The sequence below is a fragment of the Elaeis guineensis genome, chromosome 2 (assembly GCF_000442705.2).
Source record: "Elaeis guineensis isolate ETL-2024a chromosome 2, EG11, whole genome shotgun sequence".
Classification (NCBI taxonomy): domain Eukaryota; kingdom Viridiplantae; phylum Streptophyta; class Magnoliopsida; order Arecales; family Arecaceae; genus Elaeis; species Elaeis guineensis.
The window spans coordinates 13,201,442-13,316,441 of record NC_025994.2 but is presented as its reverse complement, the minus strand read 5'-3'; the positions used below and the strand labels follow the sequence as shown (position 1 = coordinate 13,316,441).

At 40.1% G+C, this 115,000-nt stretch overlaps 2 protein-coding genes across 3 annotated transcripts; one reads left to right on the top strand and one right to left on the bottom strand.

Moving 5' to 3' along the window:
• Positions 1 to 2,909: 2,909 nt before the first annotated feature.
• LOC105060086 (fatty acid elongase 3-like) lies at positions 2,910 to 4,157 on the top strand. The gene has a single exon (XM_010943682.4). It carries the CDS (start codon positions 3,001 to 3,003, stop codon positions 3,907 to 3,909), a length of 909 nt encoding a protein of 302 aa, XP_010941984.1. The 5' UTR covers positions 2,910 to 3,000; the 3' UTR covers positions 3,910 to 4,157.
• Positions 4,158 to 25,725: 21,568 nt separating this feature from the next.
• On the bottom strand, positions 25,726 to 104,124 carry LOC105060095 (uncharacterized). 2 transcript variants are annotated; one of them, XM_029260511.2, is made up of 23 exons: positions 103,972 to 104,124; positions 103,320 to 103,654; positions 102,811 to 102,914; positions 101,027 to 101,095; positions 97,924 to 97,984; positions 96,429 to 96,568; positions 82,271 to 82,460; positions 81,817 to 81,878; positions 62,324 to 62,412; positions 52,542 to 52,614; positions 52,386 to 52,445; positions 49,842 to 49,988; positions 49,689 to 49,727; positions 49,481 to 49,518; positions 39,044 to 39,130; positions 37,441 to 37,606; positions 34,561 to 34,638; positions 33,935 to 34,071; positions 31,615 to 31,691; positions 28,798 to 28,867; positions 28,551 to 28,616; positions 26,292 to 26,440; positions 25,726 to 26,143 (listed from the first exon to the last, which is right to left on the bottom strand). In XM_029260511.2, exons 1-22 carry the CDS (start codon positions 104,029 to 104,031, stop codon positions 26,306 to 26,308), a joined length of 2,283 nt encoding a protein of 760 aa, XP_029116344.1. In that variant the 5' UTR covers positions 104,032 to 104,124; the 3' UTR covers positions 25,726 to 26,143; positions 26,292 to 26,305. The 2 variants fall into 2 exon arrangements, with proteins under 2 accessions (XP_029116344.1, XP_010941996.1); XM_010943694.4 differs by having other exon boundaries at positions 49,671 to 49,727; positions 103,972 to 104,123.
• Between the last annotated feature and the right edge of the window lie 10,876 nt (positions 104,125 to 115,000).

The following is a 115,000-nucleotide window of genomic DNA, read 5'->3' as shown; positions in this document are numbered from 1 at the left end:
GAAATCGGATTTCAATTTCAAAAAGTGTCGAGATTAGATTTTGAAGAATTGATGCGTTAATATTCCTCTCTAAAATTGAAATAGAAATGGAGCTCTCTCCAATCAGATATCTGAAAGAAGTTGTTCATTTCCATTTTCATTCTAAAGTCCAACTCTCCCAACCAAATATATTCTAAATGACTGGATCATAGATCATGCGAAACATATAAAGAACCATCTATAGAAAAACAACTTCATATCACATACATAGGGATCCATCAATCATGTTAGCTCAAACATAAATATTTCAATCGAGCATAGCAATATCTATGGCTGCAACTCTCACAAATATTGTTCCGTCGTGTCGTGTCCCGTCAACGTGATAATACAATAAAATAGAACAATCATGGCAAAGTATATGAAGATAAATTATTGAATAATAATTCTGTCTAATTGTAGATGGAGGAAGAACTAGCTAGCTTCCAAAAGGGTCTGTGGATGGTGACATGGATTATTGTATCCATCAATGACTAACCAATAGGAGTGAGATTTATTGGCACATAATATAAGTTGTAATGGATTCTTCGCAACCAACTCTCTTTTTCTTTTTGTTGATGGTTCTGTGCTTCATATTTAACATGTCTTTAATTCAGGTTGGATGTCACAATCAACAAAAGAAACTAGGAAAACTACATGCCTGCCACCCACATATAATGGTGTCCCATAGTGAGGGTGTTGTGTTGATGTGGTGGTTCCACCAATGGCATTGGTTGAGGGATAGGAAGCCCCAGTTGCATGATTGAAAGTGCAATAATCATATGATCTTTCTCCTCTGCTTTTTCCCAAAAGTAACCATGGTTTTGGGCACAATAAGCCTAACATGATTGTGTGGGTGCAATTATATTAGACCAATATATAATTCACATCTTCCTCGTTTAAAATGAGGTGATGAGTAATGCTATAGGGCGCCTTTCATAACTATGAGCCTTGAGACAACCAAATACGGAGTGTCTCCTGTCCAAGAAATCAATCTAATACCAGGTCTGGGCACCTAAAGCCAGGAATCCATGCAGAGTTGAAACAGACGTCCTAAAGATGTTTTAATTGGTCTTTTCTGAGAAATAATATCTCGGTCGCAAGAAACACTTGAACTCTACTGACAAGAATTTCTATTATCATAAATGGATGCAATGCATACTGTCGGATATGAATCAACTTAATGGCAAATATATAATGGATAACAATATAAACTTCTTTTTTTTGTTTAAAAAAATGCTGGGCCCATGAATTCAATAGCTACTTTAATTTTTAAACACCTAGCACATAGATATAAAAGATGTAATTACATTAAGAATTAGGAAGAAGCATAATTATGAATAAAATACTAAGACCAACCATATGTAACAGGCCAAAACATAAAATCCTAAATCTGCAAGGAATTAGTGGTAAAATGGCATTCAATTAAGAATCATGTATTCTTTTTTTGGTAAGGGGAAGTTATATTGTATGTGCATAATTACATGGCATGATGAATTGCCCAAGGCATGATGAATGTTCCCTAGGTGCATGGCAATCACCTACAGTAGCTAAATTTGAAAACATACTCTTTGGATTCACTATTAAATTTTCTAGCTAGCCAACAACAGAGAGGACTACTTAAGTACCGATGTACCGGGGCATACCACAAACCAAAAGCTTTCTCCCATGAAGTAAAGTATGATCCTTGGTTTCAAGGAAGTTATATTTATTATCAAAAAAGAAGGGGAAGTTATATTACCATGAATACATTAATAATTAGAAGTAACACTATAAATATTTATATAATTTCATAAATGTATAGTAATTAGAATAGAAGCATAACACCAATCATATGTAAGAGATCAAAATATAAAATTCTTAATGTAGTGGTAAGAGGGCGTTCAGACTAAGAACCATGTTTTTTTTTTTTTTTTTTTGGTAAGTGGAAGGTATATAATTACATGGCAGACTTGGCACACAGGTTTGTAAGAGCCGTATAACCATTCGTGAGAAGTACACACTGGATTATACCAAAAAAAAAAAAAAGTACACACTGGATTCACTATTAAATTTCTTGGCTAACCAACGAGTACACAACGGAGGGAACCTTTCAAGTACCGAGGTACCCGGGTGTACCGCAAAAGAAAAACCTTTTGTCCCTTTACCCAAAAAAAAAAAAAAAAGGTTTTGCTAAGGCACTGGTCAAGGAATGTCCAATGCCTCTTGAAAATCAGCAAAATTTTTATTCAAAAAATTTGCTCATATAATATTAAAGGTAAATATTTTTTATTAAAATAATAATAATTTTTATAAAAAAATATAAAAATATATAATTTTTATTTTGATATCTTAAATAAAAATTTTACTGATTTTTAAGAAGCATTAAATGTTCCGGTGCCCTTAGGGCACTGGTTAGCAAAAACCCAAAAAGAAAGGCTTTTCTCCTATAGGAGACCGGGTTGTATCTTTCGCACGAACCTTCGCGCACAACCACCGTTGGATACCCACCACACAGCTCTCAGAGTAATCGGAACTCTATCGTTCAAAGCAATCGGTGGCTTCGTGCGAAGGAAGCACGAAAGATAGACCCCTGCCACCTCCCCTCCCGTCGGCCAATAAATATGAAACCAAGGTAGAAGGAAGACCGGTTTTGTATGTTCCCACCCACGGCAGCTACAAATCGCAACGGCAACTCAACCGCATCCCTCCACGCGTCCAACCAAAGATTTTTTTTTTTCTTTTTTTTTTTTTTTTGGGTGAAGACCCGTAGCTTTTTCCAACTCCAACCCGGAATCCAGCCCCAGTTTTCTGTGTGCATTTTTTTTTTTTTTGGGGTTCTTCCGCACTTTATTTCCTTGCTAGGTCTCTATCCTTTCACTTCCCCCTCCCTTGCCTCGTATTTATCCCCCCCCTCTCTCTCTCTCTCTCTCTGTATGTGTGTATATATATATATATCTCCTCCTCTTTCTCTCCTGGTATTTGGACCCAATCCAGGGGGTTAGAATGATGAGAATAGCGTACTGGTTAGCGGAGCATCCGGTCATCGTGGGCTTCCGGTGGAGCCACGCCCAGTCCTGGGGCTCCACCTGGTCCTTCCTCTTCTCCGCCATCGCCCTCTATCTCTCCCTCTCTCTCTTCCTCCACCTCGTCCTCCACCTCACCGGTCGCCGCCGCCCCGTCCCCCTCGGCCCCCTCCCCGCCATCCACTCCCTCGCCATGGCCCTCGCCTCCGCCGCCATCTTCGCCGGCATCCTCCTTTCCTCCGTCGCCGAGATCCGCGACACCCGCTGGTTCTGGCGCCGCACCAAGACCACCCCTTTCCAGTGGCTCCTCTGCTTCCCCATCGGGACCCGCCCCGCCGGCCGAGTTTTCTTCTGGTCGTACGCCTTCTACCTCTCTCGGTTCCTCCACCTCCTCCGGACCTTCTTCGCGATCCTCCGGCGACGGCCGCGGGCGCCGGCGAGGCTCTTCAGCCACTCGGCGCTGGTGTGCATGTCCTTCCTCTGGCTCGAGTTCTCGCAGTCGTTCCAGGTGGTGGCGATCCTCTCGGCGACCCTGGCGCACGTGGTGGTCTTCGGGTGCCGGTTCTGGGTCGGGGTGGGGCTGCCGGGCGCCGCCGCCTCGTGCTTGCCGGCGGCTGTGGTGGGCTGCCAGGTGGCGCTGCTGGGGTGCAACCTGGTGTGCCATCTGGGGGTCCTACTGCTCCACCTCTCCAAGGGAGGCTGCAACGGGATCGGTGCGTGGGTGTTCAATTCGGTGCTCAACGCCGCGCTGCTCGTCCTCTTCGTCGATTTCCACGTCAAGAGGGCGGTCGGTAGGCGGAAAGGTCTCCCCTTGGACGACGATTACGGGAGCGTTCATTGCCACCCGACTAATAATTCCGGATCTTCCGAGCCTAATAACGAGCAATGATTACGCATGGAACAACGAATTTGGCTCTTCTTCTCCTTCCTCTCCTTCGTATTTGTTTAGAGGATGGATCATGGATGACATCACTGTATGAGTAAGTAGCAAGGGAGAGGATGATACTATATTTTCGGAGAAGTGAAGGAGAAAGGTGCTTTTTTTTTTTTGTATGATACATTTCGTAGATTCGCATACAGAGAGAGGGTCTGTTTTTTCTCTCTCTTTTTTTTTTTTTTTTTTTTTTAATTTCCTGAAGTTTTGATATATTATTTTGTAACCTTCTCTCTTCTGTGTTCATCAAAGTTGTTCACTAGGAATTAAATCTTTCTTTTTTTATTTATTTTGGGTAAAACACATGAACTTGTATTAAAACGAAGATCCGAGACAAAGAGTATACATATTACAAGATAAACCAAGGAAACCAGCCGACAAACAAAAAGGCCTGAACCGAGTAAAGATACGGAAAGTAGATGGTTCCCCAAAAAGCCAAATGTCACTTTACCGCTGCGGTGGATGGGAACAACATCACAGAGTATGCAAATTACAAGCTAACCAGCTGGCAAACAGAGAACACAGTAGCACGTTGAAGCAAATCATGCAATTGCTACCGTTATCGGACGGATCTGTGATAGCAGGAGACAGCTGGAAGCTCATTCTTCGGATGGCTCTTCATCTTTCTATTGCGATTGTGGTGCGGTATATTTTTCAGAAGGAAAACAATGCGACAGATTGGATCATGCCGTATGCAGCACAACGTTCCGAAGATTGAGTTTGACGACTGACATTTGTTCACTGGTCTTGCAGAATTTTTTATACTCTAATTTTTTGAACTACTTTCATATTAAAATGATGTGGCCACCCATACATATCAAAAAAAAAAAAAAAAAGAAGGCCCATGCAGTAGAATAGCAGATACATAGTACATGTTGGCCCTCCGTGCAATAGAATAGCAGATGAAACCACAAGCATGTTGAAGGAAATCCAGTCGATGCCCACAAACATATTGAAGAAAACCCCCATAACCAAGCAAATCTTTCTTCAATCCTCCGAAAAGAGCTTCTTAAGAATTAGAATCGAAGATGCAACCCAACTGAGGCATGTTTCCAGGACCAATATTATACGATTCTTTTTTCCCAATCAAATTTTCCATGGAATTTTGCATATAGATCAAAGAAAGATTTAAAGATCTACTTTAGTATCAAATTCTCCGCAGCTTGCTTTTCTAGCACTCTAAAACTGCAACTTCTTATTCATGTATCCCTCGTTCTCTCGAGCATTCCCGTTTCATGGTTAAAACAACGTGCCACGAAGGTTTTGCCCATAAATTATCCCAATGGCCTACTAGGTTGAATGAAAGCATCTTTCAGATGAGAAGGGATGGTCAAGAAGCCATTCGGGTGAAGTTTTGGCTTGCTGGTACAAAGCCCGTGGAGATGCCATGCATCTTTTGCTGCACTTTGCCATTATAGACTGTTGAGCATCTCTGGATGGGCCAAGAGATGAACAGTTATCAAATAACGTGCCCAAGGCAATTATCTTATTTGATGGCAATCCATCTCTAGATGTGTCACGCTCCGAATCCAAGTGATGGCCGTATACCCCTTAGAGCAAGCCCTAAAGAATATGCAAGACCAAAAATAATTCATTACAACCTCAACATCCATAATATCTAATTTTAATCATAATTAGTAAAACTTGCATAAATACAAATGGAATTTCTTCAATCCTCTGATCAGGTATCATGACATTCTATTTATTCATCTGCTCACCCGCAAATCCAAACCATAGCCAATCATGAGCATCCTGTGATTCTGAGAAGAAAAAAAAAGATGAAGAAGTGTGAGCTTCACAGCCCAGTAAGAATTTCCATATCACACTGATATAATAATATAATCTGAAAATAAGAATAAGTAATGAAATATAAAATTTCATATTCAATATCCGAAATAATATAAATATTTATAAATTATCTGTCTTATCAAAAGAGATGCATCATCATATGTTAATAGGTGAAATACTTTTGTTCAACAATTGTTTCATGTCTTGTCTTTTCTTTCTCTTTTCATTATCACATAATTTTTAATCTTTTTCTTTCTGATTTTGGACTAACCAACACTATGCCTCAATTTTCATCCGATCAAATTTTTACTCATAAGCCTCTCAAGACTATCCCAGGCATAAGTTCCTGGCGGGCTGTCCCAGGCATAAGCTTCTGGCCGGCTGATCTATATATAAGCCCATTGGGCTGTCCCAGGCATAAGCTCCTGGCAAGTTGTCCCAGGCATAAGTTCCTGACCGGCTGTCGCAGGCATAAGCTCCTGGCGGGCTGTCCCAGGCATAAGCTCCTGGCGGGTTGTTCCACATGACAAGGGTAGTCCAAACCATATCTCTTTTTCATTTAATCACTATATATTGATTTCACCAAATCAATTCCGATTTACACTGTGATCAAATTAGATATGTCACATCAATAAAATCATGCCATCAATCATTGATACATATGTATTGACATAATATACTCATGCTCAAAAATCATATAAGCAATATAACGGTGTCTCAAGCATAGCAATTCATCGATCTCAAATCCAACGATGCAAAATCAATGATGCAAGACCAACGATAAAATAGCATATATAATGATGATCATGTACAGAGATTCTTACCTCTATCGATGATCGATCTAAAAGTAGAATTCGATGAGCTCCTTAATCTACGAATCCGAAATTAAAATATTTTACTCCATATCTTCTTGTACAACAATTACATCTCTACATGATCAGGATTAAATATAAAAATTATATATGAAGAAATTACGGATAAACGATCCTAATAACATAAATCTAGGAACTCTCCTAGGATTAATCAAAATTGAGATTTGTCTAAGTATCTGGACCCTCTATTGGTCCACAAGACTTCTAAAGAGAGAAAATTCATAAAGAGAGAAAAAATTCTAGAGAGAAAAAGTAGAAAGAGAAATTGGAGAGAAAATCTTCGTATCCTTCAGATGAGATAATTATGATCGAGATCATCAGAGGTCATATTAGGATGACTCAATATAGATTAACCATGACCGATATTATAAATTTCGAATAAGGATCAGATCGGAATTCAATGTACTACATGAATTTCGGAGCAATCTCAGGTCATCTAATTTTCATCTCAAATTTATCCTAGGATCCGTGATGCAACCAGAGAGAAAGATCCTAGAGAGAAAAATTTTGGAGAGAAAGTAGAGAAAGAATCTAGAGAGAAACTGAAGAGAGAAGTAGAGAGAGGAGAGAGAAAAATTCACTCTTATTTTTTTTTCTTTTCTTTTCTTTTCTTTTCTTTTTCTTTTTTCTTCTTTTCTTCTTTTCTTTTCTTTTTCTTCTTCTTTTCTTTTTTCTTCTTTCTTTCCTCTTCTCTTCTCTCTTTTTTTGGCCGAACAGAAGAGGGACACGAGGGAAGGGGGCTCGATGGCTCGGGCTTTGGTGAGGACGGCGGCACGGTCGGAGGTCCGACAGCAGCGGCCGACAGCGGAGAGTAAAAGATCGTCGCAGCGAGGCTCGATTGGTGGGGTATTTAAAAAGAAATTCAGAAAACAGGGGACCCACCCCTTTTCCTCTTGTTTTCCGATTATTGGTCGGTTGTCGGCGGCCAAGGCCTCTCGGGGATGATAGGTAGAGAGGTGGGGATCCAAATCTAAGGATGAGACACCATAAATGATGGCATTGGTGGCCGAAAAAGAGAGGAAGATGGCCCGACCAAACAGAGCAAAATAGGGGTTCACCTTTTCATGGATTTTTCGACGATCCCGACGGCTGGTGAGGATGCACGAAGCCATAAAAAAGAGGAGAAAGAAGAGAGGAAGGAAGAGAAGGGCTTACCTCAAGCTTCAGCAGCATCGTCGGCTCCAATTTTCGACAAGCACGAGTACGAGAGATCACGACTTCAATGGAAGAAATCCAGAGGAAAGGAGAGGGAGGAAAGCTGGTGGAGGGTCTTGGGGGGAAGGGAGCATTTTATAGAGTGAAGAGGAGGCCAAATTCTTCCCAGATTCGGCTTCTTCTCTCCGATGGAATTGGTGGAAGAAGACTCCCGCTAGGAGTCTTCTTCATCATTCCTTTTTTTTTTATTTTGGGCTTAATCCAGGACCCAAATGGGCCGGGTATTACATTCTCCCCTTTCAAGTAATTTCATCCTCAAAATTAAGTTACGTTGTTTGAGATATATTTAAAAAATATATACATTCATCATGTCATTCTCACACTTTTGATAATATCTTACATATTATTTATTTCTCATAATCTTGTTATAACAAAATTATTTGAAATTTCAAATTCATCCCTTCTTATTAATTTCTCGACTTTTCTTTGTTTAAGAACAGTAATATTTTGGACTTGTATTAATATACCAGAGTTATTTGTCCAATACATTCCACTCGAAATTCATAATTATCTTAGACCGCCTATGATAGAAAAATAAACAAAGGCCGAACATCGGGTACTCTTCACAAATATCAATTTCTTTCTTCTTTTGACCTTCCAACAAATTTTATATGTAGACTTTGATCTTAAGAAAACCTCAATCTTCTATGCCAGTTTGAGTAACAATATTAAATTTGAAAAAAATATGAGATTTGTGTCAAGACATTCTAGGTTTGAACTAATAACAAAACTATCAAACTGTTAATAATAAACTTGAAATATCTAAAATTTCTTGGCATTATCTACAATGAAGTAATTTACTGACAAAAATTATCCAGCTATGATCAGATTAGATCAAAATCTATAACATCCTTTTATTATCAATAAAAATCCTTCCTTATTTGCAACTAATATATTTCATAATATCTTTTGATGTAAAGGATTAATATTTCTAATCAATTTAAACCACCATACTTTTGCTGTGCACTCTGATCTCAAATTATATGGATTTATTGAAAGATATCTTTGTATGTTAGATCAATCAAAGATAGATCTAACTTTCAAATTTCATATAAAACTTAGAGCAAAACTTTAAATTTCTTTATCTTTACTACTTTTGGGTAAGCATATCAAAATTAAATTTTGATCTACTTCCTATGTTTGAAATCATTGTATAAGCTTCATCACTCCTCAAAAATCCAACATATCTAGAATCAATTGGAGTTAACCCTAGATTTACCTTACAATCATTTAGATAATTTTCAAATCAATCTTTCTTTTTAAAAGAATTAATTCTAATTCGAACAAACTGGAAGAACTCAAGCCAACATTCTTGTAAGTAGAATCAACTTGATTATTTCTTGTAGAGCTCTCGTCATCACAACCCTTAATATTAATCAATAAATCCATACAAAATCTTATCCCTTGTATAAGTCATTCAAAATTTAATACTAGCAAGATATCTTAGTTCAATTCAGAAATCTGAACTTTGATTTGAATAATAATATACTTCACCATCTTCAACAATCACAAGAAAAATTAAAGAATCTAATCCAAAGATGGTAATACGAATTATTAAAGATTTCATCATAACGTATATATCATATTCTAACAAAACTAATTCTTCGTATTTAATTTAACAATAATATCAAAATATCCTAGATCCACTTAGAAAAGTAAACTTTTGACTTGAAATTCAATGCAACTTGAAAGATCAAATAATCACATCCAAATATGATATTTTGAATAACCAAAAATTTCACCAAGATATATATCTCATATTCTTATAATAAAATTCAAGTATATTTTTTTTTATCTAAAACTGAGTTTCATATATGACCTCTTATAGGTTCAGTGCTCAAAAATATTTTTCTATCATATGATGTTATTTCTTCTTAGATCACATCCTAATTAACTTCTTTATGATAAGTCCAAAAATTATAATGCTCAGACAATTATCATCAAAATTAAAAAAATTATCGTGATCTTCAACCATGTAAGTTTAGCATTTCAAAATCATCGAATATATTCAACACAACACATCAATATCTCCCTCTTCATTCTAGGGTCAATACTTCTCATACTCAGATCAACCTTACTAATTGAAATCCAAGATATTGTTGGAAATAGTATCCCAAAGCCAATCGTCAGCCTGTTGACGGTTGTGCTCTTTTTTGTATTAGTACATGAATTATAAATAAATAAAAGTTATTTTGGTATTTTTTCATCACAAATGTTTCATCTTCTAATGAACTCCTGTGTTGTGGTGAAGTCCTTAGGACTATTTAGACTCGACAAAGGAGGATTTGTCGCTTAGTCCTTAAACATGTTCGCGACCAAATGATACGTTGTTATCAAGGACGACAACGTTTATCGAGCATAGGTCGTTGTGTGCCATATGGGTTGGTTGTCCTCATAATCAAAGAGTGTGGAGACACTGGTATGGCATACAGGTGAGATGTAATGGTACATCTGCACTGAACGTGACCAACTCTGGAGCTATTTCTGCTGTCAAGATTTGCTCCGATGGGATATGGGTATAAATATCCCTCCGACCTGAGACCGCCACGATGACTTGCAAGCAACTCACTGCACTTAGGCACTGTACTATCTGAATTTCTAATTCAGTGACGGAAGGTTGCTGGGTGTAGTCAAGTACTTGACTTGTCGGTGCGTGTGTCAAGATGGGATTGACCACTCCAGTTTAGGAGCTGTGTACAGTCGTGTTTCAATTTAGCAAAACCTTGGCCAGGGTAGTCCTAGTGAGGAGTCACAGGACTAATTGAGTTGAGCGCGATTCGGATGATATCATCAGGGTTGACAGTTTAACCCTGAGTCGTCCTAAACACAGGGGTCAAAAGGGATGAATTATACGGTAACCATATTCACGTAGGTTCTGAATATTGCGATTGTGATTATTCGACCTATCCGATCGTCGGGTACCATTGCTAGATGGTCACTTCGATTAGTACAGGAATTGGTTCCTGTGCTACCGGTTTAGGTTCGAACCTGCGGGGTCACACACATTAGAGGTTCCTTTCTGATCTGATGGCTAATTATGAGTCTTATCTATCTGGGACTCTATGATTGAGAATTAGGATTCTCTAATCATGAGTTCCACACATTTTGGATACCGGGGTCAAAATTTTGAATTTCAAATTTTGAATTTGAAATTTGAACTCTTTGATCAGGGTTTCATATCGATGGTCTCTGATGCCTGATTGCCCATCGGATTTGGACTCAATATTTATGAGAGGTTTAATTAGTGATTTAATCACTAATTAACTCAATTTGATTGAGTAATTATTTTTGGATCAAGTCCAAATTAAATTGGATTCAGTTTGGATTGACCCGATTAGGTTAAATGTTGACCTAATCGCTAAGGTGATTTAGTCCCTGATTTGATCAGGGGTTAGGTTTAGTTAATTCCTGATTTGATTAAGATTTTATTGAGCCTAATTAAGCCTAATTATGTTGGGTTTAATCTGGTCTAATTGTGCTTAACCTATTTTAAACTAGGTTGGCTCAATTTGAATCAAACCATCTTGTTTTAAATTCCCTGAGACACCCAACTTCCTTGCACTCATTTGTATTCACGAGAAGAAACTTCTCGTAAAATTTTTCTCACGCAAAACCCTTCCCCACGCCCTCATTTGTGCGCCATATGGATGGATAAAATAATTAGTTAGCCATTCAAATTCAAAGCATGTTTGAATTTGAATGGATAACTTATCACTTGCCCTTTCATCCTTATCCATTTTGTGCGCCACATTACTTACACGAGAAAAGGTTTCTCGTGAAATATTTTCCACGCACAAAGAGCCACGCCCCTTCTCTTCTCATGCCCAAAAGGATAGGGATAAGTTGATTTTCGTTTGAATTCAAATTTGATTTGAATTCAAATGTGTAACCTCTTGTCTTTATCCTCTCACGCGGATAAGACACGTTCGACGTTGTTTTAAAAAGAGGAGAAATGTGGGACGTGCGTAGAAATTTTAGGAGAGAAACTTTGGGGCGTGAGGAAGGCTTCTGCGCAAGGTGAAGGTCCAAAACCTTCCGAGAGAAAAAGAAAGAAAAGAGAGAAAATTGGGCGCAGGGTTTTTGGTGTGTACCCTAGGGTTTCTACCTAGGGTTCGGGAAGTGAGATTGGTATGCCACGAGTGTCGTGAGTCCACCAAATTTCAGGAAGAGATCCATCAGCCTCTCAAGCAATTGTGCAGACGATCCGGAGCATCCGAGAAGTCGGCACACATCGATCGAAGGAGTTCGATCAACATCTGCCATCAAAAGGGTGAAATCACGAACTAGCATTCGTGAGGAGCTGATCAGACGGGAGCTTCGTGTGGACGATCCGCAGAGGCCAGACATTTGTGTGGCTACGACGTGATGATCAGAGCCCCCCGACGGTGATCAGATTGCGATGATCGACTATCCGCAAAAGGTGATGTGTTCTGAACACAGTACTGTAAAACGTTTACTGATTTAAATTTGAATTTCAAATTTAAATGCATGCTGTTGTATCATATTTAGATCCTAGTGTAGGATTAATTAGTATTAATTAATGAGATTAATTAATAATTTCACTGTAAAATAGTAATTTTGAAAAAGTTTTAAAATTATCATTTTGCCCCTGCACTAAATTTTCGCTTCAAATGGTATCAGAGCATGGTTCTAGAATATGATATACATATGCATGCATAGATTAAGGTGTAATCTATAAGTTTAAATTTAAAATTCAAAATTTAAAATTCAAAAAGATTTGAAATTTGAAATTTGAAATTTGTTAGAAGTTTCAAATTTGAAATTCAAAATTTGAAATTTAAAATTTGGTTGAAATCTCAAATTTAAAATTTGAAATTTGAAATTTGAAATTTGAAATTTGAAATTTGAAATTCAAAATTTAAAATTTAAAATTTGGTTGAAATCTCAAATTTGAAATTTGAAATTTGAAATTCGAAATTTGAAATTTGAAATTCAAAATTCAAAATTTAAAATTCAAAGATTGAAAATTCGAAATTTAAAATTTGGTTGAAATCACAAATTTGAAATTTAAAATTTAAAATTTGAAATTTGAAATTCAAAATTTAAATTTTGAAATTGGTATATTTAGATATACTTGATCCAAGTAGCAAGTAATCTAATTGGGTTGGTTGCCATGGCCGTCCGGTCATAGGAGAAAAGTAGGGTTTAAAGGCCCTCTCTTCCCATTCGATGGGGTCTCCTATGGCGGTAGGGGTGCCGATGCAATTATATCCCATACCGATGAAGCAGCGAAAGGACTTAATTAAGAAATTTATCATGAATGTGTTAGATTAGATCTAAAAGAAAATTTATGATTTATTTTGAGTTATTTTCTGTTATGAAATGAGCAATAGAATTGCTGTTTATGAAATGTGTAGACCCGTTTGTGAAATGAGTTAACACATTAGGTGAACAGAAAATAAAATATTTCAAATTTGAAAATTATTTTCAAAATGCCAAACCCTGACCCATCAGCCCAAGTACTTAATTAAAAGAATTAAGTGTTATCTAGTAGGTCTAGAATTGTGAATTAAGACCTAAGACAATTGCATAAACTTGTGGGTCAATGGGTTAAATGAATTAGGTCCATAATTGGGTTAGACCTAAGGTTAGTTTAAAAAATGGACTAAATGGAGTAATTGGTCAAATCTAATCAAAAGTTGAATTAGATTAGGTCAAGGATACTCTAGACTCAACTTCAATAGTTGTAGTTGAATGGGTCCATGTCTTTAACTAGACCAAGATGGACTTAATTCATGGCTACGCGGTGGAGCCCTATTTACTAAGTTGATCAAAATTAAAACTAATGAACCGGTTGGTGTCTAAGGTAAGTTCGGCAGTTTTGACCAGTGGTTCTTAAGCGGGAGCTACTCGCATTGATTCGATCATTGACGAGTTAATGGCAAATCTCCACCACTGATCTCACTTACCTGGCCAATCTGGTAAGTTAGATTTTGATTAGATCACTTGGTGATTAGAGCTCACCCATGTCATTAGGTAAATCAGTGTGACTGATTTAGGTGCTCCTAATGCCAGCTTTAATTAAATCCTTTTTTAATCTGACTTGATGAAGTCAGTGGGAGGATTGAAATTGGCTGGATGATTTTTTCTCTACTATTCTTTAATAAAATCCTCAAAATTATTAGGTCCCTAAAATGATTAAGTTATAATGATAACTAAGTCATAGCCTCCCATTAAGTGAGTGATAATGAGTTCATTAGTTCAATGATCATTGGAGGCCCAAAGGCCTGGTGCTCATTGGCTAATGGAATTATTATTCATAATATGATAATTTGATCGAGTCTTTCTGATGGTGGTTAGGTTGGCCGGCCAAAGTCGGACCTGATCATTTATTGATCCGATTCACTAAATTAAGTCATGTTAATGGTTGGACCTAACCAGATCTTTTCAGTGGAGGCCAAAGCCTACTGATTAGGTTCTGGGGTAAAATCAATTACTAGAAGTTATTTAGAGAAACAACTGGTTAAGAACCTACCCATAGATGCACATGGGTTGACCAACCAAAGTTGGACTCATGTGTAGTCTGTGTGGATTCTAGTACCCATTAAGGAATTAAAGTAATTCCTCGAATTGGAGGATGAGGCTACCAGTTCGTAAAAATATTGGAAAAAACTTTAGACTAAAATCCAAGTCTTTAGTATTAATTTATGTACTAATAGAGGTCTCGTTTTTCTTTAAACAGCTATGGCCACTACCCTGTCGCTCCGGTCATTATTAGATAATGACAAGCTCATGGGACCCAATTTCGATAGCTGGTATCGAAAATTGAAAATCGTCCTTGAGCATGAGCGGATCCTTTATGTAGTAACGGATCCAACACCTGAGGAGCCAGCTCCGAACGCTAGTAAGGCGATCCGAGATACTTACTTGAAGTGGCTCAATGACCGCACCACCGTTCGATGTATTATGCTGGCAGCAATGAATGACGAGTTCAGCCGAAGATTTGAGAACGCCCAGCCACAGGAGATGCTTCAAATGTTGAACGACTCCTTTGGCACACCTGACGACGTTGAAAGGCACAAAACTAGTTGTGCCATTTTCAATGCTCGGATGAGGGATGGGGCCTCAGTCACTGATCATGTACTGTACATGATCGAGATGATTGAGCGCCTAAGCAAATTGGGCTTTCCTCTGCACGAGCAGCTCGGTAAGGATGCGATCCTTAATTCCTTGCCCAAGTCCTTCCTCCCATTCCTTACTCATTTTCGAATGACAAAGCCTGCAGTAAACTACCACGGATTGTTGGGGTTGCTGCAGAACTTTGAGAAGGATCACCAACTCCATAAGGAGTCGGTGAATGTAGTGGGAGGGTCTTCTTCTCGTCGTCAACCCTTTGGGAAGGGGAAGAAGAACAAGAAGAAGAAAAATAAGAAGGTACAATCTCATGCTGGGACAGTAGCACGGGGTCAGACCAAGAAGCGCAAGCACGACCAGAGCCAGGCGGAGTGCTTCTTTTGCAAGAAGCACGGGTATTGGAAGAGGAACTGTCCTCAATACATTGCCTCCCTGGATCCGAACAGGCCAAAGAAGAAGCAAGGTAATTATATAATAACTCCTTGCAACTTTTCGATTTGTGATACTACTGCCTGGGTATTGGATACCGGAAGCCCTTATCATATTTGTAATTCGATGCAGGGTCTGCAGGTCAGTAGGAGATTTGATGAAGGTGAGAGGTTCCTGAATGTTGGAGATGGAAGCAAAGTTCCAGTTCTAGCTTTAGGAATCATGAGTCTTGTAATCAATTCTCGTACTGTAATTCTGAGTGAATGTCACTATTGTCCAAGTTTTTTATTAAATATTATTTCTGTAGGCCTTTTGGCCATGTACGATTATGATTTTTTAATAAAAAAAAATATTTGTAATATCATTTTGAATGGTGTTACAATATTTGTTGGACAATTAAATAATAAAATTTACTTACTATCACAGCCTGTTAATGTGGTTCAAAAATTCGGTAAACGCTCTAGAATAGATAATGTGTCAGAAGTCTACCTTTGGCACTGTAGGCTAGGTCATATCAATAAGAACAGGATAAATAGGTTGGCTCAAGAAGGAATTCTTGAAGTTAGTGATTGTGAATCACTTCCAACCTGTGAGTCCTGTCTTCTTGGGAAGATGACCAAGTCACCTTTTACTGGAAAAGGTGAGCGAGCCAGTGAACTCTTAGGTCTGGTACATTCTGATGTATGTGGACCCATGAGCTCAAGTGCAAGAGGTGGATTTTTCTACTTCATAACTTTCACAAACGACCTATCTAGGTATGGGTATGTCTATTTAATGAAGCATAAGTCGGAATCATTTGAAATGTTCAAACTATTCCGAAATGAGGTAGAAAAACAAACTGAGAAGTGTATTAAAACTCTTCGATCTGATCGAGGAGGTGAATACCTTTCCAATGAGTTTCTGACGTAGTTAGGGGAGAATAAAATTCTCTCTCAGTGGACTCCTCCTGGAACACCACAGCATAATGGTGTGTCTGAAAGGAGGAATCGGACCCTGTTAGACATGGTTCGATCCATGATGGGATTTGCTGGTCTGCCGATCTCCCTCTGGGGATATGCGCTCGAATCGGCTTGTTACCTTCTAAATAGAGTTTCGAGTAAGTCTGTAGCCAAAACACCATATGAGATATGGATAGGACGTAAGCCAGTACTCTCGCACCTTAGGGTTTGGGGGTGTCCGGCTTATGTTAAACGTTTAATTACAGACAAGCTTGGACCTAGGTCTGACAAGTGTAATTTTATAGGGTACCCAAAAGAGACCAAAGGGTATTATTTCTACCTTGCTGATGAGCAAAAGGTGTTTGTCAGCCTTAAGGCAATCTTTTTAGAAAAGGAGTTCCTTAGTGAAGGAACTGTTGCCTCTAAAGTCGAACTTGATGAAGTTCGACAGGTGGAAAAACCGACACATATTACTGAACCTGAACCGGATTTGATTAGATCAGATCTGGAGCCCATTGATTATGCACCCTTAAGGCGGTCTGGTAGAGTACCACATCAACCGGACAGATACTACGGTTTCTTGGTCCGGGATGGTGATCCTGTCGAACTTGATGAAAACGATGAGGATCCGATCACCTACATGGATGCAATGCAGAGGCCTGACTCTGAGAAATGGCTAGAGGCCATGAAATCCGAAATGGAGTCCATGAAGGTCAACGATGTGTGGACATTGATTGACCCACCCGAAGGAGTAAAACCCATAGGGTGTAAGTGGGTCTTCAAAAGGAAGAGGGGCACAAATGAAAAGGTGGAGACCTATAAAGCCCGTTTGGTTGCCAAGGGATATCGTCAACGTTATGGTATAGACTATGACGAGACATTTTCTCCTGTGGCAATGCTCAAATCCATTCGGATTATGCTTGCGATAGCTGCCCATCTGGACTATGAAATCTGGCAGATGGATGTGAAGACAGCTTTCCTAAACGGAGAACTGGACGAAGAGGTGTATATGATACAACCTGAAGGGTTCACATCCACAGATGAGTCTAAGGTGTGCAAGCTACAGAGGTCCATTTATGGACTTAAGCAGGCATCTCGGAGTTGGAACATACGTTTTGATAGGACGATCAAAACGTATGGCTTCGTTAAGAACGGAGAAGAGCCCTGCATTTATAAGTGGGCTAATGGTCCAGTAGTAGTATTTCTTGTATTGTATGTGGATGACATTCTCTTAATCGGGAATGATGTCCCTGCATTACAGGGAATAAAGATTTGGCTATCGTCACAATTCTCCATGAAGGATCTGGGAGAAGCTTCCTACATCCTAGGGATGAGGATCTATAGGGATAGATCCAAAAAGTTGCTTGGCTTATCCCAGTCCACGTACATTGATACTATGCTGAAAAGGTTCAGCATGGAAAATTCCAAGAAAGGCTATCTACCGATAGGCCATGGAATTTCTCTCTCGAAGAGGGATTGTCCGACAACACCTTAAGAGAGAGAGCGTATGGGTAGAATTTCATATGCTTCGACAGTGGGATCTATCATGTACGTCATGACATGTACACGACCAGATGTGGCATACTCACTAGGGGTAGTGAGTAGATACCAATCTGATCCAGGAGAGAATCACTGGAAGGTTGTTAAAACCATCCTGAAGTATTTAAGAAATACTAAGGACCAGTGGCTTATATATGGTGAATCGGACTTGAGACTTATAGGGTTTACAGACTCTAGTTTTCAGTCTGATCGCGATGATAGCAAGAGTGTGTCAGGATTTATTTTTACCCTTAATGGTGGGGCTGTCTGCTGGAAGAGTTCCAAGCAGCACACTGTGGCTGATTCAGTATGCGAGGCGGAGTATATTGCTGCATCAGATGCTGCCAAAGAAGCGGTGTGGCTGAGGAAATTTATCACCGAGCTCGGAGTAGCACCCTCCCTTGTTGGTCCAATTCTGCTCTACGGCGACAGCTCTGGAGCCATTGCTCAGGCGAAGGAACCAAAGGCACACCAGCGGACGAAGCATATTCTGCGCCGCTACCATCTCATCCGAGAGATCGTGGATCGAGGTGACGTCGACTTTCAGAAGATCGACGGGAAGGAGAACCTGGCCGACCCATTCACTAAAGCCATTGCGGTGAAGGAGTTCAACGACTACAAGTCGAAGATGGGTATTAGATACTGCACCGATAGGCTTTAGGCCAAGTGGGAGATTGTTGGAAATAGTGTCCCAAAGCCAATCGTCAGCCTGTTGACGGTTGTGCTCCTTTTTGTATTAGTACATGAATTATAAATAAATAAAAGTTATTTTGGTATTTTTTCATCACAAATGTTTCATCTTCTAATGAACTCCTGTGTTGTGGTGAAGTCCTTAGGACTATTTAGACTCGACAAAGGAGGATTTGTCACTTAGTCCTTAAACATGTTCGCGACCAAATGATACGTTGTTACCAAGGACGACAACGTTTATCGAGCATAGGTCGTTGTGTGCCATATGGGTTGGTTGTCCTCATAACCAAAGAGTGTGGAGACACTGGTATGGCATACAGGTGAGATGTAATGGTACATCTGCACTGAACGTGACCAACTCTGGAGCTATTTCTGCTGTCAAGATTTGCTCCGATGGGATATGGGTATAAATGTCCCTCCGACCTGAGACCGCCACGGTGACTTGCAAGCAACTCACTGTACTTAGGCACTGGACTATCTGAATTTCTAATTCAGTAACGGAAGGTTGCTGGGCGTAGTCAAGTACTTGACTTGTCGGTGCGTGTGTCAAGATGGGATTGACCACTCCAGTTTAGGAGCTGTGTACAGTCGTGTTTCAATTTAGCAAAACCTTGGCCAGGGTAGTCCTAGTGAGGAGTCACAGGACTAATTGAGTTGAGCGCGATTCGGATGATATCATCAGGGTTGACAGTTTAACACTGAGTCGTCCTAAACACAGGGGTCAAAAGGGATGAATTATACGGTAACCATATTCACGTAGGTTCTGAATGTTGCGATTGCGATTATTCGACCTATCCGGTCGTCGGGTACCATTGCTAGATGGTCACTTCGATTAGTACAGGAATTGGTTCCTGTGCTACCGGTTTAGGTTCGAACCTGCGGGGTCACACACATTAGAGGTTCCTTTCTGATCTGATGGCTGATTATGAGTCTTATCTATCTGGGACTCTATGATTGAGAATTAGGATTCTCTAATCATGAGTTCCACACATTTTGGGTACCGGGGTCAAAATTTGGAATTTCAAATTTTGAATTTGAAATTTGAACTCTTTGATCAGGGTTTCATATCGATGGTCTCTGATGCCTGATTGCCCATCGAATTTGGACTCAATATTTATGAGAGATTTAATTAGTGATTTAATCATTAATTAACTCAATTTGATTGAGTAATTATTTTTGGATCAAGTCCAAATTAAATTGGATTCAGTTTGGATTGACCCGATTAGGTTAAATGTTGACCTAATCGCTAAGGTGGTTTAGTCCCTGATTTGATCAGGGGTTAGGTTTAGTTAATTTCTGATTTGATTAAAATTTTATTGAGCCTAATTAAGCCTAGTTATGTTGGGTTTAATCTGATCTAATTGTGCTTAACCTATTTTAAACTAGGTTGGCTCAATTTGAATCAAATCACCTTGTTTTAAATTCCCTGAGACACCCAACTTCCTTGCACCCATTTGTATTCACGAGAAGAAACTTCTCGTGAAATTTTTCTCACGCAAAACCCTTCCCCACGCCCTCATTTGTGCGCCATATGGATGGATAAAATAATTAGTTAGCCATTCAAATTCAAAGCATGTTTGAATTTGAATGGATAACTTATCACTTGCCCTTTCATCCTTATCCATTTTGTGCACCACATTACTTACACGAGAAAAGGTTTCTCGTAAAACATTTTCCATGCACAAAGAGCCACGCCCCTTCTCTTCTCACACCCAAAAGGATAGGGATAAGTTGGTTTTCGTTTGAATTCAAATTTGATTTGAATTCAAATGTGTAACCTCTTGTCTTTATCCTCTCACGCGGATAAGACACGTTCGACGTTGTTTTAAAAAGAGGAGAAAGGTGGGACGTGCGTAGAAATTTTAGGAGAGAAACTTTGGGGCATGAGGAAGGCTTCTGCGCAAGGTGAAGGTCCAAAACCTTCCGAGAGAAAAAGAAAGAAAAGGGAGAAAATTGGGCGCAGGGTTTTTGGTGTGTACCCTAGGGTTTCTACCTAGGGTTCGGGAAGTGAGATTGGTGTGCCACGAGTGTCGTGAGTCCACCAAATTTCAGGGAGAGATCCATCAGCCTCTCAAGCAACTGTGCAGATGATCCAGAGCATCCGAGAAGTCAGCACACATCGATCGAAGGAGTTCGATCAACATCTGCCATCAAAAGGGTGAAATCACGAACTAGCATTCGTGAGGAGCTGATCAGAGGGGAGCTTCGTGTGGACGATCCACAGAGGCCAGACATTTATGTGGCTGTGACGTGACGATCAGAGCCCCTCGATGGTGATCAGATTACGGTGATCGACTACCCGCAAAAGGTGATGTGTTCTGAACACAGTACTGTAAAACGTTTACTGATTCAAATTTGAATTTCAAATTTAAATGCATGCTGTTGTATCATATTTAGATCCTAGTGTAGGGTTAATTAGTATTAATTAATGAGATTAATTAATAATTCCGCTGTAAAATAGTAATTTTGAAAAAGTTTTAAAATTACTATTTTGCCCCTACACTAAATTTTCGCTTCAGATATAACTCGTTAATTTTATTATAGACATTATATACCACTTATGTATAAATTTCATTATAGTATCTATTGATTCGAAATCTAATTATTGAATCTTTTTTTTTATGTCTATCATGTTCCTCATGATCATAACTTAAGTTCAAATATTACTAAAATCATAATTTTGAATAATTATAACCTTAATACCACTTAAGTCATATTCTCTAGTGATCATAACCTAAACTCTAATATCATTCTATTACATCCTTAATAAGAATAACCTTAAGCTCTGATATTATATATCATACTCTACTCATTTATATCATACTCACTTAAGTCATATTCTCTAGTGATCATAATCTAAACTCTAATATCATTCTATTACATTCTTAATAAGCATAACCTTAAGCTCTGATATTATCTATCATACTCTACTCATTTATATCATAGTCTCCAAATGATCATAACCTAAGCTCTGATACCACTCTGTCACATCTTATTGATCATATATAAAATTTTGATATCACTTCATAACCTTAGTGATCTTAAACCTAAGCTCTGATATTACTCTATCATATCCTAATCACTTATATCCTAGTTTCTAAATGATTATGACCTAGGCTCTGATACCATTCTGTCACACCCCGAACCCAACACCTGGATTGGATACGTGATGGCCACACATTCTTTAGAGCAAGCCCTAAAGAATATGCAAGGCCAAAAGTAATTTATTACAACCTCAACATCCATAATATCTAATTTCAATCATAATTAGTAAAACTTGCATAATTACAAATATAATTTCTTCAATCCTCTGATCATGTATCATGACACTCTATCTATTCATCTGCTCACCCACAAATCTAAATCATAGCCAATCATGAGCATCCTGTAACCTTAAGAGAAAAAGAAAGATGAAGGGATGTAAGCTTTACAGCCCAGTAAGAATTCTTATATCACACTAATATAATAATATAATCTGAAAATAAAAATAAGCAATAAAACATAAAATCTCATGTTTAATATCCGGAATAATACAAATATCTATAAATTATCTGTCTTGTCAAAAGAGATGCATCATTATATGTTAATAGGTGAAATACTTTTGTTTAACAATATTTCATGTCTTGTCTTTTCTTTCTCTTTTTATTATCACATAATCTTTAATCTTTTTCTTTCTAGCTTTGGACAACCAACACTATGCCTCAATTTTCATCCGATCAAATTTTCACTCATAAGCCTCTCAAGGCTATCCCAGGCATAAGCTTCTAGCGGGCTGTCCCAGGCATAAGCTCCTAACCGATTGATCCACATATAAGCCCATGGGACTGTCCCAGGCATAAGCTCCTGACAAGCTGTCCCAAGCATAAGCTCCTGGCCGGCTGTCGCAGGCATAAGCTCCTGACGGACTGTCCCAAGCATAAGCTCCTGGCGGACTGTTCCACATGACAAGACTAGTCGAAACCATATCTCTTTTTCATTTAATCATTATATGTTGATTTCACCAAATCAATTTTGATTTACACTATGACCAAATTAGATATATCAAATCCATACAATCATGCCATCAATCATTGATACATATGTATTGACATAATGTACTCATGCTCAAAAATCATATAAGCAATATAACGGTGTCTCAAGCATAGCAATTCATCGATCTCAAATCCAACGATGCAAAATCAATGATGCAAGACCAACGATAAAATAGTATATATAATAGTGATCATGTACAGAGATTCTTACCTCTATCAATGATCGATCTAAAAGTAGAATTCGATGAGCTCCTCAATCTACGAATCCGAAATTAAGATATTTTGCTCCATATCTTCTTGTACAATAATTATATCTCTACATGATCAGGATTAAATATAAAAATCATATATGGAGAAATTATGGATAAACGATCCTAATAACACAAATCCAGGATCTCTTCTAGGATTAACCAAAATTGAGATTTGTCTAAATATCTGGACCCTCCATTGGTCCACAAGACTTCTAGAGAGAGAAAATCCATGAAGAGAGAAAAAAATTTGGAGAGAAAAGTAGAAAGAGAAAGTGGAGAGAGAATCTTCGTATCCTTTAAATGAGACAATTATGATCGAGATCATCAGAGGTCATATCAGGGTGACTCAATATAGATTAACCATGACCAATATTATAAATTTCTAATAAGGACCAGACCAGGATCCAATCTACTGCACGAATTTCGAAGCAATCTCAGGTCATCTAATTTTCATCTCAAGTTTATCCTAGGATCCATATTGCAACCAGAGAGAAAAATTTTAGAGAGAAAGTAGAGAGAGAATCTAGAGAGAAATTAGAGAGAGAAAGTAGAGAGAGAAGAGAGAAAAACTCACTCTCATTTTTTTTTCTTTTTTTTTTCTTTCCTTTTCTTTTCCTTTTTCTTCTTTTTCTTTTTCTTTTTCTTCTTCTCTTTTTTCTTCTTTCTTTCCTCTTATTTCTTTTCTTCTTTCTTTCCTCTTCTCTTCTCTCTTTTTCTGGCCGAACAGAAGAGGGACACGAGAGAAGGGGGCTCGGTGGCTCGGGCTTCGGTGAGGACGGTGGTATGGTCGGAGGTCCGACAGCAACGGCCGACAGCAGAGAGCAAAAGATCACCGCAGCGAGGCTCAGCCGGCAGGGTTTTAAAAAAAAAATTCGAAAAACAGGGGATCCGCCCCTTTTCCTCTTGTTTTCCGATCATTGGCTAGTTGCCGATGGCCAAGGCCTTTCGAGAATGATAGGTAGAGAAGTGGGGATCCAAACCTAAGGATGAGACACCACAAACGACGGTGCTGGTGGTCGGAAAAGAGAGGAGATGGCCCAGCCGAACAAAGCAAAACAGGAGTTCACTTTTTAATAGATTTTTCGATGATCCCGACAGCCGACGAGGGTGCACGAAGTCATGAGGAGGGAACGGAAGAGAGGAAGGAGGAGAAGGGCTTACCTCAAGCTTCAGCAGCGTCGTCGGCTTCAATTTTCGACGAGTACGAGAGGTCACGGCTTCAACGGAAGAAATCAGGAGGAAAAGAGGAGGAAGGCCAGTGGAGGGTCTTGGGGGGAAGGGAGCATTTTATAGAGTGGGGAGAAGGCCGAATTCTTTCCAGATTTGGCTTCTCTTCTCTGATGAAATCGGTGGAAGAAGACTTTATCATATTTTTATTTTTATTTTTTGAACTTGATCCAGGGCTCAAATGGATAGGGCATCACGAGATGATGGCTGCACAGCACTGTGCACACTCACCGTGGACGACCCATGCTCAAAGCCGGATCCCGTGTTAAGACGCCTTTGCAAAAGAAGACTCTGCCTGAACTGACCACGTTACACGTCCACGCACTATCTGGTCCACCGTGAGACGTCAAATCCGAGTGATGTCATTGCTCTCCTAAAGCATTCCTCGCTGGCAACGCCCAAGAGCCCTTAACATGGAGCTGAGCAGGATTTTTCTTCCTCTACTTTATTTTCATTCTTTTGTTGCCTCTGGAGCACTGAGATATGAAGCCGACAAGCTTAATAGGTATCTAACAATACCAGGGGAGGAACGCCAGCTGATAAGTTCGAACAACTCGGAACTTGTGCTAACAATATCCATAGCAATTGTTTATCCATCTAGCCCCATCCTTTCTAGCCATCTTCAAGATTCAACGCTAATTGAAAAACATTAAAAAAAAAAAAAAGAAAAGTCCACTAATCCACAAATAATAGGTATGTGTAAACTAGTAGTTTTGTAAATGGTATCCCAAAATCGAAGTGCTACAGTTGCGGTGCTCAAAAGCAACTTGTTTCTCTTTGGATCAACACTTGCATTAAGCAGGGAACAGACTTCCTCTCCAGATACTGTGTTTGAGCTCTAAAAACCAATCCAAACCTAAAAATTGGTGGCGCACGTCTTGAGTATTTGACCAAAACCAATCCAAACCTGAAAATTGCTGACCACCGTACAAAAAGCTCTCATCAAACTATAAAGCAAATAATGACTCTTCCTGCATTTCTTGTATAATCAAGAGGATAGCAAAGTAATACGAATCGCCATGATAGTGATACGAATTGACATATTGCCTGCCAAGCAGTGATACGAATCCCCATGATTAGAGAACATAGTTTAGCAAAGTGAGAAACCTTCACTCATTGCCCTAGTATGACTTTTTTTAAAAAAAAAAAAAAAAAAAGGCAAAACTGAACTTTTTTCTAAAAATTTAAGTTAGATACAAAATTTGAATATGCAATCATTTAGGAGCACTTTTTATAAAACCAAGCAATAAACTGAAACATAATCCCTCATCATGTGCCACCGTCTAAACTTTCCAACCATCCCCTAATCCTCTTATAGAAAAACACATTAAATATCAACTTGCTCCATGTGAAAGGACTTCAAATTAGGAGGCAGAGTGGGGGGTTGGCGAAGGGCTGGGGATGTAAAACCAGAGTCGTCCTTCTCGACTAAGGTTCATTAAAAAAAAAAAAAATACAATAATAGAAATCTTAACTAACAAATAGCCGAACATGCCTCACTCAAACACTACCGTGGTGGATGCGACACGGTAAGGTCATGCAGGTCTTCTAGACTGAGCGATCAGCCCAACAGCAGAACATCACATAAATTTTGTTAAAACACGGAATACGCCCATTGCAAACCTATTTGATGTCACCTATAACATGGAAATAACGCCCACTGCAGACTAAAATAAATCCTGCAAAATCAGATGGCTGCACAAAAAAATGTTACGCTAGTACTCATTAGACTTGCATTGAACAAAAAAAATCCTTGGGCCGAATTGTGAATGCAGGCCAACAGATAAAAACAATCAGGCCCTTAAAATCAAAGTTGACAAAGCACGGGTCATAGGTTCGAGACATCAGTTTCTTGACTAATTAAGTTCAACGTAGATTCAGGACCTGTCCATGAGAAGAAATTAACGAGCAAATGTAGAAAACTCCAAGTCCACCGGCCACACGCATCTATTAAACACAAGTTGGTGAAAGTATCTTTTAGTCCCAAGGCGCATGCAGATGCACTCCTGCCTTCTGCTTTTCGGCTGACTGCATGACAGAGCCCCTCTTTGCCAAAGGCTGCTTTTCAGCTCATGCTAATAGAATTAATCTGCATTCCTGAACTTGCTGAATTGCTGTGAGGATAGAAAAAGAAAGCAGCTAATATCATCAGGACCAAATCTAGCTGGCTGCACCGAAGATCCTAAGCATGATCACCCATACCAGCAAGCAACAGAAAGATCAAGGGAAAAATTTCGGGAGAGATCCTAAGATAGGAAGTACCTGCAAATTGGCTGTTATGCAGCTTTTATTATAAGCTCAATGTCAGCCCCAACTTCTGCAATCTTTGATTCCATTGAAGCTTTTGCATCATTTGCAACACTTTGGACATCCAGATCAATTGCAATCGACTTTACAAGGCCATCTAACATCTAATTTAAAATAAATCAAGGAAAACAAACGCATAAAATTTTAGTTATATCATTGGTAGCAGAAAAACCCCTCAATGTTGCAAACCATTTGCATTTTGCTGGATCTCCTCAAAGACGTACAGATTTCATGATGGATGCATTGAAAATATATTGAAAGGAACTAATATTCCCAATAGCAGATGGCAGTCTTAAAGCTTAGGGACAGCATGTCAAAATTTCAGGAGTAAAAATGAAGCAGTCATGTAGTCAATAATAGATAAATTATTCAAAACAGCCTGTCAAGATGCTGGCATAAGCTGTCCTTCCTAAACTCCATGCATCGTCAATGTTGAGGGAATGGATAGTGATAAGAGAAGAAACTAATGGAGGAAATCACACCATTGCAGCTTCCACTGAACAATCCCCAAAAACATATAGGATGCCAAGTTCCATCTAAAAGGCAATTTCCAGCATCCCAACTTTTTTGGGATTGTATGATTTAAAGTTCCTCCATTGGAAGAATTCCTTACCCACTATTAAACTTTGTCTCAATGACAACCATATAAAGACAAACGTATGGTTACTTTGAGCAGGCATCAAACAGACCCTCCATGTTTCAAACCATAGAAATCATCTGAAATGGTAATATGCAATTCACATCAATGTATTTTCATAGCAGAATTAATATATCAGGTGAACACCCAAGGAAATTCTATCAATGTATTTTCTTAGCAGAAGTAATATATCAGGTGAACAGGGAACACCCAAGGAAATTCTATTATAATGTCTCAAAAGTTGTACAAAGAGGTGTAGGATAACAGTCCCCCAAGTAAAGAACACCCAAGGAAATTCTATTATACTGTCTCAAAAGTTATACAAAGAGGTGTGGGATAACAGTCCCCCAAGTGGAGATATTACATACTAAAATTGCCAAATCTGAAATTGATCAACAGAAGAATTTAATATAACAAAGTTAGCAACCATCATGGGACATGCCAACCAGTGCTGAGATAACCTATTCTACCCTGCTAAATTTATTAACTCAAAATAAATTAACTGGCATCAAGTAAAAAGGCTAAATGACGCACTGACAAGTAACTCAGCACCCCTGATCTTCAAAGGAAATTTCACTAGATCACATTTTTCATTGCTTTTCAACATCAAGGCTTGGATTCTTTGACTAGCCTTAAAGATTAGAAAAAGCCGTTTTTCTGTTTCTTTTCCTTCTCTACTTTTCAAATTCCATCACATGAAAAGCATACTTTCAAAATAGACCTGTCGAATATAGTGTCAAATTCTTATGTTAACAGGATTTGGTGAACAGATACATTCACAGGAAAGTTCTTATTATTGGGGTTTACTTGGTTTGGTTTAGGAACTCTACACTTTATGTTAACAGGACTTTGTTGACACAGGAAAGTTCTTATCATTGGGATCTACTTGGCTTGGGTTTAGGAACTCTATAAATGTGTCTAATCTCTAGTGTACGCTCATGAGAGAAATCTAAGAGGGTTTCAAGAAATTTGTCAAGGTCATGTGGCTTGTTCCAAATCTGAACTTTGGTGTCTTTTTTTTCTTTTCTTTCTTATTTTTTCCTTTTTTTTTTTTATTTGTGGGGGTGGGGGTCATTTTCTCTATAGTTTCTCTACACTTTCTCCTCGTCAATGAAGAAATGAAGTGTTTTGCTGATTCATATTAAATACTGTTTCTCTTGCCTGGACAAATTGTTTTATCAATCAGCTTCTTAGTGGATCAGGTTGGTATGAACGTGGTTCTAGGCACAACAAGACCACTAAGCATGAAGAAAACAAAGGAACAGTTGTCATAGTGCCATCCAGTAATTATGGAACAGGACACTAGAATGATTGCAAAGATATACTGCAGCTAATATTTTTCAAAGTAAGAAAATGATTAAAAGAAACACAAGAAAGATCAATGCACATCAACGTTCAGAACGTACATAGGTAGGGAGGTATGTTAGCAGCTACATACAAATATATGTATTTAGTATGTGTATGTAAAAGTGCATGTATGTAAAAGCTTGAGCATTCTAGAAAACTGGATAACTTCAAGCCAAAATTCAAATAAATGCTTAACAACTGCATATATAAACTTAAATTTCAAAGGATACCAGTGAACCAATGGCAACAAGTGCTCGGAATCTTGAATCAACATCTTGATTCCCATCCTCTGCAATCTAAAAGCCATTAGGGAGAGATATATTAGAATACAACAAGTGCTGTAACAGAATGAACATTAGAATTTGGATTAAAAGACGGATATTTTAAATACTAATGTCATGCACAAACAAAACTACGTAAGATAATGAAAGGAAGATATGAATTGAGTTTAGAGGGTGCGTGAAGAACTGGTCATACTTCAAGAGCTGCAGAGAGAACCTGAGCCTGGCCTTCCTCATCCTTAATTTCGACAAAAAGAACAGCATAGCTACAATAACAAAGAAATTTGGAGGGAAAAAAAAGAATAAGAGCTTCATGATACATGAATATATTTCACTTGTACATCAGAAAAGTACTTAGGAAAGCAATATGGTAAATAAAAACAAACAATAAGCTGAATCAGGACAACCTAAAAAGTGATACACAGATAATATTTTAGTATCCATAACAGTAAATAACAACACTTATTTCAATTATATTAGGAATTGACCTCATGAATCTAGTTCACCAATCATTCTTAAGAAGTGCTAAGAATTGCAGACTTGAAGATGATACTGTTGACTGCAAGAATGACAAGAGATCGCCTTATTCTTTCAAGTTTTTTTTTTTCAAGGGACATACTATCAAACCATAAAGCTGCAAGATAATCCCCCACAAAGAAATCAAAGCTAAAATGAATACACGGACTGCATGTTATCAATGTTGGCACCAATCCTACATTTTGTCTCAGTGGACCGAGGAGAAAAGGGGCTCAACGGGAAAAGATCCCTTACCTCTGAAGGTAGGAAAATCAAATGGGAATGAGTTCGCTCCTATGGGGGAGACTCCCATCCATCGGGTCTCCAAGCAATGATCACTCCACTTTATAAACTCTACTCGGCATTCGATCATTACTCCCAATCATTTTTATTGATCATTCTGAACAGAGCTTATTTTCTTCCTTTCATGTTATCTGGCTAGCTGTCCCTCACTCTGGCGCTTGGTCTATTGGTTGACCTTTTCAGCCGCTGACTTGCCTTTGCTGCCCTTAAATAAATAGGTTACTAATATAATGTGGTGGCGAAAGGTGGCACCAAGTGTCCAGTAGTCTTTTTTCTTAGAGACTTTTTCTCTATGGCAGTCTAGTCTGGAACTGAACCTGCTAAAAAAGCACTTTATCTCGAACTGGCAAAATATAGTGGAAGCAGCTCATAAAGTTCAAAGATTAAAGATGTGGTACAAGAAGGATCATATAGAAGTGGCTTGTTCCCATCAACTGGAGTTTATAAGAAGGTACTATGTGCACTATGGTAGGAAAGAGGTACTACCTGGATGCAGAAGCAAGAACTACTTTGCAACTGATTGATTCCCATTTACCAATATGACAACTACATGTGTAATCATTAACATCATCAGGAAGACCATAGAGAGACAGTGGATCCTTAAGAATTCTCTGATCAAGACACAAGAACACAAATATACAATATATCAAAAGTGACAGATGGCAAGATGCATTGAAAGCCCACAATCTAGGATGACACAGTTGCTGACCAAGTTGCTCTGGAGATATAGTAATTAAGCAAAAGCAGGTTGTCTCAGGAACAATAAACTGTGCATGTCAGTATGTCACTATAGTTCCAAAGCCACTATGGGTTATGACATACCCAATTGCAAGTTACTACTGGAAAAGATTACTCACCCAAATCTATGGTGCTTTCCATGCGGCAAGGTTGACCAAGTTTGTGTCTTAGGATGAAGAAAGTCAAATATAACTGCTCAAGGCAGTGGCTTGGGCATGTGCTGCCGATGAACAAACTTTATACTCATATGAACCCACACCACTGGAGAATTGATATCAGTCTTCAACCCTTGACATGGGCTTCATAAGTCAAAACACATGCTGCTAAGACAGGTTGAAATATATACCGATACTACAAACCCCATGAAAATCTCTTATATTGTCTAAGCCATCAACATCATTATTGACAACAGAAGAACATGTACAAGCTAGAATAACGGGACATAATTTCCAGGTCATGTAATGATGTACTTTGTATCTATGTATGCAGACTGTAATATGTGGATGAGAAGTTACAAGTGCAGTATGATCCTACTACAAATCTAATGTTTAACCTCACCTAACTGATTCTTTCATGTAATCAAGTATTTCTTCAATGAATCAAAGCATACCTCCTAAAACACAACAGCTGTTTTTGGAGAAAAGAATCAGGAAAACTATTCATTTTGTGACTCAAAGCTGCCAAATTTTCCCTCGAACTAAACCAACATGATGCTTCCCCTCCATTTGAGTTGCTCAAAGTTGACCAAAAGATGGTGGCATGGTCAACAAAAATGGAGCTTAGAACAAGGATATCAAGCTACAGTCAGCACAAAATTAGATGATAATTTCTTAGTGACTCCAAAAAGTCTAGCAGAAGCTCTTTACATAAGAACAAACAATCTGAGGAGAGCTCTTCATGCTTATGGAGCAGGTCTAAGATGTAAAGATGGAACTAAAATGCTTTTAACCTTTAAATTTTGAACTTCAGAACATATACCTAGATACCAAGGGTGCCATAGGTATAAATTTTACAAGATGAGTTTGTGTCTTTCCTTTCATGGACTATTCCATATAAAGAATACAACTAAGAAGAATCCTAAGTGTTAGAATTATTTTCCAAGAGTCAATTACACAACATAAATGTGACAAGCCTGCTGGAGAAACTAATTATCATAGTTTGTTTTTTGGAAAAAAACAATTAGGTAAAAAATGATGCATTCAACCTAAGTCAAGATTTGACACTACAGATAGTTATGACTGAGGGCCCTTTCAGTCATACCCAACCAAGAATATCTAGAAGTTCCAAAACAGCCATAGGATCCTTAGAACAACTCATAGAATCAAAAAAAGATAGCACTGACACCTATGGAAATTTTAGCGGCACTTAAGAAGGGTCTGGATTTCATGATTAATATTTAATAGATTGAAGTATCTATAACCCAAATATTTAGATATACGCACCGTAAGAGACTTACTTTAGCAGTAGTGTGGCATAAGATAGATGTGCATTCTTGTTAAACAATGACCGGCAACTTGACAATGCATCCAGTATCTGGGAATTCATATAATGGACAAAGATTAATGCAAATACTATCAAGAATTAAACAATCATAAGTTTTTGCCTTCAATGATGCCAGAAAGTATATACTTCAAATCATCATTCCTTACATTTTTCCCATAGTTCTTACCCTCAGTACATATGTTAACCCCACAAAGTTACAATCTCTTGTTTGTCTTAAACAGAGAAACCAAAAAGTTTTAAACTTATCGAAGAAAGCTTTTAAATATTAATTAATTGAAATTAAGTTCTAGATGGAGAATGGCTTTCTGTTTAAATTCATGATTAAGCAAATTGTGGCAACACTTATTTTGTTCATGAATTAACTAGTTGCAGAATAACTGGAATCAAAAAAACCCGAAATATAGAGCAATATTAAACTAGTTACAGGACCCTTGCCATAAAAGTCTTAGTAATGCATAAGCATGGTTAAAACCATATCTGACTTTGACATTGATTTTGTAAAACTCTAGTGTTGATGTGTATTTCACAGTACATACAGATGCATATTTAACATGCTGTATAACTCCAGGCTTTCATTCTTCAGTCAGAAAAAATGTATCCTGCAGCCGATACTAGGGCCGCAAGCTTGCAAGTCAACACCCTGAAGTGCTTTTGTAAATATTGCAGTTGCTCCAAGACTTGGACGTAAATTCCATGGTTTTAAATCCTAGGACGCTAATGTAGGACTTTTGAAAAATTTCAACACTTAGCACTAAGGTGACCCTTTACCTACTTCTACAGTTAGAATAGATCACCACCACATATTTGAACATTTACTGCGTGTTAAAGCACAGCTAAAATCACGAATATTGCAACTATCAAAATTCCTCAACATTGGACAGACAAATGATTTTGTTCATTGGCTTGACAGCTTTCCATTTATAGCTTCGATTTGTAAAGTAAGGTCCCCATAAACCTTAACCAAACTTAATGTGGCAAATGACTTTAAAGAAACAATTTATGCATTATTCATCACTAGACAACAGAGGCGACAATAAAAGAACCCCCATGCAGGTTCTATTAAACAGGTTTCCCTCTGGTCCAGTCTTCTGTGAAAACTGACTTCCAACCATACACTGAATGGCTTATATGGTCTTTGATATGCAGTTCATTCACATTCCACATCCCCTTCTATTATTTCAGATATCCTTGAGCTTGTTTTATTTCTTAATTTGATCTAGATCTATAGTCGCTCAAGATCCCTTCATTGCATCATTACAGTTTCAGTTGTCAAGTTTATTGATCCTTTTTCCACTACTTTCAGCTGACTCTAGTAATGCCACTTTCCATCATTTTGCTTGGCCAACCATCTAATATCTTTTCTGGTTTTCCAAAGATCTTTTTTTCAAGGGTCCTTCATGGTGTGCTATCACCTTGTAATTGGAGACTTCATTTGTACGGTGGTAAGATTCTTTACCATTTCAAAAATCATTTATACTAGCTTGTAAGGTTCGCAATCTTGATACTAGACCCTGTACCACTTCGCAACCGGTAAAATCCTATATTGAGTGTTGGTACAGAACACTCAATATGCGGGGAATACCGTAGCACCAACACTCAATATATGGTATATCCCCTGTACCAAGCAATATGATGGAGATTGCATACCTTGCTAGCCTGTTCTCATTACTTATATGTCCAAGCTTGGAATTCCTATTGGACACCATACCTTATTTGTGGGATCGATGCCTACTAGTCTCCGGTCATTCCTCACCATTTTTGGAATTTTATGGGATTTTAGTTTTTCTTTGGTTTCTACAGCTCAACACACAATTTTGGTATTGTGGGTCTATATCAGCACCATGGAAGTCAAGTAGGCTGATTTCTTTTCTTTTTTTGGTGGAGGTGGGGTGGGGAGTGGGAAAGCAGAGGGTACGAATGAGTAGGGAGACTATGGAGGCCCATCGATTCTTCTTATCTTCTATCCCCATGTTTTAAGAGACTAAAATCCATCCAGAAAGGTGTTTAATGACAAGAATTCAAGGTCATATGAAGATTGATTAGCCTCCTTGATTCCTAGCAACATCATCCACAACTCTCTCACCACCAAACTCCCACATGTGAGAGCTTCCCACAAAGATGAATCCAAACAGGTCCCTGGATACCAGAAAAATCAACTATAGCAATAGCAATTAGTAGTTCAAGTTAAACAAGAGACCGGCATTCACACTTTAAAACATGAATCAGCTCAAGGTCAACTACATAGAAACCTTACTTGGTGGAGAAAAACTAACCTCACTGTAATGTGATTGTAACCAGTTAAAGAAATATGAATGCTTGAAAAGGTTTGCAATAGCTCGTATCATGGTGAGTACGTTTGCAGCCTGTGCAGGAGCTGCTGTGGCTCTTTTAAATGTCTCCATTAGTATATCTGTCACAGCATAAAAATAAAAGTCCTTGAACTTTAAGGTACAATGAGTTGGTTAGATTAATCAAACAATAGCTCTATAATGGCTACCATGCTTGAACAACAAGATTTCTTACAATAAATATACCATCGTTTTAAATACCAATATCAAACCCAATGATACAGTGTCAACATTGATAACCATTACTGATAACATGTAACAAAGCTGACAGCACCAAAAACAATGAAAAGCCATTAGTATGACCAGCATAGTTGGTATAGCACCATCAGCGCACACCAATACAGCCAGTATGTATTGGTGTGGGTGGTTTCAACATCCTACTACCCTTATCAGTATTGGTTTCCAGCTGGAACTATATGGTACCAATGGTGCTATCCCATTCTGGTGCTTGTCGAATCCATAACATATACTGTTAATTTCACTTACAATAGAAATTTCAGGTCAAAATATACTGTTATCTTAATATAGAAGAAGGACAATATTGCTTATACCATTTCCATTCTCAATGTGCTTGTGAAGTAAAGCAGCCCCATCTGGATGCAAAATTATCATTCTTACAATATCTATAACTGCAAATTAGAAGCAATGGACCATGTCAGATAAATGTTTTACAAATTGGCGAACATAATAGAAAAGTATGCAACATTACGAGATAAAGTCCAGTATAGTGTATCAGCATTTGCTTAAATGATGCAATCCTATTCATTTCCAGAAATACCAAGTCAAAAGTTTCGGGATTTGTGATAGAACCCCACCAAATCTCATATCCAAGGTGCTGAGAATATCTTGGAGAATTCACAAGGGTTCCAATTATTTATCCAGAGTAATGTGATATTCCAGTCAAGCTAAATATCTAGGTTGAGATGCCTAATACATGCTACTACAGGCATTATAATGTAAACTGTCCATCAAGCAATAAAAAAATAATTTAACTAGATAGTTATTAATGGCCAATTCATTTCTGATAATCCATTAAACAAATTACTTCTGCAGCTTGAATGATTAGAAATCATCTGATGACAGAAAATAGATTAAAATATTCTGAAACAGTGTACATAAAAGGCGAGTTTGATCAGTAACCAAATAAGGATTAGAATAAGTCTGCGGAAGCATAAGAAGGTTGCATAAACACTTGAACCAGTAATATTATATGCTCAAAATGTTGGGCAACCAAAAGAGTAAAATGCTCAGAAGTTAAAAATAGTGGAAAAAAGGATGTTGAAGTGAACATCATGTAGAACAAGGACAAAAACAGCAAAATCAAAATAAACTTATTTAAATAAAGTTTAGTTATAAATTACAGATTAAGATGTTTTGTTATATACTATGTTGTTTGAAGAGGCACCGATAAAAAGGAATGGAGGTGCAGCTAGATGGAGGGTAGGCCTACAATTATGTGGATGGAAGTATTACAAGATAATCTTAAGCGATTTCGAAAGTGTCCACTTAGCACCTAGGCATCTGCTTAGGCACAAAGATGCCGAAGCGACTAAGCTTTGCATGCATAAATCCTGCATAAGATGGGCTTTGTATTGTGTACCCCTCCCTGGGAAGTAGGTTAAGTATTTGTTGTTTTCGTTGAATTTTCGAACAATTGTTAGCAAGGTTTTAAATCCCACGGGATGGGGCTGCACCAGTTTTTCTATGGAATAGGACATGCCACCGTCCCGTCCCGTCCAGACACTTGGAACAAAGGATGTCTTAAGATGTCCCAATCGGGATGCTGAGATGCTAGCAGGACAATCCTATCTCGATATATGGGATGGTACCTTGTTCCGATACCCCGCGAGACGTCCCATTGGGACCCAAATCCTTGATTGTTAAGATTTGTTTTTTCAGTGGGTTTCTAAGTCCTATGAGTGGGATTATCATCTAAAGGTCCTACTTTAGCTCTAGATTAGGTTACAAAAGTTTTAAACTCACTAGGATTGTGATTTAGAAAGATTTTGATGATTCTTTTAAGTGAGATCCTATGGAGTTAGAATTTACTATTTCTTTTGGAAAATTTTTAGTGACGCATCTTTTTCAAAGAAAGCGAATAAATTGAGATGATGGAAGTCTTTGTTTGATTAGGAGTCCTACTTTGAGTCAGATAATGTAAACTAGTCTCCTAGGTCCAGCATAGGTAAGTGGAGAGTCTTTTGTGATTAGAGAAACATTGTTTTAGGTTTGTTAGAGTATCTACAAATATTGTTTCATGAGGAGGGATGAATTATATATGAGTAATGGATTTTGATTAAAGAAGTGGGTCCCTTACAGAAATTTTACCCTCCATTTCGTCTCCCTTGTGTATATTTGTCTTCTCCTATATTTAATCCCCTTCCTTTTGTCTTTTCCACTTATTTTACTCTCTTTCTCTCAATTTAATCTTCTCTTAAAAGAAGAAAATTCAGATCTGTCCACATCTAAGATCAACTTTAATATACATCCATTTTCTTTGGGCCTCTAATGTTAAGGGACTACATCACTGTGTGTCTACAACTATGATTCATGTTGATTTTGTTGGATCATCAGTACTATTCGTCATTTTGCGCTACTTGTGATTATTGTTTGCTAGTGTTAACTTATATGCATATACTGTGTTAGCATCATCTTGTTATTGTGTTTTATTAATGTTTAGTTCTTATGAAAATTGGTGATTTTTGGACTTCATTGTAAAATATAGGTCTGATGATGAAATATGTATACTGGAAGGGGTGTATATATAAGATAATGATGCATATATACTCATCTACATACATGTAAGCTTAGGGATGCATATTTGAAGCATTGGAGGGCTCAATTGGCAGCTGCCTGCCTCGGCCTTTTCACAACTAACCTTGATGGCTTGCTCGATGACAATATAGGCTTGAGGGAAATGAATAGCATAAAAAATGATTCAAATACCTAATAGAAAATAGTTAGGGTGTGAGAGAACAAAATGCCAATAAAAAACTCAAGAAGATATTTTGAACCAAATTAACTTAATATATTGAAAGTCCCTTGGCAAAATCAACATAATTTTTGCTATTTTTCAGGGGAATAACTGAACACCATGATACAATAGTTTAAAATAAAGAAAAGAATAATGAGAATCTGTTAGAAAACTAGAAGCGGAAGAATTAAAATTATGTAGGAACCAGTAATCTCCTGTAAGCATATATGTCAAGCTGGAATAATGAAAGCCTGTAAATTGTACCATTTTTTATTTGAAGCCAAGATAAGTAACTATATTCACAGTATCAAGATGCATGATAATATATGTGGAACAATTTTACAGCCACATTATGCAATGCACCTTTAGCAGCCCAAAAAAGGAAAAAAAAGAAAGAAAGAAGTTCTTTAACAGCAAAAAGGAAAGAAAAAAGTGCTGAGTGCTGGAGAGGACTCGCCTGGAAACATCATTGAAAGTGGCCAGGACTTCAATATCTTCAACAACAAGACAATATCAGCATCTGCAAATTTACTGCAGTGATAATGTGATGCATCTTTTAAAATTTTGACAATGGCAGCCAACCTGGACAACTCAAGCTCTGTCAAAGACAAAGACTTCTGCTCCTGCCAAATTAAAAAACTTAATATAAATATGAGCTATAAAATAACTAACAAACTATTGCCCCCTCTGTCTGACTAGCCCACATAAGAAAATACAGAATTCAAGATGAAGAAGTTGAAGCAATGATAATCATAATTAGACATCTTTAACTCATCTCCTCAGCTCAGGATATATGAAACCAACTGTTCGGATAAAGTTTCCAAAACCAACATATCCCATAGTGTCAAAAAAACCCCTGGACTCATTGATAAGGCCACCAGAGAGAAGTATGATCATCATATCTTAAGTCAAAGCACAATGATAACATTTGCATACTTCTCAAGAAATTTAAGCTAGGAACTCAAGCAAATTTTTAAACACCTCGATAATTATTACTTATTCCTCAATCACATGTAATAGCACATGAATTATGGTTGTCAAAAATAGTACAAAACATGTTGTTGCGTACTTACATTGCAACACATACAAATTTAGTATCAGTCTGCTGTTGTCTCTGTACATATGGATTGTATGGAAAGAGAATGTACAGCTGTCCTGCCTTCCTTTCCGGTATTTGTTGCTTACAAGTCTTATTTCTTTTTCTTCTTATTTTATTGTGGCATGAAATGGTCGTTGGTGGGATTGCCATGCAAAAAAGAGGCCTTCCCAAGACAACTGGTATTTGGAGGACTAGAGAAGCTTGTCATCCCCTAACAGCCCATAATTTGACAATTCCTCTTCCATTCTTTTGTCTCCTACCTTTCATCATTGAATTTAATGCATTTTCTCCATTATGCATACGTAACAAGTAACACACATGTAATCTACAAGCTTTATAACTTCCATCAGGGGATATCCATATAACCCATATATTGCAATAATTGAATAGAGCCTGTGACAAAAGTCTCTATAAGACCAATATAAACCCATTTCGCACTGGCACTCCAGCTAGAATATTGATTGCCCGATCATTTAGTGCCTTCATGGATCCAATATTTGAGCAAGTGCCATGGACTCGAAAGTCAAGACTTCCCCCCTCTAAATGTCCCTAAATTCTTGAATGAGTTGAATCTGTTGGACTGCTTTGCCTTCTCAGTCTTCCCATATTCCATCTTTCGCGACACTCTCTCCACACCCACCACCCACCACATAGGAAACATACATGGCCACAGCAACTCAGTCCACAAAGAGCCCTTAATACAACTTAGATTATTATATGATGGATGGCAGTCAAAACAAGATGAAAAATTACCAACGTTAGTAGATTATACAACTGAAGGAATCCTTCATGCAATACAAATGACAACATGCAACTAGTGATGTAAAACACATCTTTTTAGAAGCTGAATCATGCATGAGGCAGTGCAATGACATAAAAGCCCAACATGGTAAGCAAGTGGCATTCTCATCAATTGACAATGACCAACTCATAGATTCTAAATTAGCCAGATAATATTCACCGTATCAGATAATAGCCCTGCATTGAACTCCGATATCTTCTTCATTATTCCGTCAAACTGAGCTGACTCAAACAAAAGCATCCCTTTCTGAAAAAGAAAAAGGAGTCAAAGCATAGACAAGAAAAGTTGACTCAAATGTATGACAATGGGTCCTGCATAACCAATATGGTAAAATCAAACAATTTTGTGCAGAAGTCACAAATATTGGAAGTTCTGAAATAGAAAATAAATTTACAATGACACTGACAATCATAAATAACACCAATATCAGATGAGTCTCATGGAGGATATTGTACTAGATTCTCCGAAATCCATCTTTGTTCATTTACAAAATGCCAACATTTTCTGATGGTGAACTTAAATTCTTCAGATGGCATGCAGGAGAAGTAGAAATAAAGTACAACCATAGCAATAACTAACAGTGATGTCAACTATCTGTATATAATATGATCCGAGCATAATAATCAATAACCCATTCCACATTAGTTAGTTACTGGAAGCTTTCAGATAATAACCACAGCATATGCTAGCATATATGCACAGATGCATGCATGTAAATTGGGGTGGAGCCAGGATTGCCGGCTTCCAGAGTGAATAAGAGGTCAGAGGTTGGATTGGGCGCAGGGGAGGGACTAAAAAAATACAAGAATTCATGAAGTCATTACATATTTATAGCTAATAAAATAATCTATTTTAAAAAATAAAATGAATAAAATATTTATTATGTAGTGTGCAAGTTTTGAAACACCAAGAGTTTGCTGCACACACAGTCTGCTTGGCATAGGTAGGCTCACTTCCATATCATCTCATCCTCCTCCGAACTACCCATACCAAGGGTTGATGAGAGGTTTGAGGGCAAATCAAGGATGGTTGCCTGGTTCATCACGAAATTAAGCTGAACCACCTTTGAACCAAGTAGTACACCTAGGTATTGCTCAAAAAGTAGATTCAAGGGTGATTATTCCTTGTTTTTAAGCATTTCAATGTAGAAATAGGACAGGGAAAAGGGGACAAGCTGCCATAGGGTTTTTGCACTAGATCAACCAATCCACAACCATTATTTGATGTAGAAATTCATTATAGCCAGGTATATTTTACCCGCCCCTTTTACTTCAAGGAAGGTCTGACAGATTGAGATTAAACCTTGTTTGACCCAATAGATTCATTCATAAGAGCCTGAATCCAAGATCAAAATTAATTTTGGGGTTTCAGTTTGATCCCCAACCTATACTAAAATTCACATAAATTTGAAAATAGCCCGAGTAATTTGTTTTTGTTCGGATTATTGAATATGCTTTCAAGAAGGGCCTTTCTACAATCCCAGCAGAAGTAACCTTTCCTAGTCTATTGATTTGTTAAAAATAAATAAAAACAATTTCGAAAATAAAGGATTATTAATTTTCAGAAAGGGCAGCATGTTTGCACAATTGATGCACCCATGATACCCAAATTTTATCCATAATTGATTGGACTTAGACATGTGCAGGTTCCACAAAAGATGAGGCCCAAAATAATTGCAAATTTCAAATCAATCCAACAAAAACATCCCCATTAGTTTGGCTTTCTGTGTTTTACACCAGGTCAAATCTACAAAGCCCTCAATTAAAGAGTTATTAAAATTATTTTGGATTTTCAAGTTATTTTTGAATTATTACTAACAAAAAATATTAAAAAATAATATAATGAAAAATATAGGTAAAGTGCTAGATAATTAAACATTTTAGGTAATACATTTTTCATAAAAGGTTTGGTTATTAAGTACATATTATTAATTAATTAAGAAACATATATATATTTTAAAAAATGTTGTCAAATCACCAAAAGACTGCCTACTAGACAATCATTGATGATAGCGGCAACCATTTGAATGATTTTAGATTACAAGCACCAATATTGTTAAGTGATACTTTAAATATATTCTTTCTTTCTTCATTTGCATTTCTATTGCTAATTTTAACATGTAATTGTTCAAATATATTTTAGATTGCAACCTATGTGATGTTATATGATACTTATGCATGCTAATGACTTCGCATACAGAATAACTTGATGAGGGTGCTTAACTTGATACTCCCACATTAGTTCTTGCAAAAGTAGATAAGGAAATGTGATTAAGAAAAACCCCAAATCAGAATGTGAAACCAAAATAGAGCATGCAAAGGGTGTCTGCAGGCAAATCTGTGCATATCCATCAATATCCTGATATGGCATATGCCATACCCACCCTTGGTCAAGAAATATCACTTCTTGGTATTTCGAACCTTGACTACGCTCAACATTCTTTTGTAATTGAATAAGAAACAATAGTTTTAATTCATAGCAAGACTGACATTTAAATAGCTAATATCTATAAAATATGTTTTGCCCCTGCTTATTATATTGTTCTATACAACATGAATATGATACTAACTGCTAAATTGAGTCCAAAATTGCCAACAGCAGGAAAACTCAAAAAATCCATGTTATGTATTTATTATTAATAATATATAATGTAATGAATAAAGATGCACTTCGGTACCATATTAACCTCCAAAAATTCTGGCTCCTTAGACATATCTCAGTAAAAATAGTTTTGGGTTTATGTTTCTTTCTATCATGCTTTAAACTAACAAATAGGTGTAACGAAAGATGACTCCAACAGCAACAGTACACCAAATTCTACAATGGCGTTATGTGTTCTTGGTAAAAGAACACTTGATAAACTGCTAATAAATCACCTTTTCATCCGAAGGAAAAGAATCTCTTTGAAAAAAAAAACACACACACACAAGAGCAGGCATGGAGCAAGCATTTTCTTTTGCAAGAATTTTGATCATTGTAGGGGAGGTATTCACTTTCAAGTTTCTTAAGCAAAATAAAGGGATTGGATAAGGTTGAGGATAAGTTATGAATAATAAGCAAGGATGCCAGAGACTAGATGTGCCTGTAAGAAAGGTATTTCCAAAACAGAGAGTGAGAGCGAGCGAGCGAGAGAGAGAGAGAGAGAGAGAGATACTTAATATAGGAAGGTTGAAATGTATAGAGTAAGGTAGCTTGGTTGAGAAGGCCAGGTGGTTAGTTAGGAGGGTGTTTCCAAAGTAGCGCATGGAGCAAGCAAGCAAGAGAGAAAAAGAGATTCCAAATTTAAAAAGGCTGAAATATGTAGAGAGATTTAGCTTGGTTGAGAAGGCTAAGTAGCACCACATGCTGCAAGTATACATGATATAATGGGATTTGGGGTTGCTGACCCGATGGTTATTTAAAGAAAGAAATCACCGTGGAGGTGGGTATGTATATATGTACCATGCATGCATGCGTGTATCTATGTATGTATATATGAATGCATGGATGCATACATCACGCATGCATGTATGTGTGTTCATGCATGTATTTATGAATGAATGTATGCATGTATTTATGAATGAATGTATGCATGCATGTATGAATGAATGCATGCATGTATGAATGAATGCATGCATGCATCTGTATATCAGAACTGCAGAAAATAAGTAGGATGAACTCAACTTAATGAGCAATCCTTTACAAAAATATACTTGAAAATAAAACCATAAAATCTTAAACTGGACTGAGCAAGCACAGATTGGAAACTGAATTATTTTGCACCTCTTCGAAGCAAGGAGATGCAAATGGGCCAAGTTGTTTATGAAAATCGTGGGCTTGGCATAATACCAGGCTGGAAGGCTGGATCAAGTTCATTCAATTAGGAGAGGAACCAAGCTCAAACATCAGTTGAGCTTGACTAATAAATGAGACAAGCCTGAACACTTTGTGCTTGCTGAAATAAATAGAGCTCAAGCTCAACTTAATAACAAACTCATATGGTAAACAGACAAACCAAGCTTGAACGGTTGCTCACAAGCTAGGCTTGAGCTTGGAACACCCATTCCATATAACGAGAACCAAGCCTGAGCCCATTCCATATAACAAGAACCAAGCCTGAGCAGCTTGGCACTCTGCTTGGCTTGGTTCAGCTCATTTGCATCCCTTTCTCCAGCATCCTTAAAGTATATAAAGGTCCATGAGAACGCCTTCACCAAGCAATCATCATTTCTAAATCTTTAAGACATAATCAACAGTCTTTGGTTATTCAGATTCTATTCTTCTAATTTTGCCAATTGAACTACATGTTGGAAACAGGACAAATTGTTCTTTCCTTTTAACAAAAAAGTTAACCATGGAACTATTTTACACACTGCTACTCCAACACTGATAATATTCTATGAAGTATTCTAATAAAGCAAAGCCCAGAAGTGCTTCACCAACAATGAATGACAATAAGCTAGGATGCCAGACAAAACCCTCTCAGCCACTCTCATCTTAGTTCATTCATTTAATTAAACCCAAGTCCTAGTTAAACTAGGGGTGGTAACGCACCAAGTATGGTCAGGTCACCATCAGGTCCACTACTATCAAAACAGATGGGTCTGAGCCACAGTCAATCAGAGGACAAGCTTGCCTGAATTATAGTTGCAAATTTTGCACCAACTAGCGTGGCATGCCAACATTGATAAACCTGAAATCCTTTCAAGATATGAAGCCCAAAGTTTTTGTTCTGGTAATAGACCACATCTGGTCAGGTCACCAGCAGGTCCACCACTACCAAAACACATGGGTCCGACACTCTGACTCGAACCCAATCCAACCAAAGAACAAGCTTGCATGAATTATAGAGCAAACTAGAATGGCATGCCAACATTGAGAAACCTGCAATCCTTTCAAGATCTAAAGCACAAAGCTTTAGGGCCTGTTTGGGTATTCCAGCAGGAATATCCTGCAGGAATTGGGCTTACTAGCCAGCCCAGCCTGTAGTCTTTTAAGGGCCTACCCAAGTTACTGCCCAAATCCCAGCTTTTAGACCTGCTGGTTTTGCAAGAAGGTAAAAAAGACCCACGAAGGCCCTTTTTCCCTCCCACATGATTCATGCTTGAAGTTGTTGGATTGATACGGGCCATGTCCAAATGGGCAGCCCCAAAAAATCAAGTCCCAGAGGGACGTCCCATAAGACACGGGGACAAGGTATCATCCCATGTGTTGGGACAACCCGTCCCACTAGCATCCCAGCGGAAATCTAGTCCTATCCAGCGGAAATCTACAAAGCCCTCAATTCATGTGTTGGATCTTCAAGATTTGATAATCAAAACCAATTTGTAACCTTTTCATTATCACAATACCAATTGGTTTTCTGTTCCCATTGCTCAGTGACAATGAAGCTTTTGATCACTTGATTGATAGCATTCACTGTTAGATCTACAAAATCAGCAACAAACAAATCTTCATAGAGCCACCATCGATGTAGCTCGACTGATTGCAATTAATGTCTTCATCAATTAGAAAATGCTCAAAGATTGTATCTTCTGGCCTTTCATTTTTCCCTAAAGGATTGTCTAGCAATGCATCTTCAATTGTCATCTCTTGATATGAATATCTTCACTCGTAGGACTTTCCACAGATAGATCTTTGATCACAGAGTTCTTGCCACATAGATGTCCATCTACAACACTTTTAATTGGTAGCTCTTTATGTAGATGGATTTGTGGTTGCAACAAAAGAAATTTCTGGAAGCTTGCTGATGATTAAGGGTTGGAGGTGATTAAACTACATTTATGCAATGTCCAGTCTCTAATGGCTTGGACTACTATCATTTCTTGCAACATAGTCTCTGTGATGCCAAATCATCTTTGATAGACGTATATCACAATGCATTTACCCAAACACCTTCTCATATTTGACAATTGATGGAAAGCACCAATCTTGAAACCTCTAATTTAAATAACATGATGATGAAAGAGAAGAAAAGGGATAGAAAGAAGAGGAAGGAAAAGAAACAAAGAAAAGAATTGGAACCTTTAACTTTGATACCATAAGGACAAACTGGGGATGACCTGCAATGCATGGGAGGACCTGTGGAATGGATTAAACTAGAGCTTGGGTCAACATGTCCTGCTATAGAAAACGGGGCAGAGAAGGTGCTTTTAGTGATTGTACAATCCAAGAAGGCTACTAAAAATATTCTTTTGGACTTTTAGATGAGATATATGCCCAAAGAACAAGAATCTAAATAACACTTGTCAATTGGCAGGGTTTCATAATGGTCCGATAACAAAAATTCAAATCAAAGATTCTATATTTAAGAAACAATAGTGAAGTGAGATATAGAGGAGCAAGAGAGAGATTGAAGATAATAAAAGAGAGATTAAAAAGGAAGAGGAAAGGAGAAGAAAGAGAGGGGAGGAGGGGAGAGAGAGGGTGTGATAAGACAGGGGATAGTCCTAATATTGGCATCTATCAACATGATGTGATGTCAATGAATGCCACAGGTCAAAAGTCACAAAGATGGAGAATTTTTCATGATGAATCTAATCGAAGCTTCATCACATGGAGAGCCTACTATTGTGAATATACCATGCAAGGATGTTGCACCTAGGGCTGGAAGTGGGCCAGACCGAGCCAAGTTATACCCTTGCCCGAGCCCGGCCCGAAATTTTTTTCTGACGCGGGCTGGGCTTACGCCCAAAATTTTTTGAAAGACTCATGCCCAAGCCGAACCCGAGCCCAGCCCAAACCCGATTGGACAGTGGGTGGATGGCACTGCTAGGGACCGGTAATTTGGATGTGTCCTAGATTGCCACCTCGAAGTTGGCGAGCATGGCTCGCGCCGCCTTGGCGAGCTTGAGGGAGGCGAGAGCCTGGGACCGGACGGCAGTGGTGGACTCGAAGCAGAAGACAACCTCGATCTCTAGCCAGAGATCAGCGATGGCATCGTAGACATCAAGGATTCGGAAGAGCTCCAATGACCGCTTCGTTTTGACCATGAGTTCGGGGAATCCGAGGAATAGGGTGGTGACGTCGCGGTGATATCGGCAAAGCAAGACTCGCCAATGGAATCAAAGCCGACAAAGACGTAGTCGCAGAGGATCCATTCTCCGAAGAAGAGGGTCCTGAGGGTGACAGGGGCAGCACCGAGCCAGGAGTGGATCTTGAGATCAAGGACCTCCCAATCGAGCTTCTGGATCTGGAATTAAGAGAGCCTTTCGAAGCCAAGGCGGTAGAGGCCCTTGTCGACGATGGATTTGCAAAGGCTTTTGTAGAAACGAACGCACTCCTTTTCATACCCGACAGCAATCATGGACTCGCGATGGCACGGAGGTCAGCCGTGGCAACGACGGAGGCTCCCTTGACCTCGCTGGTGATGGACTTGCCAGCGGCGCAGATCTCATCGGAGGACTTGATATCGCAGAGAAGATGCTGGAGCGGTTGCAAGTGGAGACAGATTCGAGGTCGAGGCGGTTGTGGTTGGTGCCGGGGATCTGGTGGAACTCATGCTCGAGGCGGCATATGGCAGTCTACATGAGGGTCTGTGCGCAGAGAAGAGCAGCGGAGCAGGTGGTTACTCGGGCAACGCATTCGGACTGACATTCGGGCTCGAGCCCAACATGGGCCAAAGGTATACCTGAACCAGTCTGAAAGATAAACGGGCTCTATCATGGTATATTCCGCACCGGCCCAAACCGGCCAGTACACCCCATATCGTACCGTACCAGCAAAGAACCGATTAGGTTCAAACCGATTTTTCAAAAAATAGCCTAAATCAGACCGAACCGATCGGTTCGGTATCGGCCCGAACCGCCCGATATTGGATGGTTTGGTCCAGTACGGTATCGGTTCAGTTCGGTTCGGCTTGATTTTCTTTTTATTTTTTTTTATCATTGGATGGAATTTTTTTTAATTTTTTTATTATCGGTACGGTCTGATATGGTACGGTACGATACCATACCATACCGACCGACAATCGATACAGATTTCGATATCGAGTTTGCGAACCTTGGGCTCTGTATTTAAGCCCAAGCCTGGTCTGAATTATCTCAGACCAAGCCCGAAGGCTGACCCGAAGTTGGCCTAGCCCGATGGGCCTCGGACCGGCCCAAGCCCAATTCCCGCCCAAGTTGCACCTGAGATTTGTCAAATGTGAACCTTTGCAATGGATGATTATGATCCATAAGACTTATTGAAGCAAGGATCAAAATAGTGGACATCTGCATGCAAAGCACTGATGGCAATATTGTGACATGACTCAAGAGTCCACAATCAAGATCTACCAACATGAAGATCCATTCCTTAATGATTTGGTGGATTCATCAAAGATTGCCATCAAATGGACAATTCTAGCTTGTTGGTCATCAATATAAGGGCACTAGAACAACCATCTAGCGATGTGATAGTACGAAAGTCTTGTGGGCCTCTATCATCAGATATTGAAGGTCCAATGGTCGAATATAAGGACACCAATCATCAAGATCCGGGACATGATCCACAATGGAAATGAGCGACAGTGGAAAAATCAATTTCCCTAAATTTTGTTGCATTTTTGGTACCAACATTTAGCTAATTTTTAGTGTGTTCTGGAGTCCTATTTCATTGAAGAGCCCTATATTAGGGTACACCATTTAGGCAAGTTATAAGATAATTACAATTTGATTTCAAGTTGTTTAGGTGTATTTCAGGAAAGGGTATTGTGGGATTCTGAATTTTCCATTTAAGCTTTTGGTGAATAGTTTCTTGGTCATTAAGAGTCCTAGTCTACTTGAAAGTCAAGTCATGAGAAATCTACAGAAGGACCTCATGGCTGGCCATTAGTGACACTATACAGGATCTACTTCGAAAGCAGAAAGTATTTCTTTAGGCCAGGTTCCTCTCTCTCTCTATCTCTCGCTCTCTCTCCCACTCTCTCTCTCTCCCCTCTAATGATCTCTACACTTTTCTATTATCTCGTCTGTTTCTACATATCTCATTCCTACTTGCAGTCTTCTAAGCCTCACCTTAACTTTCATTTAATTCTGAGCTTTTTTTTACGAGATTATCACAGACTATTGTCAATCAACATATCATTATTAGAACTTAGAAACTTGTTGTTAGGACCCATACCTCCAGCAAAAACTTAAAACAGAAACTCAGTTGGCATTCTTGAATTTTATATTTACCAAAAACATCTTTCTGCCCTATTTTCTATGACAAGGCAGTAAGGAAATTTCTTGGCTTAAACCTAGTGACTAGTGTAATCCCTTTCATAGGTCTAGGCCATCTCCAATTGGTCTGACATCATTCATTCTCCCTATAGAATGGTATTCTAATGGCAGAACGGGTCAGTACAGCCAAAACCTGAATTTTGTTAAAGCTAACTGTGTAGAAATATTTTCCCCAAATTCATGCCTGCTATGAAGAGAAGAAATATGAATTGGTAACAAAATATACTGCAAATCATCCACTTCAGACCAGTTAACACCCATGACCAGCATTGTTGCGACCATATTTTGGGGTAATTTTACAAGATGTGGTTCAAAATTTTGACATATTTGGAAAAAAAACACAATGAATAACAAATAATAGTACTACCTCAGTAACAGAATTTTAAATGACCAAGCCTTTATTTGAGGATTAAGCAACTTGGGATTGACAGCATTCTTATACAACCTGTCTTCCACACTCGACATATGATCAACAAACTGCTTATTTTTTTACCATATTTCACCAATTTGTCAGATTTCCTAATGTTTTAAATATATAAGGATGGAGATGCACCGGCATTTTAAGGTTCTCCAATGGGTTCTCCAACTCCAAATCACTTATGTCAGCAAAAGCATTTTGACAGACCCCGATTGATTAAACATGTAGCATCCATGAAGTCTTCCTACAAATTGTACCATAGAGACTTAGTCACCAGCCATGTTTATACAATACCCTCAGTCCTCACATTATAAAAAGGAGGAAAAAGCAAGCCTTCCAAACATCAAGCAATGGCTAGCTTTTCCAGAGAAGCCATCCCATATCCAACCATTAAATCACAACAGCCTTCCTGAACTTGCATGGTCCAGTAAAAATTACAAATGGTGAGTAAAATATCTTCACAGATAAACACACCCTCACCCTCACCCACCCACCCACCCACCATACACGCACATGCACACGCACATGCACATGCTCAAACACAAAAAGAAAAGGAGAATACCTTCAGAATATGCTTCAAATGGTATTTTATTTGTATAGTTTTGCTATGTTTATATAACGTTCGCAAGTTAACAAGGTTTACAGCTAGATGGAGCAAGCTTTACCCAAATTACCCAGGCTTATGTCAAATAATTCCCAACAAGAAGCATCAACTAGCTGTACAAAGTGTATGAGATAGAATGAGTGCTGCTTCCCAGCACCCCTCCCCTCCCTACTGAGAGCACCAGTCCCACACGGCCATCATGGATTAGTATGGTACAAAAGGGTCACATGGGTGATAGGTGAGCAGAGCCCCATGTACCAGTCCACCAATCACTGCACACAGGGACTGGAGCAGGGATGTGTGTGGTGCAGTGAAGTGCTTTTCATATAGTATTTTTAAGTATCATTTCTTCATTGTTAATTGATACTTGAAAAAAGGTATAAAGCAGCTACCTTGGGAATATGCTTGAAAGTTGGCTTAGGTGCACTACCTGCAATACATGCAATTGCAGGGAATTAAAATAACCTAAAGCAACAAACATCTTGTATCGAAAGTACAGCAGAAAATGTTGGATTTAAGTGATTCCCTTTGAAGCAAAACAAGAATCAGCCAACTCTACCACAGAAGTTTTCTACAATTTACCTAATGTGGAATGCATACCAAATGGAACAGAAGGTTCTCCAGGTATGTAAGCACTACCTGAAACAGACACAAAAAATGTGAATGTTAGCAGCAATATAGAGTGTGCAGTTGGAAGAATAATATCGATATGAGATATCCTAAAAAGAGAAAAGCATAATTCATAATTCTTACCACCAGTGTAAGGGTCCCGAAATGATGCATCCAAAGAAAAGTCTTTTTGCCCAGTATTCTGAAGTATAAATTCTACAACTTGTTGGCGATATGAAGCAGGCAAATTTTCTTTGAGAAGCCACTTATCAGCAGTTGCATATGGGTTATCTGGAAACAGCTTGTCGTTTACAGAATTATGCATTAAATTAGTTAATATTCACTTGAGAAAGTTAAAATATAAACATGGGATGTCGAATTAGCAGGTAAACATATATATCATGCAACACTATCAATACATCTTTCTAAACCAAGTCAGAACTACTAAGACAATAGCATACAAATGTCAGAACGAGCAAAGAAAAGAAACAAAAAGGTGCCAGCATATTAAGGTTTTTGTTTCATATTTTGGGTTGGCTATGACAGAACATCTAGCTAATATTGTCTCACATATAAGAATAGCAGTTTGATCATCAAACTAGAGGGTTTGTGGCTGCTAGCAGAAAGAAATTCAAAGACAGGCAACTTATTTACTTTTTGTACAAGAAGACAAATACATCTCCACTAGAAGCCTGGAAGTGATGCAAGTATAATCAACAAGCATAATATTCAGATTATAATTCCTTAACAATTTGTTCCGACCAAAGGGCTATGTGCAAAAGGAAAATTGGAGTAAGAATCCTATTTCAAGTTCAAGTTCACCATGCGTTTGTACAATGTTCTCCTCTTCCACCAAGTACCTTAACACAATTCAACAATTTCACATCCTTTAAAGCATGATATTCCGTACCAATCCGAACCGGCCGGTACACCCCATACCATACCGTGCTGGCAGAGAACCGATCCAATTCAGACCGAATTTTTGAAAAACACCGCGAACCACACCGAACCAGTTGGTTCGGTATGGTTCATGCAAGAACCGCTCGAAACCGAGCGGGTCAGATCAGTTTGGCTCGATTTGGTCCCGAACTGAGCCATACTGTGTTAATCACGTAGGGGAGTGGGGGGAGTGGGGTTGGGCCAAGCTTTGTCTGGAGGCTACCTTGGAAGGCAACCTCATCTCACATATCACAAAGAAGTTTTTCTTCTCTAACTCCGCCAATAGATGACGAAGGTCAATTGAAAAATTAAAATCCCATTCTCTAGCTCTACAACAATGACAACAAACTGTGACTCATACATATTTCGACCGTAAGCAAGATAATCCACCATTCTCTGGCTCAATAAATTTTTTTCGCCTTTTACTAGCAAAGGCAAGAACTAGAAAAATAAGAAAAAATCATGCAAAAATTTGTGATTTTGATATAATTTCATTATATATTGTAGATCTTTGGATGATCTACACGATGACACTAAAATCATTAAATTTTCGTTAATTATAAATATTTTTTAAAATATATATATATATATATATATATATATATATATATATATATATATATATATATATATTTTTAGATGATCCGGATATCAACGAACATCACAAACACTACATGAAATATTAGATTAGTAGAGATCTTGAGGTTAGTACATTATTTTTTTTTATTTTGTACTTTAGATACATTTAATACGCAATTTTATACTTCTATTTTATTTCGAGATGATAAACTTATTGTGTAACATAAATAAACATTAATTTGGATCGAAAGTAGTTTAAAAATTAATAAAACATAAATTAGAAAAAAAAAGACTAAAAAATTGTATGCTGGTATGGATCGGCATGCTAAACCGTAACGACACTCGATACAATACGGTATCTGATACCATATTGTACCCATCAGGAACCATTATGGGAACTGGTACTGGTTCCTGAAATCTTGCTTTAAAGCCCTCCATATAATGTTCTTGTGCATGACAATTTGCCAACTGATTTCCTGTCAACTTAATTACAAACCAATGCAATTGTGTAAGTTCCCAAAAGAAATCATTTTTGATGGTATTCTTTGTAGCATTTCCAAACAAATAGCTCATCATTCTTATAAATACTAGGATTGCGCTCGAGATTGGCACTTGATGACATGCCCAAATGATTTCTATGGATTTTGAACCCAACAGGTGAAAAACAAACCCAATCCCATCTAGTGAAAGTTGACCGGCCATTAGTTACTGTCCAAGGCCAAACCCTCCAAAACAGACAATGCCTTGTCACTTCTTAAGCCTTCGCACAAGCCCCCTTCTCATGTGAACCATGTATGAACTACAATGCTCATGGCTAGACCATCATTACTGATTCAGTTAATCATTTAAAGATTACATGAATAACTCCAATGGATGTTATTTCCAGGTAAAGTACTAGTTTATAATTCAACTTATTATGTATTTCAACTTCCAAAAAAGGATCATACTCGAGAATGTAAAAAACAATTACCTATAACTCTAGGAAAATACAGGAAGCATCAAATTAAATAGAACAAGAATTTTGCATGTAAATTCTAACAAAAGCAGTTAGATTGACACTAGATAAGGCTAAGAGAACATGAATCATCATGAAACACTGCTAAACCTTGAAGTACAATGGCCCCATAATAATGTAAGATTAAAAAAAGCAAAAATAGTAAAATTGATTACCTCCCAGATTATATGGCAACTTACGAAGAGGCTCACCATCTCCTATGTCAACATTAAACACTACAGAACAAATCCAAAGCACTCAGGGATGCATAAGAAAGTCCAAAAAACAAAAGGACTGCTGTATTTACAAAAATACAATGCATTGGAGTATACCATGATCATAACGAACACCATCTAGAAACTGATTGGTTGTGCTATCCCCTGGTCCGTCAACAACTTCACCAATCTAATAGTTAGGGAGAAACCAACAATTCAAGAAAAAATCAGAAACTCAGGAGGTATATTGATATATTATAGATCACCACAAGGAGATGTGGCACAACTCAGATAACTGAACATATACAATTAAACTAAAAAAAAAGAAAATACATTTACAATCAGAATTTTTCAAAGCAAAACATATAGGTTCACACTATAACAAGGGAAATCAATGTCATCTCTTGATTGTAGTAGATTTTGCACATAAGTATCAGAAAGAATTTCAACAAGTGTAGACCCTATCAACAATTTCAATTCCAACTGCGGATATATTATAAAAGGTTCACAGTTTATCATGCCAGTCTCTAGTGCATTTTTCAATTAGCATAATTAGCATAGACAAACTTAAGGCTCCTAGTTCCTACTGTCACCAAATACTTCCACATCTCAGGTCCCCACAACATGTATATGTACCTAACGGAGTATTGGTTGATATCCTAGCCCACTATTTAATTGTGTTTGAAACGTACCAGCATTGCCTGAACTTTCACACATAAGTGTGTCATTCCAAACAGAATTACGGATAGAGTATCAATGAAAAAGGCATCATTCTCTCTACTTCCAACTTTCAGCTTGGAAATGTAAGAAACAGGTTGACTTTATACATAGCAGAAATAACTAATTGATGGTCAATTAGAATAACATATTGGTAAGAAATTCATGGTTGCTTTCATTGAAATCTACAACAATCAGGTTTTTTTTATTAAACATATAATGTGGGTTGATGTTCGAGTCCCAGATTCAACCACAAAAAAAAAAAAAAAAAAAACACACTCACACACATACACAAAGAGACAGAGAGTCTATCATCAAATTGTGTAAAGAATGTAAATACAAAAATAGTTACTGTTAGCAGTAATAGTTTTGCTGCTTAGCATGTGGCTTATTATTTTAGAAAAGAGGTAGAACATCTTCATGGAATTGCCAAGATAATTACCATCTAACTATGTGGAGCCACATTTATCACACTTCAAAGCAAGGTTTGCCAAAGCGGTATTAGAGGGTGTATCAGCCGGCAATCGGTTTGGCACTATAGGTCCATAACATGCCATTCTAGGACATACCAACAGAGGGAGGGAGACGGAGAGGGGAAAGAGGAAAGAGAGGAAGGTGGGCGCGCACGTGCGAGAGAGAGAGAGAGAGAGGGACTCACCTAGAAGTGCAGATTGATCCATAGATTGGGGACTAGCCAGGGACTACAACCCATATCGTAGCCATAGCTAGGGAAGGATGGGGGGCAGGAGAGAGGAAGAGAGGGCCAGAGAAGGAGGCGAAGGGGCCAAAGGAGGGGGCCTCCGCAAAGGGGGAGGGTTCAAAGGTCTTGAAGGATGCAGCCGGGGGATCAGGAGGAGGGTCATCACAAGCTGATCAAGCAAAGGAGAAGGCAAAGAGCCAGAGGAGGGAGGGATCCACGATGGGGGGCTAGTTGAAGGGTTTCAAAAGGGGGGGATGATCGCCAACTGATCGAGCCATAATCAAATCAAGAGTGGGCTTTTTAATGAGTTCAGACTGTTTACCAAGCTGACAGGGGTATGGCAAACCTTTCTTCATAGTGACAAACAAAAAAGATATTCAAAAGATGGAGGTTGAAGACAAGGCATCCAAACTCTAAATGTGGGTGAGGTGTAAACCTCATTAATTTTCATCAGAAGAGTAAAGATCTAATAAATATAACATTAAATGAAGGAAAAAGATGTTGGTGAGTTGGACTTGAACATGAGATCCCACTCAAGGATTCAAGTCCCAACGAGACATCCCGTGAGATGCCTGGATGGGGTACCATCCCATGTGTCGAGATAGGGCCGTCCTACTAGTATCCAACGCCCCAATTGGGACGTCTTGGGACATCCTCTATCCCAAGTTTCAGAATGAGACGGGACGACAGCACATCTCATTTCATGGGGAAACCGGGACAACCCCGTCCCACGGGATTTAAAATCTTGATCCCACTCCAAACACAAGATGAGTACAGCCTAGCCATTAACACATGAGATATGACAAAATACATCATATATGTGTGCAATTTGACTCTCACAACTAACACCAAGAAGAATTATAAAAAAATAAATTCATCCTTTCCATGTGGTATGAAAAGAAATGAGCTCCAACATGAGTCTCTCATGTAACTCATAAGAAGGTCAACTCATGGGAGCATCTTCATTTGATATGCAACAAATATGGAACCCCACTCATGAGCCTCAAAACACTCCTTGGAAGCCTAGACTCAAAGATGTACAGACAGCGTCTACCAACAAATAGTTTGCAGTAAAACATGGAAGCACACAAAAACATAGATGTCATCCAATGCCAAACTTTGTAAAGTGTCGCATAAATGTCAAGTAACTTTTTGTCCATTTAACCATCTGAATATCTATTTAAACAATTAAAATATTTTGTCCTAAATCATTTAGAATGTGATCAAGTAATATGAATTGAAAACTCAAATACACAATGTACATTGAAAACAATGTATTGTACATTGTTGATCTCCATGCATCTCTCCAACTCCATTTATTGTCAGGAATTATTGTCAGGAATTAGACTAGTAGATGATAAGTCGAGACTATTGCTCTCAGAGCATTCAGTCCAGATCATCCGAGTATGGAATTATAAGTCGAGAGAACTCGGACAACCGTGAATGTCACGAGAACAGTATTCTGTTGTGGTTCAGTTTCTGCGGTTAATGGGAGAGTGATTTCTCCCTCCACAGTGACTGCATCTCCTGTGAAACCGACTAATGACATCGAAACTCTTCTAATTCGATCAATCGGTAGTCGCATTCGAGAGAAAGTCAAATAAAACAATACATCCGTCGAGCTTCCATTATCCACTAATTTTTTTTTTACATCATAATTAACTATTGTTGTCGAGACAATGGCAGCATCATCATGGAGAGTTTGAATTCTCCGAACATCTTCTTCCGAAAAAATTATTACATTATCGAGTCGTCGTTTCTTAACCGACTCTTCTTCGGAAGTTGCCCCCCAGTTCTTCTGTCGTCCAAAGATCATGTTGATTACTCCCACCGTTGGTCGATTGTTGAGTATCTCCTCAGCTTGCGGCTGAGATTGTTGGTCGGTGGGAGGTTGAGTCGAACAATCACGCCGGAATTTTCCGAGGTAGTTTCGTCGAATCAGAACCTCTATCTCGTCCCTGAGCTGGATGCACAGTTCGGTATCGTGACCATGATCACGATGAAACCGACAGTACTTCCTACCTCGGTTCCTCAATGGTGCTTTCATTGGTGGGGGGTGTCGTAAGTACTCCTCTCCTTCAATCTCCATCAAGATCTGTGCATGGAGAGCAGAGAGAGGAGTGTAGGAGTCATACCTACCATAGTTGTTCGGTTTCAGACTCCGTCGTCGAGATGAAGCTCGTTTATTGACAATCGGCCTATTTGATTCGACCGGAGCTTCACTTTTCTTTTGTTTCTTCTTCTGATCTTTTCCGTCTGTTTGACGTCGGTCAGAAGCAGCTTCATCCACGCGAATATACTTGTACGCGCGCTCCAGAGCTCAGCATAGATCCGAGGGAGAGTTTTATCTAGAGAGAGTAAATCCTGATCCCCTCAGATCTTTTTTCATGGCCGATATAGCCATGTCTTCGTTGAGGTCCCTGACCTCAAGTGTGGCTGTATTGAAATAAGTCACAAAGTCTCTCAATATCTCTGTCTCATCTTGCTTGATTGAGAAGAGACTTTCGGATATCTGTGGCGGCCTTCGACTAATGCTGAAGTAGGCCACGAAAGAATGCTCGAACTGCTCGAAAGAATTAATGTTCTCCGACTGAAACCCGAAATACCATGCTCGAGCAGCCTTCCGAAGAGTTGTTGGGAAGTCAATGCATAAGAGGACGTCGATTGCTCCCTAGATCATCATAAGAGCCTTATAGCTCTCCAAGTGGTCGATCAGGTTAGTGGAGTCATCGTATGACTCCATCTGCAGCATCTTGAACCGAGAGGGAATCGGTTCATCCAAGATGCATCGAGAGAGGCTGGACATTGTGGAAGTCATAGTCATTGGAAGACTTCCGACCTTCCACCTGAAGTCGGACGAGTTGACGATCAATTTCTCTGAACTTGTGTTCATAGTCGTCAAGTCACCGTTGAAAAACTTCAGAGGTGGAACCCCCTGAAGAGCTCAAAGAAGGTGAAGCAAAAAGTGTCCGCGGTCGTTTCCCCTTCTTGATACTGTGCACGAGGAGAACGCCGTGAATGAAGGGTGGCACGGTGAGAGTGCCAAAAATGTGGTTGTCCGTCTCGGTGGGTGTCGAGACGGTCGCTCCGAAGATGAGGGTGAGCGCTGCGGAGAATGACGGCTGTGCCTAGATGGCACTGACTGAGCCATCGATTGCTCCACTGACGGCTGCTTCTGCTGCTGGGTTTGCTACTGCTGGAAGCTTTGAACCATCTCCGTCAAAACTTTCATTTGCTGCATGAGTGCAGCAATCTGTGTATCCATGGTAACCACAGGACATCAGGAATTGGGCTCTGCCATTGGAGGTGGAGGGGGAACATCTTTCCGACGGGAAGACTGTCTCGCCGATCCAATCGAATGTTGTGTTCTGATTCTTGGCATGGTTGACTGTAGTCACCCCCTTCCTAGCGCATCAATCTGTTGCGGCCAATCCCCTGTCGTCTGTCACCAGTGAAGAGCACCTGCAAGACAAAGTCCTCACAGATCAGAATTATGTCCGACGGAGATCCTCCGATGCTTAAATTAGAAAGGGAGTTGGTGAACAGCAGATAAGAATGTTTAGAATGGCAGAGTCTTAGCCCAGAATTGCCTTATCCATGCTGTTTGTTTACCTTCCTTTTATAGATGATTCTGATGTAACTGTCGAATACGTGGTCCCGCTTTTTATGACGCTAAATTATCAGACCATAATCATGAAGTTAGTGAGCTGTTTATTCTCATTAATGACCATGACACGTAATCGATAACCGTTCATAACGGTTAGGATCTGTTGAGCAGATAGGCCGACTATATGTCGGTAATACTGATAAGTTGGTGGTAGACCAGAATGAGCATCGACTGATAACTCTAATATGCTAATGGTCTTCGATCAGAAGCTAACCAAATTGTTAGTTGATGGTTGATAGTAGCCGACTGTAGGTCGGTTCATCGATCGTAAGTCGGCGTAATGTGTTCATGCGGTCGATGTAGAGTTGGAGTCGGAGGTCAGTTGACTTGTCCCAACAGATTTCAAGTACCAGCAAGACATGAGGCATCCGGACCATGCCATCCCATTCATGTAAACAAAGGGGATTGGGACTCCGAAAACCATCCAGCAAGAAAAAAAAGAGGAAAGAAAGAGCCGAAAAATGAAGAAATGGAAAAAGTGAAAGGAAAAAAGAAAAAAACAGAAAACAAAAAGAAAGGAAGCAGAAAAGAAAAAAAAGGAATGAAGAAAAGAAAGAGAAAGAAGAAGAAAAGGATAAAGAAATAAAGGGATAAGAGAAAGAAAAAGGACAGGAAAGAAAAGAAGGTGGAAGAAAAAGAAAGAAAAGAAGGAATGAAAAAGAAAAAAGCAATGAAAGAAGAGAAGAAAGACAGAGGATATCTACTAGAATGCATAACCAAGATTGCATAAGAATGCGATGGGACAACAAGACATCCCATTCTATGGAAAAATTGGGACATTCCCAACCCACAAGATTTAAAACCTTTAGTTCATCTAATTCATCCAAATCGTGCAACGATTTAATAGCATGTGCACACTAATAATGCACACACATGCTACGAATTTTTCCTCCTATAAGTATTAATGTTTTACTTTTAAGAATTAATTTAGTTCAAAAAAATAATAAAATTTGGTATTAAATGACATATATTGCAAAAATGAAAAAAAAATAGTGTGTGGTAGGGTAATTTGTAGCATACAAAATATTCAACTATCTTGAGGAATAGAAAATACTAGGCATGATTTCCCTTTATTTTCTCTTGTTTGGACAAACGAGTGAAGGATGGGGGAATGAAGCCTTACTGGATGCATGAGGTTTCTGTTTTTGGTATCAGGAGGGCTGGATCTTAGTGAGAGTAGGCCAAAACTATGCTTGTTCACTTCCTTTATCCTCTCCCTCTTTCTCTCTCCCTTCTCCCTCTCTCCCCCCCATCTTTCTCAATCATTGATCACACTTCCCCCATGACCAAGTCAAAGAGGAAGACTATAGCCCCCTCCTTGCTCTCTTTTCTATTAATCAAGCAACCCACACAAGTCATGCAAGGTGCCAGCCAGTCTTGACTAGTTTCAATTGAAAAACATCTTGACCCATAGATAGATCAGTGTCCCAAAGATGTTCTGAATCCCAATATCTTAGTGGGACATAATGATACCAGCTAAGGAAGGCAGTATCGGAATCGGCAACCATATCGGTTGGCTAGTAGGATGGTACTGTATGTCCCATGCTATGTCATCCTAACGTGAATCGACAAGCAAAACCAGAAGGGATGAGGAGAGGGAGAGGGAGAGGGAGAGGGAGAGGGAGTTGGAGAGTGAGGAAGAGAGAGAAATAGAGAAAGAGAAAGGAATGGAGAGAGACAAGAAAAGGGCGACGATCAAAATAGGGGTGAGGGAGGGAGAGGGCTTCGAGGAGAGGGAGAAGAAGTTGGAGAGTGAGGAAGAGAGAGAAATAGAGAAAGAAGAAGGAATGGAGAGAGACAAGAAAAGGGCGATGACCAAAATAGGGGTGAGGGAGGGACAGGGCTTTCGAAGCCCTCTCCCGTCGCGTCGGAATAGAGGTAGATGCCCCTATTTCATTTTTATATTTTTTTGAAGTTTTTAAGTGAAGTCAACAACCATTGTTGACTTATTATTTTCTATTTTTTTGAAATTTTTTTAGTGAAGTCGACATCACTATTCCAACGCATAGAGGGGATGCCCTCTCTCCCCCACCCTCGACCCTATTATTCCAGCACCATCGACCACTCTCTCTCTCCCCCCCCCCTTCTCCCCCTCCCCTTCCATCGATTTCTCGATTTGGAGGTCGAAATTGTCTTGATCTGTCGCTGGAATGGTTCAGCATGCCTCAAACTGGAGGTTTCAGGACAATTCCACCGTCCTTGGTACCAATAATACTATCTCAATGGTCATGGAACCAATTGCAACAAATGATTACATTGGACTATACCATCTTTTTTGGACTTTTAACTTTTCATTCTTCCCTTTCCCTCATTTTCCCTCCTTTCCCTATTCATGCACCAATCGCAGCCGCTTGTAGCTTTTTTATTATTATTTTTTAATTGGCTAAGCATCAATCTCTGACTAGGTCCAACCTGACACCTTCTAGAACATAAAAATCAAGAGCAGAATGAAACCAAAGCTTTCAGTTTGACTTTCACATTTCATCTTATCTTTTTACTCCCATATAAATCAGATCGCCATTTTTCGAATTTTAAAAGAGTACTTAGACCTAATCATTCATTCCTATGATTTAGCTCAAAACCATGTCCCCAAGCCACTTTGACTCAATCTTGGGAGCACAACTCTCTTTTCCATGAATGCCCTGATCCAATCTAGCTATAGTACTCTTCCCCTTAAATCCCATTGGCATTGACTGCAATAAGATGGGAAGCAAAGAACAAGATTCAACCAGCCTGGCTGTGCAACGTGATGCAAGGCACACTTTAGGATTCAAGCATCACATTACATCCACGTAAAAGAATACTCCAAAAAATGCCATGGTACCATTAGTAAAGGCCACTGTTTGCCCAAAACTCCATGAACAGAATTTTTTGATATAAAAGAGATGATGGTTGTAGTGGCCATTATTTATCATTATAATGGAACATGATGATCAATAATAAAAAAGAACATATTATTTTCCCTAATCTTTGTTGACAAGATAAGCATGATGCATTTTAACTACCAAACCAACAAAAAAATTCAGTTAAATTAAAAATTTGAATTTCAAAAAAAGTGTTATTTTATTTAGTGAACCAGTGTGAACATATAATGGTCACTATAACAAAATAAAAATCAAATAATGTCCGTTATTTTAATCTTTATTATCAATATCGTATAAAGCAATAGACCATTATTTAAATATTTGGAGATTTGACCCTTATTTTGATGGAATCTGAATTAAGATTATTTTTACATAACTAAAATAGGGAAGAGTACTTGCACATAATATCTTACACAAACGATAATTACTTCAAAAGTATACTTGCGCGGCCACAATCTTACACTAAAATACAACTCCCTCCAACTCTTAGATTTTTAGTAGGAAACTTCTATCACAAGTAATACCTTAAAAACTTAAACCCCAACCTGCTTCTTCAGTGTATCCTTAATTTAATGTTCTAAATATATCTGCTTCATGCCCCTATACTTGCTCTTGATTATTAGCAACTAAGGCAATGTTTATTATCACTGCTATTTTTGGTTTTCAGTTTCTAAAGTAGACAAATTTCCATTTTTGGTTTTTTAAAAAAAACTCATCTGGTTTTCAAAAAAAGGTCAAAGCTACTAAAAGTGGCATTCACTTTGTTTGAAAAGAAAAACATCTGTTTTACCCCTGCCACCAATGATGCCGCCGCCCCCATGATCCCTACTGCCACAACCACCACTAGCACTGCTGTTGACACTGCCATCAACACCAGCATCGCTTCCAAAATTCATGTTTATGTTTTAAAAAATAATTGACTCATCAAACATGCTTTTATAAATTTAGAAGAAGGCCAAAACAGAGTTTTAGTTTTTAGGTTTTAAAAATAGAAAACCAAATCACGTCAAACGCAAGCTAAGCTTCAAATTATGGAAAATGGAAAAAGGTACACAACCTTTTGGCCTCAATATCAAGTGATACTGAATCATATTGAGCTATGTCAAATAGGCACAGCACGATACAAGTTAGCACCACCTTAATACCAAGTGGCACACTTTTCTGATTACTGACCTAGTGCAAAGTGCCAACTAATAGCCAGACATGAGCCAGTATTTAAATCCTTCACAATAACATAGATCTCCATGATTTCACTATAAACTCTTCTCCCTTTCACAGTACTATTAATCACAATTATGTCTAACTTCAGATTCTTAAGAATCCCTGAATGCTCAGAAATCCTTAGTTTCACTTATTTAAGAAGACTAGACTTGTTTCATAGTCACTTATGATTCTTGAAAGGTGAATAATAAAATGTTGTTCTGCTCATATTTATATCTAGGAAGGATACTGGTGATGTCATTATTATGTAACTTTCATCAGCTCTACCACGAAACGTAGTTGAATCTCCTCTACAATAACCTCAGAACAAAATGTAGATTTAAAACTATAAGTAGCTGTTTAAAGAACATATTGGCAGCATCTCCACACAAAAAGAAAAACATATACATAGATATACAACAAGAAAGAAGGGGATGAGAGAGCAAATGAAATCAAAAGAAAGATCCACATATAGTCAACTACAGTAAAACTACTAAAAAACATATAGGTGTAATAGACTTTGTGTTGGAAATCTATACAGATTGTAGAGTATAACTATAAACTGAAACCTAGAAACCATCATCATTTTAATCATTTCCTAATAAATTAATTGGATAATAAACAAAGAAATAAAAGAATATCAATATCATCCCACATTAAAGAACAATAGGAAAGCAAAAAAAAAATGAATTACTAATAGGTGTAAAGTAATTCTTTAGGGAAAAAAGCTAGCATATTCACTAAGACATACTTTGTCCCACCTATGCTCCCTTGAATTCCACGAATAAGCCACGCCATTATCACCTTCTCTAATGACTTTTGTTTGCCCGTCTGTAGTGCCTGTTCAACCAAAAAACATTAAAAAAAGAAAACTCTGGGTATACAAGAAAAAAGAAATCTATAATTAACAGAATATGAGACAAGGTATATCAGATGCCAAATCACTAAGGAACATTGTTAACATCAAGACAAAAATGGAATGCTTTGGCATTCAACAAATGCATGACTTCTGTCTAAATTTCAAAAGTAAATGAGCCTCTAGATGCAGTATTTGCTTAGTGATTCTTTCAGGGCCATGGCTTGTCACATGAGTCTGAACTTCATATTTCCAGTTGTTGACATTCTGCACCTAACAACAGAGACTCAAGACATCATTCACAATCCCAAGTGTTAAGACAAATCCTTTTTAGCATAATCCACATTTTCACCCACTATTTCATCACATTCACTTGAGCATCCCAATAGAGCATTGTCTATGGCTATAGCTGAGCAACAAGAAAGAGGAGCTTCAGCTGTTGGCCCATCACAGAGAGGACTGTTTATGTCAACACAAGGCCTGCAAAGAGCTATTGATGTCGCAGTTGCAGCCTCACGAAAGAACATAGCTCTTCCGGGAATTCCAGTTCCCACAAGTTATAAGAAGCCACATTCAGCACATCAAGAAAAACTGGCTTTCCCATTGGGTTACCACCATCCCAAGTTCTGATTTGATACTTCTCACCAAATATGTCCATGGTTTAGTTATTGAATGAAGAATAAAATGCAGGTACTGCAAACCTGTATATGATATTGGAAGGGATGAAATCTGCTACCGCCACCCCTGCCATGGATTTTAGAGGTATGGCCTCCATCCCCTTGGAGAAAGAGTTAGTTGCTGGCTTGCCGCCAATACGAACATGCGGTTTCACGAGGGCGGTGCATGGGGAAGGAATGTTCCCTTCGAATGGATTCATTTTTCATCCTTCTGAAATGACTGGCTAGACCAAATGCATCAATTCTCCAAATAGGCCACAATTACCGTCAGCAAACATATTACCCATAAGGAACACATTTTTGCTATGCTACCGATACTTATACTTGCTCTACTATTCTTTCGAAGCATAGCTGAGAAGATTTTTCCACGGTCCATCCATTCATTCTCAAAGATCACTATTGTTGGGTATAAAATACCCCCCAGCCGAAGTTCGTGACAGGAGTGACCCTCCGGAGATCTAACCGACTTCCGACCTCCGACGACGTCTCTTCAAACCTCCTGGGCGGCCGAGCCCCCGCAACACTCCCAAGTTTTGCTGACGGATGAGCCCCCACCAGCGTTGACCGGATTCTTCGCGACGGACGGACTCCACCCAAATTTCCACGATGGTCGACCATCTTCTAGACTCTGCCCGAACTCCTACGGGAGCCGGACCTCGTCCCCAACTCTGGTCGCAGGAAGACTCTGTCCGGACTCCTACGGGAGCCGGACCTTGTCCCCAACTCCGGCTGCAAGAAGACTCTGTCCGGACTCCTATGGGAGCCGGACCTTGTCCCCAACTCCGGCTGTAGGAAGACTCTGCCCGGACTCCTACGGGAGCCGGACCTCGTCCCCGACTCCGGCTGCAGGCAGACTTCGTCCGGACTCCGCCCACGACTCCAATTGCAGGTAGACTTTGTCCGGACTCCTACGGGAGCCGGACTTCGCCCACGACTCCAATTGCAGGTAGACTCCGCCCGGACTCCTATGGGAGCCGGACCTCGTCCCCAACTCTGGTTGCAGGAAGACTCTGTCCGGACTCCTACGGGAGCCGGACCTCGTCCCCAACTCTGGTTGCAGAAAGACTCTGTCCGGACTCCTACGGGAGCCGGACCTCATCCCCGACTCCGGCTGCAGGCAGACTTCGTCCGGACTCCTACGGGAGCCGGACTCCGCCCACGACTCCGGCTGCAGGCAGACTTCGTCCGGACTCCTACGGGAGCCGGACTCCGCCCACGACTCCAATTGCAGGTAGACTTCGTCCGGACTCTTACAGAAGCCGGACTTCGCCCCCAACACCAATTGCAGGTAGACTCCGCCCAGACTCCTACGGGAGCCGAACCTCGTCCCCAACTCTGGTTGCAGGAAGACTCTGTCCGGACTCCTACGGGAGCCGGACCTCGTCCCCAACTCCGGCTGCAGGAAGACTCTGCACGGACTCCTACGGGAGCCGGACCTCGTCCCCAACTCTGGTTGCAGGAAGACTCTGTCCGGACTCCTACGGGAGCCGGACCTTGTCCCCAACTCCGGCTGCAGGAAGACTCTGCCCGGACTCCTACGGGAGCCGGACCTCGTCCCTGACTCCGGCTGCAGGCAGACTTCGTCCGGACTCCTACGGGAGCCGGACTCCGCCCACGACTCCAATTGCAGGTAGACTTTGTCCGGACTCCGCCCACGACTCCAATTGCAGGTAGACTTCGTCCGGACTCCTACGGGAGCCGGACTTCACCCCCAACTCCAATTGCAGGTAGACTCCGCCCGGACTCCTACGGGAGCCGGACCTCGTCCCCAACTCCGGTTGCAGGAAGACTCTGTCCGGACTCCTACGGGAGCCGGACCTCGTCCCCAACTCCGGCTGCAGGAAGACTCTGCCCAAACTCCTACGGGAGCCGAACCTCGTCCCCAACTCTGGTTGCAGGAAGACTCTGCCCGGACTCCTACGGGAGTCGGACCTCGTCCCCGACTCCGGCTGCAGGCAGACTTCGTCCGGACTCCTACGGGAGCTGGACTCCGCCCACAACTCCAATTGCAGGCAGACTTCGTCCGGACTCCTACGGGAGCCGGACTCCGCCCACGACTCCAATTGCAGGTAGACTTCGTCCGGACTCCTAAGGGAGCCGAACTTCGCCCCTGACTTTGATTGCAGGTAGATTTCGCCCGGGCTCCCACGGGAGCTAGATCTCGTCTCCGACTCCAGCTGCGGAAAGACTCCGTCCGAACTCCCACGGGAGCCGGACCTCGTCCCCAACTTCGACTGAAGGAAGACTTAGTCCGGACTCCTACGGGAGCCGGACTCCGAGCTCCTCTCAGACGGGTAACTAGCCACCCCTCTCCGCCAGACACTCCAGCCGGACTTCGGCCGACAGGCCTGGACCCTCTAGCAAGCCACAGCCACGGCCACGACTCTGCTCCACTTCCTGCGACAGATTCCGCACGGCTCCATCACTCCCTGGCGGGCCGCAGTAACGGCCACGATCCTGCTCCACTTCCTGCGACGGATACCGCGCGATTCCTCCATCCTCTGGCAAGTCGCGACAACGGACGCCGCTCCACTCCCCGTAACTGATTCCACGTGGCGAGCCATGGTGACAGCCACGACTCCACCCCATTACTCTTCATGATAAATTCCTCCTGACCATGGGCAGCCCACTGCCAGACGGTTACAAACATCGCTATCAGTCTGTTGCTCCCTCCGCCTATAAAAGGGGGACCCCAGATACGTTATTCTCTAAGCTCTCATTTTCTTACCTAAAAACTCTGCTAAAATTTTCGTTCGAACACTCCATTCTTGTTGAGGCAAAGAACTGACTTGAGCGTCGGAGGGTCTTGCCAGAGCAACCCCACCTTCGGTTTAGACTTCTTTTGCAGGTCTTGGCGGCGACCGCGACTCCCTCGACTCCAGCTTTTCCGACGCAAGTGGATTTTTGCACCAACAGGATTGGCGCTAGAGGAAGGGTGGCTGTATCTTCGCAGTACCCTTGTTCTTAAAGGAGCGCTCAACGGGACCGCCTCCGATCATCTTTTCTAGCGTCCTCTCCTCCTTCCTCCACTCGGTCCTCGCCCGATGCCTCCCGCAGGACATCCACGCGACGATCCACGGCCTCCGCGGCCAGATCTCAGGCTCCGACCTCACCTCCAGTTTTCCAGCCTCCTCCTCCTCCTCCGGCAACGACGGTTGGCGCGGAGCAATTCGACCTGCTAGTGCAGCAGATCAGAGGCCTCACTGAAGCTGTCCAGGCCATGCAACAGCAGCAGCAGTCGCAGGCATCAGTGCGACTGGAAAGAGCGTCATCGGAACCCCAAAATCCGGCGGTAGGACGGGCGACTTGGGCCAGCCGCCCCGTCTTTCCCGGAAAGACGAATCCGAGGGTGGAGAGCCCTCAATTAGACCACGATTCCACCCCTGGGAGACCTCTGCCTCCATTCTGCCAGAGGACCCTCGAGACTCGTAGTCAAGAGGATTTCCTGGACCGGAGGCTCCAGGAGATGAACCGGCGGATCGAAGAACTCCGCCACGCTCCCCCCGCTTATGGTGAGGACATTTGTACTGACCCCCCCTTTTTCTCAAATGATCATGCAGGAACCGATCCCGCCAAACTTCAAGCTCCCTCAATTCGAGAGCTACGATGGGACCTCAAACCCGGTCGACCACCTAGAGGCCTTCCGGACCATGATGCTACTCCACGACGCGCCGGACGCCATTTTGTGTCGGGCCTTCCCATCCACCTTGAAGGGCGCGGCGAGAAACTGGTACTCGGCGCTGAAGCCGGGTACCGTTTTTTCCTTTGATCAGATGAGCCACCAGTTTGTGGCTCATTTCGTTAGCAGTCGGCGTCCCCGGAAGGGCTCGGAGTCTCTCATCAACATCAAGCAGAGGGAGGGGGAGTCCATTCGGGCCTACATCAACCGTTTCAATGTCGCCGCGCTGGAGGTCCGGAACTTGGACCAGTCGGTAGCGATGGCCGCTCTGAAGGGCGGCCTTCAGAAGAACGACCTTTTGTTCTCCCTGGAGAAGAAGTACCCCAGGGATTTTGCTGACCTATTGGCTCGGGCCGAAGGGTATGCCCGAGCGGAAGAAGCCTTTAAAATAAAGGATGAAGATACCACGAGGGAGCGGCAGGCGGAAGACTCGAGTAAGCCCGCAGTCGAAAAAGGGCCGAGAGAAGCTCGGCCACGTTCTCGAACTCCTCCCGGGCACAAGCCTGTCCAGACTCCTCCCCGGGTACGCAGGCAGGGAAGCCCGGATCGTCGAGCTCGGTGGGGTTCTCCCCCAGAAAGATTCTGCAACTATGCCCCCCTTAACGCATCGAAAACCCAGGTGCTGATGGAGGTCAGAGAGCAGCTCCTTAGGCCAGAGAGGATGCGCACACACCCCGAGAAGCGCAATCCGAACAAGTTCTGCCTCTACCATCGTGACCACGGCCATGACATGGAGGAATGCATCCAGCTCCGAGACGAGATCGAGGAGCTCATCCGACGAGGTCGGCTCGACAAATTCATTCGACGCCGGCCTGAGGGTAGAGAAGATCGACCAAGGACCCTGCCGCAGCCTGAGCCGCCAAGGAGGGAAGAGCAGCCCGGAGATCGGCCTCCAATCGGGATCATCAACTCCGTCTCTGGAGGACCCCAACAGGGAGCAGACCTTCCACAGCGCTAGGATTTGAAAACTTGTAAATGTATAACGAATGACTCTATTTTAAATCAGGATTCCTTTCAGATCTACACATCTTTTCCTTTTTGGCACGAACTTGTAACGACAGGGGACGACCCCTTCAGGCAACAAAAGCAAACCCTGATGTGGGCAAAGTTAAAGGCCCGGTTCCTCTTAGACCGGATGGGGAGAGAGGCCAAACAGCACCCATATGCGCCCCCACAGCCATGTTAGGGACAGGAGGAGAACCTCGCCCTAACATGAGCAAAGTCGAAGGCCCGGTTCCTCTTAGATCGGATGGGGGGAGAAGCCAAACAGCGCCCATATGCGCCCCCACAGCCATGTTAGGGACAGGAGGAGAACCTCGCCCTAACATGAGCAAAGTCGAAGGCCCGGTTCCTCTTAGACCGGATGGGGGGAGAGGCCAAACAGCGCCCATATGCGCCCCCACAGCCATGTTAGGGACAGAAGGAGAACCTCGCCCTAACATGAGCAAAGTCGAAGGCCCGGTTCCTCTTAGACCGGATCGGGAGAGAGGCCAAACAGCGCCCATATGTGCCCCCACAGCCATGTTAGGGACAGGAGGAGAACCTCGTCCTAATATGAGCAAAGTCGAAGGCCTGGTTACACTCAGACTGGGAGGGAGGAGAGGCCATACAGCGCCCATATGTGCCCCCAACAACCTCGTTAAAAACAGAAGGAGAACCTCGTCCTAACCCGAGCTAAAACCGACCACATCAGAAATAGGGGAAGAACCTCGTCGCGACGCCGACTAAGGTCCGGCCGTTCGAGACCCGACAAAAAAAAGAAAACTTTCGTGACGACCCCTCTACGCCACCGCGACTCTCTACCCCAACGAAAACGGAAGCCGAACTACATTAAAAGCACAAAGGACCTCGCCTCCATGAAGAGGGAGGAAGAGAGAGTAAGATCTACGGTCGCAAACGAAAGGCAAACCGACACAGCGATGATCAGAAACCTCCAAGCGACGTCGACACCAAACAGAAAACTCGGTAATGACGACCTAATACACAGATGAACAAGGAATCCTCGAACAACATCGACATCACGCGAGACAAAAATGAAAGAAGTCCGGCACACGACAGTTCAACACGACATACGGGTAAGATGGCAAAGACCTTTTCATTTCATTAGCAAAACATGCATTACAGAGCCATTACTACGCCGTACCTGGGCCAGCGTACCAGCAAGAATTCTGAAAGGTCCCTTCGAATCGTCCCGATTCGAAAAGACTCCAGCACGCGCGCATTTAATGCCAAAATATCTGAGGGCGATCGTGCACAGGATTCAAGAGGAGAACTTCGGCTGCGAAAATTTCTCTGTACTTCATTCGAAATTCGAACTCGAAAGTAGGGGGACTGGTGTTGGGTATAAAATACCCCCCAGCCGAAGTTCGTGACAGGAGTGACCCTCCGGGGATCTAACCGACTTCCGACCTCCGACGACGTCTCTTCAAACCTCCTGGGCGGCCGAGCCCCCGCAACACTCTCAAGTTTTGCTGACGGATGAGCCCCCACCAGCGTCGACCGGATTCTTCGCGACGGACGGACTCCACCCAAATTTTCACGATGGTCGACCATCTTCTAGACTCTGCCCGGACTCCTACGGGAGCCGGACCTCGTCCCCAACTCTGGTCGCAGGGAGACTCTGTCCGGACTCCTACGAGAGCCGGACCTTGTCCCCAACTCCAACTGCAAGAAGACTCTGCCCGGACTCCTACAGGAGCCGGACCTCATCCCCGACTCCGGCTGCAGGCAGACTTCATCCGGACTCCTACGGGAGCCGGACTCCGCCCACGACTCCAATTGCAGGTAGACTTCGTCCGAACTCCTACGGGAGCCGGACTCCGCCCACGACTCCAATTGCAGGTAGACTTCGTCCGAACTCCTACGGGAGCCGGACTTCGCCCCCAACTCCAATTACAAGTAGACTCCGCCCGGACTCCTACGGGAGCCGGACCTCGTCTCCAACTCTGGTTGCAGGAAGACTCTGTCCGGACTTCTATGGGAGCCGGACCTCGTCCCCAACTCCGATTGCAGGAAGACTCTGTCCGGACTCCTACGGGAGCCGGACCTCGTCCCCAACTCCGGCTGCAGGAAGACTCTGCCCGGACTCCTACGGGAGCCGGACCTCGTCCCCGACTCCGGCTGCAGGCAGACTTCGTCCGGACTCCTACGGGAGCCGGACTCCGCCCACGACTCCAATTGCAGGTAGACTTCGTCCGGACTCCTACGAGAGCCGGACTTCGCCCCCAACTCCAATTACAGGTAGACTCCGCCCGGACTCCTACGGGAGCCGGACCTCGTCCCCAACTCTGGTTGCAGGAAGACTCTGTCCGGACTCCTACGGGAGCCGGACCTCGTCCCCAACTCCGGCTGCAGGAAGACTCTGCCCGGACTCTTACGGAAGCCGGACCTCGTCCCCAACTCTGGTTGCAGGAAGACTCTGTCCGGACTCCTACGGGAGCCGGACCTCGTCCCCAACTCTGGTTGCAGGAAGACTCTGTCCGGACTCCTACAGGAGCCGGACCTTGTCCCCAACTCCGGCTGCAGGAAGACTCTGTCCGGACTCCTACGGGAGCTGGACCTCGTCCCCGACTCCGGCTGCAGGCAGACTTCGTCCGGACTCCTACGGGAGCCGGACTCCGCTCACGACTCAAATTGCAGGTAGACTTCGTCCGGACTCCTACGAGAGCCGGACTCCACCCACGACTCCAATTGCAGGTAGACTTCGTCCGGACTCCTACGGGAGCCGGACTTCACCCCCAACTCCAATTGCAGGTAGACTCCGCCCGGACTCCTACGGAGGCCGGACCTCGTCCCCAATTCTGATTGCAGGAAGACTCTGTCCGGACTCTTACGAGAGCCGGATCTCGTCCCCAACTCCGACTGCAGGAAGACTCTGCCCGGACTCCTTCGGGAGCCGGACCTCGTCCCCAACTCTGGTTGCAGGAAGACTCTGCCCGGACTCCTACGGGAGTCGGACCTCGTCTCCGACTCCGGCTGCAGGCAGACTTCGTCCGGACTCCTACGGGAGCCGGACTCCGCCCACGACTCCAATTGCAGGCAGACTTCGTCCGGACTCCTACGAGAGCCGGACTCCGCCCACGACTCCAATTGCAGGTAGACTTCGTCCGGACTCCTATGGGAGCCGGACTTCGCCCCTGACTTTGATTGCAGGTAGACTTCGCCCGGGCTCCCACAGGAGCTAGATCTCGTCTTCGACTCCAGCTACGGAAAGACTCCGTCCGGACTCCCACGGGAGCCGGACCTCGTCCCCGACTTCGACTGAAGGAAGACTTCGTTCGGACTCCTACGGGAGCCGGACTCCGAGCTCCTCTCAGACGGGTAACTAGCCACCCCTCTCCGCCAGACACTCCAGCCGGACTTCGGCCGACAAGCCTGGACCCTCTAGCAGGCCACAGCCACGGCCACGACTCTGCTCCACTTCCTGCAACGGATTCCGCACGGCTCCATCACTCCCTGGCGGGCCGCAGTAACAGCCACGATCCTGCTCCACTTCCTGCGACGGATACCGCGTGATTCCTCCATCCTCTGGCAAATCGCGACAACGGACGCCGCTCCACTCCCCGTAACTGATTCCACGTGGCGAGCCATGGTGACAGCCACGACTCCACCCCATTACTCTTCATGATAAATTCCTCCTGACCATGGGCAGCCCACTGCCAGACGGTTACAAACATCGCTATCAGTCTGTTGCTCCCTCCGCCTATAAAAGGGGGACCCCAGATACGTTATTCTCTAAGCTCTCATTTTCTTACCTAAAAACTCTGCTAAAATTTCTGTTTGAGCACTCCATTCTTGTTGAGGCAGAGAACTGACTTGAGCGTCGGAAGATCTTGCCGGAGCAACCCCACCTCCGGTTTAGACTTCTTTTGCAGGTCCCGGTGGTGACCGCGACTCCCTCGACTCCAGCTTCTCCGGCGCAAGCGGATTTTTGCACCAACAACTATCAACCTTAAACATTAGCAAGGTTTAAAGTGTCAACACATGTTTATTTCACAACCTTTGATAGACACCACGACAAAAACTTGTTGTTAGGTTTTGAATTTTGATATACACAAATGCTAGGTTGCATTGTATTGGACCATATCACATGGTATTGAACACCTGGGTCCTGACAAGCACATCTCCACCAAATCAAAAATGAACATAAATATGAACAAAGTTAGGGGTAACCATTATCTAAAAGAAGATAACTTTGAGATGTTGAGAGAGGGCCATCAAATGAACTACAAACTAGGAAACACAGGTTTGGATGCAGGATATGAGTACAACATGACATGATTAAGCCAAGGATCACTGAACCATCTCGAACCAGACGGTTCAGGGCAGTCCGAGCTGTTCTGACAGCAAACCAAAACAGTTCGACCGAGCAAAACGGCACATCGAAGGAGGGAGAGGGAAAGAAAGGAAGAGAGAGAGAAGAGAGGGAGATGGGACCACACCACCGAAGGCCGGCGGTGGACCGCCAAGGCCGTCGGAGGGCCACAGGGCCTCCACAGCTCGGTGTCATCCGATAGGACATTTAATCGAACGAGAAAGAGAAAGAGAAAGAGAGGGGACCGATGGTACCAAAGGAAGGCGCAACTAGTGGAGAGGTTGCCGGAGGGCACTGCGTGGCGCCCAGATGGCAAAAAATGCACGGGCGGAGCTATGTCCATGGAACAGGGACGACCACCCCCATTCACTCATCAGTTTTTTTTTAAAAACGAAGATGAATAGTAAAGCTAGCAACGGATTTGTTGGCTTCACTTAATTAAAGCAGGCAGACCCATTACCGACTTCACTGTTTAAGAATTTTTTTAAAAAAAATCAAAGAAATAATGAAGCTAGCAATGGATATGTCGGCTTCACTCAAACCCATTGTCGGCTTCACTATAATCGAATTTTTTATAAAAAAAATCAATGAAATAGGGATGATCGCTCTTATTTCATGCTCGCGGCACTGGAGACGCGATTGCGCCGTCCGACAGCCACAGCGGCCAGCTGGAGGCCCTCCAGCGGCTTCGCCTCCCTCTTTTTCTTTCCCTCCCCCTCCCCTCTTTCTCTCTTTTCCTCCTCTCGATTCCCTTCTCCTCTATGCCGGTTTGCGCCAGTCCGATCTAGTACCGATTCATACCGCTAACTAGCCGGCACGGGCTTCGATACCGAGTCTGCCAACCTTGACTAAGCCTATATAGCAAATTCTTCAAAAAATAGATGATATGACTAGCATACGGCAATAAGAACTTTTCCTCCTTACATATATGCTACAAAACATCCAAAAAGCATGATTTGTTTATCAAAGAACACCATATAATAACATTAACATCACAAATCTTAAGAGTTAAGACAATTCACAAAACAAAAATTTGATAAATATTTAGGGCCTGTTTAAGAGTTAAAACAATTCACAAAACAAAAATCTGATAAATATTTAGGGCCCGTTCTTTGGTGGGTGAGTATCATGGGAGAGTTGGTCAACTTTTTCATTGACCAACTTACCCATGCTCTTATACTTCTCTACATGGTAAGTTATTTTTCCATGGATAGCATTTATACATAAAATGAAAGGAAAGTCTTATCCACCTAGAAGGTAGATAAATCATTTTTTCATCAACTAGAAAAATAATTTTTTTATTTTATTCCTAAAATATCCCTAATCCTATAATAATACTATAATAATATAATATAATAATACTAATCATAATACCATAATACATCATTTACATTATATTATATATTATTATTATTACTATACTATATGATATAAAATATAACTATAATATTATAATATACTATATTATTATCATATAATAATAATAATGTTATTATTATAACATATTATCATAATAATATACCATAGTCTAAAACAATGTATTAATATAATATATTATAATATAATTTTATTATAACATATTATATTATATTATTACAATACATATTATAACATATAATAATATAATAAAATATAATATATATCATTTATTATGCTATATTATGTAATATATCATTATATAATACTATTTATTAAGGTTCGCCATCTCGGTACTGGACTCCATACCGATAAAATTCTACTTAATGTCAGTATGCGGTTTGGTATAGTATAATAATGTCGGTACGCTCCGAGACGGCATACTGATATGAGACTGATATGATACGATACGGGATAGTACAGTATTCCATGCTATTTATATCACAAAGGATATTATTAGAAATATGTATAAATCTAAGCAATTTATTCGGAAAGATAGTAATGCATAAAAGAACGTGAATAAATTATTTTCCTATCTAAATGTTGCCTACGAAATACTTACTAGAAAAATACAGATTCCAAGATAAATTTTTTTTTATATTCCAAAGAATAAGCCCTTAACAATATAATAAAAATAAGTCTAGTAAAAATATAAAGTTAATAGACATAAATACAGTAGTCTTATCCTAAAAATATAAATGCAATAAGCTAGCAATGTAAACAATAGAATAAAAATCTATTATCCAAAAAACAAATGCAGCAACATAAACCAAATGCCACATTGTAATAAAATCATGTGAAAGAAAAAAAATATTATGCCAACTATGGAAAAAAATAAGATCTGGTACAACCCTCCAACTTTGCCATGTACCCTACATTATGTCATACACATGGATGAGAAGTACCAAAATCAAAAAGTGAAGAAAATGGCCTGTCCTTACGGAAGTTCAATAGAGGGAAAAAAACCAAAAAGATGAAGAGAGAAAAATTGGGGAAAAAAATCAACTTCAATTACGCATAGGAGAGAAAAAAATGGTAGCTAATAACTCTAGGTTATTGGGCATGAAAACAAGCCCAATAAACAACTAGCATATCAATAACTATCTCAGAAGCATCCTGTAAGCATCTGGACATATCTCAGGAGTATCTGAAAAGTATCAGGACATATTCCAACAGTATTCGGAACCTATTTTAATAACTAAAATCAGGATACTTGTTTCCTGTACTGAACGCGTATTCAATCCATATTTGGCATGTGTCTGTATTTGATACATATTGAATATGACCACAGCTCATGTTTTGGAGTATCATGCTTCCTAGACTAAGCAACTTGATCTCATCTCAAGGTTAAAATTTAAGAAACATTTGAATCAAGCTTGATTAGAAACAAAAATAACCAAGCTTGACCAAGCAAAAAAAAGCTCAAAATTAATTTCAACCCAAGCCAAAAATCAACCATGGTCAATTAGGCTCAGCTTAATAAGGCTCCAATATATTCATATTATTTTATATATATATATATATATATATATATATATATATATATATGTTGGGTGGATGTCTGGCCAGGACACCACCTCCCAAGACCCTTTCAGTACCACGCGATGCAGCAGGAAGAAAGAAGAAACAAAATAAAAGGAAAAACAATCAAAATACGTGGATCAGCCACAAAAGGGCTCGCCTCCACGGGGCATGCAAACTTCACTATGAAAAAAAAATTTTACAAGAGGAGACCTCACCCTCAACCCTTGTACACCCAATTCTCTCTCACATAAAGTTCCCTTACAAAAGCTCTCTCTCTCTTGGAGACCCCCCTGAACCCCTGAAGAGCCTGGCGACCGCTGTCCAGGAGCCTCCCGCTCCTTCTCTCACAGCACACCCGCGCCTCTCTCTCTCTTCACGCTGGTTCGTACGGCTGTACGATGAAAACCCGAGCCCCTGACCTCTTCTGTTCGTTCTCAGGCTTTTTAAAGCCTTAAACATAGGTTAGAGAGTGATTAGGAATCCTAAACATAGCCAAAAACCCTCCTGGACCATCGGATCAAGACCGGGAGCCACCTGGGCCGTCCGATCGCGCTCCGATCCACGGAATAGTGCCGTGGACCGCGAGAAACGCGTGGGAAACGCCCACGCGGTCCACAGACCGGGCCGTGGACCACCCGGTCCACAGTGGACCGGGGCAAGGGCCAGCAGGCCCGCTGGCCTGGGCCGGCCCGCGCGCGTGGGCCTGGGCCGCGCCTGCGCGCGGGCCTGCGCGCGCCTGGGCCGCGCGCCCGGCCTGGGCCGCGCGCCGGCCTGGGCCGCGCCTGCGCGCGGGCCTCCACGCGCCTGGGCCGCGCGCCCGCCTGGGCCGCGGGCCCCCACCGTGCGGGCCTGGGTCTCGCGTCTCGCGCCGGCCTGGGTCGCGCGTCCCGCGCGCCACCGCGCGCCACCGCCTGCCGTCCGCCGCCGATCGCCGGCGATCCTCCGCCGCCTCGATTCTCGTGCCGACTTCATAAGCTCGTATCTCCTCCATCCGAGCTCCGTTTCAGGTGATCTTGGTCTCGTTGGACTCCGTTTTTCGCCGCGAACCTCGCTGTGGGCTCAATGTGGGCTGAGTCTCGAGGCGTCAAATCCTAACAATCTCCACCTCGACTCGATATTCGGCCTCCTCCAAACTCCGAGAGCTTCTGGATCTCCGCGCCCCCATGCCCTGGGGCAATCGCCTGCTGATCATGGATGGACAAACATGGGAGTCGAGCCAGGCTGCTCGATCCCATCTCCGTCGTATGCTGTGCTCCTCCTGACCTGAGACCTGCTCGGGGCATCATCCTGCGGCAATAGGAATCTTACCTTGCGACGTCGCCTCTCATCCTCCCGAGTCTCCTGTCTCGTGCCCGATCCACCTCCTGGAGCTCCACCTCGCTCTGGGCTCCACCTGGCACCCGATGCTCCACCTCGCACTGGGCTCCCTGCCAGGTAATAATGTCCTCTGCTCCCCTTCTTCCCCTCCAGCACAATCCTATCGCCGCGTAGCACCCTCAGGATTCCTCCACCAGCTACCGTCCTGTAGCCTCTCGAATCCAGTCTGCTAAGTGAGATAAGATTCTGCCTGAAATCGGATATGTATCGGACCTCCCCCAATCTTCTCACTGCACCGTCATGTGTCCTCCAGCTGACCGTCCCAATGCCTCTGATCGCACAGCTCGATCCATTCGGCAGATATACAGTGCTCTCACTGTTCTCCAGGGAGTCAAACTGCTCCTCTCTGCAACACATGATAGGGACATGCAGAATCTAATATCCACTGCTGGGAAGAAGTAGATACCTCGTCAGATATCTCCAGGACATCTCCATCTGAATCACTGCCGGCCGTCGCTACAGCAGCCACCGTCCGATTTTTCAGTTGGGGGCAATCTCTGGCTAGATGCCCCAACTCCTCACATCGGTAACACCTGATTTTGCTCAAGTCCCTCCTGGACTTAGACCGCCCTCGTTGCGATCTCCTGTCGCTCCGTCTACCGCCTCCTGCACCTCCAGAAGCCACCAAAGCTGAGCTATCGACACCTGAGCTCGAAGCTGGGTTCTCCCTCCTGAGAACCTCGTTCTGGAGTATCGCCGCGGTGACCTCGTCCATCTTGATAGTGCTCTTCCCCACTAGAAGAGCAGTCACCAAGGACTCGTACGAAGAAGGAAGCGACGCCAGCAAAACCAGCACCCTGGTCTTCTCCTCAACGTTCTCGCCAACGCTGAGAAGGTCGGTGAGGATCTTCTGGAAGTGGCTCAGATGTTCCTGCACGCTCTGTCCCTCAATCATCCGCAGTTGGTAAAACTGCCTCCAGAGGAAAAGATGTTGGTGAGAGACTTCGCCATGTACAACTCCTCGAGCTTCGACCACAGCACCGTCGGAGAAGTCTCGCTCAGCACATGGATCACCACCTCATCCGTCAGGTACATGCGGATGGTACTCACCGCCTGCATCTGTAGCCGTTTCCAATCCCGCACCTCCATGGTGGTCGGCTTTTCATCGCACAAGAGAGCTTCGATCAACCCCTGTTGGATGAGCACGTCCTTCACCCTTGCCTGCCACAAGGAGAAATTGCTCTTACCATCAAACTTGTTGATCTCCATCTTGATTGTTCCTGTTTTCTCCATCTTCAGTCTTGCTCACTACCACTGCAATCTGCGTCCTTGTACCGCCTTGCTCTGATATCACTTGTTGGGTGGTGTCCTGGCCAGACATCCACCCAACAATATATATATAAAACAGGCTATTGGATTAAGGATTTAACGAGTGTACTTTGTTTTTCTTTGATATAAGTAAATGATAATTCCAGCTTTAACCAAGCTTGAAATCTGGTTCAAATATAACTCAAGCTTGAACCAAGATTTATTCAAGCTTGCATTGCTTTCAGCTAAATATTGAATTATCAAGCTAACTGATTAGGCTCATGTTTGGTGCAGTTCCAAATTAAGGTTGAATTGGGCTCAAAATAATGGTTAACAAACCAAGCTGATCTCAGAGTTCAAGCTCAAAATCAATTTCAAAAACAAACTTCATCAGATCCAAGCTGGACCAAAATCGGCTCAATTACACTCATGCCCAAAAAACAATGTGGTGCGAAAGGAAGATCTCGGTCCAGTCTTCTTGGATGTTTGTAAATGTTAATATAGTGTTAAATTAGTTTCAAAATTTCTAGGTTTTCTTATTTAATTTAAGGTGTCTAATTGATCATTGCCCAAGATCAAAAGTTGTATTAACCTTTGTTTTACATTTCTTGCTAAATTGTTTAGTAGCATGCATCACAACTTCAATGATGCAGTCAAACAAGCAAGCAACCATCCAAGGACCATGCTCAAGGGCAACGGTGGAGTGGAGCATGTCAATGAAGACATGACCGAAACAAGCCCAGCTCATAATGTTTCTTGCTTTAGAATTAGCTCTGTTTCTACCAACGATTTAAGTCCCAATGGGACGAGGGCCATCCTGGCCATCCCCTCCCATTCCTTTGAGATTCTGGCATCAGGGATGGATGCGGGACCCCAAAACGCTGTTGCAAAAATTCACCAAACTCGAGATACCACAAAAATTCACCTCCACAAACTCCAACGCTAGAAACTCCTTGCTTCAACCAAATTCAAATAAACCTCGAAGATGCAAGCTCCAAAATGCAATCCCTAGTTTTTTTGACATTGTGCACAATAAGTAGCCCTATAGAACAACAAGGCAATAACTTTATTCTTCTTTCCAAGAGCCCTCCTTAGTTCCTATGCTCCAAAACAAACTCTACAAGAGCACTAGTTTCCTAGAGAATGGCACTCTTCAGAAGCCCCTATAACTTTTAAATCCCTCTCACTAGGCCGCTTCTCTCTCTCCTTATTCCTGTTAAGTCCATCCCACATTTTCACCTTTTAACTGAAGATGTACATCTCATGACCTCGGTAATAGAAGAACATAACATTGCACTGGACTCCTTACCATGCTGGATTCAAAGCACAACAAGCTTAACTTTTAAATCCCTCTCACTAGGCCGCTTCTCTCTCTCCTTATTCCTGTTAAGTCCATCCCACATTTTCACCTTTTAACTGAAGATGTACATCTCATGACCTCGGTAATAGAAGAACATAACATTGCACTGGACTCCTTACCATGCTGGATTCAAAGCACAACAAGCTTAATAACCCTCCACGGTCTGCTTAAGAATAACCAGAGCCTAAAAGGAGGTGGGAACATGGTGAAGAATGATATTTTGAATCTAGGAGGTGGAATATAATATCTTTAGATTGTCATTGGAGGTTTGCCTTTCACTTTTTTTTTATTTTCCTCAATCATGAAAATTCCAAAATTTGAATCTCCAAAATTTTTAGAAGTGTTTGGCTGAAAAAAACTATTGCGTATCTTCAACAAAAAGAATTAATAGAACAAAAATTCCCAATCATATAATTTTTGGGATTTGTTTCTCTATGACCCATCTAAACATATATTTGTGCAGGCATAAATTCTTTTCTTTTTTTGGATGGATCGGCTACTTTACAAAACCCTTGAATCAATTCATCTGCTTGCATCAGTCACAAGAATGTCATGAAAATTTTCTGATACATCATTTCTAAACATCTATGTCGATCCTCCCTTTTCCCCCAAGCTTTGATTCTCCGAGTTAGTCAATGGCTCAAAAGGTGGATTAATGGATTAATCCTCTAAACCTCCTTTTTGCAGGCAAATATGAACACCGCAGAACAAGAAGAATCCACCAACCTCCACTTCACCATTCCCGGCCCTGTGTCTGCATAGGCAGAAACTACTTCCTGGGTTGCATTGCTTTCCTTTAGGTTGGAGCAAAAGGGTAAAGGGTTGTTCAGTAGACTAAGTGCAGGTTGCAGCCCATCAGATAGGATGCTGGTCGACCAGGGCCCACTGATCCAGGCGACTTGAACCCTTAAAGGCTCAAGCTCGACCGAGATTGCAGGCCAGTGAAATGACTATTGAGGCCCCCAATAACCAGAACATAGATCTGCTCAGGCGAGACCATTTCCACCAACAGGTTAAACCTGTTTGGATTCCACTCCTTTTCCGCATCTTACCATGCATTTCTCTCCTGAACGGGTGGATGGCCCACCATCTGGCACACTGACAGCTATCCCATCCAGCGAACACCTATTAGCTTTGGCAACTTACTCCCATCTGTCGAACCCAAGATTCATGTGATTTTGACCAATTCAACCATCATGCGGCTCTAGATGGCAAGGTGACTAGATCCTCATTCTCCTCCCATACCTCTGGTTCCCATTGCTAGGGTTCCTCTTCCTTATAGCCACTGTCCATGGGCCATAAATATCCGTGGCTAAATATTGATTCCCCACAAAGGAAGGAAAGACTCCACCCTCCAACGAAACCTCCTTTCCCTTTGAAGACTTCCCTTGTTCAGCATCCCTAGGAACTCCACCTCAATTCTCCATCCCACTGTTTTCAGCATCTCCATGTTCCAGTGATCCGACCTCCAAGATCTAGCACTCCACCGAGTGCCCTATGCAACCGTAGCAAAGGCAAGCAACAGGCAAATTTTGATAAATAAATTGCTTACAACATCTAGATTCCAATCCCTGAACAGAGACCTTGGTTTCAGATGTTTTGTTATATGCACCCTCACACAGATATGGGCAAATCCTAGAGTGAAATCATCAACAAATATTGGTTGCCCAGCCGCCTTCTCCCAATATTCTACTAGGAGCAAAGGCAATCTCATCCAGATTAAAGCCATCCTAACAGCTTCCTTCTTCAGAACAATATCTGGCTTTCAAAGTTCCACTACAAAGTTGTCCAACAATGATACAGGGACCCCAAGTCAGAATAGCATCACATTCTAATTCCAACTAGAATCTGAAGACATAATGGTCCTCTTCCATGGCAGAAGATTCATGGACATCAGGCAGACGACCTTTCTCTTTCAGATATCATGCAAAATCAGATATTATCTGTCAAAATGTCTATAACATAGATTAAATTATTCCATCCTAGGAGCATGAATGGGTGAGTCTAGTTGGGCCAGACCGACACGTGGTTTTGGCCAAGGACACGGATCTGAGCCTGCCTAGCCTACAAATAAGTTGAACTTTCCGGACAGACTTGGTCCCAGCTTGGGTTCCTAGGTGCACCTACCAAGGCTTAAATTCAGGCCCAATTAGCAATTTTATGGAGTTTCAACCCCAGGCAGGCTCAACCTCAATTGCACTTCCCATTTTCACAACTAGCCACAACCTCAAAGCCAAGCTGTACCTGAAATTTATGAGGCTGGTTCTCACACCAATCAGGCTTGCACAGTTTGACACCTCCGTTCAGCCTATCACTTGTAAGATACCCTACCCATTACAATATCACTATAACAATATAACTCTACTAATCAACAAAATATGAACCTTTCAGAAATCTGAAGCAAACATATCAGACCATTGGTTGACTAAAACCACTGAAATGAAAGTAGAAGAAAGCTACTAGATTATTTGCCAAAAAACAGCTACACTATAACATACTAGTTTTAAAATATCATAAAGTAATATAGTTTTTATACAATAAAAAATAAATTTGTTAAAACAACAAGAAGAAATTTGAGTTGCCATAATGCAACTACAGGTTAACTAAAACATAAACAATAACAAGAATAGATGAGAGAGAGAGAGAGAGAGAGAGAGGCGGGAAGCAAGGAAAAGAATACCACATGCCCTGATACACGGCTAGGCAACATCCATAACAACATCAAATACCAAACATACCAAATATGAGATAAATTAATAAAATAAATGGTATTGCATGTAAGTGGCATAAAACCTGGAACTTGCAAAGCCTCCAATCCAGGAAGATCTGACAACTTCAACCCACCAACCTTTTTCCTGCAGTAAATTGTGGTGATAAACAAAGGGCGAAAACACAGGGAGACAGAGAGATGTCCAATTTATAGCACATTTAAAATTACTGAGCTCCAGGTTATTATGTAACTACAGCTAGCAAGCTTCATCTTTTGGAACCAACCAAAGGACCTCTCACAAATTCCAAATGGCAGGCTAAAATAATTGACTGACTTATTAAAATTCCAGAAATAAGATTTAGCTAGTAGACTTAGAGCATGACTGGAAATATGTATTAAGTCCTATTATTACACTATTGTCATTATTATTGTTAAATTATTATTTAATAAGAGATAAGATGATTCTCAGTGCATATTGGGGAATACAATGTTCAAGAGTAATCATACGCTTCGACAGTCTGACAGATAAGTTCATACCTGCTGCTTTTGTGAAGAGAGAGGTCAACTCCATAAGCCTCGAGTTCCTGTGGATCACAGATCCGATCATCATCTAATGTCCATATCCGCACAGTTCCATCGGAGCATGCTGTAATAATATCTCCATTTTCCAAGAACTTGACATCCCATACACACCCAGGGTGTTCAATGCTTTGGACACACACTCCATCTGCTTTGCATAAAAGTTTCCAAATTACAAGGTTACCTACAAGATCTCTGATAACTAACTTAAGAGCATTTCAAAGCACATATGAACCATGCAGCATACAGGGTCCCTTACATATGAGCTTTGGTAATCTTCATCACATTACAAACTCTCATTTTCTGATGTGGATCTCACTTATAAAATATTAAAGAAAGTCATATTCATGGTAGCTCTTAATTGGGTGGGGACGTAAGTGAAGAAAAGCAACAATATCAAGAAGTAAAGAAATGAAAGTGTCTCATAATCAGTAGATCATAAGATGATGGTTACAAAATTATTCAGTAGCTGACTTTTTCCTGTAAGTGCATAACGGTATATTTATTCACATGAAACCTAAAGATGATAGTGAATAATATAATCTTTGTTGGATTGCAGTTAATTTTCAGGTTCATTTAACTCAGTCTTTCGACAGTTATCAAGCACCTCATGTTCACACAGAAGAAAAAAATCATTTAAAAAAAAAAAAAAAAAAGATGTTCTACAATATGTGGTGGAAAGTGGAAACATAAAGAAGTGTTGAAATATTGTTATATTTGGAAAGTTATATTTGGAAAACATGACAATTCCTCCAACAGATATTTGAAAAGCATGACAATTCTTCTATAGGAAAGTATATCAATTCCTCCATCAACTCCACCATCCTTGATTTTGTATCATTTGAATTTTTCTTTATTTGTTTCCCACAATCATGAGATTTTAGTGGATCTTGATGTATTATATATATTTATAAACGAATGCAATAGAGAAACAAGCTTCATCATTTATCATTTAACATGGTATTAGAGCCAAGATGAGAAAACTCTAAGCCTAATGCTCACCATCGGTGCTCTTCCCCGATGTGCTTCCATTCGAACAGCATTCTTCTCTTCCTCTTTTAGCTGAGCATCTTTCCTACCTATGGGACATGACCCAGACTAGAGATAGCCAACAAAATCTACTATAGCTCGCTGTTTAGGGTTGAAGGAACCATCAACTTGCAACTGTTTGGATCGGATCTCTCGGTGCATGAAATGAGAAAACACACTCAGGTTCCTTTCAACCTGACTCAGAGAATTTCTACCTATTCTGAGAACTGCCTTCCATCCAAACAAGTATGTCACAATCTGAGGTTACCTCCACTACTCCTAAAACTGATAGTTTTACCTCTGCTTTTTCTAGATCCCCTATTATTATTACTGAAAAATTGATAGACGGCTCCAATTACCTATCCTGGTCTGCCTCTATTGAGTTGTGGTTCATTGGCCAGGGCTATGAGGAACATTTAACTAAGAAATTAGATGATATTCTTAATGATGATAAACCAACCTGAAAGAAAGTTGATGCTCAATTGTGTAGTTTACCGTGGATGTCCATAAATCCCAAATTATTGCCAATTTTCAAGGCCTATAAGACTTGTTATACCTTATGGAAAAAAGCTAAAACCCTATACAACAATGATATTCAGTGATTTTACTCTGTTGTTTCTAATATGGTCAATCTGAAACAGCTAGACCTGGATATGATAACTTATTTAGGCACAATTCAGACAATTATGGAGAAACAAGAGAAACATAGAGGCAAAATTTTTATGATAATGGCACTGTCTGGCCTTAGATCTGACCTTGACTCAGTTCATCATTAAATCCTAACCAGTCCTACTATTCCTTCTATGGAGGATATTTTTGCTCGTTGCTATGCATTTCTTCTTCATCAATTGCTACAACTGAAATTCTTCAACAGAGCCTTCTGTTCTGGCTTCACAGACTGCTGATAAAGGAAGTCGTGGAGGAGGACAAGGAGGTAATCACAACGAGGCTCCCATCCTCAGTGTACTTATTGTAATCGAATTGGCCATACTAGGGATCGTTGTTATTCTCTAAATGGCCGACCACCTCGTACAGTCAACGTCGATCAGATAAAATTCATTGAGATCATGAAATCTATCTCAAATTCCTCCGAGGGACAATCATCTCAAACTATTCCCTTATCAGATGCAGAGTATAAAGAATTCTTACAATATCGGGCAGCCAAATAGCCTTTTTTATCTACTGCTTAGATCGATAATCTAATTGCTTGTCTTTCTCAGTCTTCTTCACTTGGACCCTGAGTTCTTGACTCTGGTGCCTCTGATCACATCTCTCGTAACCAAAACCTTTTTTCTCACATATTATCAGTTCTACATCTCTTCCTACTATTACTTTAGCTAATGGTTCCAAAACAGTTGCCAAGGCATTGGTCAGGCTAAACCTCTTCCTTCTTCACCTTTGGATTCTATTCTTTATGTGCCTAGATGTCCCTTTAATTAATTGTTGTTAGCAAATTAACCCGTGCTCTTAATTGCTCTATTATCTTTGTTGATAATTCTATTCTTGTACAAGACCGGGGTACGGGACTGATGATTGGCATAGGGCGAGTCACAAAGTCTATATCATCTCACTGTTCCTACATCTCCAGTGACCTGCACAATTGATGAGTCACCAGACCTTGTTCACAATCTTTTGGGACATCCGAACCTTTCCAAACTCCAGAAGATAGTTCCTCGCCTCTCCACTTTGTCGTCTTTAAATTGTGAGTCGTGTCAACTTGGCAAACAACCATGTGCTTCATTTCCAAGATGTAGTAACAGTAGAGCGAATCTTCATTTTATTTTGTTCACACAGATATTTGACATCCTAGTCATGTCAGTTCTACCTTAGATTTTCATTACTTTGTTATTTTTATTGATGATTATTCTCGTTGCACTTGGTTATTTCTAATGAAAATCGTTCTAAGTTATTTTTTATTTTTCCATAATTTTATGCTGGAATTCGAATACAATTTGGTGTTTCAATTCATATCTTACACAGTGATAATGCACATGAATATTTTTCTGCCCCTTTCCAAACTTTCATAACTTCATAGTGCATCCTTCATTAGTTGTCATGTGTCTATACTCCTCAGCAAAACGGGGTTGCTGAGCATAAAAATCATCATTTAATTGAGACTACCTATACTTTATTGCTTCATACCCATGTTCCACTTTGATTTTGGGGTGATGCTGTACTTATTGCCTGTTATTTGATTAATTGCATGCCATTTTCAGCAGTACAGAATCAAATTCCTTATTCTCTTCTATTTTCTAATCAATCTCTTTATCCTCTTCCCCTTCATATTTTTGGTTGCACATGTTTTGTTCACAATTTCACCCCTGGACAGGACAAACTTTCTACTAAAGCTTTTAAATGCATATTTTTGGGCTACTCTCGACTTCAAAAAGGATTCAGGTGTTATTCTCTGGACACCAACCGCTATCTCACCTCAACAGATATCATCTTTTTTTTAGAAATCTTCCTTCTCTTGTCCCACTGTTGAGCACACTGTCATATTTGAGATTCTTCCGATTTCCTTAGACATCTTTCTGATCCTGAATCAGTTGTCTCTTCAGTACCTCCTCTTCAGACGTATCATCGACAGTCTCAACCTGACCCTTCTGCCGGTCCTGTAGATGTTCCTAATGACTCACATCATGCTCCAGCACCTGTCCCTACCACAAGCCTATCTTCCCCTGCAGATAGTTCGTCCATTACTCTCAAAAAAGGTACTCGCTCTACTCGTAATCACCAACCCATTTATAATTTTCTAAGTTACCATCATTTATCTCTATCCTATTATGACTTTGTATCCTCCTTGTCTTATGTTCCTGTTCCCAAGACGACCAGTGATGCTTTGTCCCATTCGGGATGGCATCAAGCTATGATTGATGAAATGGCAGCTTTACATTTTAGTGGCACTTGGAAACTGGTTCCTCTTCCTCTTAGAAAATCTAGTGTTGGCTGTCGTTGGGTTTACACTATTAAAGTTGGTCCTAATGGTCAACTTGATCGCCTTAAGGCTCGTCTGGTTGCTAAAGATTATACTCAAATTTTTAGATTGGACTATGAGGACACTTTCTCACCAATAGCCAAAGATTCTTTCAAGAAGCTAGCTATTGATTTTGTTAACTCAAATGACCAACTAATAGATATATTCACTAAATCTCTCAAAGGTCCTCGAATCAGCTGCATATGTAACAAGCTTGGTGCATATGATATACATGCTCCAGCTTAAGGGGGAGGTGTTAGAATATTATTATATTTGGAAAGTTATATCTAGAATGTATAACAATTCCTCTATTGGATATTTGGAAAGCATAACAATTCCTTCGTAGAAAAGTATATCAATTCCTCCATCAACTTCATCCTTGATTTTGTATTATTTGAATTTCTTCTTTATTTGTTTCCCACAATCATGGGATTGTATCTTTCTCTATTTATTTTCCACAATCATGAGATTTGGTGGATCTTGGTATATCATATATATTTGTAAACGAATGAAATAGAGAAACAAGCTTCATCATTTACCATTTAACAAGAAACATCTAACTGAGATAGCATGGAAACAAATCAGATATGGCACCTTTATTACAGGATATTCTCATTGTGGATGGCCTTGAATAGAATCACGGTGCATGATGGAAGAAAGATCAAGAATCATCACAATGGTGTTTGGTGTAGCTATGACAGCAGATAGATCAGGGCAACCTCAACTTTTAACTATTGAATGCTTGAAATAACTTGGCCACACCATATACACATGCATATACATACATATGTAAGTGTGTGAGTAGAGATGGACTTTGCTCCTATCAAGAGGATAGTGTATCTACTTTTCTCAAGTCCAAAGTCAATAATCTAGCACCCAAAACAAAGATCCACACCGTCGATCATAATTTGTACCACCAAAAATGCATAAAAACCAAAAGGCATGTGCTTTGGCGGTCTCTAACCTATTAATCAACCAGACACGAAAATGGATGGTTAAAATGATATCATGCTTTGCTATAAACTAAGTATTAAAAGGATTTTCAATCTATAAATGCTTTAATATGTGCATATCATGATCAATAAATATTTTATCATATATTTTAGCACATTAGCAGAAAGGATACCATCCTTTTTTTTTTCTACGTGATGTATAGATCAGAGGCCACCAAAGTGGATCTTTGATTTGAGTACCTAATTATTAATTTTGGACTTGAGAGGAGTAGATACCCCCTCCTCTCGAGAGTGTAGTCCATCCCTATATATATGGATGTATGCACGTGCATCTTAGATGTCTTGGAAAAATGTAACCATTTCATAAAAATATTCTGATGTTTGCAATTTAAGACCCACTAGGTTATGGAGGACCCGATAACCACCCACACTGTGAAGGTCAACCATGGAGGCTTTATTCTCAGTTAAACAACTGGTAAGGCACAAAAAGTTTCATCAAGCTATAAATCAAAAAGAAATAATTATTCTGCTATGAAGCATACATAGAGTAATGTTGTTACAAACATGCATTATTAGCATTTATCAACTTGTTAAAAAAGATGTACATCATGAAATTTAAGAGGCTTGAATTTAATCGATCCAAACTTTAAATACATATTGAAATTATCAAATCCTCTTAAGGAATATAATTTGTAAGATGCGAGTTGTCGGATCTTCTTGATGTAAGACATTCATCTGAAAAGTACATTATTTCCTAAATAAAAAAATTTATAGGGGGGTTTATATGTAAATCATAAGATTTTAATAAGAACAAAAACAACAATTATTAGAACTGGTGGTTGAGGCAAGTTAGACATTCTTTTTGTCACAGTGACCTAGTGACAAACCCAAGTCCAGATCTCTTCGCACTCCTCAAACTAAACTCACCGTTGATACTCGGCAAAGGGATTATACAAGACATCTTGAAATGAAGGAAAGGATAGCAATTTACTCTAAAGCTAATCTAACAAAATGAAATAAAGCATCAGAAATAAGCATCTTAAAATTAACAGAAAATATATTATATAAAACAAAAATTACATGAACGTAGATATTCAAAAAGGGGTTCTAATCATATTGCTGGGAAAGGGAGACCACAATACGTTATATTAGATTCAAACTTGACACTGGAGAAATAGATAAAATACAAAACACAACTGAATGTGGTTCAGAATGGAGAGTTATTTTAGTATTATTTTATCATAGCGTACTTTTCAGGGTCATGGAAAATGTATCTATATCATCAATAAGGAGAGCAATATTTCATGGTTACACTGAAAAGAAAAAAAAAATATAGCAACATAATGATTCAAGCATATTAGATTGATATGGCAGAAATGGAAATAAAGATCAATAATGTTCAACACTCTTGAAGGAAGTATGAGGATCAAATCAATCAATAGAGGACGAATGGAACATATTAAGATGATGTGATCGTGCAACAAAACAAGGCTCAATATGGTGCTTGACTTTGATTGGTTCTATTTGGAAAAACAAGAGAAGGTGAAAACTAAGATCACAAAAATGGAAGTTCTGAGAAAGAATTTGTAAGAGCAACAAGTGATACCAAAAGTAGCCCTTGAGAGGTATCAGTCATCAAGGATTCATGATCAGTCCTAAATAGTCAATTTAACATTAATATTATGTTTAACCACATATTGCACCAAATTAGGCTTTCAACAAGTCTTATACCTTCAAAGCACCACTTCCTCCTCAACTAGATCTATTAAAACTACAATATGGGCTACTACAAAATTAGTTCTTAAATAGAATAGTAAACAATTAATATGAAATAAGCTACATGCCACTCCAGACAAGGAAGAAAATTCAAATCATGAATGACAAGATAAATTAAATGGTGAAAGACAAAGGTATAAAACATTAAAAGATAAAGAGAAATCAATCTAGATTATCTTTTGACATGTTTGCTCAAACATAAATTCTTCAAAAAAAAAAAACCCTTTGACCAAAAAACAAAGAAAAAGGTAAAATTTTGATCTCTACAAAGAATATTATATGTGAATGCATAGCCATCTATAGAGCACAACCGCACAAGGTTTTAAATACCAAATTGACCCTGCACCAGTTTTATCCCAGAATGATATAGTATGTTAAAACCTTACTTTACTATTCACGATCAGGATCTTATGATCCGAATCAAAATGGCCCTAGACAATCTGGATCCCATCCTTGGATTGCAATCAGCATAAGATCACAAAAATTAAGTCCATATAAAAAAACAAACATTCCTTTGAATCATAGATCCAGCTTGATTATATTAATTACATATTAAATCATAGGTAGGTCCATTATTTTCTATAATTTATCTGACCATGGCTTTTAGATTACTCATCATCAATAAGTGTTGGGAAGTGAAAAAAAGCAATTCTACTCATCGCATAAAAAACAAGTTGCAGATATTTATCTTTTTACAACCACATGTTAAAGATTTGTCCATGTTTTGTTCCTAGAACATCCTATCTAAAAAGATAATTGAACTGATAGAAAATATATAAATTTCTTGAATAACCAAACAAAACATTTGTTTCAGTAGACAATCTATGTATGGATCTATATTAGTGAAGAACTACAGTTGCTGCATGTGTAGACTTCTAGTCTCCATTCATTTAATTTATAGATGCCTCGTACTTCAATTTTCACATTTGTTTTCTACTGGAAAAGATCTAAAAGAAACCAGAAAAAAACTTTGTTGTTAATGATCTGATTCATGATCCAATCTAATATAGCCCCTTCTAAGATTTACAAGTCGATCCCCATCTTAACAGTATGGGTAAAATTAGTGCGTACTCAGACTCTCAATCAATTAAAATGAAAAGCAATTGGTATAGGCTAGTGTGGTTTCAGTATAAACTATCAACAGACCCAACACTGATTGGTTGGTTGATACATGCTAGTCCAAATGGTGTTGTCATTGTCAGCATCCTGAGAATGGTACTCAAGGTTCGCTATACCGGCGCCTGAACTAATTGGCCGGTGGGATGGTTCGGTACGCCCCCGTAATGTTCTATACCAGGCTTGAACCGACACAGTAGGACAGAGGAAAAAAGAAAGAGGAAAATAGAGAGAAGTGGTGGAGGGAAGGAGAAGGAGAGGGGAAGAGAGCCTCTCAGAGGCCGCCAGAGGCCCGTCAAAGGCCCGCCAAGGCTGCCGAAGGGCCGCTTTGCTCATTGAAGCGCCGGCCAGAAGGGGGGAGGGAGGAGGAAAGAGAGGTAAAGAGAGAGAAAAAGGGGGGAGGGAAGGAGAGCCTCCGGAGGCCCACCAAGGCCACCAGAGGCTTGCAGGAGTCAGATCGAAACAAGGGCGTACGCCCCTATTTCATTGTTTTTCGATATCGGATGAAGTTGGAAATAGTACTACTGACTTCACTTAAAAATTGATTTTTTTTTTAATTTTGCCGATATTGGGAAAAATACAACAAAACAGGGGCGTTCAATGCCTGCTTCAATCAGATGCCTCCAAGCCTCCGAAGCTATCCCTCCCTCTCTATCTCTTCCTCTCTTATTTTCTTCCCCCTCCTCGCCGGCACTCCAGCAAGCATAGCAGCCCTCCGGCAGCCTCAGCAAACCTTCAGCGATGCTCTCCCTCTCCATCTCCTTCCCCCCTCTCTCTCTTCCTCTCTTTCCTTCCCGCTCCCCTCCTCACCGGTGTTTTATTTTGAACATTGGAACTATCCTGCTCGGCCGCCAGCACGCCCTGAATTGGGCGATTCATGACAATTCCACCAACCATGATGGTACCCATGCTGGTTTTCCAATGGAATGGTACGCTACAGGTGATATCATCCCATTCTAACTGTATTTATCTCTTGATACAGCATGTAATCATGTTCATAAAAATAATTATGGTATAAAGCAAACTACATAAAATCATGAAATCATCCATAACACCGTTCGCCAAACCGTATCGGCAAGATACCGATCCATTTCCGACATCAAAAATGGCACAGCAGCCATCTTAGAGGGAGAAGAAAGAGAGGAAGAGAGAGAGGGGGGAGAGGAGAGGAAGAGGAAAAGAGGCCCTTCGACTTCAGCCAAAACTTTTTCAATAAAAAAAATAAGGTGAAGTCGGCAAAGCAGTTGCCGACTTAAAAATCAAAAAAAAAAATCAAAATAAGAACAAACCCTTGTTTCGAACTAGAGGAAGGCGGACGCCCTCCTCCGGTCTCGACCGCCCTCCACTCTCTCGGTGCTGTCTCGTCGGCCGTCGGAGAGCTTGCGGCCGTATCGCCGTCCGTCCGAAGGCCTCCAAGGGCCTCCTACGATCCGATGAGGTCTCCCCCTCTCTTTTCTTCCCTCCCTCCGCCAGTCGGAGGCCTTCTCTTCCTCTCCCTCTCTTCCTCTCCTTCTCCCCCCTCTTCCTCTCATTCTTCTCCCTCTCCCTTTCGGTCCGATCCAGATCCATACTGACTCGTACCGCCGACCAACCGGCACAGGTCCCAATCCCGACTCCAAGAACCTTGATCCATAATGAGTAAGATACCATACTGAAGAGTAGGATACCTACATTCCAATTTACACTCAGAGAAGCATATGCATCGAATGAAGCAAGAACTCACAAATGATGAAAAAGAATTCATGTGCTACAAACTAAATCCAATTTTGAAAATATTCTCCTCTTATTTCCTTTGCATAATAATTTCATTAGAAAAATTCATTCTCACTAGTAGAATGTTAAATGAACCTTAATACTTTTAAATCAGATGATTTGGAGTGTACCAAAACGGATTAGTCGATTTTCAACACAGTTCGACTGATCGAATCAAAGGCTATAAATCCCTCTTCGATTCACCCTACAAGCCCTTGAACTCATTCCCTCCCCACTTTATCCCCTTTCTCACACATCTTCCTCTGGCCTCTATCCTTTGATGACGTCGTCTGATACTATCCCTTCCACATTCAACAACAATGATGACATCCTGACCAAGTAAGTCCTCTCACTCTCAGTCTCCACCACCATATTCGAAGTCATCGGATAGCAAGAAACCATCCAAGTCCTCGCGAGGCCCTGACCTCCCACCATCTCCCTCTACCACCTCCAGCATCTATCCTCTGACAACATTGTCCGACGATGCCCTATACACATCTATGATGACAATGACTTGGCCAGGTAAGACCTCTCTCTCCATCCCTACTGCCGAATCCAAAGGCCTCAGCCTCCCCCCCCACCGTCTCCTTCTCCCTTCCCCCTCTTCCTTTTCCTCCCTCCCCCTAGTTCCAATACACCTCAACTCAGCACACTACATATCTACATCATACCAAACTGGTCATAGGCTGGTATGACTCTCAATACTAAAATGGCAAACCTTGCTTCTAACAATACTTTCCATTTTTACCACTTTTGTGGATATTCTTTCTCCCTTTTCTTAAACCTAACCTACAACACAGATCATCATAACTTGCCAACCTATCTTGCTTAGTAGCTTTAGGCTTCACAAGATTTTCAATATCGTGCTAAATTTCTACAGCATTGTATATTCCTTGGCATCACTTAAGACGAGGGCTCTTCACTTAGCTACCTTCCACACATCAAAATTATTCCAGATTTTCAAAAGTACGTGGCTTTATGTTATTTTTGACTGTACTACCAGGAATTTCTCTAGCTACCTTGCATATGTTATGCCATCTAATCCAAAAGAGAAGATCGCATGCTCATAATTATAAAGCTTTTATTCATTACTCCAAAAGTTTCTATCCAATCGATGATGCATGTCTCCTTTCTTCATCCATTGTTGTACTCTTGGATGTCGTAATGTTGAATGTCATTTCTTCTAGATCAATGACATGTCTACAAGCACTAGCCTGTGCTTGGTAGTCAGATATTTTCTGTATGTTATTGTCTTTATAATGTTTACTTATTCTTAAATTCTTTCTAGGAAAAACATATTTTATTCATTACTTATTACAAATACTCAAAAAAAGTTGCTAAACACTCAACCATAATCAAAATATGTTGAACATTCTCACGCAGCCACACAACTTCCCACGCTCATACAACTATCTCATATGATTGGTTAAAACCAGGACCAATTAAGCATGACTTCCTTCTCCAGTTGCCTAAAAAAAAACACAACACTAAAAGGCTAAAAAGCCCTCCTTACCTTCACCATTCTTTCGCCCTTGCTCTTTCCACTACTTACTCTTAATAGAAACTCTGACCCAACGATGTAAGTCTGGTGGGATGACACAGTGTCCTACTGTCCTGAGTGTGGAGACAAAGCACCATACCAAGTGTTGGGGTGGACAAGGACCAGGATGGACAAGGCACCCAAGTGTAGGGACGTGGCACCATCCCAAGTGACAGGACAGGACAGGAACAAGAATGGATGGGACATCCACCATCCTAATGGGATGCTATTTGTCTCGTTCCACAGAAACCGTGATAGTCCAATCCCATGAGAATTGAAGCATTGCTCCAAACTCTACTGGAATTTTGTGCTACTGGAAAATCTTGAACCTATCAAGATCATAGTTACCCTGTTAATTTTGTGCTACTGTCTTAACTATTTTCTTTCCCTACTGTTTTTATGCAGTAAAGATAGGTGCATGGGGGTGAATGGAGCAGGTTTTCCCAATACATCTGGGGGTGCAATAATTGTGTACCAGTCTGTCTCGATTGTCCCAATGCATCTCAAGTGTTAGGAAACAATCAGGATAGTTGAGATGAACCGAGATGCTCAAGACATCCCAGTTCAAGAGAATCAGTGTCCCAATACCAACAATATTGTCCGATTTCATGGGGACGTAGAAACATCTAAATTCCATTCAAAGATGCCCTTTGTACGATAAATTTATCATGAATTACGCACATATTGAACTTCTCAAATGGTTAGAAAGATATTATAAGACTAGAAAGACAAACAAAAAGGGCAAGCTTAATGCTTGTTTCCATTGTCACTACAAACAAACGAGTGCAAGGCCAGGATTACCATCTTGGGGGGTGAAGTATTGGATTAGATTCATCTCAACTTAGATAATTAATATGACAAAAAACTATATTGAAAAAATAATTGCGTCTTAAAATGACTCCAAACACACAAAATTTCATAATTATTGTTTGTAAAGAATCATAACCATCAGTTTGATCTACACATAAGGTGTTTATTTGTTTAATGGTAGAATTGATAAGAGTTTTATTCTCATCATTCAATAATTAAACAAGTATAGTAAATGAAAAAAAGCATAGGCAATTCAATTCGCTAGCAAAACTTATGATCAATGTATTTAGTTGTTATAAGGAATCATAAGTGATGAATCATTGAATGTTGTTCAACAAAGTAGCTAAAGCATTTGGACAACATGAGAAAATGAATTACTAGAAGTTCGAAAGCACCGCTCAATGTTACATCTCAAGATCATCCATAACCATCCAAACCACTCATGAAGACACATCATAGTATACTCAAGTATCAAGCTAATACAAGTCAAGAAATTTAGCACACAATTGAACTCATAAAGACAAGGTTTGTGGTCTTGGTACTGGATCCCGTACTGATATCATCCTATTACAGTGTTGGTACATGGTTTGGTACAGTATGAGATAATATACTGAGTATCGGTACACTACGAGACAGTGTACCAATATGAGACCAATACGGCAGACCATGCATAAAGAAATTGAAAAAAAAAACCTAAATCATGTAATCTAACAGCTTAAAATAATTGTAAACTGAAAAAACAATTAACATAGCCTAAAAAAATGTGAAATTGAAGTAAAATGTATTAACCAAGGTTTGCAATCTCAATACCAGATCTACCAATGCCCAACTAGTACACCCTTACTTATCGTGCGTAAGATGCATACCTCAGCACCGAGCCACTGACACTTTTTTTTTTTTTTTGGGTAGGGGGGGGGGTTGGGTGGGGGTGTGTGGTGGGTAATCGAGGCTCGGTATTCTACTGGTATGCCGCCTATCGGACAGCATGGTACAGTCCAAGATTGCAAACCTTGCATGAGCTCTATTTACCAACATAAAAATGATAATGAAACAATACCCACATCCTCATATCTAGATATTGAAAATGTGAAATTTTTCAAGAAAGAACAAGAGGACTTCTATGAGAGAAAGGTGCACCAAGCAGTGAACTAGCATGGAGTTGAATAGAGTTATAACTTCATCAAAGCAATGTCAATAAACTTTGGCTAGGGAATCTAGGTCTTCAGCCTTCAGACATTTAACAGCTGACTGACTAGAGTGAACAAGAAGGCAAGGTCCCTAGCAGGTAATAGAGAAAGATGAAGTCTAGCAAGAGAGGGAAGCCAAGTTTGGCAAGCAATGTTTTTTCTTGTTCGAAAAGATTTGAAAATTTAATACCACACCATCTCGTTAAGAGAAGACTCTAGACAGAAGCACTAACTTGTATGGTTTCATGCCTACAGAAAGGGTTTAAGAAGAGCTTTGTGTTGAGGGAGATAGAGGGTACCATAGACTTTGCAACTATTAAATACTGGGTTTTTACCATATCCAAGGAGGATCATGCTCCCCACCCCGGCCTACAAGATAGCTCCGCCATATGACTATATATGTGAAGTAATTGCCAACATGTAATTCACAATCAATGTGTATTTGTAAATAAACAAGAAACATATGTTTATAGGAAAAACAATTGAACTATTATTCCATGGTATTTTCTAGCATACCAAACCCTGACAAAAAAATTCCTAGTTTGGAAAATCTTGAACCTATCAAGATCATGGTTACCCTGTTAATTTTGTGCTACTGTCTTAACTATTTTCTTTCCCTACTGTTTTTATGCAGTAAAGATAGGTGCATGGGGGTGAATGGAGCAGGTTTGGGGCACTAGAAGTTTATGGTGGACCCATAACCCTTTCAATCAAAAAAAGCATCCTCCTATCAGTCACATATCAACAAAAACAAGATAGCAAATGAGAAAGCCGATGAACATGGACCAAGTGAAATCATTAATTAAAAAGTGCATAACATCATCATAATTCTAAGCTCAATAACTGATATAATGGTTTTCAGCAACATGTGTGGAAAGTCCTAAACAGTGTTATAAACTTTACTTCAGCAAATAAGTACCTAGTTAGATTACTTTATAATGACGAAAGCTTTTAATATATAAATCCATGAGAAAATCACCTTTCCATATCTTGAGGAAACAGTCTTCACTCCCACTAGCAACCAGTCCAGAGGAATGTGCATCCACAGAATAAACAAGAGAGGAATGGCCTGTCATCTCCATCAAGACTTGACCAGTTAACGCCCATAACTTAATGGAGCTGTCATTCAACAGATAAATTACAATAAGGAACTCATCCTTTGACACGGAATAGAAAGACAAAAGAATGATTTGATTTTACACACACGTGTAAACACATATTATTTATGAAGATAAATATATAATTATATGCAGCTAGTAAGGACTTCAGCTAGGTCCAACACTCAGGACCATACCGAGGCACATAACCTTCATCTAGCCCGTGGAAGTGATTGCATCAAGGTTGTGATTTCACTAATATACAAGGCCATGGTATCAACATTGTCAATGAATCAAGATCCCCAATATGGTAAGTTCATGTTGCTAATTTGTCATTCAGAATCCAGATATTTATGATATCCATCAGCTAAATACAAGACATAACAATACTGCCTTAGCAATATCATCATCATTCAGAAGCTGCACCAATCAGGAACAGCAACCCAAATTAGCTAAAGAGATCATAAAGCCAATAGACAGTTCTGAATGAAGATGATAGACTTTTGCTGTCGGTTTCTGAGCTCAGCTCACTCATCATGGTTGTGGCAACTAGCAGCAGTAGAGCATGTAAGAAGCCTAAAATGAAAACTGGCAGAAATTCAGCTCGAAGTGTATGAATGCATACTATTGAAGAACCTAGGAAGAAAAGAGAATCGGGTGACCAATAAAGATTTACTGTTAGTTTGGTGTTCTTGTTAATCGGTGCATATACCATTTTTTACTATATATTACCTTAAGCCATAGTTCAAGAAGCATTGCACATTCTCATCAAATATAAGCCTTCTCTACCTGAAGTCTATAACTTCCATAATTTTCATATTCAATATGATATGATCTCATTCAATCTCTCATAGTTGTCAAACCCATGATTGCACATAAATGCAACCATGATTACCTCAACACCAACCTAATTAAGAAAGAAATGTAGCAGAATTAGTCTCAAAACTAATCAAACGCAACCTAACCGATCCAGTAAATAAGTGGCATATAGGGTTTAGAAATCTAAATGATCCTAGGTTAAGTTATCTTGGACCATTCTAAGCCACTTGCACTAATGGGCAGTCACTAATGGAGAGTGAGGGCAGTGGGAGATAAAATTACAAGAAAAAAGCTCATCATACTTTATAGACTACAAAAGTCCAACACGAGTTTATTTTACTAAGTTATGAGTGTCAAGAATGAAAAAATTTCCTGCCTCATTGAAAAATGAATAATCACAAAACATAATCATATGCAACTGGAATTAGAATATACAATTATGAAGTTGCAGCCTAATAAAGTATGCATAGATGCACATAGGCAGGACAATAATGGCAATGAGTGATAAATACAGAATCCATGTGCACATAAACCCGAATTTGCTAAAGCACACTTTACCAGTCATGTGATGCAGAAAGGATCCCAAGCCCAGGTAGCACTGCTAGGCCTCGAACGGTATCTAGGAAGACCTCACATGAAATTAGTATATGATTATATGATCCTTATTTGCAGATCCATGTACAAGATCTTTTTCTAAATAAATTTATGAAGAAGTAGAATCACCAGCCAAATAAAAGGCACCCCAATAACATAGATTTGTCACAAATCCCAATGTTAATATATCTCATAAGCTTATTTATGTTAAAGAAGTAACCTCCAATTAACCAAGGACTCAAAACACTTCCAAAATTTGCAAGACTATGATACATAGTTGTGCAAGCTGAAAAAATATTTACATAGTTTTACAATAAACATGCGCATCAAAAATTTTAAGAAAATAAGAACGAAAGAAGAGTGCAAACACCATAATTTCAAAATTCAAACAACTAGGAATCAACTTTTCATCCTTAGAAAAAAGAGAAAAAGAAAGCACATCAAACACATCACACAGAACCATGAGGTAATTGGATTGTCTCATTTGACATGGAACAGATACATACTAAACCAAAAATACAACACAACACTTCAATGGTAGGAACAATCCAGCAGGTAGAAAACATCCTTAGCTAAAGGTCAGATGGGGAAAAGTCAGAATCTCACCACTGACATAATTAAGAAATCAAAAGGACAAAGAGTAACTTAACGTAGTAAATCAATATATATAATGACAACAAGGGTTTATACCCTAGTCCAAGGCAAATTTGCCAAAACAAGCATGAAATAAAATTGAAGTGCTCATTCATACCAAAATACCGTATCCATAATGTGTACCTGTCAGTCAGCACAGGACATAGAATATCGCTGTAGTGCCCAAGCCAGATCATCTTGCTACATATCTCTTTATGTGGATGTATATCAAGATAATGTGCAAAAGTACCAATACAGAGTGACATAGGCATATACCTTATTTTCCCATGTTACATTCGGACCAGAATTTAGTAAACAACCTTATTCTAACCTGGATCCTTTTTCTTCACAAATTTTAAAGAAGCATGTGCCCTATTTTCGCATGTTGCACTCGAACCAGAATATAATAAACAGTTATGTTCTGACCTGGATCTTTTCTTTTGTAAATTTTAAAGAATGATCAACAAAGTGGAAATGGTACAACCAATAATTGATATTCTATGTTGGAACATACGTCAGAAAGCAAGGGTCTCTTATTACATAAACCTCCTGTAGTTCTACCAGCATGACTTTCCTATCATACCAAAAATGTGTAACCACCTTCAATGTTTTAGTGCGCATAAATACGAGTACCTATTTCCTAGTGTTTATGTGCCATTGTCCATGACAACCACGGTGCATTAATGATTTTCCTATGCCATTCATCTGTAAAAATAGTTGTATGATGTTAATTTATAATAACAAATTACTCAAAAGTGTGCATTAAGCCACATGCTACACAACAAGCATAATATGCATGTAGGATTTATTACCTAGAATTTTATATGTCGGTTAAGAACTACATTGTTTTGCTTAGAATTGCACCTATGTACTTTTATAAGGCAATCAAAATTGGTCTGTTTTGCATAAAGTGAATAAAGTTATGATCCATCCTACAAATCAGCATGTCCGTTTGCACTGCCATGTGCCAACAGTCAACACAATATGGCATGCAAAACATATGGTGCTAGCAGTTCACCAGCATGAGCACAACTCATGAGAGCTTGCTATATCCCATAAAATCCTTCAAACATTCTAAAACTAATTATGGAACCTTGAGGCAAGAAAAGATTGGATCGTGAACATCCAGGTGCAAACTCCCCACAACTCTGACTCTACACTCACAAAAGTTGCTATGCGCCCTAGGACATGGCTGAGCACATGGTCACATGGAGCAACATTGTCGTTAAGATCATGATCCAGTCATATAAATTGTGGAGAGGGCTATACATCAGATCAGATTGTAGATTGGACTATAATTCTAAGAATTTTTCTAATTTCTTTCAAAATTTGACAACAATTCATACAAAAAATCTAGTTGTCACCAATATAGGCCCATATAGCATGTCTAATGAAATAATTACTTCGTTCACCATACTGGAAATTTATATATTATCCATCTTATCATTTTTTGGTACAATTTTTTAGGAGGGAAGGGCAAGACTTTAACATATGGCTACAAATATACAACAAATTTGCATTTTGCATTTAATTCTATGAAGCTCAATAACGGACTCGCTAATTTTAGGATACGAGACTCATTGTTGGTTGCAATCTTGTAATCTAAAAGCCACAGTCACATAAACTGTAAAAAAGGACACACCCATGATTTAATATGTATTAGCATAATCAAGTTGGATCTTATGATTGAAGAAATGTATAGTCCATCATATGGATATAAATCTCGTGATCTTACACTGATCTTGCTCCAAGTCTAGGATCTGAATCATTTAGGGCCATTTCAACCTGGATTGTAAGATCCAGATCGTGAATCGTGAGATTTTAACAACATTGTGGTACAAAGGTTTACAACACCATGCCACCAGGTAACAAGCAAAAGTGCAACATCCGTCACATAAAACTATTACTTATCAAAAGCTTTTATTAGTCTAATATATATCCAGGCTAAACTGAAACAAGTCAGAAAAATCAACCAACAACTGGAGAGTAAGAAAATCAGCTATTTACAAAATATACCAATCAATATTATCCAATACACTATGATGATGGCAAGCATAATGAATTCAACAAGAAACAAATCCTTCAGTTTCCATCTATAGATCCCATAACACTTGATAGTTTGCACTTCTCATAATGATGACTAAGACAATGTTTTTAACCTACTTTTACCTCTATATACTTTCCAACTTATACAAAAGCATGGCATTATTGTTTGTTCGGATTAGGGAAACAGAATAACAAACCTAGTATACATAAATCATTTTAAAAACATTTAGTTGAAAAAAAAGATATGCTTAAAAAAATGGAGAGCAGAATATACAAGAAGTTCACAAAGCTCATAACAATGTGATAAGGTTAGTGATAATCTATAGGACTGCTAAAGATATTTGGTATCCTGATGATTTTGCCATTAGAGAACAGAAAACCAACCAACCTGTGTGCCCCATAAAAGTGTGCAAACAGGTCCTTCCTTTCCATAACTTAAGAGTTTTATCACTTGAACCTAGACAACATAAAAGAAAGCAGTCATATTTGCTCCTTTTTGACAAGAATATATATACAAGAAAATAATTGCACAAACATATACATGCACAGACAACGTTAAGTACTCAAGATTTCAATTTTGGGAACTTTATGTTTAAAGTCAAGGCATATCCTACATGTGGTAGGCAGGCTTTACTTGTTTACCCTTTCTTTTCCAATTTTTTTTTTGCTTTTACACTTTATTCCTGGTAATTGTTTGTGGCAAAAATTTGCATAAGCTTAACCTCCACAAGGAAGGTTGTATACCACCAATGTCATCAGCAGAAAGCAGTTCGATTCAATTTTACTGCACATACTACCATCAATGACGATACAGAGGTGGTTAGAAAATTTCACCATTATATCATTAAAGACACATGCATGATGCTTCTTAATATGTATAAACAGAATTATGAAAACTTATGATGCCACAAGCTATAATCCTGATTTAGAAAGTGATTTAGAACTTAAAATTGACTAAGATACTCCAGCCTAATATTTCTCACTAAGGGCCATCTCTAAGTTCTCAACTCATTTGTTAAGCGCCAAAATCACCAGAAAGAAGAAAACTTGATTGCTTATACCAATTTTCCATCCCATGGTAGGATTTGGACTTCAAGTGAAAATTTAATGAATATTTGGTGCTTTGTTTGAAGGGTCAAATGATCAGCCTCATCTTACATCCTATGGACCAATCCATGCTAGCCACCACCTCCCTCACCATTGAGACTTTCTCTTCCTTCCAAACAACTTCATGAGGCTCACAAGTTTATTTATTTGGTTTTATTAAAGTTGTGCACCAGTGGCAGAATTGTTTTCTGCACACAAGTATCAAAAGTCTGCTCTCAAACAATCATTAGGATCCTTATTTGGGATCATCCAGAACTTTTATGTATTGTTCTATCTTTATTTAAATAACTAGTAAAGCTCTCATTCCACAAAATTTAATCATTGTCAGTTGTAGTAATCTCCATTTTAACTATAATTCTCCATTCTAGAAATGCATGAGTTAGAAACCTCATCATTAAACTTCATGGGAAAATTATGAAGGTCAATGGTAATTCAATTGAAGGTGTTTTAAAGAACCTATGGCATGACAAGCCATCATGCATTGCATGCAGAATGTTTTGTCCAGTAATCTTCTTTAAGGGGCTCTTTGTCATGACAATTCTTCCAACTTAAACCAAAGATTTCTAAGTTGAATCATCATCAAGAACATTTCATCACCATGACATCCCAGCAGATCTAATCATTCCCAGCAAAATTGCACAGCCTAAGGTTGTAACTTTGCGTCATCTGATGCCTAATGTCAAAAGTTTAACTTTCGATTGGTGGGTTGAAAGAGTTATGAGCTTTCGATCCATCATGTCAGCTTGCTGAGTAAAGTATGAAAGAGATAAGATGCATGCTAAAGAAAGAATGTCCAAATCCATAGCTTTTAAGTAGGATGGATTGAGAAAATTGCCAAACCAACTAATAGGGAATGCATCATTGTCCTAAAAATTGCAAAGGTAACAACATATAAATGTACAACAAGCAGCAGTAGAAACTATCTTATCTTAACTTCATGAGTTAAAAGGCTAGACAATTCTAGGACAATAAACTATGCAATATAACCAATGCTACATAATAAAAATAACGGACAATCTCTTCCAAATTTTCCATATCACTTAAACAGAAACAAGACAAGGATACCAGTAACGATCTCGCCACTGGGTAGCTTTATAACTGCTTGAACAGCTACTTTATGAGCCTCCCAAAACTCAATAGCATGACCTTTCCTCCACCGTCGAATTGTACTACAAAACAAGAGCTTTTTATATCATGGTACAGCAGAATAATTTTTGAAAAGACTGAAAAATAAAAAAAAGATTAAGCAATTTACTGAAATCTACCAAAAGAATCGATATTTTGGACTGGTTTCATCGTGTATTTTATCTAAAATCATATAAATTTATATTGCAGCAGTACCAGTACCATGCATTTACACCCCTGAATGCGTTACTTATTTCAAAAACTCAGAGACCATATCAAGCACAGAGAAAAGGCATTGATAAACATAGAAAAAGCTAAATAAAACATAAGAAGCCAAGCCAAAGATAACAATATGAATAAAAAGATAGGGAACTACAATGATATGCTGCAGATGTATACTAAGAATCTACAGCTAATAAAATCCTAAAGAATCAGCAGAAATTTTTTACCAGTCTATGGATGACGAAATAATATCACCATTGTCGTCGACCGCAAGACCGGTGACCTGAAACTGATGGCCCTTCATCGTCTCCACGACCTCTCCCTTGCTCAAATCCCACATCAAGACGAGGGTATCCATCCCTCCAGACACAATCCCACCCTCAGGGAAACGATCCCCAGGAGGAATCCACGCCAGCGGCCCCACAAAGCTGGAGTGCCCGGCAAGAGTCTTTGACAGAACGTACCGGTGCTTCTTGTCCGAATCTGGGGCCCAGAACCTCACTGTCTTGTCCCTGGAAGACGTCGCGAAACCGGAATCACCACAGATACAGATACCTCGAACCTGATACAAGAATTTGGAGCAATCAAACAAAAAAATCTTGAAGCTTCGACGCTAAGGCCCCTATAAAGTCCCATCTTTGACAGAGTTAGGGTGACCGAGGACATGATTTCAAGAAAACCTTTGAAACAAGAAGATCGATCGAACCGTATAACGACATCTTGGACAAAATTAGGGTCATCGAGGAGATGATTTCAAGAAAATCTTGGAAACAAGAAGATCGAAGCGGATAACGACAACAAAGATTCGAACATACACGAGAGACGAAGGGAAAATTGGAGAGTGACTGAGAGCGAGCGAGAGAGGGAGAGATCGCTTACGTCGTCTTCGTGGGCTCGGAGCTCGCAGCTGAGGCGGTACCCGGCAGTCTCGAGCGCCATTAGTGAAGGCCGGAGGGTTCCAGGAAACCTTGGAGGAGAAGCGAAGTTGGTGGGGTTCGGCGTGGCTTTTAAGGGGATGTTCGCGATGGCGAGGTTTCTGTGTGCGTCCGATGTACCGAACAATTGATGTGTAGGCCTTTCAAATTGAACCGGGTGCCCAGTCCGGTAGTACTGTGCTAAAACGAACCGTAAAGCATCACCGTCCATATTCGTTGATGGCGATACCGATATATCCCATCGGAACCCAGCCCGAGGAATTTGAATTTCTTGGAAGTCCTTGTTGCATATTAAATATCATATTTTTAACGATCTAAATGATTTCACACCGTTGCATTTGGGTAAAGGGTTAAGATTTTATTAACAAACCAATGAACAGAAATTTATCTAATCATTAGGGTGAATTTCTTTTACATCTTATGATCAAATTGTTCTATTTTTGATCCTCCTCTTCTTTTTGATTTGTCTTCGTGATGAGCTGAAAGTGCTTTATCATAACAAGTAAACTATGCCCATCTATCTTAAGGGTTGCCTCTATCATTGCTATCACTCTCTCCCCCCCCTCTGATCTTCTCTCTCTTCCTCTAGCTCCATAATGAGCCAACCATGTGCCACCATCGCAATGCATGCCATTTACCATCACCATCATCTCCTTCCCGACATTTCTTCTAGGTCTCAATTCTTCTTTCTCTCCCTCTTGCTCCTTTGCCTTCAAGAAGAATTTGTGATAGCCCACCACCATAGCCACAGGAGATGCAAGTAAATGAATCTAAATAGCAATCTTTCTTTCATATAAAGGATACAATTCAAACCCTTCAGCATCAAACCCTAACCATTTGCCTTAAGTGGCAAAAAATTATACTGATAAGGAATATGGCTTCTCAGGTAGAAGAAATTATTGTGTGCACTCCTATACTAGTATAAGCCACCAATTATTGAGACACATGAGCGTGGATTCCATTTATTGTGTACTCATCTTATAATGGCCCAAAGCAATACACCGCGACAATTAGCGGTGTGCACCAATATGGCCATGCACACAATAATTTTTGCTCAAATGGAACTATGAGCATTAACCAGTAAACTTTCCAAGTTGTAAATACATTTTTCATATTATTATATGCTTCATCTAAAATCGTGAGCCACAAATGTGGTAAAGAGGATAATTAGTGAGGTGTTGCACTCAATTCACCAGAGGCAAGGAAGTCTCCCGCTTTTGAGGATTGCGTTAAATATGAAATGCATTTGGTCCTCTTTTCCCAAAGGATGTAATTGTAGACCTCTGAGTTGATTTATAGTGATCTCATTAGTCCATTCCTTGTTGCTCACTCTATACAATTTTAAGTATTAATGGGTTGAGCTATAAATATTGATATTTATATTTCAAATAGAGTTTCTATTGAAGTGCTTATTTCTTATGATCACTACATATACTCAAAAGAAATTCTCTCTACAAGTATACAAAGCATCTCATCATGATATCATAAAGAGAAAGCAACAAAATTAAATACTCATTTAAATACATCTAAAATTTAAACAACTACAATCCAACTAAATACATAATAAAATTTCAATAATATTCAATAATCTTATATCAAACTTTAATAAAATCTTAAAACAAAATAAAAGGCAACACTTTTCTTCTAATCACTTTCTCCTGAAGCAACGCTAGCTTAGTTATTAAAATCTACAAAAATAGTAAAACATCGAATAATGAGCTAGATAGCTTAGTAAGCAATGAATACTTAGCTAGATAAATCAAGCAATAAGATAGATAAAATTTTATTAAAAATAAAAATAAGAATTACATCAGTTCAAAAATCAATTCTAAATATGCAAACTATAAACATATGCCAAATCCAATCTTCTTCAATATTCAAGTTTTTGTTCATGAATCTAGTTTCATTCAAAAAATCAAGTTCGTCTCATCAACCATGAGCTATAGCCGTATTTTTCTTTATAAGAGGATCGATTTAGCAATATCATATATCTTCTTGCAATTTAGTCCTTTATAAAAAATCATATACTAATGCCATTATTAGCAGGGTTCTTTTGCTGCTCATCTTCTTATGGCATGTGCATCTTCTTCCAATACCTCTTTCAAGACTAACTGAGTACCAATGTTTCACCTTCGTTGGTAGGATCTTTCATAATAATCAGCCTGAGTCTAAATACAATCTCAAATCAAAGCTCTTTTCACAAAACACATTTGATGTTCTAGATCGATAAAAATATATAAAACCCGAATGTATCAAAATCAATCAAGCAAAATCCATATTAAAATCCATATGTTTGATCATAAGTCATATAATATTCTATAAAAAAAAAAGATATTCAATAATAAAATACTATACATTAAGTTCATAAATTATAAATAATTTGATTTAGAAAATATTTATGATTTACTGATAGATTTATAAAAAGAGCTACATCACTTACCTTTCGAGTGCAACCCTACGACAAATCTTCAAATTCTAAAAAAATCTCCCTTAGAGCCTAATATCTAAAAATTATGCTTCCATCAAAATTTAACTATGATAAAATTTAAAATAAAATCTCAAGCCTTGACACCCTAACATATAATCAAATCTAATAATTAAAAAATATTACAATAGATATTAGGAGAAGGGTAGATAGGTATAACAAAAGATGAAAAAAGGATAAGGTTGAATAAGCAGTAGTGTTTGACACCCCGAGTTGATCTGATCAAAATAGTTTCATTTAATCAAGATCAGATTAAAGTATGGGTGACTCAATAGAGATGAGGGATCAAAGCTAGTAGTATCTAACTTGATCTAGGGTAGAGGTTGATACACTGTCCAGCGGTTTGGGGTTGGGACCATTTACCAAGAATAATGCAAGTTGCAAAAGGAAGAGGCTTGATAAGAGAGAGAAAAGAAGAGAGAGAGGGAGAAGATGTAGGGCTCATCCTTTTTTTTTCTTTAAATAAAATGAGAGGAGTCTCGTAGCTCCTCACAACAAAGGAAGAAATATAGAAAATGGCTAGTTACTAGGTGGTGGCAAACAATAGAAAGAGATGGAGGAAATAGCAAAAAAGTAAGGCTGAATAAAAGATCCTTTTGCTTGATCGATTCTAGATTCAAGCTTGCTTACTGATGGTTGGTACTTCGGCAACATCCATGGGTTGACGCATAGGACTTGCTAGATAATTCAATGATGAGCGATGGGGATAAAGATAATCGAAAAAAGAAAAAGAAAATATAGCTGAAATAAGAGATCGCTTGTAATTCGTAATCTGATGATCTCATGATGAGATCCTACCCGATGATGGTTGTCCAACCAAAGTTGAGGTCGACAATGATGGCGAAGTCCCACAAATCCAACTAGGCACTGATAAAGTGTTGGGAATAGTGTCCCAAAGTCAATCGTCAGCCTGTTGACGGTTGTGCTCCTTTTGTATTAGTACATGAATTATAAATAAATAAAAGTTATTTTGATATTTTTTCATCACAAATGTTTCATCTTCTAATGAACTCCTGTGTTGTGGTGAAGTCCTTAGGACTATTTAGACTCGACAAAGGAGGATTTGTCGTTTAGTCCTTAAAAATGTTCGCGACCAAATGATACGTTGTTACCAAGGACGACAATATTTATCGAGCATAGGTCGTTGTGTGCCATATGGGTTGGTTGTCCTCATAACCAAAGAGTGTGGAGACACTGGTATGGCATACAGGTGAGATGTAATGGTACATCTGCACTGAACGTGACCAACTCCGGAGCTATTTCTGCTGTCAAGATTTGTTCCGATGGGATATGGGTATAAATGTCCCTCCGACCTGAGACCGCCACGGTGACTTGCAAGCAACTCACTGCACTTAGGCACTGGACTACCTGAATTTCTAATTCAGTGACGGAAGGTTGCTGGGTGTAGTCAAGTACTTGACTTGTCGGTGCGTGTGTCAAGATGGGATTGACCACTCCAGTTTAGGAGCTGTGTACAGTCGTGTTTCAATTTAGCAAAACTTTGGCCAGGGTAGTCCTAGTGAGGAGTCACAGGACTAATTGAGTTGAGCACGATTCGGATGATATGATCAGGATTGACAGTTTAACTCTGAGTCATCCTAAACACAGGGGTCAAAAGGGATGAATTATACGGTAACCATATTCACGTAGGTTCTGAATGTTGCGATTGCGATTATTCGACCTATCCGGTCATCGGGTACCATTGCTAGATGGTCACTTCGATTAGTACAGAAATTGGTTCCTGTGCTACCGGCTTAGGTTCGAACCTGTGGGGTCACACACATTAGAGGTTCCTTTCTGATCTGATGGCTGATTATGAGTCTTATCTATCTGGAACTCTATGATTGAGAATTAGGATTCTCTAATCATGAGTTCCACACATTTTGGGTACCGGGGTCAAAATTTTGAATTTCGAATTTTGAATTTGAAATTTGAACTCTTTGATCAGGGTTTCATATCGATGGTCTCTGATGCCTGATTGCCCATCGGATTTGGACTCAACATTTATGAGAGGTTTAATTAGTGATTTAATCACTAATTAACTCAATTTGATTGAGTAATTATTTTTGGATCAAGTTCAATTGAATTGGATTCAGTTTGGATTGACCCGATTAGGTTAAATGTTGACCTAATCGCTAAGGTGGTTTAGTCCCTGATTTGATCAGGGGTTAGATTTAGTTAATTCCTGATTTGATTAGGATTTTATTAAGCCTAATTAAGCCTAATTATGTTGGGTTTAATTTGGTCTAATTGTGCTCAACCTATTTTAAACTAGGTTGGCTCAATTTGAATCAAACCACCTTGTTTTAAATTTCCTGCGTCACCCAACTTCCTTGCACCCATTTGAATTCACGAGAAGAAACTTCTCGTGAAATTTTTCTCACGTAAAACCCTTCCCCACGTCCTCATTTGTGTGCCATATGGATGGATAAATTAATTAGTTAGCCATTCAAATTCAAAGCATGTTTGAATTTGAATGGATAACTTATCACTTGCCCTTTCATCCTTATCCATTTTGTGCGCCACATTACTTACACGAGAAAAGGTTTCTCGTGAAACTTTTCCACGCACAAAGAGCCACGCCCCTTCTCTTCTCATGCCCAAAAGGATAGGGATAAGTTGGTTTTCGTTTGAATTCAAATTTAATTTGAATTCAAATGTGTAACCTCTTGTCTTTATCCTCTCACGCGGATAAGACACGTTCGACGTTGTTTTAAAAAGAGGAGAAAGGTGGGACATGCGTAGAAAAATTAGGAGAGAAACTTTGGGGCGTGAGGAAGGCTTCTGCGCAAGGTGAAGGTCCAAAACATTCCGAGAGAAAAAGAAAGAAAAGAGAGAAAATTGGGCGCAGGGTTTTTGGTGTGTACCCTAGGGTTTCTACCTAGGGTTCGGGAAGTGAGATTGGTGTGCCACGAGTGTCATGAGTTCATCAAATTTTAGAGAGAGATCCATCAGCCTCTCAAGTAACTGTGCAGACGATCCAGAGCATCTGAGAAGTCAGCACACATCGATCGAAGGAGTTCGATCAACATCTGCCATCAAAATGGTGAAATCACGAACTAGCATTCGTGAGGAGCTGATCAGACGGGAGCTTCGTGTGGACGATCCGCAGAGGCCAGACAGTTGGGTGGCTGTGACATGACGATCAGAGCCCTCCGACGGTGATCAGATTGCGGTGATCGACTACCCGCAAAAGGTGATGTGTTCTGAACACAGTACTGTAAAACGTTTACTGATTCAAATTTGAATTTCAAATTTAAATGCATGCTGTTGTATCATATTTAGATCCTAGTATAGGGTTAATTAGTATTAATTAATGAGATTAATTAATAATTCCGCTGTAAAATAGTAATTTTGAAAAAGTTTTAAAATTACCATTTTGCCCCTGCACTAAATTTTTGCTTCAATTGGTATCAGAGCAGGTTCTAGAATATGATATACATATGCATGCGTAGATTAAGGTGTAATCTATAAGTTTAAATTTGAAATTTAAAATTCAAAATTCGAAATTCAAAAAGATTTGAAATTTAAAATTTGAAATTTGTTAGAAGTTTCAAATTTGAAATTCAAAATTTGAAATTTGAAATTTGGTTGAAATCTCAAATTTGAAATTTGAAATTTGAAATTCGAAATTTGAAATTTGAAATTCAAAATTCAAAATTTGAAATTTGAAATTTGGTTGAAATCTCAAATTTGAAATTTGAAATTTGAAATTCGAAATTTGAAATTTGAAATTCAAAATTCAAAATTTAAAATTCAAAGATTGAAAATTCGAAATTTGAAATTTGGTTGAAATCTCAAATTTAAAATTTAAAATTTGAAATTTGAAATTTGAAATTTAAAATTCAAAATTTAAATTTTGAAATTTGTATATTTAGATATACATGATCCAAGTAGCAAGTAATCTAATTGGGTTGGTTGCCATGGCCGTCCGGTCATAGGAGAAAAGTAGGGTTTAAAGGCCCTCTCTTCCCATTCGATGGGGTCTCCTATGGCGGTAGGGATGCCGATGCAATTATATCCCATACCGATGAAGCAGCGAAAGGACTTAATTAAGAAATTTATCATGAATGTGTTAGATTAGATCTAAAAGAAAATTTATGATTTATTTTGAGTTATTTTCTGTTATGAAATGAGCAATAGAATTGCTGTTTATGAAATGTGCTGACCCGTTTGTGAAATGAGTTAACACATTTGGTGAACAGAAAATAAAATCTTTCAAATTTGAAAATTATTTTCGAAATGCCAAACCCTGACCCATCAACCCAAGTACTTAATTAAAAGAATTAAGTGTTGTCTAGTAGGTCTAGAATTGTGAATTAAGACCTAAGACAATTGCATAAACTTTTGGGTCAATGGGTTAGATGAATTAAGTCCATAATTGGGTTAGACCTAAGGTTAGTTGAAAAAATGGACGAATTGGAGTAATTGGTCAAATCTAATCAAAAGTTGAATTAGATTAGGTCAAGGATACTCTAGACTCAACTTCAATAGTTGTAGTTGAATGGGTCCATGTCTTTAACTAGACCAAGATGGACTTAATTCATGGCTACGCGGTGGAGCTCTATTTACTAAGTTGATCAAAATTAAAACTAATGAACCGGTTGGTGTCTAAGGTAAGTTCGGCAGTTTTGACCAGTGGTTCTTAAGCGGGAGCTACTCGCATTGATTCGATCATTGACGAGTTAATGGCAAATCCCCACCACTGATCTCACTTACCTGGTCAATCTGGTAAGTTAGATTTTGATTAGATCACTTGGTGATTAGAGCTCACCCATGTCATTAGGTAAATCAGTATGACTGATTTAGGTGCTCCTAATGCCAGCTTTAATTAAATCTTTTTTAATCTGACTTGGTGAAGTCAGTGGAAGGATTGAAATTGGCTGGATGATTTCTTCTCTACTATTCTTTAATAAAATCCTCAAAATTATTAGGTCCTTAAAATGATTAAGTTATAATGATAACTAAGTCATAGCCTCCCATTAAGTGAATGATAATGAGTCCATTAGTTCAATGATCATTGGAGGCCCAAAGGCCTGGTGCTCATTGGCTAATGGAATTATTATTCATAATATGATAATTTGATTGAGTCTTTCTGATGGTGGTTAGGTTGGCCGGCCAAAGTCGGGCCTGATCATTTATTGATCCGATTCACTAAATTAAGTCATGTTAATGGTTGGACCTAACCAGATCTTTTCAGTGGAGGCCAAAGCCTACTGATTAGGTTCTGGGGCAAAATAAATTACTAGAAGTTGTTTAGAGAAACAACTGGTTAAGAACCTACCCATAGATGCACATGGGTTGACCAACCAAAGTTGGGCTCGTGTGTAGTCTGTGTGGATTCTAGTACCCATTAAGGAATTAAAGTAATTTCTCGAATTGGAGGATGAGGCTACCAGTTCGTAAAAATATTGGGAAAAACTTTAGACTAAAGTCTAAGTCTTTAGTATTAATTTATGTACTAATAGAGGTCTCATTTTTCTTTAAGCAGCTATGGCCACTACCCTGTCGCTCCGGTCATTATTAGATAATGATAAGTTCATGGGACCCAATTTCGATAGCTGGTATCGAAAATTGAAAATCATTTTTGAGCATGAACGGATCCTTTATGTAGTAACGGATCCAGCACCTGAGGAGCCAGCTCCGAACGCTAGTAAAGCGATCCGAGACACTTACTTGAAGTGGCTCAATGACCGCACCACCGTTCGATGTATTATGCTGGCAGCAATGAATGACGAGTTCAGCCGAAGGTTTGAGAATGCCCAGCCACAGGAGATGCTTCAAATGTTGAACGACTCCTTTGGCACGCCTGACGACGTTGAAAGGCACAAAACTAGTTGTGCTATTTTCAATGCTCGGATGAGGGATGGAGCCTCAGTCACTGATCATGTACTGTATATGATCGAGATGATTGAGCGCCTAAGCAAATTGGGCTTTCCTCTGCACGAGCAGCTCGGTAAGGATGCGATCCTTAATTCCTTGCCCAAGTCCTTCCTCCCATTCCTTACTCATTTTCGAATGACAAAGCCAGCAGTAAACTACCACGGATTGTTGGGGTTGCTGCAGAACTTTGAGAAGGATCACCAACTCCATAAGGAGTCGGTGAATGTAGTGGGAGGGTCTTCTTCTCGTCGTCAACCCTTTGGGAAGAGGAAGAAGAACAAGAAGAAGAAAAATAAGAAGGTGCAATCTCATGCTGGGACAGTAGCACGGGGTCAGACCAAGAAGCGCAAGCATGACCAGAGCCAGGCGGAGTGCTTCTTTTGCAAGAAGCACGGGCATTGGAAGAGGAACTGTCCTCAATACATTGCCTCCCTGGACCCGAACAGGCCAAAGAAGAAGCAAGGTAATTATATGATAACTCCTTGCAACTTTTCGATTTGTGATACTACTGCCTGGGTATTGGATACCGGAAGCCCTTATCATATTTGTAATTCGATGCAGGGTCTGCAGGTCAGTAGGAGATTTGATGAAGGCGAGAGGTTCCTGAATGTTGGAGATGGAAGTAAAGTTCCAGTTCTAGCTTTAGGAATCATGAGTCTTGTAATCAATTCTCGTAATGTAATTCTGAGTGAATGTCACTATTGTCCAAGTTTTTTATTAAATATTATTTCTGTAGGCCTTTTGGCCATGTACGGTTATAATTTTTTAATAAAAAAAATATTTGCAATATCATTTTGAATGGTGTTACAATATTTGTTGGACAATTAAATAATGGAATTTACTTACTATCACAGCCTGTTAATGTGGTTCAAAAATTCGGTAAATGCTCTAGAATAGATAATGTGTCAGAAGTCTACCTTTGGCACTGTAGGCTAGGTCATATCAATAAGAACAGGATAAACAGGTTGGCTCAAGAAGGAATTCTTGAAGTTAGTGATTGTGAATCACTTCCAACCTGTAAGTCCTGTCTTCTTGGAAAGATGACCAAGTCACCTTTTACTGGAAAAGGTGAGCGAGCCAGTGAACTCTTAGGTCTGGTACATTCTGATGTATGTGGACCCATGAGCTCAAGTGCAAGAGGTGGATTTTTCTACTTCATAACCTTCACAGACGACCTATCTAGGTATGGGTATGTCTATTTAATGAAGCATAAGTCGGAATCATTTGAAATGTTCAAACTATTCCGAAATGAGGTAGAAAAATAAACTGGAAAGTGTATTAAAACTCTTCGATCTGATCGAGGAGGTGAATACCTTTCCAATGAGTTTCTGACGTATCTAGGGGAGAATGGGATTCTCTCTCAGTGGACTCCTCCTGGAACACCACAGCATAATGGTGTGTCTGAAAGGAGGAATCGGACCCTGTTAAACATGGTTCGATCCATGATGGGGTTTGCTGGTCTGCCGATCTCCTCTGGGGATATGCGCTCGAATCGGCTTGTTACCTTCTAAATAGAGTTCCGAGTAAGTCTGTAGCCAAAACGCCATATGAGATATGGATAGGACGTAAGCCAGTACTCTCGCACCTTAGGGTTTGGGGATGTCCGGCTTATGTTAAACGTTTAATTACAGACAAGCTTGGACCTAGGTCTGACAAGTGTAATTTTATAGGGTACCCAAAAGAGACCAAAGGGTATTATTTCTACCTTGCTGATGAGCAAAAGGTGTTTGTCAGCCTTAAGGCAATCTTTTTAGAAAAGGAGTTCCTTAGTGAAGGAACTGTTGCCTCTAAAGTCGAACTTGACGAAGTTCGACAGATGGAAAAATCGATACATGTTACTGAACCTGAACCGGATTTGATTAGATCAGATCCGGAGCCCATTGATTGTGCACCCTTAAGGCGGTCTGGTAGAGTACCACATCAACCGGACAGATATTATGGTTTCTTGGTCCGGGATGGTGATCCTATCGAACTTGATGAAAACGATGAGGATCCGATCACCTACATGGATGCAATGCAGAGACCTGACTCTGAGAAATGGCTAGAGGCCATGAAATCCGAAATGGAGTCCATGAAGGTCAACGATGTGTGGACATTGGTTGACCCACCCGAAGGAGTAAAACCCATAGGGTGTAAGTGGGTCTTCAAAAGGAAGAGGGGCGCAGACGGAAAGGTGGAGACCTATAAAGCCCGTCTGGTTGCCAAGGGATATCGTCAACGTTATGGTATAGACTATGACGAGATATTTTCTCCTGTGGTAATGCTCAAATCCATTCGGATTATGTTTGCGATAGCTGCCCATCTGGACTATGAAATCTGGCAGATGGATGTGAAGACAGCTTTCCTAAACGGAGAGCTGGACGAAGAGGTGTATATGATACAACCTGAAGGGTTCACATCCACAGATGAGTCTAAGGTGTGCAAGCTACAGAGGTCCATTTATGGACTTAAGCAGGCATCTCGGAGTTGGAACATACGTTTTGATAGGACGATCAAAACGTATGGCTTCGTTAAGAACGGAGAAGAACCCTGCATTTATAAGTGGGCTAATGGTCCAGCAGTAGTATTTCTTGTATTGTATGTGGGATAACATTCTCTTAATCGG

Bases quoted from the DNA above. Each gene is read 5' to 3' on its own strand.
- LOC105060086 (XM_010943682.4), top strand. From the start codon at position 3,001: ATGATGAGAATAGCGTACTGGTTAGCGGAGCATCCGGTCATCGTGGGC.
- LOC105060095 (XM_010943694.4), bottom strand. From the start codon at position 104,031: ATGGCGCTCGAGACTGCCGGGTACCGCCTCAGCTGCGAGCTCCGAGCC. The intron at 62,413-81,816 runs GTTTTATGCCAC...TTGGTTGAACAG, and splicing joins GGAGGCTTTGCAAGTTCCAG to GCACTACAGACGGGCAAACA. The intron at 49,728-49,841 runs GTAAGAATTATG...TGTCTGTTTCAG, and splicing joins TCGGGACCCTTACACTGGTG to GTAGTGCTTACATACCTGGA.